The 144,179-nt window shown below is 41.6% G+C and overlaps 3 protein-coding genes across 11 annotated transcripts in view; 2 read left to right on the forward strand and 1 right to left on the reverse strand.

The window, feature by feature from the left end:
* The window catches only part of synj1 (synaptojanin 1), a 20,699-nt gene extending 396 nt beyond the window's left edge, over positions 1-20,303 (reverse strand). The window contains exons 1-32 of one of the 9 annotated variants that reach the window (XM_028422504.1): positions 20,231-20,303; positions 19,141-19,297; positions 18,813-18,899; positions 18,183-18,450; positions 17,836-18,061; positions 17,486-17,569; positions 17,062-17,139; positions 14,990-15,051; positions 13,736-13,832; positions 13,096-13,271; positions 12,920-13,001; positions 12,662-12,814; positions 11,262-11,427; positions 10,269-10,460; positions 10,036-10,120; positions 9,720-9,860; positions 9,447-9,639; positions 9,211-9,369; positions 8,924-9,080; positions 8,585-8,711; positions 8,218-8,430; positions 8,053-8,131; positions 7,771-7,936; positions 7,501-7,680; positions 7,341-7,376; positions 6,980-7,108; positions 5,490-5,531; positions 4,964-5,016; positions 4,689-4,878; positions 4,239-4,576; positions 3,966-3,989; positions 3,041-3,164 (exon numbers count right to left, since the gene is read on the reverse strand). In XM_028422504.1, the coding sequence (XP_028278305.1) occupies positions 3,969-3,989; positions 4,239-4,576; positions 4,689-4,878; positions 4,964-5,016; positions 5,490-5,531; positions 6,980-7,108; positions 7,341-7,376; positions 7,501-7,680; positions 7,771-7,936; positions 8,053-8,131; positions 8,218-8,430; positions 8,585-8,711; positions 8,924-9,080; positions 9,211-9,369; positions 9,447-9,639; positions 9,720-9,860; positions 10,036-10,120; positions 10,269-10,460; positions 11,262-11,427; positions 12,662-12,814; positions 12,920-13,001; positions 13,096-13,271; positions 13,736-13,832; positions 14,990-15,051; positions 17,062-17,139; positions 17,486-17,569; positions 17,836-18,061; positions 18,183-18,450; positions 18,813-18,899; positions 19,141-19,264 (4,104 nt within the window). In that variant the 5' untranslated portion in view covers positions 19,265-19,297; positions 20,231-20,303 and the 3' untranslated portion in view covers positions 3,041-3,164; positions 3,966-3,968. Of the gene's footprint in view, positions 3,165-3,965; positions 3,990-4,238; positions 4,577-4,688; positions 4,879-4,963; positions 5,017-5,489; positions 5,532-6,979; positions 7,109-7,340; positions 7,377-7,500; positions 7,681-7,770; positions 7,937-8,052; positions 8,132-8,217; positions 8,431-8,584; positions 8,712-8,923; positions 9,081-9,210; positions 9,370-9,446; positions 9,640-9,719; positions 9,861-10,035; positions 10,121-10,268; positions 10,461-11,261; positions 11,428-12,661; positions 12,815-12,919; positions 13,002-13,095; positions 13,272-13,735; positions 13,833-14,989; positions 15,052-17,061; positions 17,140-17,485; positions 17,570-17,835; positions 18,062-18,182; positions 18,451-18,812; positions 18,900-19,140; positions 19,298-20,230 lie in introns of all 9 variants that reach the window. The other 8 variants (XM_028422498.1, XM_028422497.1, XM_028422502.1 and 5 more) reach the window with 8 other exon arrangements.
* A 319-nt stretch (positions 20,304-20,622) lies between these two features.
* Positions 20,623-25,757, forward strand: LOC114446741 (solute carrier family 46 member 3). The gene is made up of 6 exons (XM_028422550.1): positions 20,623-20,706; positions 21,115-21,328; positions 22,292-23,159; positions 23,733-23,816; positions 24,019-24,175; positions 24,858-25,757. Exons 2-6 carry the CDS (start codon positions 21,137-21,139, stop codon positions 24,964-24,966), a joined length of 1,410 nt encoding a protein of 469 aa, XP_028278351.1. The 5' UTR covers positions 20,623-20,706; positions 21,115-21,136; the 3' UTR covers positions 24,967-25,757.
* A 21,161-nt stretch (positions 25,758-46,918) lies between these two features.
* Positions 46,919-117,877, forward strand: dchs1b (dachsous cadherin-related 1b). The gene is made up of 29 exons (XM_028421926.1): positions 46,919-47,404; positions 59,604-60,437; positions 60,516-60,713; positions 60,917-61,690; positions 98,996-99,184; positions 100,490-100,721; positions 100,827-101,063; positions 101,579-102,640; positions 102,868-103,055; positions 103,430-103,526; positions 103,636-103,793; positions 105,685-106,125; positions 106,217-106,512; positions 106,623-106,738; positions 108,562-108,801; positions 109,223-109,348; positions 109,454-109,663; positions 110,068-110,324; positions 110,403-110,609; positions 110,690-111,086; positions 111,185-111,298; positions 111,391-111,602; positions 111,687-111,838; positions 111,971-112,101; positions 112,211-112,497; positions 113,005-113,146; positions 113,232-113,403; positions 113,487-113,896; positions 113,984-117,877. Exons 2-29 carry the CDS (start codon positions 59,622-59,624, stop codon positions 116,029-116,031), a joined length of 9,909 nt encoding a protein of 3,302 aa, XP_028277727.1. The 5' UTR covers positions 46,919-47,404; positions 59,604-59,621; the 3' UTR covers positions 116,032-117,877.
* The last annotated feature ends 26,302 nt before the right edge of the window (positions 117,878-144,179 follow it).

Raw genomic sequence — 144,179 nt, forward strand, 5'->3', positions numbered from 1 at the left:
TATTTTACATGTGTTTAAACAAGAGCACAGAAGCATAAGCTGGTACCTTCTTAAGTCTGATATTTTAACCTCTGTAAACTTTCAAAATGTTTTTCAGATATTTTAATCAATGATATTAATGTCTGAAAGTTAGGGGGGAAATATGTTTGAACAGGTGTTCCTGTCAGAAGGAGGGTGGTATCCTCACTGATCCAAATCTATTGCTTTGTCATAATTGTCAACATTAATGCTGACCAACAGCAGTGAAAGAGGGAAGTACAAGACAAAATACTGACACGCCACCACATACGCACCTCAATAAAGGTCCAGATATCTGCAAGGCTCAGTCACAAACACCCTTGACTGGTGAAAACATCAATGGGATAGCTATCACAGGTGACACTCAAATCACACTACTGTCTGGAATGTGGGCTGCACTGTTCCTGAGAAGCACACAACACAGCATTTTGGAAGTGTTATCTGGTGATGCATTTGGGTCTGAGCATACTGTGTAGTTCAGTCTATACTGTATATTCAGTTGTAGTGAGTAATTTATGTGGAGGGTGCATTGACAAAAACAGTCCTTACAGTGCAGTAATGTCTTCCTAGAGCTGCTAGCAGGCTCGAGCTTGAATACACAGTTATAGCTGTGAGTAAGTGAATATAGTGGCTGTTCACTGCTTATACTTGGAAAATGGAAAAGTCCTGAACTCCATATGCGCACTCATATCCAAACAGAGATACAATACAAACAGACAATAAGCACCTTAAACACAACACATCACTTCTCATCACAGGAACAATAATAGATTATTTAGAGTAAATGTTACTAGAAATGATAAGAAAAAAATGTGCCCTCCTATTATTGGTATGGATAGCAGGTGTTTACTGCCATGTCAACAGACCCAAATCACATCAACCTTTAGTAACAGTACACACACACACACACACACACACACACACACACACACACACACACACACACACACACACACACACACACACACACACACACACACACACACACACACACACACACACCACATTCTCTGAATTTACAATAGTATGGTTTGATGCTTTGGATAAATCAAGAAAAATACAAACACTACAGAGGGGATAACATGATTAACACCCTCTCCCTCCCATCTGTTCAGTCTGCAGGCTCTCTGCCATCAACAAGAACACAACCAGGAGAGCACATACAGCATGTCAGTGCATATAAATTACTTTGTGCAAACCACTGACATGGCGAACACGCATCCTCACACTAACCAAGTTAGTAGTTTCCATACTGAAAACATACATTTATACATAATCCTTATGTATAGGTTTTAATATAGAGCTACAAAATATCTTTAGCAAAGTGTAACAGACAAAGCTGAATGGAGAAAAAAAAGAATGCCATCAAATGGATAAGATAATATTACAAAGCATCAGTCCTCCATCGCTGGACTGCTTGGCTGACCCTGACATGAGCTGTTCTGTTTCACACTGTGGCATCACCAAGGAGGCGATGACGAGGTCCAGTGCTAAATAAAGTACATTCATGAAAAACAGCACGTAACTTTTAAATTTGCATCTCAAGACTGAAAAAGAAACTTGCATCACAAAGCAATAGCAAACCTGGGGCGCAAATGTAAAGCCTGCAGTGCATAGCCTTCCAACCTAAGAGAGGATTAACACCTTCTCTGAGAGTTCCACTCTAATGAACAGATCAGTGAGAATGGCTGATATGAACTGCAGTGTGTCAGCTGAGATAAAGCCACTGCAACAGATGATATTTCGCACGCAATGCAGTGTGCTGCATGGGCGCAAAGACATTGCCTTGATATTGCACAGGTGACTACACACTATTTGTGTGTATAGATATACTTTATGTGACAATATACTGAAGACACAGGCACATGTTTGCTGCCATAAATAAAAATAAACATCAGAACGATTCATATTAAAATAAGTGTTAATATATCAGGGAACAAGCAAAAATCTGTTGTGAAGTGAGTACACGCATTTAGGCTCACACATTTACTGCTCCAGATATATAAATCCTTTCCTGTGTTTCAGAAGGGGGTTATCTATTCTTCTTAAATACTGTCTCTTTTGTACATACACACACACACATATACACATTTATAATTGATCTATACATATCTGGATGAGCCCCTTGCACATGAAGAGTGATCCTATCTTTCTGTTGGCTCCCTGGGGAAGAAGCAGTTGTCACCTGGTGCCTGTGGGTGTTTTGGGTTACTGGTTACAGTTCTAGCTGGGATGGGAGGAGGAAGGGTTGGGAACAGTGCAGGGGCAGAGGATAGCCACTCAGGTTCTGAGTCAAACACAGAGCTGGAAGGCTGAGTCTGGGATGCCAAAGAACTTGAAGGAAAGACAGGGTTTTGTGGTGTTTTGTTGTTAGGTGGAAAATCTAAATCATCATCGAATGTGACCCACTGCTGTGATGGTTTCCCTCCTGGAGGAGGTTGTTGATGAGATGCCATTGCAGGTGGAATGGAGGATGTTGGAGCCAGGGGTAAAACAGAGGCATGAGGTGGATTGGAGGCAAGAGGAAGCACAGTAGCAGGGGTAGGATTAAGACTAGATGATGGCCCAAACAGGGATGTGGTCCTTTGGATCTGGGAGTTAGGTGCTGCAGGGGTGGGGATGAGTGGTTGTGTAAGAGCAGACAAGGTTCTGTGAAGGCTTGCACTTGGAGCTGGGGGTTGGACGCTGAAGTCTGGGGTAAGTGAACGCTGCTGCTGCTGATGCTGCTGCGCCAGTGGACCTGTGAAGGGATTGGTGCTGCTGGGCCGAGCAGGAAGTGGGTCAGCTGGGAAGGGACCGGGCGAGGCTCGCAGTGTCTCCTGAGAGCGACTACGAGACGGGACAGGAGGAGGCGGGAGCAGGGAGGATGCAAATGGTGATGGGGTGGAGAGTGACGAAGAGGAGGATGACTCGAATGCCTGCAGGTCTGACAGGGCAGAGGACTGGTGGGAGAAGGATAAAGGGAGAGTAGCAGAGGAAAATAGTGGTGGTGGTACAGGGGGTGGAGTACGAAGGGAGGAGCCTCTAGTCAAAGACTGGGTGGTGTGCCAGGAAGATGAGGAGGATGACAGGAAGTCAGATGTAAGTGTGTCAAAGGGGTCGGGCTTCCATTGTGCTTCTCTTTGGATTCCATTCAGTCCATTAGTCTATGGAGGGACAAAACATAGAAAATGCCAATCAGCTGTCACAACATAAAAACAATGGGCTAATATTAATGAATTATATATATTATTAGTTATAACTAAGCAACAGACAATGTGTTTTCAAGTTAAAGATACCCTTTGGAGCTTTTATCATGTATATTATGTTTACAGTTGTCATGTTCTCTCTGCCCTTTATGTACAATCACTAGCTGCCCATTAAACATATCCTAGTTATCCAGCTGTATTAGTTGTAATTGAAGTTATTTTGTGTGTCTTGCATACACATTCATCCACAGGGTACCTTTAATCTAGCATACTGGAAACACTTACAGACATGATTTATGTTTATTTTACTACACAAATTACTTCTGGTCATCAATGTCACAGGCCACATACAATTCTAATACAAACAAATGAAATAACACCAGTTTAACAAAATGTAAAATCAAATTATGAGGTCATTGCATATGTGCTCACAATATCACAGTGAGCCCATATGAAAGGACAAATGAGGAGAAATGGTATCACATTTTCTTCCATTTGTTCTCTTATCATTTATGGTTTCATATGTTGACTGACAAAAAGAAATGAAAACAAATAATGCTCCACCTAACATACACTGAAAGTTCAGGGCCTTGCAGTAATAAAAACATTAAGGTTAAAATAATGTGATGTAAAAAAAAAGTGAATAAAACTAAAACAGAAGGATGTTACTGGCTGCAATGTATGATAGGTAATTACATCAGAGCGGAGAACTGTTGTGCTATGGAGGATGAGACGAAAAGGTGGTTTAATATTAAGTACCTGTCACCCTGAGGGCTTCTCCAGCTTGTGAGAAAGAGACAAATGCATCAGAGACAAAAGCAGGAAGAATGACACAAAGAGCTCAAGTCATCTAATGTGAGACAGACGCAGAAAAAGAATCTTCTCTGTAGTTACATTATCAGTCTCCTACTGTTATTTTGTATAATCATCTGATATACAGAATAAACAGCTATACTCAGTAATAATGTGTTAGTACTGTTTGTTGTCTTCCAGAAAATCAAACCATTTAATGAAAAGGAAGTTTGCACCAACCTGTGAAGCTGGGGCAGTCTCAGACTTGGCAGCATCCGGTGGCAGAGCATGAGAGGAGCGGGAACGTGGTGGGGGTTTAGGAGAGGCTAAACCCTGCTGAGGTCCAGCAGGGGGGGCAGCAGGTGCTGCAGCTTCAGCAGCAGAGGAAGTTGCCGGTTTAGGAGCAGCAGCTTGCTGTGGCAGGAGAGGAGTCGGAAGTGTGGGCTGCATTGGTGGTGGGAGTTGAGACTGAGTTGAAGGGGCAGCTGGTTGAGGCTGCATGGGTTCCTGCATGGGTGACATAACTTGAGGTTTCACTGGAGGGGCTCCTCCAGGAGGTGGTACGGAGGGTGGAGGACCTGAGTAAACAGAACACATTTAAGCCCTAAATTCTGTATTTGTGTAGCCTATCCATTCACCCTCAGTTTTAAAATCCATTTCATCAAGAGCCCTTTTCCAATATTCTGTTACCCTGAGGAAGGTCAGCCGGCTTTGCTTGGGCACTGGGCACAGGTCGTGGGGCTCCAGGGTGGGTGTCTGGGATGGGACGAGGGGCCCCAGGATGCACTTCTGGGATAGGCCTGGGTGCTCCAGGATGAGAAGGAGGTGGTGGACGAGACTGAGGGGGCATACTGATCACTCCAGCCCGAGGGGGTATATTCTAGAGTAAATAGAAATCAATAAATTCAAAAAATATTTTAATAACATCACTTGATTTTGTTCTAAATTATCAGTTGTGTACTTACTGGTCTGGAACTACCTCCAGGTCCAGGGGCCCCTATGGCCGTCTGGCCTCGACCTGAAAAGATTAAGACAAACACATGTAAGACAAAGTTGACACTATTTTATAATCATGTGGACTGTGCCCCCAAACTGCAAGCATACTCCTCTAATTTCATTATTGCCTTGCTCAGCTCCTCTAAGAGCGCATGAACAATTTTCCATGCTGCGTACATGTCTGCTTCTGTATATACTTCATACTTCACTGTGCATTCACAGTGACATACAATGACATACATCCTTATAAAGACACTGGATTCAGCTGACCATACACAAAAAAGATCACATGAATGAAGTCAAGTGAAATCCAATCCTCCACCCCAGGACAGGCATATTTTGTGTCAGGGCGTTCACACATATAGTATAAAAGGTTTATAGTCCCCATAACAAATATAAGGAGACTACACACAAAGATAGCCTTTATAGAAAAATAAAATACTACATACTGGCTATCAATCCACTGTCTTCAAGGATGTGCTCTGTGGCACTCACCTGCAGTAGCATCGGGCCGAGGAAGAGCGGGACTTTTTGGTCCTTTGCAGCACAAAGGAAACCAAACCACATCACTGTTAAATACATAATACAATACTACACCCAGGAAGCAGGTGTTCCTCGTGACAACATTTTACAACAATGACTAGGGAAAGCATATGCGTGAAATGCAGCAGCAGGTCAGTGAAGCCTGAAATTCATAGTCTGAATATCTACCTGCCTAAGGAAGATTTCCCCATTAATCACAAAAAAAAGACTGGTTGAGCTGGCCCAAAGACCATCTGAAATCTGGACCAAAGCAATTTTCTTTTCAGTGATGAGAAAACCAATAAAACCAAATCCACTTCAGTTCTATTCAATATTCACTGTCATTAATCTAATTAAAGAATAGAGACTGGAACTGGAATGAGGCAGTGGTATTCACTTTTTCCATACATGTTTAAAAACAGCACACAGAATATACCTTAGATTATGTCATTTCCTGCTAATTAGACATTTTAAAAAAACTATTATATACTATTTTTCACAACAGGGTACCAAACACACACAAGACTGAAATGACCCACAGCTAAGCTTTGAACTCATCAACAGTTAACCATCAATGTCAAAAAAAGCATCAGTTACATTGATGACTGAATGTAAGACTACAAGGAGAAGAGGACACTAAAAACACAACTCCTGGCTATTTACCTTCACTGCCTCTCCTAGTAAGCAGTGGACTGGGACATTCGCCACAGTCTTAAAGCCAAAAAGGGAAAAAAGTATTTTCAAAATAAATAACAGCAGAAACATGAATAGAACACATTCAAAATTATTCCAATGTTTGGTGTTAAAATAAGTGACTTCAACTCCCACACTAATTTAAATAACAGCACCTATATCTACAAAACTCAACACATCTGCGTAAGTACAGGTGTGTGTAAGTACAGGGTGTTTTTGTCATCCTGATGTTTCACTGAATACTGCATTATTCTTTCCTACCAAATGGTTTAGGTACAATACAACCATGTGCATAGTGCCACATTCCAAAGCAGATATTACTTAATAAATACAATAGGTTTTGATGGCAGTCAATACTGTGAAAAGGTGAGAGACAATGAGGCATGGTCGAAAATACTCCAGTAGACTGTTAATAGTCATCATAATGTAATACTGGCTGGGGGCTAAATTAGCATGAGCTCTACATGCTTTTCTGTGTAGCTCAGATGGAAACTGGCAGTCACTACATCCAATGCTTCAGCAATGTAAGCACATAAGCACAGTAATCACATTACCTGCAGAGTCCTTTCTAACAGGGAGAGGGCTCATGCCTCCTTCAAGGATTGAAGCAGTGAGATAAAGGTGAAAATGTTAACTTCTGCCTAAAATATCTATTTCATTCTGCACTTCCAATTCAGGAATGTATTTACTCTAGCTAAGGTTATATGACTACTATAATAAAAATAGGATTTTAAATACGTTTATGCCAAAGGCTTAAGATGGTACTTTACCTGAAGGTGGTGGTGGGCGTTGAGGGGGTGCGGGTCTGGCTGGAGGGGCGTGGGGTCGAGGGGGTGGTGGCCGCCTAGGCTCCACGCCTTGAGTTGTAGGTGCACCAGGCTGGAAGTCAACAGGAGGCCCTGGAAAGAAAAAGAAGAACTTTTTACAGTACTGTTACAGCCCACAACATATGAACAGCTTATTTTCTTTAACAAAACAAACTGATTGAACAAGTCTGGGACTGTTCCGGCCCATGGTTGTTCCTTGCAGAGAAATATTTGTTCAAAGAAAAGAGGAAGCTAACACTGCACCCAATTTAATATCTCACTACAAAATACGTCTCAAAAACTACATCATCACACATCCCATTACCTGGAATTTCTCTCCTCTGTAACGATGGACTTAAATCTGCTTCCACACATTATAAACAAAACAAGATTACAGTTTAGATTCCACAAGCAGATCAAGCAGATGACACAAGGGTAATTTTACAACATAATTATACCCGTGCAATACACTGCACTGTACTTACCTTGCGTTGGTCGGTAAGGTGCCCCTCGACTAGGCCTGCTGGGGGCAGCAGGTTCTCCATGGGTGGGGGAGGGACAGGGACTACTGCGGGGAGAAGGGAGGGGGGACGATCCTGGGCCTGAGCCTGCTCCAGGCTGCAGGTGCTGTGGAAGGATCTCCTCCACCTCCTCATCCACATCACCTAGTACATGAGAAGAAAAAGAAAGTTCATGCATGTAAACTCTCCCATATATCCATATAGAAAACAAATACATCTATCTTTCCTCCTCACCTTCCATATCGTAATCGTCATCCCCCATGTCTGTGTCCTCTGCTAGCAGGGTGGAGCTGGCTGATGTGGGAATGCTTCCACAGATCCTCTCCACACTCATCTCTTCCTCCAGACTCTTGATCCAGCCTGGACTTTTCAGACGGATGTCAATCACCTTGCCGAGGACCTACGATGTAAACCAAGAGACATACAAGAGATACAGATTTAATTGTAGCACAGTAATTCAATTGTAGCATGGTAAACAGTCATTACGTATAACTCATATAATCAGTGATGTCTTACAGTGGAAGCACTGAGAGAAAGAGCAGCAAGAGCAGAATAGCCTTCCAGGAAAGTCACCCACATCTTCTCCTCAACAAACCTGCATAAATGAGAGCACACATCAATGTACACTGAAATTCTAAAGGACATACACACTGTTTTTTAGTCTTAATCCGTCATATTCACCTGATGAGGATGACCTCTCCAAAATGAGCAAACTTGTCAAGCAGCTCATCTATGAGTGCATCATCAAAGTAGTCATCAGGACCAGAAGTGCAGAGTGACACTAGGATGGTGCCATCTGGTGGACCCTGCAGGGCAATGACATCTTTGTAGACCTGGTGTCTGGCCTCTGGGTCGACCTCCAGGATGTCTACATCCATTATTGCTACCACAGGCCTAGAAACAGGGTTACAGGTGACCTTGAGGACAATGACACACTGTATACAGGTTTTACACAATCAGAGTAGTAAGTTGGTTTGACTTGATACCAAATTTATTTTGTAATAAATATAATTTAATTACTCGAATTTTGCAGATATATTGTAGTTACCTATGGTCAGATGTCTTCAGCTCAGCCCTTCCATAGTACTTTAAGGTGCCAGGGCTCCAGGGATACTCTGGGTCATCCTCATTTTCCCCAGATCTAGAAGCTGCCCCAACTACATTCATCTCCTCAGCTGTAGAACATACACAAATACAAGGCATTGGCTCAGTACTCCTCTGCAAAGGATCAATCAAAGGATTTTTAAGTTGTCATACTTACTTACTCATTAAAAAACACAAAAAATGCAGACAGTGAAGCAGCAACATTGTTAAAAGTTGTGCATATGTTTTAAGTTAAGAAGTGAGAGATTAGGGGGAAAAGGATCTTTAAGGCTGTGAATCTAACCTATTTTGTCAAAGTTCCACTTCCTCCTCTTCCAAAGTATGCGGTCAGTCCATGCTGGTGTACGACACTTCTCACTGGTGTCATAATCTTCTGAGAAGAGGTCATACTTATAGGTGGGGGCAAAATCTAACTTTCCCTCAATAAAATTTTGGAAGACCTGTAGAACACATTTTGACAAAAATTACCACTGCAAACGTTTACTATAGGGCTTTTTGAGACATAAAATATCAATCCTTTATCAAGGTACCTGGACAATCTCTATGTGTGGATAGTGCAGTAGGTCTTACCAAACCAGCATTCTTCTGGTCGAACAACTGGTCCCCAGCTGTCAAGGCATCCCAGTTCTGCTGTTTGATGAGCTCTTTGACCTCCTCATTGGGCAGGCTGATGCGATAGTTGAAGTCTCCACACCAGAACACGTAATCATGTGAGTACAGCAGGCGACCCTGGAGGACAAGATAGATGTTGTAATTCATGTGTCCTGGGCAAGAAGGCATACTGATTTATGAGTTATGGTTATTACCATGGGGAAGCTGAGTCTGCGTGTGATCTCATTGTAGTCATCGTTCCTCTCCTTGACCTGTGACTGGCCAGCAGCAAAGTGAGAGCAGACAAAGCAGATGCTGGTGGTGTGGAACAGCAGGCGGATGGCCACGCCTCCTTTATTACCTGTAGCGCCACCCATTCCAGTTTTTACCGTATCTACAGCCACATCCCTGAAACATATTAAAATGACAAGATGACCATACACACCAATAACTCAAAAGCTGCTAATGAGAATCTGTGCAGCGCATACCTGATGAAAGGTGCGTGCTGTGGGCGGATGAAAACGAACAGACATACTCCTACCAGCTGCTCTGAAGCAAGCAGCACATACTTATGGTCCCTTGAGATGTTTTTTTGAAGCTCAGCTGCCCACAGTTTTTGGTTAGTAGTGCTGAAAGAAGAACAGAAATATTTTATAGTGCAGAAACAAGAGTTGGAAAAAAATGAGTGGGTCACTTTCAAACTTTAAAATAGTGGGCTGTTAGCAGCACAGAAAGAAGGTGAAATGTCTTGGCTATAAATACTTTTGTTAGACAAAAGCAAGTAATCTCAGGTTTCACACATACCTTGCACTGACAATGTTGCCAGCATTCAGTTCAACCATTTCCTCAAACCCGATTGCAAAGATATCTATCGGGTTGGCTTTACTGTCTGTAAAGAAAGTTCCAACATAAAGTGTCAAATCAATCTAGACAGTAAATGCTTGTGGGTAGTTTACTGATCTGAGATTTTTATTCCATCAGATTTTCTAAGGAAAATCATATTTAACTAAAGTGATTGCAGTTAAATACCAACATACCCTGAAATTCAGGATGCCCTGCCTTCTTTGGAGCATCCAACAGCCAATCATTGAGTGTCTGGTTGCGGAAAGCAATGCTGCGAAATTGTTTGCCCCCATTGACATTCCAGGTGCCGACACACACTCGAATCTGCTTGGGCCGTGTGTATTTATAGTAGTTCTGACACATTCCCAGTAACACTCTTGGGGAAGCTTCAGAAAGGAGGAGAGTAATAAGTTTAGGGTACAAAATGGTTATGCATGTGTGTCTCTATGAAGGGTGATGTAAAGGGACACTAAACAAAAATGAGGAAAAATTAATCAGAACCAACAAAACCAAACACAAGAAAGGAACTCCACAACAACACTATAAAACATGGGGTATGGGAAAAAGGGTACAAATCAAAACAGCTGCTAAAACCTTTGGTAATGGTTCATTACTGTCTGTAAAATCACTTAAGTTTTTAATCTGAAATTTGAATTATCCTGATGATATGATGACACAACAGACAGTTGATTAAACCACTACCAACACTGGATTGTAAATAAATAAACAGTGCATGAGCAGCAAATACAGATGATAGGACAACTATGTGACAGGGGATGAAAAGATCCATCCACTAGTGACAGTCTGTCAGTTACTATACCTGATTGTAAGACAGGCTCAGTGACTAAGATTGTGTGCAAGAAGCAGGAGGAGAGAAGGGAGAGGAGTGTGAGTAAACCAGTGCTGTAACAGATAATGCTTGCAGAGCAGTCAGTATTAATCTAACTGGGACAGAGAGCTGATACATTGAGATTACTCTCCCCACTTGACACAGGACAGACAAACCCTTGTGTTATGCAAAGCAGCTTCTGGCAATCAGGGCTACTACAAACACAATTCAGAACGTATCAAAACATTCACAGAATTCCCCCCTGATAAAGCAGAATGAACATTTTGTAATATATGTAATATGCATTCTTAAAAAACCTTCACACAAGTGTGGCCTGTGTGATGCTGTAAAGAATTACCATAAAGACTGGAAGTGGTGAGCAAGGCCCGCGCTTTGTCTGCCAAATCACTGTTGAGTGTGGAGCCCAGCCTTAAGATGTCTATAGCCTCCTGCTTGGAACTGTCAAAGAAGTTGTTTTGGATGGTCCGTGTCACAGAGCGAGCGCCATCTTTAAGCTTACCAGCCTACAACAAGCAACATGACAAACAATTAAATGCTAATTGTACTCTCACTTGGTGTGAAAAAAATCTGTACTTTCAAATCCAGCAACAGATAAAATAAAAGAAGAAATACTTCACAGAGGTCACAGAGAATTTTCTGAACTGACAAAAGCATCAAAACTGCTTGACCAAGGACAATCTCCAAATTTCAGTGATTGTTTAGCTGCAAAGTTTGATTTCAGGACACACTTAGTGGACTGATTATAACAAGTTCCAAGAAAGAAAACAGATTTTCCTTGATGTAGACATTTTGAATTACAAATGATAAAAAATGATCACTTAACAAGTGTCTTTGTGTTCTTTTCAAGCAGATATTTTTAGATAACAAGTGCGATCTCTGTGGAGCCTTCAACACAATATTTAACAGAGGGATACCCCAAAGAAAATAAAACCAAGTTTTAAAAAAAGAGAAAGAACCTAAGAAGTCCCAGCAATCCCATCGTCCATCACATTATTTTCATTTAACCCACAGACACTGAAATCAATAATGCACCAGAAATAGACCTAGGTTTGAGTCGGTTGTCTTGTTAACTTACCACATGGGTAGATAGGTCCAGAGGACAGCCGAAAGAGACAGCACACAAGAGTTAAGAAACAGAAGCACACAGTTCTACACACAGAGAGGATCTACTGTCCATGCATAAGTCTCTCACTGCACAATGCAAAAAAGGTATGATGATATTTTCCTTAAAAAGTTACATTGATGGCGTAATATTAGTTACTATTTAAGCCCAGTTTTATAAACATGAAGCACATGGCTTTAGACCTCAGTCACAGCATCTGTTCCATTTTATTTGTTAATATTGTCTCCCTTTTATAACTTCACGTAATGAAATATCTGTAATTAAACTATTGTGTATCAAGATTATCTAATTAAAGCCACTCTTTATATTTTTTAAGATCAAACAATAAGTGAATATTGATGTTATAGTTTTTTTGATGAGAACAAACAAAAAATAGGGAATGTTTGTGATCAAGAGGTTTGATTAATTTCTGAATTAAATCTATTATTCTTCACAGAAGAGAGTTACAGCAATTGGGTCTTTACACAAGGCAGTGCTATGGCATACATAACCTTTTGGACTGGCCAAATCAAACAAAAACCCACATTGAACACACCTCTCATGACCTGCTGTGCAATACAACTTGTAGAAATGGTTAAATTGTGATTTGTGTATTTATTGTCGACATTTTGTACCTTTGCCTTGCCATCCAAAGCACCCGTGCCAGCGTAGATCTTGCTGATGGAGTCGCCATTGACAGACCACATGGTCCTAAATACCTCCTGGAACCTGGCTACTAGCTGGGGTTTTTCTGTCAGACCCATTTCTTCCAGCTGCTTAGGTAGCATCTAAGGGTAGGTGGAAGAGGGGATTAGACTAAAAGCATCATCTGTAAAGACTATAGACCTTGACAGGAGGAGACAAGGTCACTATGCATGCTGTCAGGCTCCTACCTCAAGAGCAAAAAAGGCTTGAACACTGTTGGTTCTATCCAAACAGTCCAGACAGTTGGTCCTGACGGTCCCTCCCTGAGTCCTAGAAAGACAGAATAAAATGATGTTTGGCTTGGGCCTAATGCACTTTCTGTGCATTTTAAGCAATAGCATGTTTTCTTGCATTTATTTCTCACCTTGCAATGCCGGTTTCTCCAGAGTAGTAGAAGAACCCACATTCTTCCATGAATTTGCTGAGGTAAGGTTTGAGGACACTGTGGAGCTTGTCTGCCTTTCCACCTTTTACATTTTGATGGTAGTCAAAGTTCACCATTTTCACTGCTGTTGAATGCTCCGAGGCCTTCAGGTGACTCTGACAGTGACAGATAGGAACACGACTTATATTCAGAAATTCTAACTCAATTCAACTCAAAAGGGTTGTGCATACAAGGTATGTTACATGCTCCTACCATGCAAAGCAAAGTAGGCTGTATTTCTAATTTAAAACAAGGTATGGGGTTATGTGCTTAGGTGTCTGTTGGTAGTGCTGTGATGGTTTTATACCTTCATAGTGCATAGATCAACAACAATACTGCTTTGTTTACTGACGCTTCTGCTAGAACAATTACAGAAGGAATGTAACACATGCTGCCTGGAGCTGCAGCATCCACCCACTTGAAAGAATTCCTTACTGACATTATTGTGTGGGTTTACAATGTGAAAACAGAAAGAATTTGTTATGACACACATCACTTGCTGTCAGTGTTTTTCAGCTGTCAGTCTGTGAAAAGCATCTGATGAATATTTTACAATGCACATCTGTAAGAATGGTCTTACCTGAAATGCTTTGCTAAGCATGTGTTCCCCTTCCTTACTTCCGAGCAGGTTGATGATCACCTGCTTACCGTACAACCTCCGCAGAGCAGTGAAGTGTCTGGAAAATATACATCGTCATGTAATGAGCACCTCATAGGTATCAAAATAACTTTAATATCAACAATATTTATGGACTGAAAAACAGCAGAGAGAGAGATACAGATATGGGAAACAAACTGCAAAGTGTTTACGACAAGGTGTTGTGTTTGTTTGGCCTTGTATTAACCAAGAGATGCCAAGAGAGATATGCTTTAATTTTACAGCAAACACCAAACACGGCCTGGGATGACTCATCAAATCTGATCTGAACAGACAAGAAAAACTAGAAGCACAGTAGGCAAAATGACTAATTTTTCACAATACCAGTGGTGTGAAGTCTGATATTCCTCTCTTTATATATTCATAATATAATATGATACCAATACTGAGCCGAGATGTCTGGAAATCAAATAAACAACTTGCTCACTTCCCACCAATATATTTTCTTGAACTAAGTAAACAGCATGGCTACTTTGTGAGTGTCAGGGTGGCTGCTGAGGTTTGATAAGGTTGGAGCTGACACTATCAAGGTGTGGCACAGTGATTAGGGTGATCATCTTTGCTGGGTTTAGGACCCAGTGGCCATATATCTGGCTCAAGTGTCCTTCAGCCAACGGCTCTAAAGGGCGATGTACTGTTCAGACACTGGATCTGTAATGTCTCTGCAGACCGGGAACAATAACGACAAATATGTCATATTCACAATTCGCTGCTAGCTACAATAACAGATCAAAAATCCACCTCATAGTTCCAGTATAGCCATTTTTACTATTTTCAGAAAATAATTTGAAAGGCTATAACTAATGAGAGCACACAATTGTGTGACAATGGTGAATAGATATTTGCTAACCATAAATTATACAAAAAAATGCCTGTAATTAATATAAACTACAGGCTGTCACTGACAAGCTAATCAAGCGCTACAAATGTGTCTTTATTTTTCCATTTTTTAATGTTTCAGCCTCTGAGGACACCCTTCAATTAGCAATAATCGCCTCCCCTTTGTAAATCTGGAGAGCTTTATTCTACTGTAGCTCAGACAGGCAGTGCAGGAGACATGGTATTATGGTGTCTCTTCTGTTCAGAGGACTAGTAATCTGTTGGAGGCAAGACAAAGCAGCTGGAAACTGCTCTGCACACATACACACATGTGTTCACACACAACACTTTAATTACCTTTCAAATGCTGGCGCATTTGCCTCAAATCCTCTTGAGAGTTTGACACGATGAGAGCCAACCTGCAGAGACACAAGTCATAGTGTCCTTTTTTGGTAAAGATCAAAAATAGAGAAAGCTGCGCAAACACAGTCTGTTGCACATGGCCAGAAAACCTGATGATGGAGATGGATTCAGGAGAGGAGTTGTAGTCAACATTTGAAAAAAAGAATGGCACTGGACAACACAGTGGCAGGGGGGCAGTACATGGAGATATGTTTACACAAAGACACTGAGCAGCTGCCCGTCATCTCTCCAACACCTTCTCATAGATTAACACATTTTTTCCATGTTAATTTGCTCTCTACTTAAAACTCCTATATAGGTTCCAAGTTTGAGATTCTGCTGGTAACAGGCTGAATCAAGTCAGAGGCACCGCAGCATTAAAAACAGCAAGCATGACTAGACAGAAGTATACCTGGACACTGGCACTGTGGCTGCTGCACACACATCTGCTCAATCAGCGCTGTAGTAAGCCCTAATTATTTCACCTCGGCCTATGGACATTCCCTAATGACACCTCATGCCTCCACTTGCTTTTCAATTCTTTTCTGTTATATCTGTGACCACCACTAACTCTCCTACTGGTCATTATTTCAGGTGAAGGATGAGAAGGCATTGCTGCCTTGTCCAATATATGCTTTGTGTCTATCTGTATGTTTGTGTATATGACGTGTGTGAACAGGCTTAACATTTTGCTCCATGATGCCGCTGCCATTTGTCACTCCCTTTTTTCCCCTCTACTGTAGCACAGGTCTAGGCTATGCATATTTAATAACTTCCTGAGATGGTATTTGAAACCACTCAGATTACAGCTGTTTAGCTGAGACCAAAACCTCCTAATGTTTAACTTGATCTCAACCGGTGGTTATTGACAAATTGTACCTGCATTGTAGTTGATCAATTCAAATTTTAACCTTGATCTGATCAGTATAGTAGTTAAAACGTTTGCAGGCCACAGAAAATATAAAGGTTAAAAGTTTATACTGCTTGCTAGCATTGTCCTAAAGGAACAGGTTTTTACTAAATGTATGGATTGTATGTTTAATTGCAGTTGTTCAGAAAGATTTCCTCGAATCCAATGAATAGTCACAAGCTGCCTATGAGATTAGCCTTAATCATTATTTACACTAACAACTAGTTGGATGCTTTTTAACTCAACAATCATATAAATAATGACTATTCTGACTTCACCACAACTGACAGAACTATTCCTCTAAGAGCAGGCCGACCTACCTTTAATCACATAATTCCCAGCTAGATTACATGATGACTCTATGGCACCATTATGAACTGAGATACAAATTTACAACTACTTCTAATGTACACTAACCGGGCAAAAACAAAAATAAAACTCTTCTTTTGGACAAAACCAAAATTACATATCATGCTTAGGGAATGTAGTAAAGAGTTTGGGGAGGAGAGCCTACAAGCCACAACTAGCAGAAAGGACAAAGAGCTAAAACAGAACTTGAAGCAGGAGAACTAGAATTCTGTCTGAAAACAACCTCAAGTCCACTACCTTGTGTTTTGGACAAATCAAAGATATTCTGGACTGAATAGGCGACTAATATGGTCTGTGCTTCCCTTGGGCCTCTTTTCTAAAAGCTCAGTTTGCCATATTACAAATTAACACCTATCCAGTGACCCTGGGAATGAATTGCAAAAAGTATGAAAAAAGGAAGTGGTTGAGGGATGTTTTCAGACCAGGCTCTCACCTGACCAAAGAAGTCTGGGAGCTGAGGAAAACAGAAAAATGCCCTTTACCAACCACTATTACTATCATTAACCTCCCCCACCGTGTGATTCACCTGTCTGTGCAATGCCAGGACACAGAAAGAAGAAACCCAGTGATTTAATTGTGGTGTATAATAAATAGGTGTTCCTACTTCCTGCTTAAATATAACATGGTATTTCCTGGATTAGAGGTTGTATTTACCCATGGCTTTTGGCATTGCACAGAGGAGCACCTGCCTGCAGGATAGAAAACACCAGCACCAAGCGCAGCCCCCCAAAAAACAAAAAGGTGATACCAGGTGGGGGTTCTCATCCAGTCCATTAGGGTGCCGATTCTCATTCAGGTGCAACAAAACACCCTTAATGGACTTTTTCTGAACACAGCAACAGAATATGTTAAAACTACAATACAGACATCCACTGTAATGATTTCTTATTCCCTTCAGACTGTCTTAGCAGGAAGACATCCCAACTATAATCTGTTAAAAGTTTTTCTCTTGTGTTGCAAAAGCTCCTTAAAGGCTTCTTAAGAGATCAGCATTGACACACACTGATAATGAGGGAGGCTTGATTATAACAGCAGCATTAATGAAATGGTTAGGACTTCTACACAAACATCAACACTATTTTCTGATTTTCATATAATTAACAATTCATTTATGAAAATCTCACATGCACATTTCAAAGCCGGCTGTGTAAAATGGACTTTGCTTTCATTACCTGGATTCCTGGCTGTTCCCAGAAAAGAGGAATGGACCCACGAATCTGTATGAAGGATGAGACCTTGTCATCCAGGAATATAACCTGTTCAAAAGAAGAAGAAAACATTATTATACATTATTTTGTAATGTGACAAAAAAACAGGTCCCAACCCTCCAATAAATGTCTGCTCTAAAAAAGGAACTATAAAAAGAGAACAGATCAGGCAAGTTCATTTTTACAATCAGCTCTTCCTAAGTACGCTTATATAATTACATATATGTGTATCCTGACAAAATGCTGACTCATCACTAAAAATACAGACACGAATGAGTCCTGGTAAACAAGAAGAACCTGTGTTTAAAGTTCACCTGTTCAGTCTCCACAAAGTTGGCCACTTGTCCATCATCATTTGTTCCTCGGACATTGAATCGTGTCCCAGCTCGCTCAGAGCTGAGACGGGAGAAGATGCAGGCCTTGGCCTGCTTATGCCCTGCGTAGATGGTCCTGATTTCTACACTGCCGCACATCAGCCTCAGCAGCCAGTCATCACAGTTTACTCCATAATGTTTTAGGTGCAGGTGCAAAGATTGGTTCCTGTTGATTCATAAAGACAAACAGAACAATAAAGAAAAGTTAGTTCTTAATCTGAAATCAAATTTAACATACCATACATTTGGAAGCAATTAATACAAAAATAATGATCTAATGATTTTACCAAAAGAAGCGGTTATCTGTAGTGTCCTCTAGGATCCTGCGGCGTGCATTCAGACTCAAGTCCATGCTAATACCAGTGGAGGACCAGGCAAAGTAGAAGTGTCCTGAGTTTAGGACCTTTCGCACCTCAGCAATCCGGTCTTCATCTCCAGGATCATTTTTCAGGGATATAAAGTCTGTCTGTGTAACCCTGAAAACCTCGGAATCCTGCACCTTGCCCACAGAGCTGCATCCTGTGACAACTACAAGGCTGTGGAGCATGGAATCACCTGTGAGAAAAACATTAGAAAGCATTGAGAAAAGACATAAAACCTTACAGATTTAAGGACAGGCCAAATGGCTAATTAAACCTTGGTGTCAACTCACACATAAAAGAAAAATAATATCACCTGACAGTCAAATCTTATCCATCTATGAGACTGAGCTTTAATCTTTAGCACAGCATTTTCCTTGTTGTGATAACAAGAGATCCCAAGGTCATATAGAGGACAGAAGAAAGCAGCTTATGAGTATGCAGTGACAGAGCCACAACCTAGAAGGCCTTTCCAGTCACACTTGAACCTAGGGGTCAATACCTGGCTTGGGCGTAGTTTAGGCACAATAAACACAATATATACTTTTGTTTTCTTACCTAGGTTTAAGCGGAGGACGCCCAGAATTCCATAGGCATCAACAATCTTCGAGTATGTATTTTTAATGGCATCCTTTTCTGCTGCAGCTAGAAGACAAATGTGACTGAATGTTAGGTGAATATCAGAATACCTATGAAACTCTTATTTACAGTCGAAGTTAAATGTAGCCTGAGAATCAATTATTGCTCAGAATCACTTCCAGCACTGGACATGCACGGATACATATCTTACAGTTGCAATCAGGTTACAATGCCTTTACAGCATCCTTATGTGGTGCTAAAGTCTAAATCATATCTTATTTGAGAGTAATTAAAGAAGATGCCTTACACAGAACAGCAACAGCTCCTGATTCAAACATGAGGCATTCCTCCCGGGTCCTAGTTTCCACTATGACACTGTAAGGTGGAGGATCCAGCTTATGGTAAATGCGATATCCCTTGCTGAAGGCCATTCTTGATCCAAGATGAAAAACCTATGGTATGACCTGGAAGGCAAACACATTTAAGGGGAGTTGATCAAGTAAGAGCTACAACACATTGCAAATGGATGGCTACAACTAGAAATCCTGTGTTTTCACTGATGGAGAGATGGCCGTAAATCTGACCATAAAACACTTGCTTTTTAGGATTTCTGGGTCAAACAGTTATTACATCTGTAACGCCTTGACTGGGGCGTTATACTACATATATTTGTAGATGACTGACCTCGGGATAAAACGATTTACAGGCTTCCTTTTTTCCTAAATAATTGAATAATTGTTGGAAATTTTTCAAATAATTAGGCAATGCATTGCGTGATCCCGGAACGAAGGGAAGATTTGCATTGCGAAATCTGAATCCTTAACATCTACTGCTAGATCAAAGATAACGCACGCGCACCTATGAAAATATTAACCTTAATTTAAAGTACAGATGATTTTACTGGAGATCATAAGCAGCGGAAGCGCTGCGATCGCTAACGTTTGTTGCCAGTTAGGCCAGGGAACTGATATATCATCCATCCTGACACGGACAGTCACGACTTCATAATGCAACTGCAGAAAGGCACTGCTAGCGCTAACGCTTACCCGCCAGCTAGCTTAAATGCTATAATTTGTGGTAAAGGAGACCAACGAAGAAATCGACAGAGATACCAGTATAAAGCAAAAGCTTCTTGCAGCCTTTCACCTTTGTAGTGCTAGTGGGTAAGGTTAGCTAAGTTAGCTGGATTAAACACAGGGGCAGCTATGATTCGCTAGCCTTCAATATTTTGATGGCACTACCTGCACGTCCGGGTTGAATACTGCCTTATACACATTTGAGCGACCCAACCGCGCAAAACACATAAGCATTTACAGACATTTAAGTTTCTTCAAAAGCGTAAAAAGTGTCGATAATATCTAAATTACAAAGGGGAAGGACAACGAATGCTATCTTACCGTCTCCCCCGCCGGGTTGTTATACCGCTGTCACAACAAAATCCTTTTCCCGGTGTGTTTGCAAAGTGGTACATTCCGACGCAAAGCACGCCTACTTCCCGTTACCGTAATACATACAAAAAACAGCCTAGGTCTTTATACAACATAACCGAATACGTAAATAAATTATTTTGCAGTCTAAACATAACATACGTTACACTTGAGATTTCAGACCCCTACCAATATTTTACAATTATTTCACCGATGCAAAAAACAAAACTCACAAAATGTTTTCGTCCACTTTTACTCATGATTGACAGAAGCTCCCCTCGAATAAAAGCAGCGCATTAACACTGTCGTCCAATCATAAAAGAGGTGAGGCGGGCTCACCGAGTTTTATAATGCCCTCCTACATTGCAGTCACAAAAACAAACCTAGACATCCACACCGTGAAGAAGACCTTGACAAGAACATGATCAGCACAACTGTTTAAACAGGTAAGGGCTACACTTTATTCTCTTGCTAACAGCTTTGACAAAATATGCCGAAAGGTTCAGTCTGTTTTGTTTGCATTCCGGTTTGTTATCTAATTGTTGTCCTGACCTAGCTCATCATGTAGCATACTGTCAGGAACAGAATCGCGTTGTGTCAATAAGATCGTGTTGGTTCAATAATGTTGTGCAGACTGTAAGATTAAAACAGTAGAATCCACGAAGACCCTCTGTAATTCCTCATTCTGATTGATATCTGTCAACTCTGGAGACAAAACTGAAGGGTACAACAAGCTGATTGATATTTGCAATGTTCAATGTTTTATAGAAGAACTGATGTGTTTTCGTGTCATATGTTGTATTATCACACAAATGGATTGAGTCTGTATCTCTAAATGTGTCTTTCCTTTTCAGTGAATTCTCCAGCCTGTCAAAAATGAAGGGTCTGTACCTTGTGGAGCCTGTGGTGGCTCTGTATGCCTTTTCCAGTTTTCTCATCTATCCGCTTGTGCAGCAGTATTTGTACCGAAGACTATGGCAGCAGCTGACGAACACCACATATCCCATCTCTGACAACACCTCCAGATGTGCAGTGAACAGTAGCAGCAGCCACTCAAACTATTTTGAGGTTAGTCTTTAATCACTGGATGTAATTAGAACATTAGTTAATCAAGGTCAGATGCGTCTTTTCTTTTATCATTATTTGGGGCAGGGGAAAGTATTTCCCTTTCCGTAAAATTTAGCAAAGAAGAATGAATGTACTGTGCAAAAGGTCTGGGGTCTAAAAATAAAGTGAGGATCTTTTTCACAAACAAATGATGTAGATAGTTTCATCAATGTACTTCATTCAGAGTCCAGTAAACAAACCTAATCTGAAATAATGTGTCATTGCATAATGAACAAAAAACAAGTGCTTACAACCTTTGCACTGTACTGTTCAAGCAGAATTTCTTCTTTTCGTGTATAATTTATATTTTATTATTAGATTTATTCTTGAAAAAATGTAACTCATGTTTCTGTTATTCAGTGGTTTCTGTGTAATTATGAAAAAAACAGACAGGCCTGTGAACACAGCCTCTGGCTTAAAAAAACAATACTGACAAGACTGTATAGATACTCAATTATATTGTGCTGAGTAACCATCCATGTCTGTGTTAGCATTTCTGTCCTGACACAGCAGAACCTAATCAACCTTTAAAGACTGGTTTTTGCAACACATATCATGTAGCTACTGCACAACAAGGTGCAACAACTGTGAAAGTTCACTATTCTGAACTGGACAGAAAAATAATCCCTCTTCATTTTGAATAACATACAGTAGTTTACGATCTGTAATACATTAAAGCAGGGCCATAGGCATTAACAGGGATGTTCTCATAGAAGAAGATAGAAGTACAACAGAGTAGTGAGATAAACACACTAACTGCAAAACTTGTTTTTGTCGAAAATAACTCCCCCTCACCTGCTCTCCTGTAAGGAGCTTACTTCCTATTAGGCCCGACAAAGAAAATCTCACACGAAATGTTTTGGTTCCTATTTTTGTGTTTCACTCTCTGTTTAATCCATGCTCTCTGTCTCTGTCTATTTTCAGGATGTTCAGAAGCAGGCCTCTCTTTTCTCCCTTTACACAGAACTCGTCACCATAATCCCATCTTTAGTAGTCACTCTTATGCTGGTGGCCTATAGTGATCGGGGAGGACGCAAAATCACCATCATCATGCCTTTGATCGGCACATTGATCTACACCTTAAGCTTCCTGACTGTGTCCTACTTTGAGCTCAACATTTACTTGCTCATTGGCTCCTCACTTCTCAGTTCTCTCTTTGGTGGTTTGGGCACATTCCTGGGGGGCTGTTTTGCCTATATAGCAGACTTGTGTGAGGATGGACATCAGAAGACGCTGCGCATGGCCGGACTGGATATGATGATTGGCTTGTTATCCGGTGTGGCTTCACTATCAACGGGCTACTTCCTTAGAGCTACAGGCTTTAACTGGCCATTCCTAACCTCTGCACTGTGTCAGTGTATGACTCTACTCTATGCAATTTTCATTCTGGAAGAGACTGTGAAGAAGGTTCCTACAGATGGGTCTCGTCAACGCTCAGCCATAAAACACATGGTCTGTGGGGTTTACAACATTTTTGCAGGGGCCAGCTTCAGGTTTAAAACAGTGCTTGCCCTCTTGATACTCATTTTTACCAGCTTCTCTTTTGCCTATGTGGGAGGAATCTCCTTGATGACATTATATGAGCTGAATAAGCCACTGTGTTGGACTGAGATTCTGATTGGCTATGGCTCAGCACTGTCCACCACAGTGTTCCTGGCCAGTTTTGTGGGAGTGTCAGCGTTCACATACTGCGGTGTGCCACAGCTGCTCATTGTCCTGTTTGGAATCCTGTCTGTCATTTCAGGCATGGTCCTGGTGGCGTTTGCTAAGACGACTTTAATGATGTTTCTAGGTGAGATGAAAAACAAAAAACCCACAACTGTGAGCAAATGTTTATGTGCTATTGGTTTCATACTGATGGTTGGACAGGCTAAGAAATCTCATATGCAGTTTGAGCATTTCTAAATTGCATGTTCACATTACATGCTATTGAACAATGTAGAAGTCTTAATTTACTGCAGAGTGCTGTAAACCAATTACAGCAAGCAAGGCCTACCTCATATATATAAAGGGTACATAAAATATATTACATAACTGAGAATAACCATCAGAAATCAATATTGGGTAGTTGCTGATTCACAGAGTTACTGCCTTTAACAATAGTTTTACAAAGTGTAGAAAAGCAGATAGTAGTTTTATAGCATCTTTTATTAGATTGTTACTTAGGCTTATCATAAAATATATAATGATTGGGCTATATTATCACTGCTTTGTTTATTTTAGGTATCTCATAAGGACTATCTAAATTAGAAGACAGATTTTAATGAACAGAAACAACTGACATATTAATTTGATCTGGATGTATCATACCTGCTGATATGAGGTGTAATATATTTTTTAATCTCCTGTTATTTGTTTGTTACAGTGAAGGTACCAATGCTTCTGTCTATAATGCCATTCCCTGTTCTGCGCTCCATGATGTCAAAGATCACTTCGAAGTCTGAGCAAGGTGAGTGGGTTGAGGGCTTTACATGAACTGTAGAACCATGTCTAAGTGAATGTTTGTAGAGTCAAAGTCCAGTGGAGAGGGTTCACTTGAAAGTAACGCACTTCAAGTTTCTGTTCCTTTTAGCAAAGTGTAATGGTGAAATGAAACCATTTCATTCTAAAAAGAAATGTTCTCCTCTGTGTTTTTGTTGTCGTTGTTGCAGGAGCCCTGTTTGCCTGCCTTTCCTTTCTGGAGAGTTTAAATAATAATGTATCGTCTGCAGTCTTCAACAGTATTTATGCTGCTACTGTGGCATGGTTCCCTGGCTTTGTCTTCCTGTTGTCAGCAGGACTTTGTGTCATCCCTTTATCTGTCCTGGGGTAAGTCACTTACCATACAAGTTGCATGTTTAAAGCATAAACCATACAAACCCAATTCCTTATGCATCTTCAGGTATGATCCCAATCCCATTTATTTTACAGTGCCATAAAAATCTACCACCGTGTCGCACCCTCATTATTTTTCTCTATGTTATGTAAAAGCATGTTGCATGTTGGCTTCAGGTGTAGAACTGCGCACCACAAACAACTACAAACTGCAAACTTTTACATCCTGCCTAGTCACTTTTTATAGTTTCTCAGGAAACAAGAAGTCCTTGTTCCTCTTTTTTCTCCAACTGCGCACTGATAAAAATAGAAATATCTATCAGGTGCACATGACCAGTTTATCATTAAACATTCATGCTGTGTCATTAAAATGAAGTAAAAGCTATAAAAATGTTTGCATCCTGTGCACATTGTGTTCTTACGTTAGTTATTTTTTTACACTTGGCAAAATAGCACTGCTTAGTCAGTATGGGAGGTGTAGCGTGAAACACAAGACTCCTTGAGTGAGTCCTCCTCTGTCACATGCCCTGCTTCTTACATTACAGAGTGGGTAGTTACAGAATAACAAAGACGTGGTTTCTGTAACTGAGCAACATCATGTACTGTGTTGGCCTGTGTTAAGTGTATGAGCCAGGTGATTCTGACCCTCTCCTATATCTATTTCACTGCTTTTCAGGGTGGTGGGTGTAATTGGAGTGGATGTTGCCAAAGAGTACAAAAGGCCAGAGGCTCTCTGCTCAGAGGATGTTGAAGATGTAAATGACAATACTCCTCTTCTAAACTGAGCCAAATGGACTACCAAAACCTCACCAGCACTTTCATTTCATGACGCTTCTCCTATAAGTACCTCAGTGAGTTTTGTGTGCAGTTTCATAAGGGAATAATATATATTTTTTAAATGCAGTACTTGTTTATGTTGAAGATAAACCAGTGATATATGAGGGATGATGGAGATGTTAATTTCCTGAGCTACAAGTTACACATTTAGTCCTAGTCACAGTCACAAAGCGTGCTTGTGCAAGATTGTTACTTAACATTTCTAATTATCCAAAACAGAACTACTAGGAAAGTTATTGACTGCTCCCAGGTACTTTAGACGCTCCACACTTTTACAGGTCTTCAGGTAAAAGTAATGTGTGTGCATTCTCAGACTGGCCTGATGTGTGTGTTACAGATGTCTTTTGTGTCTTAACAATGAGTGCCACAATCACTTTAAATAGACATTTCATTGAGTGGATCGTATGTGCTGTGTGCCAGTAGCCTTGTTTTTCTGCCTTTTCTGTCTTTCAAACGCACATTGCTTATGTGGTGTATTAAAACCACAATAAATAAATTAATAAATCCACTGTGAATACACAAAAATTTATCATGGGGTAAACCCAGAGGGAGAAGGATGGGTTTTTGTTTTGTTTTGTTTTTTGAAAAAAGGCCATATTTGGTGGTTTTCCTAACTTTGAATATATGCAATGCTTTTTGTGAAGAAGTGATTAACCTTTCATTTTATTATAACTGACAAGTCTCCCATAAAACAAAGGAAGATGTATGTGTTGTTTTATTAAACATCGATAAAATTGTGGCATTTTTCTTTGCAACAATTAAGAGTTTATGCAGAGAGGCTCTTAATTTAAAGAAGAGCTGACTCACTAATTATACATTTAGCTATTGTAGAGCAGTTCCTACAGCATACAGTGGCAGTAAACTCTAGACCTGGTGGTGCTGTCTTTTACATGGTGACCACTAGGTGTCACTGTTGGTTTATACTTATGTGCATACCCTCCCTCAGTAAGGATACATATTTTCTTTAATGTGGTCTTTTAAATAAGGAAACTCACTTTAACTCTGTATACATTCCTTTCATATTTGTCTATGTTGAGACATCCTGATTATAAAGATACAGCAGAACGTTTCTGTAGCTTCCCTGTTGTCCACAAAGGGACTATTGGCAGCTGAACATTCGACTATAACAAACTTTATTAAGCTGTCAGTGCGGCCATGGTTTAATTGAATGATCTGATAACCAGCTAAGGGCTGTCTCCACATAATGTCATGGTCCCCAGTGCAAGAAAAGTGGCATTTGATCAGAAAATATGTTCAAAAAAGCGCAATTAATACAAAGTTTGATTAAATTCTGATGGGAGAAAAGTGGAATTCAATGGGAAATGTATAAGCATGCAAATTGTGTGTCTTCTGGATGATAAATGGACATCAGAAAACCCCATCAGACTGCACGGCTGCTTGGTTTCTGGACCAGTGGGTTAGGGTGGAAACAAAGAAGTGTGTAACCAATGTGGGCCACCACAAAAGATGAACGAGATAGTGGAGAGGTAATATAATTCCCTCATGTGACTCTGTACTCAATATGCCACATAAATTCAGATTAAACCTACACATGATAAATCACAAGGTATCAGCTCAGCTTGACCTGTTTGTTGTGTTGACAAAAAATGATGGGAACCCTGAGACAAACGCTTAGCTGTGACAAAAAAGGTTAAAAAAGCAACCAATCAGTACCAAGCTGGATCTGTCTGAAAACACATCACAGGCGCCTTAAGAGAAATAAACAGTTGCTGCTGGTGAAAATTGTATAAATAAAACATGCCAGCTGAAAGTGAGTACAATTTCCTTTTTCCCCCCTTTTTGAAAATTCTGGCTGTACATGGGACGTCAGTTTAAATTGGCTTAATTCACGGAAACCCAGATGACGTCTGATCATAATGTGCAGTTATTTGATTTCCATCCTCAAGTCTTGAGATCCGTGACTGCAGCTTGATTGTAAGGTAATGTTGACACTGAGTTTGAAATAAGTTCAGCTCTCGAGGTCGCACCGGGGATCTTCAGAGGCAGGGCCTAACCAAGCGTGAGGTTTCGGGTTAAATTAGAGATGGAGGTGTGGTGAGCAGTGACGATAGTTTGCACTGTTTTCCCAAGGGTGAGGAGCTCAAGGGGGGAGACAGCCGTGTTGGTGGCTTGTGTGTGTCTGGCATGCATGGGGTCGATGAGGATTAAAGGGAGGTTTGACAGACTATGGTTACGATTGGAGGCAAAAGATCGAGGGTCTTTGGTTTCTGGTTTCCAAACTGGCTGAATCAGCAGTACAAGCATCTACACCACACCACATCACATCACCAGTACCTCAATCTCTGATGTTGATCCAGAAAGTTGCTAACAGACCTCTCTTTATCTCGACCTTCCCGGGAGGAGATAATTCACAATAATAGGAGAACCCATTTGAGGTGGTTTGTGCATATGTGGCTGAAGCTGGGCCTTCTAGTCTGGAGTGATTTGATCATCTGAGGAAGATTTGATCAAACCATTATCCACTGCATATGTACAGTATGTCTCAGTTTTCATATGTAGCACGGTGGCTTCGACCACCAAAAAGTTTGTATTATTATGTTAATAATAATACTTTCTTAGTTCTGCTTTTAACTTTTCAATAACTACAAAACTACAACCAAATGTCCATGCAGCATTACATTGTTATCAATAACTTTTTCTTGCTACTTTTCTCTTTTTTATAGCATCTCTCTGTTGTCTCTGTGTGTAGTTTTAATATTTTGTCAAATGACACATTTTCTCAGGTTCTCTGGAGCAGATGTAGCTTTAAGAGCAGTTTCTGAAGTGATGGGCACCACTGACACACTTTCCCAAGCAAGTGTGTGTGTGTTTGTGTGCATGATGAAGATACATTGTCGGCCATTTTGGATTATGTGCATATTTCTGTTTGCTCTCATCATCCAATGATCCTCACATGTTATCTGTGTGTGTTTGTGTGCTAAGTTGTGTGTGCTCAGCTGGATGTTTGTTTGAGTCACAGACCCATAATTATGGGAAATCCCTGCTTTGCTTTTTTTCTGTCAAGGGTTATAATCGCTTACAGGTAAAACAATCGTCACATCGTTTAGATTTTCAACTTTCCCTTCATTCATTATTGTATGGTTGTTTATCTTCTCTGATTTATTTCTTCATATCACTGAGATAATCTCATTTGCTTTTTTTTCCTATCCCATCTGGATCTCATGTCTTCATGTGGTTACCACTCCTTCCACAGATGTCTTTTCCCTGTCTTAACTGCCAATAATGTCTACTTCCTCTTACCTCCCTCCTTAATGACCTCCTTTATACTTCACTTGAGAGAATTGACTGGCTTTTTATAACGTTTCAAATATAGATCTTCAACCGCTGTTATTGGCACACGCCCCGACCACAAACCCCTCATCTCTCCTTTTCCTTTGCCATCTCCATCAGTGACACCAACCAGACTCTAGTGCATGTGAAGTCAAATCCACCTACAAAATCTGTATGTTTGCTGAATTTAACCACCATAAGAAATTACCAAAGCATTGTAGTCTGATGTTATTATCTTCATAATCCTATTTTAGTAAATAACTCTTGCTGCCTCATACAATGTTATATTGATTATCATCTTAGCCCTCCTAAGGAGGACCAAGCTACCACCCCGAGGCTTCAATGATTGTCTGAAAGCTATGAATGTCATTTGTGCAGAGCAGTGTTCCTGTCTTTAGTGGTGTCAGCTGCTGGGGAGCTGGAGACTTAAAGAATGGCAACCCCCCACATCCAGAAACGATGGCAGAAGAAAGGTCACTGTGACAATCAATACACTGCCTGGTTCTGCTTCAGTGCGCCAGACTAATCAGGCTGCTGCCTGTTGTGAGGGTAAGACCTAGAAGAGGAATTGAAAGAAGAAGGTTATTTTTAAATGATACATGGGTGCATTCAGTGTAGATTCAGTGAATCCAGTGAGCAATAAACCTTTTGACAATAATGTCTTCATTATCCTAGTCAGGTTTTTTTCTTGCAGTCATCATCACCTTGTTTCCAATCTAGCTAGTCTCTTTTCTCTGGCTTCATTTTCCTCGTGAGGGTTTTATTGTCTCTTTGGGTATATTAACAGCAACGTGTGTCTTAAGTGGGTTCACACTAATTGCGTTTGGTCGGGGCGTGCTCTTAAACACACACAGACACAAGCACACAAACTGACAGTGAGAGGTATCTCTGGTCAAATCAGAAGCTCAATCCAGTTTTCACTCTAACATTACTGAAACCACAGAGCCAGTAAAACCTTCTGTTTAGCCACACGCAAACAGTTAGAGCCGGCCCGCTGTGGAGAGATGTGAGAGCCGCACGGTCACATCTGTATTTATCAGATTTTCTCTAAACTCCACTCCTGCCCCTGTTCTTTGCAGTGAGCTCATTTTTAACAGCCTGCAGTTGGCTACGTCAGCCTTTTGCTTGTCTATTAATAGGTGCTTTTCATTTCAGTTTGCATTAGCAAGGTTTCCACAGTGCTATCAGAATTACAGCCACAGAGAGGAAGAAAACGTTCAAATCTTGTAATGATGGCATCATGGAAATGGAGTTCCTTTTTCATGTTGCATACAACGCTACAGTCTGACACCATATCAGGTGAATAGGGCAGGCATTAGATTTGAGTATTTTTCAGTATTGTTCAGTTGGAGCAAAGTCTCATCCATGGTTACAAAATTGCAGAAGAGTGTCAAAGGTAGCAACTCTATGCTTTTGTTATTGTGTTGTTATGTATCGTGTCACAGATCTTATCAAAGATGTCCTGTGTGGTGACGGCCTTTCATCTTCTATCTCTCTGCTATGTTTGCAATCAGCAGCCTCCTAGGATGCTGCAACCACGTGTTTGAGGACCTCCTTGTATGAAATGACTGGTACAGTCTACAGTATTTCTGTGGGAGCTGTATCTACCATAAACCCTTAAATCCCCCCTGTCATTGACCCTTAAAATATTACTGTTGCGTTTTCATCTGTCTGAATTAGCAAATCCCTTGATGCTCAACAGTGGAGTCAAATGATCCATGTGGAGCAAGTTTTAATGAAGGAAGACATTTGAGATGGCTTTTATTTTGTCTATCAGGCCTTTGCCTTGAACCCAAACACAAGAGAGGAAGTCTCAGTCACATTCAGTACAGTAGTAGATTCTAGGATGTGTTGGAGTTGAGATGAAGAAGATACCAGGATATAATGTCAAATTTATTGTCCATGCAACCCCAGGGGCGTCCTCCCTCTTTCCTCTCTTCCTTTCCAAAAGCGAGGGAGAACTTGCATCCGCAGTGAGACTACTGTAATGTCCTTGAGCCTCTCTTTGTTCTGACTGTCATCTCCAGCAGGGACACAAACCTCCTGGAGTGAAACTCACCAGCCTGGAAAGCTTCAGGACACAGACAGTGTCCCGAGGGCTGTTTTGCCCTTATCTTGTTTTCAGAGCGCTCTCCTGCCAGCTGTGATTGCAAATGTATTTGTGTTAACTGGAAGACCTACATCTGGGCCGCGTCTGCTGCCGATGGATGTCAGCCATGTGAGGGATATCAGCATAGCACAAACACATATGAACATGAACATTTACAGTGCTATATCTGCCCTCATGCTCAGACAACCCAACGTTATGAGCTTTACTGGCCGACACCCACAGGGTTTACGTTCTTTCTCTCTGTGTTTGTACGAAGTGAGATGACTAAAAATGACAAGACAAGGAGTTTTTGTCTAATAATATACAGTATGAGCTGTGTGTAAGTTGTGATTGGGGCCAATTTTGTAAACATTTTCTTATTCATTCTTAAACAAAAGCCAAGACACTTCAATTTCTAATTATATCAAATTATTTTTATTGTCCTACTCACACAATAAGAGCAGTAACCTTAACCCTTAAATAAAGTTCCTCAAGTTGGCTAATAAAAATCAGCTGCAAAGTTTATTTTACATTCTGAGATATAATTATGAGGTAACCCCCCACACTGTACTTTTGTACATACATACCTAATATGGTGGATTTACTTATCTTATTTAATTCTACAAGGTCACAAGCCACCTTAAAAAACCAGCAGCAGCCATAACAATCTGCCATAATGTTGTTTGTTCCTTCCTCCACAATGTCCTCATGGTGACCAGTTCATTCATGCTGTTGTAGTGTTCCAGCGTGATGTATATATAGCATTCAGCTTGTCTAAATTGTGCCAAGCTAAACAGATGACAGCTGGCCTTTCACAGAGGAAACCACTGGTCAAATACCAACCTATGTCAGTCTTCCAGCTCTAAGTACGGTCCGGCAACAGCTTCAGGAAAACTCTCTCAGACCTCAGACAAACACACACACACACTCACACATACTTGCGTCAGATGGACACACTTACACAAGCATGTAAAAAGATTGCATGCCATCACATTTACGCTTGTGGTCTCTTTTTTTATATAGTCCGCCTCACTCATTACCCGTATCCTTTAATGTTGTATTTAAAGCAATATATTTCTTCGCTTTTGAAAAAGTAAATGAAATTGTGGGTTCTTTTGTCTTTCATGCACCTGGAAATGTACGATCTCTGCCAAGATATTTCCTGTATCACAGCTGTTACATGCTAACTGCCACACTAGGGGGAAGTTAGCATGTAAACCAGATGCTTAAAGCAGGTCAGTTCTTTTCTTCAACCTCTGTCACTGATAATGACCCTGCTGAAGAAAGTCAAGAGACTTTAACCATACTTAAAAAAATATTAACTAAATGAATGGGATCTTTCCACTTTTTAGACTAAATGTCCTTGCTTAAAAACGGTTTGGTTTTCTCCATTTACCATGAAATATTTTGCCTGACAAGAAGTTGGCTCCTTATCAGCTTTACATGTGTTGCCATTTAAAAAAAAATGAACTTGTGTGACCCAAAAGATCTGGCTGTGGACTCCGTCATCTTACCAGTACCAGATGCAGATTTTTTTTTCGGTTTCGATACAGCGTGCATGGTGCTGACTGTGATATTTAGTAAACGAGGTAGAGGGGTGGTTAACCTTCATTTGACCTTATTGATTATCTCTTTATCAGCCTTGGTAAACATATATCTACTGTTTAGTTTGCTTTGTTGTCAAGTAGGGTTCTAAAATGAGTGTGAGGCACTTTTATGGGAGATCCAGTTGTTGAGGAAAAAAAATCGACATTATTAAATGTGAAACACCAACCAGCACGTTTAATCATTTGATCTTTTTATCGTGCCAAATGCTCCATGCAGGAAGGGAAGGTCAGCTTACAATAGTGTTTTATGCCATTGGTTTTTCCATTCGCTTTGCTCCACAATGGTAACAGTTTCCTAAAATCAGCATTCCCAATCTAAAAAAGCCCATGAAATATTTGGAGCCAAAATACCTCCTAGTCTCCAAACCAGAGGGGTCCTCTACACTATTGTTCTTTGTGATTTATGGACAAAACGTCATCGGTCTTGATGAAATATTTCCTTCCACTTAATAACTCAGCCTCACTGAGCTCAACAAGCTTTCACTAATCAATGCTGGACATCTGCAGTAATAAAGGGTTTGAAAATAACCACCATTGCCTTAAATTGGTAACAGTATACTCATTTGCTGAAGGTTATATGATCAATAGCCTACTCTGAAGCCTCTGGTTCAAAGCACAGGTACTTAACAGTGTTCTGCTAAAGTCTTCAGCTTAAATTTATCTCTCTGATTTGCTGGTGTGTGTGTGTGTGGTTCACTGTGTGTGTGTGTTTATAGAGGAGGTTTCGTGAGTGTACATGACCTTTGAAAGACTCAGTGAGTAAGTTTAGCAAGCAGCAAGGGTTTTAAACAGCAGAGCAGCTTTGATGAGGTCTGCTACTGCCCTCTGTATTTTAGGGGGGAAAAAAACACTGTGCCAAACAGTCACCCAGCACATGTACATCATCAGCTCCAAGCACAGATCTTAAACACAGATTTTGTAAATTACAGCCTGTGCTTAGCGCTCTTTAAAAAAACTAACACTTTCTCTGATGCACTTTAATGGATAGCAGGCACACACCCTCTTCTCCACAGACACACATGTCCGCTGTATGTGCAGTGAAAAGAGGTCTGCTGTGGTCAGCAGTGGGGGTATAGGATATCCTGCTGATGTCACTCTAAGGATGAGAATGGTGTTTAAGGAGGGAAGGTACACCCAAAGCAAGTGAGGACTCTTTAATATTAGTTGAAAACCAATGGAAGCACAAACGTTACAGTTCATTTCTGAAGTGAAATGCCGTAAACTCTTACTCATAAAAAATGCTCATTGATGCCTAAATTAAAAGTGGAGCCACAAAGAAACCTTATTTTCTTGATACAATCTTTCAGAGCTAAGAAATCAGAAAATAACCATGACCTCACATCTGATGCATTCTTGTGAACATGATTTATGTCCGCCGAATAATTTGAGGAGATTTCATTTTTTAATTTTATGAATAGTCTATATGCAGTTCAGTGCAGTGAGGAATGCTCTGATGATTATATTGATGAAACCAAACATCCACTACACAAAAGGATGCCACAGCACAGGGGAGCCAGGCAGTTCACCTACACCTTAAAGACAGCGGTCATTCCTTTGAGGACAAGAATGTCTACGTTCTAATGAGGAAAGATGGTTTGAAAGAGGAGTCAAAAAAGCCATCTCATCATCATCATCATCATGTGAAATTGGAAAAAAAACCCTCTCCAAACAGAGGAGGAGGGTTGAGGCATCAGATCTCACCTGTTTAACAACTCTGTCTTTTCATCTCTGCCCAGCATTTTTTACCTCCATTAACAATTGGCCGTAATTTGTCCCGCACAGGGCCCTGGAACAGTTTTTGGTCATTGACTGACCAATAACCAACAAGAGGGAACTTAGTCATGTGAGTTCCTGCAAGATCCACCCACAGATTCCCCACCAGAACAGCAGCAGAACTGAAGAAGCCACTTGAGGGAGTGGCGAATGTCTTTAAAAACAATCCTTGAGTCCAGTTGCCTCAATTTAAACTCTTGGAAATGACTATGACCTGGATGAATGAGAGCATCCATCCACACATATATGAATAACCTGAGGAACTTTCTTCCACCTGGAATCATCATTAGAATTTGGTGGTCATATAAGACACCGTGTTATTATGGTCAAATCTCAGGAACTTTATGTTAAATTATGACAAAATAAAAAGTAAAAAGTTCAAGTTAACCTCACTAAAAAGTCTTTTTTTCCCCCACAACTATGAGACATGCAGTCTAGGTCCCAACAACAAGGACGCACATCTATATCTGTTTATACGGATCTGGGTTATCCTGCATATGTCTCCCCCAGTAGGACTTCATGTGGAGATCTTACATTTGGCATCAATTGTGTGACTCGTGAATGTGTTTTTATTTAAAATGAGTAATGCCTGTGAAAGAGTGACTTCTTTTAGTGTCACATACTTAAAATGAGTGAAGAAATGGAGGGAAAAAAAACAGAAGTTTGGAGAGGGTAAGTGGGGACACAGAGAGTAAGGTTACACAGAAAAAGAGGGTGGGTGAGTGCGAGTGCAGGGGCCAGACAGCTGAAGAGGACAAGAATCTGTCCTCTTCAGATAATACTGTCACTAAAAATGAAAACCATCTGCAAGTTAAAATCAGTGGAGCGACCTGAAATATTCACTGTAGCCTGGGTTTGATCATGGCGTCCCAGGGTGGGTTATGTTCAGTTTCAAATAAGAACTCTCTCACACTAACAAATAGATACATAGCAGGAAAGAGAAACTGTACCCAAATAAAACTGCCATGTATTAGCATTCACACGCACATAACAAAACTCAAGCAACCCTGCATGCACGGAAAACTCAAAGGTTTTGCTTTGGTGCATGTCTGATAATATCCCTAAAGGTTTTCTGTACTCGTTGTTTACTTGCCTCCTATCAAGTACAATCTGAAATCTTCATGCTTGTTCATGTCTTCTAAATCTGCCATTGCATCACAGTTAAAAATCTCCCTCAGAGAACCACCACATCAGAGGGCAACAGCCTTTAGCATTATCTGGAACTGAACAATGCTGGCATAGTGCAGCAGTGTGACAGATGGACAGAATGAAAGAAAGAACAAGAGCAGCCACAAGCCATATGAAGGGTCTCATAAAAATCACAGCTCCCTGCCATCTTTACAGGATTGCAACCATCACAGCAGCTGGTAAATCTTCACAGGGAATCTGTGGCACACAGGAAAGTGTTTCATATTGCTCAGTGATGGACATAATGCAAAATGTAAACATATAGCACTGTTTTATTAGTGTGAACAAGAACTCCTGTGTTCTGTGTCTTTTTGTGGCGACACTACACACCTGGATCTCACTGTGAGGTGCCCAAACAGCCATCAAAGTGCTGTGCTTAATGGTGTACAAATGAGAAGGCCTGCTAGGCTTCCTCTCACACCTTCAACCCCACATGGCACCCATATTTTCCCTCACACATACTCATGCACACATCGAAAGAATGCTTAGCATAGCACAATAAGCTCATAACTATCAAAGCTCTCCGTTTTTCAAACCCTTTCCGGTCTTTGTTGCCAACTCTCTCTGATGTTCAGGAAATTAACCATTTGGGGTGCAGGTGAATGTGTGCTGCTTAGCTTCAAGTCTTTATTAGGCAAGTGGGTTGCTGGGAAAAGTGAGAGAGACATTGATCACTTGACAATAACAATAATCAAAATTATTAACATCCATTCATTTGCTATAGTCGCTTTATTCTATAGAGGGTTTAGACTACCACAGCTGGCATTAGGAAAGGGGTGAGGTACACCAGTCCATCTCTGAGAGACAAGCAATCATTCCCACCTATGGTCAATTTAAAATAACCAATTACCCAAACATGCATGTTATTGGACTATAGGAGGAAGCTTCAACACCTGGAAAAATCCCACAGAGCTATAGAAAGGCTCTTTGAATTTCATGAAGGGAGTAGTAAGATGGAAAGGGAAGATTTTGGTTTTCTTTTCAGTGAAAGTTGTTTCAGACTTCTACTGTAGGTTCCAAGACTTAATAAAAGAGGGATGAACTTTGTATTTTATGAAAACAAAGTTTCTTTGTCAATGTCCTGTATTAGATTTTTTCTGGAAGCTGATCTGTAACAAAAACAAACTTTCTCTGGATGACTTCATGAGATCTTCTTAATGTATTGACTCTTTCAGCTTTGACCCAGTTGCTGTTGAGATGATTCATTATACAGCGTCTTTACTCCTTCAATAATTTACACCCCTATCATTGATAGAGCCAGGGCAGATTCCTTCTTCTTGGCATGATTTACATACCATCTGCATACAGCGTTTGTGCATTTACCAGCCCTCTAGATTCTTTTGTTATATAAACGAGCTTTGACATAATGTTGAGAGCAAGATAGAACAGTTAATGTTATCCATCATGTACTAGAATTTCATCACAACGTAAGAAAACATTCCACGCAAAAATAGAAAAAGCTGCATGTCGTCTTCAATTGGTATTGTTGAAATGTTTTGGGCAGATTTGTGAGAAGGTTTATGTTTTGTTGCTGTGTAGAAAGGAAGCAAACGATGTGGCAATGGTAAAGTATGCATGTTGATGTTTCCAGCTCAACTCATCACATAGTTCTGTGTGTGTATGCACGTGTGTTATTGTAGTATAGTTTCTTGATACTGTGAAAGATGGGCCACATGCTGTCTATATATCTCTGCTGTGTTCTTGCATACATGTGTGTGTGCACTGATCTTTGAGCAGTCTGCCAGCTGATGGAAGTTGCAGTTATTAAAGATATGATAGAGTGTTTAAGACCAGAGGGATTCTGACAGTTTCCACATTTTTATTCTTTAAAGGAGATAATTGTTGGTGCGAATTGACTTTCGTGACAGTTGCAACCACAAGCTCTGAAATTAATTCAAATTTGGGAAAGAATAGGGACATGTTTGTGGGTCTCCAACACATATGTGTGAGCTTGATGGAGTATACACATTTATGGCTATGTCAGCTTGTCATTACACCCAACTGATTAATAGTACATGAGGAAGAAGTCATCAGTTAAACATGCACAAATGGAGGTGATTAAGTGTGAGGATGAAATAAAGGCTCTGTTCTGTCACATATAAAATATACCTTTTTTGCCTTTTAATGCTTTTTAAACCAACACACTCTCTTGGCCATCATAGGCACACAAACAATACACGTCTCCAGCTGCCACCGCTCCCAGACCATCACGTCTAATCTGACTCTAACTCTGTTTATTATTTCTTACAAGCAACTTCCAACCTCTCCATGGTAACGTCCACTCTCCCTGGCAATTTGCTGTCTAATCCATAGTCAGATTGCACTAAAATAGTCCTGTACGCAGTGATTACAGAGCTCTGAAATAAGTGGTCACTCTGATGTGGACGGCCGGTGGGTATCCTAAGCAGCGCAGCAGATTTTCTGGTTGCGGTTGCACACACACACACCACCTTGCTTTTCCATTTAGGGCTATCTGTGTATGTGTGTTCAGAGGATGATGGGAAACACAGTGATCGCTCTGTCCCCATGTAAGTCAGGCCTCTATGGCATCGCCAAGATGGTGTGTTACAGTGAGAACGCTGCAGTAGTTTACTAATAATGGTCTAATGCATGGAAAATATGGGAATGAAACAGTGGTTGCCTGGAAGAGTGACAAGCGCAGCCCTTTTACCACAGCCTTAATATCCCCAAATCCCTGCAACCGGCACCCCGACACACTTCACCAACATGAAACAGACTGCTCCTGCAAGTCGCAGTGATATTTCAGAAGAAAGTATTAAGTCAGGCCTCTGAGGCGAACTCAAAAGGAAAAGTAGCAATTAGGTTAAGAAGGTAGAGGAGGTGCTAAGAAGGAAAAGCTAAGGAAAGGGTAAAACAAAAAGAGAGGGGGTGCCAGCAGAGGCCACGTGCGTTGTATAACAAATGTCAGCACTCCTGAGCATCCAGGTTTACTAACTTTGAAAAGCAGAGAGCAGACAAAATGAAGTCATGATGATGTCAACCTAGTGCTCAAAGGTGCCTGGCACCTCACTGTCTGCCTGATAGGCACCATTATTCCAGGCCAGAGTCGAAGGGAATGAAGACTGCCTTATTATGTTTCATGGAAGAGACTGAGAAATGGCTGGAGTCCTCCCAAAGCACTCAAAGTAAACAAAATGTGGACGTTTTCTCAAAAAGTAAGCATTAGAAATGGCACGCATTGGACACAAAACATTTCCACACAGTCTAAGAAGTGTGCTGTTGCAAAATTAACACATTAAACAAAATACTGTCAACACACCAGAGGCAGCTTTAGACCATTGTGCTCCATAATAACAGTGCTAAAGCTTACATTAATCATACAGTGATATAAGATGTGAGCGATAAGTGGTCTAAAACAGCAGAAGTTTTACAGCCTTCCTGCATGTGCAGTTCAACTTTTTGAGTGATTATGCAAAACTTTTGAACTTTATACCTTCTGTGATATTTCTGATTTGTGTAATTAAAAGAGAAAATTGGCCTTTAGAGGGTTTGAACTTTTCCAGCACCTTCACTTGACATGATGCAGAGCAGGCTCAGTGGCCACCAATTTGACCGTGACAATGACTTAACTGCTCCCATAAAGGGGATTGTATGCACGGCTGCTTTGACTAAGCATGTAAACATAAGTTTTGACTGTGCTGGTTTTCTGAGATGTACTACTTTGGGTCACAAAACGATCAAGCACCTCAGAGGTGGAACTAAAATCCTTCTCCTTGTCCTATACAGCACGTACTTGATCAAAGAGCTGCCCTGTCAACATGTCAGAACCATCTTTAAAAGTGATATGTCACATTTGCTGAACCATGTAACCATGTGTATTAGGTTCCTAGCTCATGTGGAAGCGGGTATGTTGGGAAAACAAATGAAAAATTAGCTGCCAGTGCTGGCTTCTTTAGACATTTCTTCATTTTCTTTTTGTTATTTAAATAAAGATTAAAAAAGATAATACTTGTGTAAGCATATAACTTACCACTTGGCAGACCCTGATTTGTCATTCATTTCATTTTACAGTTGTATGCTGCATGTTAGAGGACCTGGAGGTTAAACACAAATGTAAATAGGAGAAAATCTCGGTTGTGGTAGGTAATCACTGGTAGCTTCATACAGTGCTCTTTGTAAAGCCAATAAAGGCCTGCTTCCAAAAAACACCTCAACATTGCTGTCGGCTCCAGGCGGCGTACCTAGACCTTGATTCGTGCAAAAGTAGTGTTTATGATTTCCTCAGCAGTCAAAATGGTTTACAGTGAGCATTTAACAAATGTCATACATGCATCCAAATGTTCTCCCGGTCTGTTATGAATCAAAGCCACTGGGATTATACAATTGTTGGTGGAAAACGCTCACAGCTTGGCTAGGACCTGTAGTGCTCTTTTTGTCTCTGTGCAATGAAGCATAATTGAATAAATATGTCACGTAGAAAGGGTGTTTAGATGACAGACAAGGCACTGTAAATATTTGGGTCTTGTGAACTGTCAAGCTGCCACAGGAGGAGAGAGGTAAACCCCTCTGAGGATGCACTCACTCACTGGTCAAAGCACAACATGAGCCTGGTGCTACTTAGTATAAGTGTCATGATGTCACAGAATAATCAGTATCATTTTTTTTTATTGGAACCCTGTGATACAAGCAAATGTATAACTCTATTAAATGGAGAATTTGAGCTACTCATATTGGACCGGTGTGGCACTGTTTCTTTTTATTTCATTTTCTTCTTTTCAACATTTCCCACAGAAGAAGAAGATACAAAATATGGACACGTGACCACTTTAAATTAAATTTTGGGAAGAAGCGCTGAATGTCAATAGAAACTCTGACACCACATTATCAGCTGCTCCTGTCTGTCTCCAGTGCTTATCAGCATGGAGTCTAGACTTAACCTTGTTTATCATGTTTACTATGTCTAAATGTGTTTACAAGTTTATGTTATGTCTGTCCAAGGCTTCAATAAGCCTTTTGGTTAAAGGAGACTGTAGATGATGCGGACTGCGCGGTGAAAGTCACATGTTCAGGTACACACAGAGGTCACATCTCTACATCAGAGATGTTCTTGGTGATGCAGATATGAATAACCCTCCTGTGTAGCCGTTGATTTGTCTTAAATGCTCCAAAGCAGACCTAATAGTGGAGTTCTGTTGCAGTGCCTGGGGCCAAAAGTAAATCAGTGTGTTATTTACCGTGTTGGAGCATCTTTTTGTGGATTTTATTAAATTTCTTAATAGCTACAGCCGTGATAAAATATGCTTTCTCAACATGCAGAATCTGAGCTGTACTCTGGTGAGTCTTTCTCTTTCAAACCGTGGCCTCTACTTCACTTCAGCGTTGCTCTTCATCTTTCTCCAAGCCCTAAACTTTTGTCACGTTGCCAAAATAGCCCCAACATACTTATGAACAACTATGAACTTTGTTGGAGCCTTTCCATCCCCTGGCCCTAATCCCTCTAAAAACTCAGACAGCCCTCCACAATGTAAACATATGGTGACCCTTACTGTGTGTGTGGCATTGCTTGGGAAACCAGCATTTACCTTATCTTGATTATTGTCCTTCAGCAGAAAGCTATTTATTGGAAAAGAAATCAAAACTCTTCCAAAAAAACAAACAATCATAGAAAGTTGGAGCACTGTGGGGAGAAGACTAGACTGGACATAAATCACACTCGAGGAAAGAAGCAAAAAACTTCTGCAGCTCCTGCCCTGGCTCCACACACAGACAGCTGCGAGAGTTGATTCTAAAGTTTTTCTTGACCATTTTCCAGACATGAAATGAACTAAAGTTCCTGCTTTTTGATTCCAATAAGATAGGGGAAACCATCAAAATAATATATCAGCTCGACTGTCTAAAGGTAACCGCACACCTTCGGCTTTATCGAAACAATTAAGTGTGTACGTAAATGTCCCAAAAATAATAATACCTGACACACCATCTCTGTTGCTTCAGGGAGAAGCTTAGTGTTGCATATGATGATGATGGAAGTACAGGAACTTTAAGGAGAGGCTCTATTACTGGTGGACTATAAGTGTGACAATCTAGGAAGGAACTATGTTGGAGAATATAGGTTAGGTTCTCAAACTGACTCTGTCTTGTGCAACAAACAAATAATGTCACAATGGTCAAATAAAAACCCTTCAATCATACGTGCACTATGATCCACTATGACGTACAGTGTCCAAGTGTGAGTAGAAGGCAGGTCACAGGGGTTGTGAGTTGAGGTGTGACGAGGCTCTGAACAATATGGCATCCGTCGCAGGATGTGCTTCTGTTCCGGCGGAGTCAAAGGTCAAAGCCTTGTTATCTTCATAGGACAACACTTCAGCACAGGAATAAACAGGAAGCAGCTGATCCAGAAGGTCTATGTGCACTACGACTTATCTCCTTTCGACGCACTTGACCTTCTCATCTTCCTCTTCCTCTGAAGTCTCTGACACACACCAAGGTTCAGGCATCCCCCATCACACACGTACATACATTAAGAAAACAGAACCTGTCACATAAACCGCAAATTTTGTTTTGGGGGATGAGGGATATGAGAACAAAGGAAGGGAGTGTGTGCATGTGTGTGCGTGTGCTGGGTGTGTGTCATGTTTGTTCCATATAAATCCGGTCCAGAACATTAACCTTGGTCATGCAAAGAAAACACCAGTGAAGTAAGAATGCACAACGTAACAAATGAGCTCTGAGCACCCCCCTTTTTTTCACGTCTCTTTTTCCCAATCCATTCTACACAGACTTGTCTGTCATTGACGCTAAATATAGAATCTCGGTGGCACATTAACAGCAAAATGTCACCACAGTGCAGAACGCCGCATCACATCTGGCTCACAACACCCACTAAATCTGTCCCCGTCTCTGCTGTTTTATGTGTGTGGTGAGTGAGCGAGCATGCTGTGTAGAGGTGCGACTCACTCTTTCCCACGATGCAGTGCATCAGTATGCTTGCATTGGGGGGGGGAGGAAACAGAGGGGATGGAATGCTGAATGGCAACACACACACACTCAGGATGCATTCAGGAACCTCCTGTGCCCACAGCGTAGAAGCTGGCCTGTAGATGGGCTTATACAGGAAGTTCTCAGCTTTGGCTACTTCCTGTTTGCTAGACGCTTGTATTAGAAGCACATTGTGGTGTACAGAAGCTTTTCAGCAGCTATTCAGTAAGTGTAATGATCCAGAATGAGCAGCTGTAGCTGGCTGTCTTCTGGAATGACATTTCAACTTTTACAATAAAACATCTTGATCAGCACTAACAAAACTATTTGCTACAACCACACAACAGTGTGCAGTAGAAGTATTACTACAATCAGCATAAAAGTTCTTTTGCAGTCACACATTTCTTGGAAAGAATCATTTCTTTACATTTTTGTAGTGATTTTACAGCACATCTGTTAGTCAGCAGCTAAATAGTTTCCTCATAGTCTAAACAATTTCAGGTCTTAGATAGAGGCTGCCCTGATTTAGTGTATCTGTCTGCTTAGTGCATTTGGTTTGTAACAATAAAACATCCTGATAGTGGGAGGAAGAAGGAGGAAGGGAGGTGTCACGAAGAGATAAATTTGAGGGGGGTCGGGTGGGGTGTGCAGAGGAGGGAGGATGCCATTTGCAGGTATTGTGTTGATGTGATGTCCAACTCATGCTGAGAAGGAGATGGGGATAATGATAGGAACAGAGGATATTGAGGGAATAGAGGATAAAGAGAGATAAGAGAAGTGAGAGCAATAATCTTTCCAAAGATGTGAGAACCCCTCACATAGATTGTGACCCATAAATTTTCGACAAAACCTGGAAGCTCGTCAGAGGAACTGCGCTGATATCAGCCTACATGTACTGATACAGAGAGTGTAAGGGCCAACTGAAGCATAAAACCTGGACTGCTGCTTTCCTGTTTTCACCCTTAACTTTAAGATCGCTGCTTGATAAGAAAAACTTATGACCGTAATGCTTCAATGTGCAAGATAAGTTTCTCGGCAAATGTTTAGCTAAAACTGCAAGTCCTTATTCACTTATTCAAGACTGCCAAGTGGAATTTTTCCAGCGTCTGAAGTTGTAAAAGTTCAGTCAAAGAAAGACATTACTTTCAGCTACTAGCATGAGATGACGTAATTCAAGATAAGACCAAAATATGAAGCTTAGAATTAGTGTAAATCTTTTTTGAGTGAGAAGAGGATTTAATGACAGATTTAGGAAAGTACTGCTGTATGTAGCAAGTATTTTAGGGGTGAGCAGCTGCCACCATTATCTCACAACCCAAAGCATTTTGTTTCCGACATAATTTCCTTTTGGATGTTTCACATTATGTCTGTTTTTATTCTGCGGAGCTCCGAGGAAGAGAGATCACTCCAAGCTCTTCATAACAATGCACTTTTCCTATTCTGTCATTTGTTGTTGTATGCATCCCCACATTATCGCTACCTAAAATAGTTCAAAAGCTGCACACGAACAATGCCCCAGTAAAATCACCGAAACTGCTAAAAAAAGGTCCAGAGGAAACCTCACATAGGGAAGAGGAAATGTGGTGCCAACACCTAACTAAATAAAGACATTTTTTTAATGTTGGCAGGACAAATCACATCTCTCCTGTGTGATATTGTATACGTATATATTCAACACAACTGATGATCCCCTTTTAGTGGCATTTGCAGAAATGCACAATGGAGCAGGCTTTGAATGAAAAGCCAAAGGCACTGGGCCGGTGTGTGGTTCTGTGGTGTACAGAGACTGGCCTTTAGAGCAAAGTAAGCTATAAAAGTCTCTCTAAAAATATCCTGCAGGGACAGATGAGGACATTGTTGCCAGCAAAATGCAAGGTACTTGAGAAATGTAAAGTTTATCTAAAAATATAAAAGTAGATTGTAAGAGAAATATAGTTTAGTGTATTTTTCTTTGGTGAGTTTTGGTACTAATTTTATTGTAATCAGCAATGACTGGTTTGCGGAGCTAAAGTGGTGAATTACCGTAGCAACAGTCATGGAATAGGTAACAACGGGGAGCAGTTTGGTGGAGCTACAGGTGCCAAAACCAAGAAGGCATCCAAGAAAAGTTTCTGATGTTCCAGAAAGAAACTGAAATGTTACAGAAGGTGCTCGATGATGAGAACAAACACAACATAACTACCTCTGGCTCTCTTTTCTGAATGAAGCCCTCATTAAGTGCATACGGGATTGTTGGCCCTGGGAAAGGAAGGTCTGACTAAACCACTGCTCTTTCCTCTTTTGGCACAAAGTCACGGAGTGGAGCTGTGACCTCACCTCATCCGGCTGCACAGGAAAGGTGGATCAGATAGCTGAGGGCGCGACACCTGCATAAGTTCCAGGGTAAAACCAGAGTGAAGTGACAAAAAAAAAGAAAAAAAAAAGAAAAACAAGTGTGTGCAAGATACTGCAGATATAAACATGGGTGCCAGGTAAAGAACTAATATTAATGGTAAAGACAGGAGTTGTATGGACAGATTGTGCTACTGTACTCTTAGTAGTCTTATTTAAAAAGATGATATTTGAAAATTAGTTTTAGCCTTTGATTCTCACCACAGTGCTGCAGTCGACTGTGTGAGTGTTTGTATAGCAGAGTAGGGCCCAGCCAACAAGTCCAATCATACAGCCAATATAGACAGGCCTCCATTAGGGCGATGGACGATGCATTTCCAAATGACCTCACAGCCACTGGTTGAAAGCTAACCTCCATGACACTCTATTGCTATGCTCCTGATGGTCATAAGATGAGTCAAGTTCATATACTGTAATTAAAATTGGTATAAAAAAAACAACAGGCCAGATTAATTAATTTCTAAAGGGTTCCTGGGAGTCTACATTATGACTGCCAATTTAATAATCAGTTTTTATTATAAGTGCATGGACCTGGGATAAATACAAGCCTTATCTTGATGTACAGTAAATCTAAATGGTTAGAACTGTAGATGAGGGTTATCGTGGTCTGGCTGTCAATTCTGTGGTTAAAGGGAGGAACTGAGAAATGGGAAAGAAACAGAGCCAAATAAATGTTTCGCTGTGCTCCATGATCATGATAAATATCTGTATGTTTAAGTGCAAGTGTCAGCGTATAAATGTGTACGTATGTATTTGACAGAGTGAGAAATTTCACATTTTTGAATGTGTGTGGCGCTGATGTAAATCTTCCATCCACTGGCCTCCCTCCACTGTGGGGAGCCCCACCAAAAGTGTCACTTGCCACCCATATGCTGCTGATTAAAACTGTGTTATCATCATCAAGATCGATTCTGAATAGATTCACTTGCAAACACATGCGATTCATTTACACAACCACAAATGCCCGATCTGCAAGAACAAGGAATCAAAGGAAAATTGAGAAAAAACACACACTTTTCTGCATTTTAAACTGTCCCTTTCAAATACATCAAATATGTCCCACACTGTCCTACTCGCAGCCAACAGGGGCCAGCCATCATCAATGGGTCTCAATGAGTGGGAGGTGGGGTATACCCTGTCTATTGCAGGTCTGAGAGAGACACACAACCATTCACACTCACATCTACTGCCAAGTTAAGAGTCCCCACTTAACCTAACATGCACGTCTTTTGGTGTGTGAGAAGAATGAGGAGTACCCAAAGAAAACCCACATGTGCACACACACACTCCACACAGAAAGGTCCAAGCCAGATTTAAACCAGGAACCAGAAACCAGTTGTGTTTTATTGTCTAACCCCAACTGTGATGGTCACAATGAAACAGCTTACCAAAATAAAGCAATGCTGGCAGAGGGTGGACACAAACCCAGGACTCCTGGCTGAAAGTCCACTGTGGGCCAGAGTCATCCACAGCCCATCTTATCTCCTAAAATGACCTTTTGCAACTTTATACTTTAAAATGACTGTTTTGTGTAGTGTACACAGCTGCACCTACACAGAATGCTTGACAGGATGTACTAAGTTACTTTCCTCAAGTGTTTTTAAATCTATACATCTTTGCCGTTGCTCCTCTGGGATCTAATTTTATACTTTAATGGCTGCACACTGAACTTGTACTGCCATTGAACCAACTGACAGTTCATTCCCTGTGTGACCACTGTCACAATATGTGGAAACAAGGACTTTATGTTTGTTTGTGTTTCATAGATCACTGCTGCCTGCATTCACCGCTAACCAAACAGTGCTTGAAGTTAAATGGGTCTCCTGTAGAGTTAAATGAGCCTGCAGAGTCCATGGTGTCTGCTCATCATGTCACAGTCAATGTGCATAAATACAATGCTCAGTGGTGAAAGTATAAAAGTACCATTTCCCCCGCTGACTGAAACATACACATTTGTTTGGAAAAAGAAGGAGGGGTTGGATTGATTGCTATCCTTGTCCAGACCCCTCCTCTAGTTCACACATCCCACCTTTACCACATCGCCCCCTCCACAGCTACTCCATGGCTCTGATTCACTGATGCAGGTGGAGGCTTGACCTAAAATCAGGGGTGATGAATGACTCCTATCTTGCTGATGTTTGCAGGAGTGTGTGTGTGTGTGTGTGTGTGTGTGTGTCTGGGCCCAGCCTGATCTGCTGCATGGTTTCCCTCTGAGCTTCTAATACAATTTTAGTAGTTAATAAGGTCACTTATTATTGTGTATCATCTTATTGTGTATCATTTATGCATTATTATAAAACGCATAAAATGACACACAATTAATGTTAACGGGGACTTGCATAATATCTCATCCTTTAATGGTGCATGGCGCGCTTCTTTGTCTCTAGACTAATTCCACTGAACGGAGCTGGGGGGCACCAAAGTCTGCTTTCTCCCTACTGTATTCCACAGCTTCCCTCTCCTCTGTCCCCCCTTTTGTGTAGCTACCCGAATAAATTAGCAATCCAAGTCTGTAAAGGAGGGAGGAAGAGGCGGAGGAGGCGGAGGAGGAGGGTATGGCGAAGAGAAGGGGGCTGGGCCTTGTGGCTGAGAAGTCGGCTTTTCAGTTGGTGAGGTGCACGGTGCCCTGAAGCGACTCTGTCTCAGAACACACACACATACACACACACACACACACACGTCGTGTCTAAGTGACTGGATGCTGAGAGAGGAGAGAAACGTTTAGATCAGCGAGAGACCGGTCTCAGCACCACAGGCGGTTCCTTTCTGCTGCAGACAGCGAAGGAGCTTTGGAGCTTCTCAGCTGATCCAAACGCACTCACCTGACACGGGGACAGAGACGCAAGAGGACTCCTTCGCTGGTGGAGTAATCCAATCTGCTGCCGGGAAAATCTGTGGACAAGTGTCATTTTTGTGTGTGTGTGGATATTATGTAGAAACAGAAAAAAAACCCAGTCCAGCTGGACAGCGCGGCTCCATTCAAGATTTTGTCCGGGCGGATTGTCTGTCGTTTTGGGGGATTGGAAAGCCGTTTGCATACTAATCGGGTTTTGGAGGAGATATCCAGAGCGCACATCCAAGAGCAGCACTGTGGGTCCGATGAATGTAAGTGACAGCTTCTTTATTCTCAGCCACACTGTGATCACTGATACATTTGATTGATAAATGTAGGGGATGGAGCTCTTTCTGGGTGGGGGTGTGTGGGTTTCTTTAGTGAGCGGCTGCACACCGCATCTGCACCTTGCACGTATGAGCTTGGTATGGGCTGGTGAGGCTGTTGTTTGATGTGTGAGACTGACAAAAGTAGCATAAGATGAGTGGATCATACAGTGTAGTGATGCTGTGTCTTCTGCTGATTGCTGATCATTTACAGTGGAACCAGCCAAACAGCCAGGTTGGAAAAAGAAAATAAAAATTAAGGCTCACAATTTACAATAAAACATGAAAAGGAGGTCAATTTAGTAGGCTACCACATAAGCTTATTATGCCTTATGGAACTATTTAATAACAGTAAGTCAGTGGTTTCTTCCACAGGGCTGGCAACAGTAGACTACACTTTTTTTGTATTGGATGGAGGACAGAACCACTTAATGGGAAACACCATGAAGTGCACAAAGTGAGCCAACATTAGCTGAACTATTTCCTGGACAGACCAATGGATGTGACAGCGCAGCACTGACTGAGAGGCTTCAGTGATGGAGAGGATTTGGTTGTGTGCCTCTGAGCAAGGCACTCAGATCTCAGCAGAAGGCCTGCTTTGTTGAGGCCTCCTCTTTCATGCATGATTATGAAAACAAAACCCATTTCTGAGCTGAAACACATTTTTTTGGAGGATTTTAGCTAGTTTTGTTATCCAGATGATAGAATTTGACATGGTTGTGCTTTTGTTTCCTAACATGAGGTGTATTTATAGCAACCATTTCTGTCTGTACATGTATGTATTGCCAAAAGCTAAAAATGGGAAACCCAGGGGCATATTTTAGCACCGAACCACAATAGTTATTCTAGTCATATCTGGTGTCCACTGGCATCCACAGCTGGTTTTATGCTGTAAGGAGGGAGACAGGTCTTTGCTACATGGTCCCGGCTCTGGCCTCAGCCTCTGGTCTGCATAAAACTGGTTAGAGTTTGGTTTCTTGCAGAGTGATGAGGCGTGCAGCAGGACATTTTCTAACAGGAACCATATGGATATCTAGTTGGTGTGGCTACAACCGTGTGGAGCTTCTGCTTGTACAAACAATGTATAATTACTCACATCAGCTGCTCAGTGGAACAGATCTGCCTTTAAAGGGATTTTTACTTATTTTCACAATTTTCAAAATTAAGAAACTTGGATGCTTACTCACTTGTGATGTTTAGAAAATTGGCTGGTTCTGGAGTGTGGCCCCTCAGGTGACCACCTTGACCCCTGGCTTCCTTGTCTTAATTGGGTCCTTGTCAAGAATGTCGGTGATAAATGTTTATACTTTTGTTTTTAATGCTCTCTAACAACCCTGTCGTGGCAGAGAGGTGTCTTCATTCCATGTCAAGTCTTTTTGGAGCTTATCAAAAAAGCAAACAGTCTGCTGTTTATCGCACACTTCATGTGGTTTGGTGTGGCTGAATGGACAAGCATGATACACACACTGACAGGTTCAGGCGCATGATTCTCATCAGGGCTTTGCTCGTCTTAGGAAAATGATAATTTATTCCTCGTTTTCATGCTGCTATTTATAGTATTGAACCAAAATCCAAAATGAATGACTCATAGCTAAGGTCAGAGTGTCACTGGGCAGCGTTCATGACATATTTCAGTCTAATTTACCAAACTGCAGCAGTCATATGTGCGATCTTGTGACATCACAAGATCGCACATATGTTTTTGTTTACTTGACTTGGATTCATACTACATTCACACTTCAGTCGATCATCACGTGGTGGCCGGTTTGTAAGCTCACATGGACTCCTTTAAGAGCTGGGCCTCAGGTTGTTTGGTGTCTACTAAGGTTCAGCATTTGCACCAGGGTTCTGGGGAAGATGACTGAGGGGAGCACTCTTCTCCAGCCCCCATTCCCTTTGTTGTATCCTAGTTTTTAGGGTGTACCTTGGAACCATGTAAACTTTGAAATCTTACACCTGCTTCGTGGTGTCATCCAAGCAAATATTGCTATATTTCTGTTTTCAAGCTGTCATCAATTTTTGTTTCTAGATGTAAATAAAGTACCACTGTCCATAGACTTTAAGGGTAGTTTATTGTTTATTCTAATGGTTTCCCTTTAGGGAATGTCCAAGTTGAGGTTTACTTCCAAAGTCTGGAGATACACAGTGTAATCAAATTGTGCATTTGCCACCCACTTTGACACAGAAATCCTGCTTGTACTGTGTACATTGTCATCCTCCCACAGAACCCACATAAGAATGAAAATCAATCAAATCTTTTTTTTTGAACCAGGTTTCATTATGAAAGATTTTATCATGTAACTCCTTTCTCACAAAGTCAGATGTTTGATATTGCAGATAGACAACAGCAACGAGTGAAGGCTTTTGTGTAATATCTGTTTCAGCTCATCATCTCAAATCACAAAGTATACTGCCAAGGCGAGAATGAAATGAAAAGCAGAAAGCATCTTTCCGTCCAAATGTTGCAGCTCAAACAAAAATCTGTCTAATTGTAGCCCAGAGCTGCTTTTTCCTGGGTTTTGTTTTTAAGCATGGGAAATCAGTGTCTGAGGACAAATATCGGAAAAGTGACTCAGAGGCACCCCCCCCCACGCACACACACCACCTCTCTCCCTCACACACTATCCACAAGCCTCACTTTTACCTCACTATATTAGTTTGACAGTGACAAACCTAATTGTACAAATGCCAGATTAACCAGTTAAATTAGGAGACAACAGACATCTGTACACCCACCATAGTTTTGAATAGATGACAAAAAAGAACAAAATAAAAGATTGTTTCCATCTTTTTTTGGCTCCAAAAGTAGCTAGTGGAAATATTTACACTCTGTCTTTCATTGCCTGTGTGCTGCTGATGCCTGAGTTCTGTGTTGGTGTTTTTATTTACCTCTTGGACCACCATCTTTGACGGAAAATAAACCAAAGACTCAATACTGAGGCAATTTAATGCCATTTCAAATTATTACACTGCATGTGGACCATAGACAATGTTAAGCTGCAGCCTTTGTGTGAGGGAGCGCCTTCAGTTTCTGGAAAGTGACTTTTTTTGCATCATCCATCCACAGGAAGGCCAGACAGTTATTATTAGCTTTACTAGTACAGACTCAGAATAAGATTCCCATTGATAAGGCATCCCTTCTGCTGATTGTTCCACATTCCTTTTACTTCACCCTCAGGGCCTCTTGGTTGCCATGGCAGCTACAATCACTAAGTCTGCCATCTTGCTTTGGTTATAATTGTGAAATTTAATTATTGGTGTGTGTCCAATCCAAGGAACGTGGTACTAAAAATTACACAGAAATTAAAATGCTGGTGTACTAGCTGCTGGGTTCATTGTGTGTAGCACAAAATGTAGTGTATAGATATTGTATAGTATAGCTGTGCTTTAGTTATAGTGCACTGTAATCTTTTCCCTGTGGGAAACACAGATCCTACCTTCCTGCTGCATGGTATGAAATCCCATTTATCTGTGGCTCTGGAGAACATATTACTGTATGACTGACTCCACCAATCAAAGGAAATAAATGGTCTCGCCTGTCAGACGTTGATTGATCCACTATCTGGAGCTTTGAGATGGCACAGTTCCATTTTTGTTTGTTCTGAGGCCCAGTTGTGATGTAACAGTTGTCATCATTATTCATAGCAGCAGTGATCCTTTTAGTGTCATCATCAAGACTGGACAAACTGTACAGGTGCTCTCTGCAAACAAAAGGACACACTACATTTGGACTAGTTTCAGGAGCCTCAATGTGCTACAGTCATCTTAAAAATGGACCTGACTGCTCAATATAGCCAAACCAGCTGACTCATGATAAGGATCTGGGATAATGACTAGTGGAAATGGATTGTTATATTCCTGAGTGAAGATATATGATGTATAACGGTGGCTTGTGAGTGCCAAAGTGTGGTTATATCATCAAAATTCTCAGCTTTTCGTTGCAGTAGATGGATGTGCTTTGCTGTGCGTGCATGTGTGTGTGGTCTTAGGATAATATAAGAAATATATTATAACCATTACAAAACCAATGAAAGATACATATCATGTCTCCTCATCTTATTTGTTGTGTCTAAATCAATTTTTACTAGATGAATGTCTTGGTTGTTGCTGATAGTTGTGGATAACTTCACGTTCATCCATTAATTGATTATTGATTAGCTGTCTCAGCACTGTACGAACACTGTCCTGTCTGTATCAGCAGAAAGATCAGACCTATTTATTGATTCTTCTGCTTTGAGAAGTTGATCAGTAAAGACATGCTCACATATACCTTAATGAAGTGATGCATTAATACCATTAGTCAAAGAAGAAGAGATACATGTGGGAATGGTTCTGAAGAAAGATGAATGAAATGTGGTAACTGCTGCCCATCTGTGTGTTTGATGGATGAGAAGTGTCTAAGCTCTGAGGCGAGCAGAGAAGATAGAGCCAGTCTCTCTCTCTCTCTCTGTAGTGTCTCATGTGTTTTTAATGAAGTAAGTGAGATGATCTGAGCTTCTGGTGACTTCAAACACTCCCGTAGAGCTGAGAGCCTTGTAGGGCACCGCAGCTCTCAGGTAAAGCAACGTGTTGCGCAAGTAAAAAGATTCAGATAGTGGATGTGAGTGGGTGATGTGAAACAAAAAGGAGGCGATATAAGTTGGCTAGAAAGAAGTCTTGGTTTCTTGATAACTTTGAAAGAGTTAAAAAAAAGAAATTCTGGCTCTTTGAATGAAGCTCAATTGATGGATTCAGAAGTAAAATTTTCATTTAATGCCACATCTGTCTCTTTTTATCATTTTGTCACTGATGTGCACTGATGTCAGTTCAACTGTGTAGAAAAAAAATGAGAACAAAGACAGACAGACTTAATTCCCTGACTCAACCGCAAGAAGTATAATGGAGTAACATGATACGAAGGCATTTTCTTGGAGAACAGCTGTCGGCGCGCCACTAGCACAAGAGTTGATAGAGAATTTAATAACACAAATAACTGTTCTATATTCTGAACTGCAGATGAGTAATTACAGATTTTGATCGTTTCCCAGATCTGTCAGCCAAAGATGAAGCAGTGAGATGAAGCTCATAGCAGTTCTCTTCAGAAGATACTGACCTCTTTTCACCCTCACAAAAGATTACTCTGTTTGCTGGCAAGCTCTTCAACAAAACATTTAATCACTTTGATTAATATTGATGTATTTTCTGAAACAATAACACGACCTGATACGACTTGGTGTCTGGTTTGCTGTTAGGTCATATTGGTGATTATTTCATTGGATGGAATGCAGAAAGTGATTAAAGTGGGTGTGAGACTGTGTGTGTTTAAGTTAAAAGATGGATCTATGGTTTCTTGACCCTGTTTTGGCTATGGGCTTAAGCGTTTTGTCTTTGAACTTTTTTTCTCTCCTAGTTCATCAACTGGGATTCTTCTGACGTACCTATTCTTACAAGGTTGAGCGTCTTAGGTTTAGAGTTATGACTGGGTTAAAGTTGGGGTAAAGGTTGGGTTAAAGTTAGGATAAGCCTCTAGGGAATAAAAGTAAGTGAATGCACCATTCTTGCATGTGTGTGGGTATCAGTAACAGACATAGCTTCATGTCCTAAGTTAGAAGGAGTCTTGTAGCTTTTGTTACATGCACATGCAGTTCTTGAACTCAAGTGAGTTTTAAGTCAATAACTGCTGGAGTTATTCTGTTTTGGGTAGGTCAGCACTGCCAAAGATCAGTCCTGCAGGTCTCAAAAGACTTATGACCTTAGAAGTTAAATTCAAATATGGCAGAGGTTGTTCATTGTTACCCCAGAAGACTATCGACAAGATCCTTGATATGTTACATGTGACCATGCAGTTATCCACAACAAAATCTTAGGCTGGTCTCTGATACTCCTTGGACCTGGAATTGACCATCTTGTCATGTTTAAGGAGGATCCTGGGAGGTTTCTTTGCCAGTTTGCAAACATGGATGGGACACTTCTAACTAGAGATGAAAGAACAGTTGAAACAGTAGAAATGTCTTTTATGATACCAAGTGGAGCCATTAAGTATTTAAATGTCTTCCAACAGTGAGAATACTGTCTGATGTTTAATTGCTTCCAGTGTTGAATACAAGATGAATCTCATTTAAAAAAAATATTAGCTTGATCTGTGATAAGAGTATTTAATTCAGTTTCACCAGTGATGTAATGATGTTTGACATAGTTATGGATATGGTTCAGCTTGACAGCTTGCCCTTGTGGGATATTATGCTCTGATGGGGAGGGGCGGTGAATGATGGTGGATGGCAGCTGCTGCTTCACCTTCATAGGCTCCTTACCTCTGCATCCTTATTTATTTTGTTTACTCTCTTTTGTATACATCACTCTTTTTTTAAGCTGTGCCTTTCTTCAGTTTTCTTTAACAAATGGCCTTAAATCGATCAGAGGAGCTAACCTTGCTGGACGTTTGCTTGACAGTCTGGCCTTGGAGGGTTTATATAGCACCTCCGGCTGCGTGTTCTCTTGCTGCATGCCTTCATGGACAGTTCCGATGGTACATTGGTTATGTGTGGTCATGTGATCTGTTTGTGTACTTACTCAGGCTAAGGTTAGCTTCTCCTTGTTTTTCTTTCTATCACTGTAGCAATCACTTAAAAAAAACCTCAATCATATTCACACTTCTCTTCTACATATCTAGGTCTAGTCCTTTCTCTGCTCCTGCTGTCTCGGGCAGTGAAATCTAGGACGTGTTGTCGCAGGGGACCTGGTGTAGTTTGTAACTGTGTGTGTGTCTGCATTCTGCTATGACAGCCACTTTGAGAGTAGATAAACAAATATGAGTTATCACACCAGCTTTCAATTGTCATGTTTCTGCTGCAGAGACTTTGCAGTTTTTTCCACCTCAGTATGGAATAAGATGGAATCCTGAACAAGAACTGCGGTAAAATCAAAATATAAAACTGCATTTTACAGAAGCATATTTAATTGAGGCTGATTGAGCCAGTAATTGGTCTGAATAGTGGTTCTCTATAAAATAAAGTACCCAAAGCATTGGATTGGTGCAGCGCGAACTTGCATAGTAATAATGGGATGCAACACACCTTAAATGATTTGTTATCAATACTATCAATACTATATGACCCCAGATTGAGGACACAGAATGTAAATCCCACAGCAGATCTTTTATGGCTCAGAATAAAACAAAACTTAAACAACAAGTCGGCATCTTAACCTCATTTTCTTCGCATGATTTCATATCCAAATGAGAATGTGGAGCCAAACCATGAGAACCATTTAATTTCCAAATACTATGAGATCGGAAACAAAAAGTCACCAAATGTCTTTGATTCTATTCTGTTCTCTTCAGGACAATGTAAAAACAACAGCAAGCACAGTGTGGACCCAAACGTTTGGTCGCAGCAGTCTCCTGGCTGAGAAAGACACCCCTACTGGGAACTGACTTGTCTCTGTGATCCCCCCACATCCCTCCACATCCCCACACCACCCTCTGCAGCCGGGCTGATGTCACTGACATGGACATTTATGTAGGAAATAAGTAATAAAATTGACCTGCGGAGCAATATATCATGGACAGAATTAAAAAGAAAGGCTTCCACAGTGTTCACGTAAACTGGGAAAACAGTTGGTTCCCAGAGATAATAATCGCTGGTTCTGAATTTGATTAGGAACGAATTCATGATCAGATCTGTCATGTGATGATGGACTGAGTTGTGGAGACAATCCGCTTTAGCAGCTTTTTCCTTATACTTGTAGATAGATCACTTATCACTCAACGCCACTTGAGCTACTGGCCGCCAAGCAACCCAGCTCTCACTTCATCATAATTTATTCAAACATACTTGCTCAGACTCGACCAGCCTCAACACACCGGGTGGGTTGTGTTTCGCAGGTTGTGAGTGCTTTTATGGCTCTGTGCTCTCCCTTGGGTGAAGTACCTACACAGTCATGAACTAGTAAGTCATGAAGTAGTATTAATATTAATCGTGCTTTGGTGTGGCACGTGCATGTATATTTCAGTGTGTGTGTGTAACTGTCCAGACAGCGGCTGCCTGACTGTCTGTGCGGCTGACTCATTAGATTTGGCTTGATTCTGTTTTAATTGAGTCAGTTGTTGAAATAAACTGAAACTGATATCCACCTTTATTGTAAGAGGAAAAAGAAAAAGGGAAGCGGAAGAAATGCGTGTATATGTACATAGATGGAGACCCTAATATAAACACAGTCTGCACGCACATGCTTGCATGAACTGGTGACAGCTGGGGTTACAAACGGGACATCTATATTCAGATACCCAAGGAAAAGCAACTCAAGGGGAGACAGGGGTCATAGTTGTCGTCTCCCTAAACACACACAGCCAAAATGACATGAAAACTGAGATGCAAAGCATTCCTCCATCCTCTAACCCCTCCCGCCAGACTCCCTCCCTCCTCATACAATGCTTTTTTATCACTGCAGACCACTGCAGCTTCTCACCACAACCTGACCTCATTTGCAGTCATTTAAATGTAATTGTAGACTTTTACATGCCACTAAAGGTACTGCAACTGCATGTTACAATATGCAAAGAGTAGGTCGTATCCAGATTTTAAAGGCATATTTTATTATTTTTAATCTTTTGACATAAGAAAGGTTTCCTTCTGTTTTTTTCCATGTCTGGCTTTTCTGTCAATCACAGAGTCTGGCCAGTATTTGTTCTGGGTGACACAGAAGCATGACTGAACAAGAGGCTGCCAAATATCTACAGGCAATGCCAGACCCAGGAGCAAGCTGAGTGTAACCTTGTGCTGTTCCATCAAAGCACAAGAAACATGGCAGACACAGAGATGGTGTGGACTGGCCATTTTTTTTACTCTGTGACTTTGGGCCCTGTTTAGTTTGGCTGCTGGTAGCTGTGGCGTGCCCAACCTGGACCTGCTAAATCCATTAGAGGGGACGGACAGAGGAAAAGAGGAGGAGGAGTGAACATGCGAGGGATAGAGGAGATGGCACTGCATTAGGAAAAGCTATTTCTCACAACTGCAACACATACTGCTTTAAATATATAGAAAACACTATGGGTTTCTGTTATTTGGTAACAGCACTTAAGAGTGGAGGCCCATGTATTTGAGGGTTTGAGGCTTTGTGCACGGCAGAGGCAGATTATGGGGGTGCAATGCCAGATAGAATGTGGCTGAGACTGCATGGAGCCCTCTGGGTCTGCCTTGTCTGTCAGTGTGGTCGCACAGAGATGATGTCACTGCTTGCATGCACACGGGCAGGTTGTTGCTTGTTCCATTTTGCCTTGTATTTTACATTTCAGAAAAAAATTAGACATACTTTTACTCACAGTGTGCCACTAGAGGGAGCGACTCAGGTGGTTATTATTTCCCCCCACTGACCATCTGCTAAAGCCAGTATCCTTTCAGCATGAGCCATATTTTAGCCCTCGCTCTCCCTATTCCTCATGCACTTGTGTTGTCCAGGGTAAACACAAGTGTATTACGGCAAATGTCAAAAGGGAGATGATGTCATGGACCGAGTGCTCATTGACAGTGACAGACTGCAGCCATGCGATCTGTTCATCAATATAACCTTTCACTGACACTCAGCTGAAGCAATAAGACACATACACATACACATTTTGGAACACACCCTTTCTGACTTAATTTATCAGTCATACCTACACAGCTCAGGGGTCCCTGAAGACAAAGAGGCTGTCAAGCCAAAGCAAACTGTAATCACTCCTCACAAACTTTTTTCTGTTGTGTCCTAAATCCACACTTTCCATTTCCCTGCCTTTTTTATTTTTACTTTTCAAAGGCTGCATTATTATACTGTACTGTGGGTTAATTTAATCAGACCATGGTCTCACAAGGCCCAAGCTCTGACTCTAAGTTTCCCTTGCAGCAGCAGCAAGACTCCTTTTTCATCATCACACCCTTAATTGTCTCACAGACCCCTTCTTTGAAATTATATCTCTTTCTTCCCACTCACAGTCATGTAGAATAAAAAAAACAAACAAACACAGACAAACACAACAAAAATCTAGGGTGTGTAATGCAGACTCTAGTCTTAGCCGCGCTCTCCCTTTTGTGTGGGAGTGCAACAACTGTCCGGAGCAGCCGTCTGGACCAGATGTAGAGGTCAGTGACCGAATCAGAGGGGCCAGTATCAGTGTCCCCCTTCCGGGTCCCACTGGAGCTATAGCCTTTATTAATCTTTCCTCTGCTGAGGCCTCATAAACTACCGCAGGAGGTCAGGGTCAGAATGACTGGTAAGGGGGATGTAGTGCAGTTTTTTAAAGTTTGCTCTGCGTGTCATGTGTTCTCAAAAGAGCCCCGATGGGCCTTGATATTTAAGAATTAATAGCAGTACAATCAGTAGATATGTGATGGAGGATTTGTGTTGCAAATGCTGGTTCTAATATTAAAAAAAACTGCAAAACTGCAGTGAATATGGATCCATCAGAAGGATGCTTCATCCAGAAGCCAGTCTTTCCTTAGGTAATCAGTCTGTGGACGTTTTGCATATATGATTATGGATGCTTCAGATTAATGTATGTATAAAGACTGCAGCCGGCAGCAGGCTGGCTTTTCCTCTGGAGGAGGAAGACATTCCTAAAGTTAACTGTCCGAATTATACATGCACTGTGGGGGTGATTGTCTGGGTGAATATGGCTGGCTAACACCCATCACTGACGACTCGCCTCCCTCCTGTCTGCTACTGGCGTTTTGCCTGCATCACACATTTATGGTTTTGATCATTTGTATTCGCTAACAGGGGCAGGATTCATTCACATTCCTGAGAGTTTACGTATTGATGTTCAGATCAAGGTGGAGGATTGTAAAACGCAGCATCCCCCTGGTATCAAAGTGTGATGAATGTGTTGAGTCAGTTCTGGATGGCTTTCCTTATTGCAGGATGTTTTGAAGAGTTATACGCTCAATAAATCTTTCCTTATAAATACTCCAGGAACATGCATAAACAATTGGCTTCATTTTAAAAGTAATCTAAATATTTGTAGACCTCATCAAGGGGCAGAATGTGCATCTATCTCGTGAGAGTCTTGAGTTGTTCGGTTAAACTTGCCAGAACAGTTATGAGTGTATTTGCAGAATTTTATGGTTGTGCACACAAAAGTATGTGTGTCAGAGCTCGGTCAATTGCCATTTGCAAATAATTATTGCTGTTTGTTTTAACTTGCTGGAAGTACCAGATGGTGGCTTTGCTGCAGGGTAACTCTTTGCTGCAGTGTCAGGTGAGTTTTAGAGAACCTTTAAATGACCTTTCTTGCTGTAAGTGTGCCATATGATGAGATATATCTGACCTTCTGGCACACCAGGAAAGCCATCAACAGTTTTTGGCAAGAAGTATTTGGACTGTGTGCATAGTTACAATGTACACTGTATATCTGTTCATGATTAGATCCAGTATGTGACTGATGAGATTGATTTAGCATTAGCATGAGGAGGATATTATCTTTATGGATATGTGCATGATTTAGAGTTGGGGGAACATAGAGGCTAAGCTTACAGTTTTAAATGACTACGTCTGCCCATAAAGGCCATGCTGAAGCAGCTATAGACTTTCCCATGCATTCCATGTGTGTGTGTGTTTTTATATATCTGTGCTGGATATAGAAAAAAAGTCTTACAAAGAATCTTAATGCACATTTTTAAGTGTCTGTAGTGTTTTTTCCCTTGGGATTTCCACGTGCTTGGGACACTTAAAGATGTTCTCACCCAGTGAATAAAAATTGTTATCCTTGAGATAAATATAGTTTATGATTCTGTCCTCAGTGTGGTTTAAGTCAGTGTGGATCCTGGACGGACCTACACTTCCATTTTCATGCTTTTTCAAAGCTTCCTGATGCAGCTGAAGTGTTCTTTCCAGAATGTTATATATATCCATTTTATGGGGGAAAAAGCTGAAATTCATCAGGCAGTCTTTAATATAGGCTCGGAGCTGTAAAAGTGTTAGCACATTGTCATGCAAGGATTTAAGATAGTATTCCACTTTAGGGAAAAAAGAACATTTTGTTTTCATTTTGTACTAAAAGAGCTAAGTGAATTTTCAAGATGCTTTCAAACAGAGAATGTTCAATTGCTCAATTCACATATCATAAAATATAATGTCTACATTGTCACCTCTACAGCTAATGTTTTTCTTTCTCTCTTTTTTTTTTTCCTTCCAGGCGTAGCAGAATCCAGCCATGCCGATAACAAGTAAAAGGTCGAGACCGAGGGCTTGGGTCGGCAGACCCTGTGTGTGTTCAAGTCTTTGGAAGGCACTCTTTTATTTTTGCATCATTCTAGTGCAGTCAACACATGTCCTTGCAGCACTGGAACTCCAGCTGGATGAAGAACAACCAGCAGGGACCATAGTTGGCGATATCAGCGCCGGGTTACCGCCAGGTGAAACTGCAAGTCTTTACTTCATCTCGGACCATGAGGGCACAGGCGTGGGGAGTGACCTTAACATTGATGAGACCACCGGCATCATTACCACAGCACGGCGTCTGGATCGGGAGCAGAGGGATCACTATAGTTTCATTGCAGTTACCATGACTGGTATCACCATTGAGGTTTCAATCACTGTCAACGACATCAATGACCATGCACCTGTGTTCCCCAAAAAGAATGCTGTTCTTAAGATCCCTGAGCACACAGCAGTGGGGACAAGGTTTTCCCTGGAGCCTGCAACAGATGCAGACAAGGACCAGCTGACAACCCAAGGCTATGCTATTCGAGAGGGGAATGTTGGCCAAACATTTAAACTTGAGACTAAGAGAGCTGCTAACAAGGTTCTGTATTTAGACCTGGTGGTCAATGGACTGCTGGACAGAGAGAAGCGCTCATCATACTCCCTGGTCCTAGAGGCCTTTGATGGGGGCTCGCCTCGAAGGATGGGATCCATGACCCTGGAAGTAACAGTAACTGACATCAATGATCATGCTCCGGTCTTCAATCAGAGCCGATATCACGCTATTATCTCTGAAAGTCTCCCACAAGGAAGCAGCATCCTGCAGGTTAGTTTTTCACCTTTATTTTCAATACTGACAGATTCCTCCCAGATTTAGAAGTGATGTCTTGTCTTGTCTTTGCAGGTGTTTGCAACAGATGAGGATGAAGGTGATAATGGCCTGGTGCTTTATGAGATCAACCGCCGTCAGAGTGACCCCGACCGCTACTTTGTCATTGACCTAAAATCAGGGGTCATCACTCTCAATAGACCCCTGGACTATGAGCTGAAGAGGGTCCATGAGCTGGTGGTTCAGGCCAGGGACAATGCCAGCCACCCTGAGGTAACTGCCTTAAGGCTATTAATTAGAGTGCATTAAAATATTTTTTGTTTGCAGGAGGTGGTTTTAAAGTCTCATATTTCTATTTTATGTCACTTCAAAGTTGTCTGATTCACCAACTGACCAACAAATTGTTGAAAAAACTATATATTAAGCTGAACTGAATGGATCTTTTAACATGAATATTACCAAAACTATTTCCCCAGGTGACCAACGCATTTGTGACTATCCATGTACGTGACTACAACGACAACCAGCCTACCATGACCATCATCTTCCTTAGTGAAGACGGCTCTCCCAGAATCTCAGAAGGAGCCCAACCTGGCCAGTACGTAGCTCGGATATCTGTCACAGACCCAGATTACGGAGAGTACGCCAATGTTAATGTGTCCCTCGAAGGAGGTGATGGGAAGTTTGCTCTCACAACAAAGGACAGCATCATTTACCTGATATATGTCGACCAGGTGTTGGACAGAGAGGAGAGAGATTCATACCACCTCAGAGTGATGGCCACAGACTCTGGCACACCTCCTCTCAGGGCAGAGTCCTCTTTCACCATCCAGGTGACTGATATCAACGACAACCCGCCTCTGTTTGACCAGCAGGCCTACAGACAAACTATTCCGGAGGTTGTGTATCCTGGGTCATTTGTTCTTCAGGTTACTGCCAGGGACAAAGACCAGGGGCCCAACGGGGATGTAAGATATAGCCTACTAAAGGGCAAGAACTCTCACTCTGATTGGTTTTCGATTGACCCAGTTACAGGGATCATTACTACTGCAACTGCTCTGGACTTTGAATCAGAACCAGCCCCTAGTGTGACTGTTGTTGCGACGGATAGCGGCCGCCCTCCTCTGTCATCTACAGCCAAGGTGGACATTGTGCTGCAGGATGTTAATGATAACACACCTGTGTTCTCCAGCAGCTTCTACAATGCCTCCATCAAAGAGAACACTCCAGCTGGGACCTGCTTCTTAGAGGTAAGAGAACTCTTGACGAGGAGAGCTTCAGCCCTCTCAGTCTTCTTTTATCTTTCTCCTTTTCTCTGTTTTTTTAGACCACTTGTCTTTATTTAGTAAAGGAACTGTCATTTTTAATTTTCACAGTGTTCAGTCTCACTGCCTGTTGGCCACAACATTATTGTCTACTTATGCAGCCAAAACCAAAGTACGGTATTCTCCGTCTCCCCTGTCCTCTCATCTCCTTATTCACTCTCTCACACGCTCCCCTTAAGCCCTTTCTGAATACTCCCCTGGTAAAGGCCTGATTTATGCATCAATGTAAAGCAGTCTGGAAATCAAAGTCATGTCTGAAGTGAAAAGCGGTCACAAACTCATATTTCAGAAAAGGATGGTGCAGTTGGAAGTGGTGCCACATTGTGATGTGATTCATAAAGACTGGGCTTAGAAGTCCATCCAAAGTGTTCAATTGAAGAGAAAAAAAATGTGGATTGAGACCTCACCTGAATTTCTGAGGCTAATGTGAGAAGATTTTCTCTGTTCTGGTATGTCCTCTCTCTCACCTCATTGTGTTGCCATGGTAACCAAGCCAGCAGGGCGAGCACTCGCTGTCTTGCTGCAGCTCGGCTGTCTTACTTTCGTCTTGATTCCAGCAGCTGCTTATTTGGGGTATAAGGGAGACCTCTCCTGAGAAATGAAAAAGCTTGACTGGCTGTTTGTCCTCCAGCAAGGTCTGAACTTGGCATCACGCACCGTTTAGACTACTGTTTTTACACGTTTTTTTCACCCCTCTCATGTGAAATTGAGAAAAGTGAAGAAAAGAAGCATTTTTAAGAAGGCCTGCTAAAGTGCAGTGCAGTCCCAATAAAATGCCCTGGACCTATAATTATACCAGCCCAACTGAAGCATAAACAGTTGAATATCACATTTTTGCAGGTTCACTTAACATGCATTTGGAAAAGATGGTTGGTTGGTCTTTAGTGGAAACTGGCATATGGGCCTGCTCCTCAGTAAAGTAATGAGATGGGGGGGGGTAAGAGAGGGTTATGAGGAGTAGTGATACGAGATGCAAATGAAAAAGAGGGAACTGACCCATGGAGGGATTTAAGAGAAGCCTTGAGTGTCTTGTCTGTGTTGTCTGAACCCTGTAATTTTCTCCCTGTCAGGCTGTTCTGTTAAATTATTATACCCCTCAACCAACTAAATGAACCCTCTGGACATCAATTCCAGTTGTTGTAATCAACTGTTACTCATTTTTCTAATCCTAGCCGGCGGTTATTCTGGCACTAGGTGCAGGCGTAATCCCATGCCAGACATCACGGGTGGTTTTCCAGTATGCCAGAGTGAGTGAATAAGGCTTGATTTGCTCATTCCGGCACGTTTTTCAAGGCTTGCATCGACCGAGCCAAGACTCTCCAGGCAAGAGTCTCCCCACAAGGCTGGCGATTTGCAACATAATGGTAGACGGTGTAAACTTCTCTCACCCAGATCGGACACACACAAATAACATTAGACCTGATTTAATAGATCTTCTTTCAGATATGTTTTGTGTTTTGTGCAAGATTGTGGAGCAGTTTATGACAAAAACTGTCTCAGCTGGTTGACCTGGACCCAGTTTACATTTTTGTGTGATGTTATTTGGCACAGTTGATCCGGTTGTGAGAGTTTGTCACGTTCCTGATGGAGCTGAGACGAAGGAGGTTGAATGTTCTCAGAATTGTACCAATATTTACAATAGATAGCAATCACTATTTAGATTTTGGAGTTATTAGACTGGCCTGACTGGCTAGGTTTGGATTTTGGACACTTTTGTACAAATGGAGGGGAAATGAGCCAAAGTTTAATATCTAAACAAGGAAATGTGTTATCAGAAGTGCAGTTTCTCTGTCTTGTTTTATGTTACTGGTTGCCTTCTTTGCTCTGTTTCTGTTTCTATATATTTATATCTCTCTGTAAGTCTCTTTTGCTTTCTTTCACTCCTCACTTCCACACACACACATACACACATTCGGTGTGTAGGAAGCTTCTTATCAGTTTGGCCACTGTAGTAATCTGTAATGTGTGGTACTGTTTATGTAGCAGCGACACAAAGAAGTTATTTATTTCTTGGTTTCCCTGCTTTCCTCTTCTCCCACTTCCTTAAAGTATTTCCCAGGCATCAGAGGTTATGCGTGTGTGTGTGTGTGTTTGGCATGCACATCAATCTGAATCAGGTTCATAACCTAAGAAGGTAAAGGGGTCATGAGAACGGTGAGAATTGTGCAAGGTGGTGAAAAGTTATAAGCACATCTAGAGTGGTTCCTGTTCCCTGGATAAAAAAATTAACAGGCTGATGTGCTTCTGAAATCATCTGATCAGTGTGTATCTGAGTGACTGCTACTGCCATTGAGTTAATATGATTACCTTTTAGATCTCTTGCGTTTTTTTTCCTTGGTTATAATCTACATTTTTCAGACTCTAAGCATTTTTCTTCCTTCCTGTGTTGGTTTGAGTCTCTGTCAAATCCAATGACATGCTGACTTCCAGCATGACCCGACTGCGGGGAAGGCATCGCTAATCTCACAAGCAGTAACACACATGTTCTGGTCAAAGTTCAAATGCAGCTCCAGCGGACAACAGTAGATGAGTTGCAAGCTATAAATATAACTTGTAAAATCAACTAAAAACCAAACAAAAGTGGAGATTATTTGAGAATAAGGCATCACACCACAGAGCGAAATGTTCCCTGTGTGTGTGTGTACACAAGCCTGTGTGTCATACATCTGCGGATGTGTACTTGTGTACATTGTTGGAGTCGAGGCATCATTGTCAGCAGGTGATGCATCTCCCCTGTGATGTTCAGCATGTGGTTTCCTGGTCAGGCCTGTTAAGCAACACTCAATCATTTAGACAGACGCACAGATGTGCTCATCTGGGAGACGTACAAAGATATGAGCTTGTTGATGCTGCAGTAGAACAGTACAACAAGAATGCAACATCTGTTGGTAGAGTATAGTTTCAATGACTGTAAGGGCTGCTAATTAGTTTAAGCACGAATAGCTCTGCAAGTAATATAACAGGACAACATGAAAAAAAGATAAGTATAGGCCAAAAGATCATATGACTGAATCAAAATTCTCCCCACATATTTAGAATTTGAATTACATGATTAGTTGTGCATGTGGTTGGTTACATTGCTGCCGCTTTACTTCTCTGCTTCCTGTTATTGCCCTGATTTTATTCTTAAAGTGCAGCTAGGCAGTTTATATCTAAAGTTCAATCTCTCCTGCTAACCAGCCAGCTGTGGACAGACTGTCAGGCGGTACCATGCAAAATAAAAGGTTTACACATATGAAATGTGCAATCTGTCTGAAAGACATTCTGACCTGACACCTGTGTAATACTGGCTGTTTAATGGTTCATCCCCTGGGGAGCCAAATAGGGGCTCAGGCATGCTGGTGGTATTTTCATTTCAGTCTCACCAGTCACATGTGGTGATTCCATGCTCTGCGCCACATTTCTTGACTGACAGCCTTTCTCACCTGCTAACCAGGCTTAGCAGGACATCAGCTTAAAAAATGTGAGAAAGCCACCCAAGAAAACGTGAGCACGGTGTGAAGGTGACTAAAATACAGCAAAAACATATAGGGCGCAGACTGGTTTCTTTTGACAGGTGGAGCCAGTCCTGCTGAACCTCCCACATAACCAACTTAGACAAACATGTCTGTCTGTCAGAGCAATCAGCATTTTTGTTGTGAAGTCCAAAGTCAAGGACCCTATGGCTAAAGTCTTTGGGCCTCTGTAAGGAAATTCTAATCATATTGAAAACATACACACGTGTGCACTCTGAGACTAATCACATTTGTTAAACCAATAGCAATACAGCCTGAGACACTGAGACATATGGTGACACGCTGGAAGCAGGAAGGTATTGAGCTTTAGCTTCCTGTAGTCTTCTTCTGCTATCATGTTGAATCTGGCCCCCATGAAAACCAGAGCCAGAACAAACCACAGCTTCAACTTGGAGCTCACACACTCATCTCCAGCCCAAACTCACAACACACACACTTTAATTTTATTAAGCTTGAAAAAGCAGGATGAAGATTAAATTTATTGTTCGCTTGATGTCTTCCCCCCCGCCAGTGGCAGTTGTGCTTTAACGCTACCCTGCTCTGTTGAAACTTTGTCTTGTGTGTTTTAATTAATCTGTCAGTGTGTCTAATGTGTTTGGATCAATAGCAGAGTGAAGAAAAGGCTGCGGGCCGTAGAGATCACATGCCTCAGTTGCATCAAACAGGTGATAACCGATAACAAACGGTTGGGTTCACACACAAACAGACACTGGAGAGATGGAGAATTTGGTGAATCGTTTCATGCTGCTAACAGCTGGCTCCTGTTCTGACATGCTTACTTTCCTTCTCCCTGTCTGGTACAGTATTTCTGTCTCTATCTCCAGCTCTCTTGCACCAGCTCACACGTCTTTCAGCTGCTGCTGATGTTGACAGGATGTGTGTGACGAGGGATCAGGACGGTGTGTCTGCTATGTGAACTATTCTCATAACATCCATCAACACTCACTGTTAACTCATCACCTGTTTGCTACTGGAGACTCAGATGCCATGAAGAAAATCCATTTTGGTATTACGCTTGAGCTCATACACTTCACAGACAACAAGGTGGGCTTTATTTTTCTGTTCATATCTGAAGATCTGGACACTGGATTTAGAAAATGGGCCAATAAAAAAATAGGTCAATGATTTATTATTATTAATATAAAACCGTTTTTTTAAGACATCAAACCTGTCTGTGCTAGTGAGCAAATAGCAATGAATACATTATATTTGCTTAGCTTTTAGCAGGTTAGCAGTTCCTTTAATGGCATCTTGATGCTGGCCCCAAAAGCAAGTCATTTGTTATTGACCTTTGTGTCAAAATGTCTACTTTATATCCAAATTAAACAGCAGAGAGCACAGGTTTGGTCTCCATGAATAATTCCTCTGTTCATTGCACCTCTTATCAAAGAGCTTTTATTGTGCTGGAACATTTTCAGCTCTGTGGCAGCATTCTTCTCTTAAAAGCAGTAGTTTGGTTCCATATCACAAGCTGTTGGCATATGCTGTGGTTTAAACCTATCAGAGTGTTCATTCATGTGTGATCTGACTGGCGATGCCTCTGTTGAGGGGATGGCCTCACGCCTCATTAGGCCCAATACTCTGTACCATATGGCAGTGACGGCTTTTCCTTCTTTCTCCCGGTCCAGGCTTTCTCTTCCATTTCTTCATCTCATCTGGTAGTGAGTATATCACTTTCCATTCTTTGGTTTTTACCTCATGTCTCATGGGCTTTTTACCCGCATGGCTGTTCTATCAAGTATGGAAAATATTTCTTTCTTTGTGCTGAGAAGCTTCTTGTTGTTGCAGCTCAGCATTTAACATGAGGGCTACAGCCTATAAGCACCGAAACGTGCATTTTATTCCTGAGCAGTGACAGCTAAGAGGTTATAAAAAGAGTCATAAGAGTCCCTGTGTATATTATTTAAATGCATTCATGCATCACTCCACTTTAACTTGCTAGTTTTTCCAACGTACTGTGGAGATGCCAAGATACTTTATATACCGTAATGAAAAGCAGAGTAGAATAACAGCTTTTGGAACACCAGCCAAATCTTGGATTAATGAAATACTTAATGATTCCTCAATCCTCTAATTTGATCTGTGGCAACACCAGAGCAGCCATCTTGGATTTTGTGGTCCAAAATCTGACTTGTGGGGTTGAAATCTGGTTGAAATGTTCCACCAGTTTAAGAGTAACACAACAATATCACATCCACAAGGAGAGATTATATGAAACATTGGTAAAATGCAAGTGCATAGGATTTCTATAACCAGAATTGTCACATATATTCACTGGAAAGCAGTGAAGATAAGTTTCTCACCCTGTGGAACGCACCGATATCAAACACCTGCAGACACAGGATCCTCCATACAGAGCACAGACAAAACTGTACCCACACATACATACTTCTCTATCTCATTGGTTCCTGCCTATCTCTCCATTCCAGCCTTCCTGTGCTTTGTGTTTCTTTTCACACATATCAGACGTTCTTTGTGTCTGAGGATCCATTTTGTCACCTTCTGTTGCTTGAATCCTCTATCTCTTTCCTGTTCTGGAGTTTGATAGTGGAAAGAACAAACTCAAAAAAAATCACACACACACACACACATACACACACACACACACACGCATTGAGTTCTTATTACACCGCACATATGAGCAGCAGGTGATCCCGAGGCTCTCCGCAGTTCATTAGGTCACACTAATCTAATTTCATGACACACTGAGTTAAGTTGGTGTAAATTAGCAAGCTTCCTCTGTTGCCCTATGTTGTATTTGCTTTGGGAGGGGTTCAGCAGTTTGGGGACAGCAGGTGGTCAAAAACTTAGGGGTGAAGGCCGCTACGAGTGCCTGTTTCCCAGTGTATCAGTTTCTGTCATTTCGGCTTTACAAAGGGATCGATTTGAAGTCTCAGCTGGGTGTGACTGAGATAATTCTCTCAGACGAAATCTGTGTCTTCATGTGGTTAAAAGATATGAAGGATTTAAGTTGTTTAATTTATTTTCCTTTCAAAGGCATGACTTTAGGTTGTTGTTTATGTGTGTGTCTAAGAGCAGCCTCTGAGCTGTTATCTGTCTGACTGATCCTCTGGTGTTGTGTCTGTGTCCCAGCTCTCTCCACACTAATTATTTTCCTCACAGGGGTCAACGACAGTGCAGCTACAGATATTTGTTTTCTCAGTCGAATCATCCATTTAATCACCTCGCTCGTCCTCTTCTATTATCCTTCCCACCTCGGGAACTCAAACGTGGACAGAGGCTGAGACAAAATTAATATTCCAGATTTAGTGTTGCGTTATTGGTGCCAAAAGACACAGTATTAAACAACATGGCTGATTTTTGCCATGTCCATATGAGATCACAGAAATGGCATTGACCAATAAAAACGATTTTATATTCAGTATGGTTCACATCACGTCTCCCGCTTTCTTTACATCTCCCAGATGCATTTCTGTCATGCGTGCACCTCATATTGTCTTTTCTTTGGACTTGAGCTTTTATAAGGATAGTTCTCACCATGAGATGTCTATTAAAGGTTAGAGCAACATAAGAGAGAGCGAAAGAAAGTTTCCACTCCCCTATAGTGGAATCTTTTACAAGAGATCTTTTACTACTTCTCACCTGCCCACACTAACCTCTTCTGCTGCCTCTTTCTCCCTCTCTTGATTCTGTCTGGTGTTGCTGAGCTGTAAGTGAGATACCTCACTATGGACATGTACTGCATACGTTTTGATTTGTTAAAACCAGATATTGATGTTTAAATGTAAATAAATGCATGTGCAGAGAAGCTAAGATGAAACCAAGGAGCTTAAGGATATAAACCACAGTATGTCGTAGACTTATTTCCACTCTGGGCTTCCGTACATGTGAGCATGCATGTGTGTATGTGGTCGCTGGCCGCGGTCGGACAGAGTTGGAAGGATGAGAGGAGTGGAAATAACTTTTTGCTGTTTGCATGGGCAACTGCCAGGATTTGTTTCGATGAACTGTACAAATCCTCAGCTGTGAGGGCGACTTGACGGGAACAGATAGAGTGATGACTACTAATGGAGAGATGATCAGAAAGAGATAAAAAGGCTAGAACAGAAAATCAATAAATATGATTTATAGGGTTTGATTATTACATTTGTCTTCATCGGCAGTAGGAGTCCCATCGTCAGACTCAGCCTTGACGTTCCCCTGTACAGTAGACCACTGAACTCTGTGAACCCATCAATATAGGACAAGCAGAGTACTGATTTAAAAAGCTGCCTTGAGATGAGGGATAAAGTGTCTTTTTGCTTTTATATTACTAACTTGCACAGTGTTGACTGAACCTGCTGAGTTCATTCAAGTGCAGCATTTGTCTAAATTTTATTAGTGTTTCTTTTTATTCATCAATCATTGCAACACAGAGTAGTTAGGGTGTGTGTGTTTTAACACCTTCTCTATGCTTCCCATAATGATATACAGTATTATGGTCTGACAAAAGACAGAAAAGAAAAAAGACAAAAGGACAAAGTAGATTGGATTAACCACCTGTCGCACTTTGGCGAGTTTGGCTAGATTTTGGCATGAAATCCCAGCTATCACAAGCTATAAGTTTCTTATGAAACTGAGTCCTCAACCCTGGCAATTGATTTTTAATTGCTGTTCAAGCCATGTTTTAGCCAGTTCGGGGGTGGTCTGTCCTTTTTTGACCGACCATTATGAAGTAAAATGGCTTCCTCGGCTCTCCTGTCTTTTAATTCATATAAAGTCCACCTCTTTCCAGGTCTATGACAGAAGTCAAATCACACTTAAGGTGTTTGTGTTGGAGTTGTGTACGGAATCCAGGTTGAACCTTTAAACAGTAGTCACAATGTGATGTTTTAACCTCACACTGAGTACATTCACAGTCTTTTGGCCTGCGCAATAGGTGTTGGCTGAGGTTAGGTAAATCCTCTGATTCGGCCTGTGTTCTGTCTTGCTTCTGTAAGTGATTCAACTTTTAGACTAAGGATGTGTCAGATTTAATGTCAATTTAGGAGAACCAACATTTCTGGTGCATGTGGCCCAAACTCAGCCCTGTGGTTTTGGATCAGATTCACTGTGGTCTAACACACCCTGGTGTGCAGTGTGCAGTTTAGGAAGTTCTTTACACTGCTTGGAATAAATCTCTCGGTTTTGAAATAACATGTCCATCCACAAAATTTAGCAGCGCTACTAGATACTCATTTCAAGCCAAAGTGCACAATCATAAGAGAAAAAGGGGGGGGGGGGGTCTGCTTTTCTGTAAAAATACGAGCCCTTCGCTCATGTGTTTGATGGAGATACATTTATGCAATAAAACGACATGATACAGGCTGTCAGTGCTTGGAGATGTTGCTCTGTTCCTACGAAAGGGATCAAAGGAATTGACAACAGGAAAAGTAGCAGGGAGCTGCGGTAGCAGCCACCGTTAAATGTCAACATCTGCTGTCCTAGCTGCTGTCACTCAACACAGCTTAATGTTTTCACATCACGGCTCAGCAGAGTGCGGCTGTTGTGGCAAGCGGGAGCAGTTTGGCTGGTTGAAAGATGAAAAGGGGGTGCAGGTTCTGTTATTAAACCTGATGTTCCTCTCATTCATTTTCTAACAGAAAGGAAGAATAATGGTTTAATTTCCTAGTCATGAAAGAGCCAGATGAGCCGCTGTCCATGACATCTTTGGATTTTATATCAGAATCTTCCTGGTTTTGGACAGTTTTGCATGCAGTTACAGCAGAACCATGTTTAATTTAAGGCAATTTTTAAACTTTATTGTAATAATGATCATCCCTCAACTCTATTCAAACCTTAAACCATGGGACAGGCAGTGTTGAGCTGGATATCCTTCATGATGATACCCGGTAGCTTCACTAGAAGCTTCACTAGGCGCAGATGTTGGTGCGTTGGCCAGAATCCCACTCTCTGTAGGGGAATATCCGTTCGACAGAGTGGGAAGTGATTTCTGACGCTGTCAAGTGGTGCTTGCACGTGCACGCACACATATTCTGCTGTACATACACACACATTCATGAATACTCCCTTGTAGACAGGCAGGCACGTGCGTATGAGTAAACACCCACACCCCTGGCAGGCTGTATTGAGTTTTTTTTGTACCCCGCTCCAGGGGGACAATTACAGAGGACCTGCTTGATTGCACGGATCTTGGAGTAAAAGATCTGCTGCTCTAATACCGGATACAGCAACTAATGTGAATCCATCGAAGGGTATTTTCTCCTCTCAAGCCTTTGTTTCTTATCTAAAGAATGGTTCTTTCATGTCAGGCAGATGGAGAAACTAAGATCAGGGGAAGCAGAGAACAGATGATACAGTTTACTCTGTGAATAACACTTAACACTGCACTGATTAAAAGCGAGGCTACATGGTAACTCATCAAATAATACCTCAAGATTTCTGATCTTTTCATTAACCTTACCAAGTGAATGTCTAAATGAAGAATAATAGCGTATAGCTTAAGCAAAATAGGGGGTAACAGGAATAGTAGGTCTTGTCACAATCACTGCTCATTCATGCCATAGCAGCACAAAGGTCACAGTGCCAGGAGGTGCCATTATCTTAAAAAGAGTTGAATGTATTGATGATTCATAGTGAGAAAGTAAAAGACTCTGTAAAGACTGCAACTCAGCAGATTTTAGAAAGCGAGCGAGTGTACATGAAAGCTTGATGAAAAAGGATGGCTGGTGTGAAAGCATGAATGCAGGATACAGCGGAGGTGCTGATGGTTTCCATGACAATGAGAGATGTAGAAGGATGGCAGGAGGGAGGTGGGGCAGAGCCAATTCATCACCATTACTCGTGTGTGTAAGTGTGTGTTTGTGTGCATGACTTCACCTCTGTCTGCCTGTCCTTGAAACAGGCTATTTCTCCCTTGTATCACCTTGCTTAGATGCACGTTTAAGCACATATGTATTAACAAAAAAAAAGAAAAAAGTGGAGCAGCACAGTGGAGAATTGGATGTGGAGCAGACTGGTAATGAGCCCAGCAGCAATGCAGGTCGTTTATAACACAGTTGTTTTACTCTGAGAGGGCAAAAGAAGATGAATTTGTGCTTCTCATTCTTGTTCACTTTAAAGTAGCGTGTCATTCTCTCCATTGTTTACAAGAGATTATCCTCTACACCGCGCAGGCTGAGCATGGTATCACAAAAAGCCACAAGGCTGTTGTAGATGCTATTGATTCTGTGATAAGAGCTGCAATAAAGAGACTGTATCTGCAAATTAGAGCAACCACATGAGTGTGGATTGAACTCTGTGTGTGTGTGTGTGTGTAAGAGATAGGGAGGAAGCTTCACCCTAAAGGTATTTTTCAGTGCTGTCAGGGGGAGAGTGGGGTCATGTTATTGTAACTGGGCACATAGAGGAGCAGGCAGACAATCTTCATATGAACACTCATCCACGTGAAGGATGGTTGCCATTACTTCATACAGATAGCATGTGTATGGGTGCCTGTGTGTGTGTGTGTGTGGCGAGGGGGTGTGCAGGGTGGGGGCGTGATGGTTTTCAAAGGGTTGGAGCCAATGTTCAGTGGTAACCATAGTAACTGGACTCTCAGGACCATAGGGAAGAATGAGGGAGGAGGAGGAGGAATGTGGGGGGTAAAAGAGGGGGAGACAGTAGGAATTATGGGGAGTGGGTTGGGTGTCTGTATCTAATGATAAGCAATGATGGAAATTTGGGCCTCATTGGGAAATAAAAGAGGAAAAATTGGAAGCTCTTTTTATGGCCACATGACAAATCAACCCATAACTTAAATTATTATAACAAGAAAAATAACAGAACAGAACCTGTAGGGTTTGAACTGATGCTGGTTGGGTCATATGTAACACACACATAAAGATAAAGGCTGTCACTAGAGATTAGTTTGCAGTTCGTCAGACACAGTGCTGAGGAGTAACAATACATATGAGAAATATAAGCGTGTGTTATTCACTTGAATGCATGTAGGTTTAGCCAGCGAGCTAACAATGTACCTAAATGTCTGAAAACATTAACAATGTTAGAACCAACAACTACAAGCTACAAGCCAGCACAAAGACTGTTTATTCACATTCTTAAATAAAATTTAAAGCACATATTCATTTTCAATTTGCAAGAACATGTGGTAAGTTAAAGAAACAGCATACTTTTTTAAATAGCTCCCTCAGTGTAAGTGTGCTGCAGGACAGGATTCAGGCCAACCTCTTTATATTTACCTCTTAGGAAACCCACCAAGTGCTATGTTTTTGTGTCTCACATAATATTCACGCACACTTACAGGACAGATAATGTGTATGCATGAGTAAGCTCTCAGTTGCTTTTCCAACACCTGAAGTGTGACATAATGTGAGGTTAGCGATCGTCAGCCAGCTGAAACAAAACACCATATGCTGGATTTATTTGCATCACCTTTAAATCCATGTGGTCTGCTGCTGCTTTGAGGTAAACTGATGTAATGTGTGCCATATTTTTACAACCGTGAATACCCCGTGCATGAGGCCTAATGGTTTCAATCAACAGAAAAATAAGTTCACATTTACGTTCATTTTGTCACAACTTCCCGTCTCTTCTTGCTTATCCACACTGAGAGTTCAGGTTTACTCCAGTGTTTTAGGGCTTCTGCATCAACAATACTTCCCCTTCTGTCTGGTTCAATTCAGTAAGGAGTCCTGTGCAGCATACACAGCCTCCAACTGTGGTTCTAAATGGAGCCTTTTGTTTTCCTAATTGTCAAATTAAACATGTCACTATTTGAATGGGTCATACCAGCTGCCAGCTCACCCAATGGGGAGAAAAAAAGGAGGGTTTAGCCCTCATTCATTAAAGACACGAGCCCCCTTCCCCCTCCAAAAAAAGTACTCGAAAATGGTTGAGATATTCCTTTCTCTCTCACACATATGTGCATCCACACACACAATGAGGAAAAGTCGGTGCAATCTTTTGTCTGTGACAGAGTGAGGCTGGATGGACGACCCCCCTCATCTGGTAACAATCACCTCACAGGCTCCCTCAATATCTTCCTTGTGTGTGTGTGTGTATGTGTAGTGTTTGTGAACATGTTAGGACAAGGCATGTGTGCCTTTATGTGTTTATGTATGTGCTTTTAATCCCAGAGTGCCACTAGAAAGCACCATCCATCCCAGCCTTGTCTGTAAAGTATGAAGGTGGAGGAGGAGGAGGGTGCGACTAGCTTCCAGAAGGGAAAACTACAACACAGAAAAAGGTGGATGTTTGCTCTGTTGTTTTTTTTTTTTCCTGTGGGCGATTATTCTTTTATATTTATTTGCACAGCAGACGTCCTGTTCCCAGTCCAATCACACATCCTCCACTTTACGCATTAGTCTGGCCTTTCTCCCAGCTGCCTCTCTTTCACAGTGAATTGGATGTGAACCCTGCAGCGTTGTCCAGGCTGCACACAGCTCCATACAATGCTCACCTATATTTCATGCTGCAGGAGCAATTCTCCTGCTCGTTCCTTGATGAATGCTGCAAAGTGTTTTGTAGAGGAAGGATCATTTTAGCCTAATTAATGTCCCCCCTGCTGCACAGCCCCAAAGACACATAATTAAGGCTCAGGATACAGAGGTTTAAGATTCAGAAGAGTAAGGACTTAAACCTTGGCCTCGAGTCCAATCACTGGCTCATTTTGTATTTCTGAAACAGGTTCTCAATGGGAAAGGTTTTGCAGGGAGTTAATGATTAGAGATTATTATAATTTGTATGAAGAAAGACACTCATTTCCCAATGTTTTTGTGTTGTTCACTTTAAGTAAAATCTTAAAGGGGACCAGTAATGATGATTTGCTTTTGAACAAAGAAGGAATTAATTGCCACACTGTCAAAAAGTAACAGAAGTTGCCTATGGAGGTGACGTGCATGTTGCAGTTTGTCTTCTCAGGTGTCATTTTGGCTGGAGCCAATATTTAAGGGGCCATTTGACCTCAAATGAAAAGCCCCATACTAGCCGGTGTGATTTTTTTCCCCTCCAATGTGAAAGAGGTTTAACAGAACCTGGTAAAAGAGGTTTTGACAACAAGCAGCTGAGTTCAATCCTTTAGTCAGATCTGCATTTACTCTAAAAAAAAAAAATCTAAATCTATTTTTGGAGGAAAGCTTTCTATTTTCTTAACCTTTTTACATCCTCCCTTTTCTGCACTTTGTAATAAAGTGATTTGGCTTCTTTCTCTCTGCCATTTCATCCCTTGGTTTACAGTAGAGGACTGTACTGAGGTCTTCATTTTCACAAGGTCAGTTTTTGAAGAAGAAGTCTTCTTCTGGCACAGCTCACTGGATGTCTGAGAGTGCACGTGTGTATGTAAGCTTTCTTTTGACTTACACCGCTAAAGCCTGAAAGCATTTGACTGAAATCTTAAATAAGGGCACATTGCGTTGCCACGGTAACAGATAAAATTATGCCTGAGTCTCTTTTCGGGGTATAAAAAGTAAATGCTGAACAGAGGGTGGAATCCTGATCCTCTTCAAGTAGAAAATTTAACCGTAAGGTTTAAAATATTCAACACACAACACAAAAAAAGAGAAAGAGAAGAAGATTGAGAGACGAAAATGAGATGGACAGGCATGCAGGTGGCCTGGCAGACAGGCTTATATTCAGCTATGCACACGATTTCATGGCCTTTCTCTCTCAATATCTTGCTATATGAGGTTAACGCAATGCTGGTGGTCTGCATAGAGTTAGCGTGCTGAGTGTTCCATTAATCCTGCTCTGCTGTGCACTGCCCATTCCAACACACACACACACACACACAGACATACACACACAAACTGGACATCAACACAGACTGAACAGCGATTTACAGCCAAGATAGAGGAGAGCTATGGCAATTATACACCTAATAAATCAGTCATTCACTCATTTTTGTGTGTATGCCCTCTCTGTGCCCCCGTTTCAGTCACTGCTAAACTTCACACACATTTATATTGACACAAACACATGCAGGCTCACAAACATATTAGCTTATTTTATGGTTGACGACTGGTGAGTGAAAACTCCTTAGACAAAAAAAAAGACTCTAGATTCCACTCATGGGTGGAACAATGGAAGAGCAGGTATCTGGCCTGGTTTAGTCATCAGATCTCTGCTACTTTTGGAAACTTACAGTAGGAGAAGGGTGGAGTTCTCCCCAGGTCCTGGAGTTGGACTTGGCGGGGCAAAACAGGATGACTGTGTCAGATGCACTGAGGTTTCTCAGGTGCAAGAGACAAAGGTGCACATACATCTCAGCACTTGCAACAGAATTACAGCTGACAGTTCCATCCTTCAGGCTTAGCCACAACTTCCATCCAAATTCATATTCATGTTGGACAAACAAGGGCTTACTGCACTGATGTGAAAAGAAATATGTGAAAGAATGCAGAGCAGAGTTTTGACTGGCATGTCAGATCAAATGGAAGGAGCACATTGGGTTTGACATATGGGGTGTAGGATATAAGATAGCATGCTGATATAAGATATGAAGAGACATTTTAGCAGATGTTGCCGGTAGCATTGCATGAAAGCCTTTTGGACCACTTTGTGTCTGCCAGTGCACCTGCAATGTGTAACTGGTTGTCAGTTGTGCCTGGTAAATACAGTAAACAGAGACAAAGATTTACATCAGTGTTCATTGCATGACAAATGCAATTTTACTATTTAAGTGAAACAAGCTGTTACAGTAGTTTTGTGATTGTTTTTCTTGCCAGACATGCAACACATACATTCTCCCATGCCCCATCCTGGTAGTCATTGTGAACTGCATGTTAGCATATCTGTGTAAATGCATTTTAAACAGCAGGTTTTGTGTGTGGAGAAGCTAAATTTGAGATTCAGTTCTCCAACATGGTGTCACATGAATGTGGAAAAAAAAAACATTTTCTGTCTGTCTAAAGTGATTTTTAACCCTACTGACCCTTAAGGTTCCCATTTGGGAGCCACTGCTCTGAGTTTAATGGCACAGGAGTCAGTTTAGGAGTTAGGAGTCAGGGTTGGTTAGCCAAAAGACCACAGTGTCAGGACGGAGGTAATGTGAGATGCAGACCATAGAAGACCAATGGAAACAGAAAGACGTCCATTTATAGTCCAGCTATAGAGATTTAATCTGCGCTATTATGTTGGCCGGCGGCGTCCCTGTGCTGCTCCTCTCTTATGGGAATTTTCAAAGACGACTATTACTATGATTTACTGTGGACAGCTCTCAAATAGTCGGTGCTCTCTGTGGGTCTGTTGTTTCTCCTGTTTTTGCTCCTCTTCACTTTGTCTTTTTTTTGTACCTGTCCACTGATCTAGCTGTACGCATGCCTGAGTTCAATAAACCTCCTTATGCAGACTGTGGATTGTTTATACATGCAGTAAACTTCAGGGAGTAAGTATACACACATGGGTTTCTATAGGATTTCCCTTTGGGGTCTCAGAGGTTAAGGTCAGACTCTCATGTAACCCACCCCTCCAGGTTTTTAACTTGAGTACCCCTCACTCTCGCTCCAATGTCCCGATCAGTTACAGCTTCTTTAATCACATAAGGCGCCCTGCCCATTTCTCAACCCCCTCACGTTCCCTTCTCACTTCATCTCCTAAAACTGTTTTGGTCATGGTAAAGTTGGCAGCTGCTTGCCTAATTTCCCTTTGATGAAGGACCTGGACAGGAGTGTATAGCTGAACATTGGCTGCATATCAAGTATGGGTGCAGCAGCAGTGCTGTTATTTCACTCTTCTGCTCATCATTTCCATACATGACATTCATTTTTTCCACAATTTGGATTATAACAAATTTCTGTGCATCAGTGGCCTTTTTTTCAGGGCAAATTGTTTCCTTTTAAGTGGAAAAACTCATTTGTGATGTTTTTTTTGTTTAACCAGCTCTTCCTCATTTTCTCTTTTGCACTCGCACACTTGGAAGCAATCACACACAGCCAGCCACACGAACACTCCCACATGTTCCATCACCCTGCTCGTGTATTGAATGGTGGGAAAAAGTGAATTATCAACAATGATCTCAGCACTGTATTCTCCATCTGGCATACAGTTTAATACTGACCGCCTCCAGGGTGAGTCAGCTGTAAGGAAATTAGTCTAATCGCTGGTCTGAATTTGCAGCAACAAACTGCTGCAGTGACCTGGAGGGCAGAAGAAGGCACAATGAGGACGGGAGGAGAGGAGTTTTGATCAAATTTAGGAACAATCAGAGAGCGCTCACAAATTAAACAGTCTCTTTGGTCTTTGTTACACTCTTCATGTCAATCTATTTGTCTGTCTGTCTCATCCTCTTAGTCTTCTCTCCCCTAAGGGATAGATTTAGCAGATGTATGTAAATATCCACATGTGTGTGTCTGCTTTATCCATCTTTCTGATTGGGTTAAAGCCTGGGCTCGGGGCAGAAACTGAGTCTGAGGCCCGCTACTCACGCAAGGTGGTGAGTTGGGACCTTAAGCCATCTGTCAGCCCTGTCTCCTTCATATAATGTACACATAAACATGTAGGAGAGTGATGTTAACTCAGACCTCAAGAAAAAAAACCTTTTGTTACATCATTGGAATCTTTAGATAGTCTGTAGTAATCTGTAGTCTTAGATTTAAATATTACACTCATAGTTAAAATGCCATATTATAAGCTTGTTTTGTGGAGAACATCATGCAGCAACATTGTTGAAATTTATTACTCCATCAGGTACCAGAGTCTGGCATCTATCCGTCGCCGGCATAATAAAGCATAAAGCACAGACAAAAACTGCTTGGGTAAGTTTAGGAAATTACCCTGTTTAAGTTAAAACTCTCTCTTTGTTAAGGCAGCCATTGCCTATCTGCTACCATCTCCTCCTACTGTGGTGACCGGTACCACCTGCATAAACATGGCTGTTTAAATTCACATCGACAACAGGGTTTTTGTCACCTTAATGTTCTCATATTTTATGAGAAGGATGAACATGTGCTTGTGTTTCTGAGTCCCTGCTGGGGGTCGTCACAGGGTCGTGCAGGTTAAGAGGCTTGTTGCAAAGTCCAGACAACACTGGGAAATGTGGTATGTAGTCTTGAGCAGTAAAAAAGCCTTGCACTCATTTATTTATTTCAGCTGTTCTTGCTTAAACCCCCTTACAGTCGCCTTTGTTTTCCATGTTACCATGTTCACTTGCCTTAACAGAGAAGAATACTAAAACTACACAAAACGCAACATCCAAGTTGGAATAAACCCGGATTTTCCTTGAAATCGTCAACATTTAATCTCCACATCTCCCTCTGCACAGCTTCCTACTGAGCCAGGTCGGTTTCCTTTGTCATAAATACAGCCTATCATGTTACTCCTGTCATAAAGTTGGACTCGCGTTCAGGCCAGACTTCCACTCGCTCATGCCCAGTTGTCATTTAACACCCGTAGTAACCTGAGGTCGACTCTGTTTCTGCACAGCTGAAGTTACCTAAGTATATGGATGTGCAGCATATAGAGGCACATATATGAGCAGACGTGTTTGGGTTTGACTTCATGTAGTGTATATACTTCTAAGTAAATCATGTGGAGCCTGGAGGTGAGTGCTGTGTTTGTAAGTGTGCAGGAGAGTGGAACATGGACCGGTTAAAGGTAATCTCTCATGTCTGCAGCTGTTGAATTAGAACCAGAGTTTAAACTATGTAATGGTTTATATGTAAACAAATTACACATAATCTACTTGAGTCTGTTTATGTGTATTTCTCCTGTGAGGACAGATATCTTTGCCTGTGACAGAGAGAAGTATTATTGATGAGATGGTGAAAATGAAATGGTGAACCAATCAGAAGCTGACTGAGAAACTGTTTCAGGCTCCTTTCCCTGTACGCTGGTGTAGAGTGACTGATAGGATAGTTTATAATGCTGCTTGGCTCTAGCACCCCCCCCCCCCCCCTTCTATTACTCCTCTACACACATGTGCGCTTATACAATCCCTTCTTTATCCAATAAGGTTGTGTTTCACCCTGTCGCTTCAATATTTTATGCCCCTTGTAGCACCAGCGCTAAAACATTTACAGACCTATTGATCACATGCTGTACGAAGGGGCTCTTTAGAAGACCACCCTCCCAAAAGCAGACAGAAGGGCATCAAAGCGCCAACCCTGGATGTTTATACTCTACCTCCGTTGGCTGTAGGATCTGTCTGTGTTATTCAGAGTTCATGTACATCACAGTGGCTATAAGTGTAGCTGTAACCTTGGCAAGTCAAGTACCAGGATTATTCTTCATCTCTCTGAACCTAGCCACTCTGGAAGTCATTACCCTTCCTTCAAAGACCTTTCTCCTTCTTAAACTCTGATGACAAACCGATCCATTCAACTTCTACAGACTGCGTATTGCCTGAGCTGACAGGAGAAAGTACACTTTAGATGTTTCCTGTCAACAAAGCTAAGCATCCTTACTGTGCCCTGAGAGATTGATGGCACAGAAAGGGAGTACTGGATTTACCTGGGTAGGACTGGATGTTTGAAAACTCAAAATGAAAAAAACTGTTTTGTGGAGGCTCAGTCCTCAAACAACCTTGCAGTGAATAAACATCCAAGCAGCCCAAGAATATCACATGCAGCGAGAAGCTGTTGTATATTATGCTTTTCCTTATCAACAGGGCAATCAAATCACTTTGCAATTGGGGGAATGGAGCTCAGAGAGGAGTGGATGCAGGCAAACTTTGGCTTTGATTATGTATTACCTCTCTGTTTCCTTGCATAACAAGAGCAAGAAGGAGCAAGAAGGATATAAAAACAGCTGCATTCATCTGGATGGAAAAAAATCATTCACACATACAGATGTGATCTACCTCTAACTTCATGATTATTAAAACATCAGTTTTTCACATTTCTCATCTGTAAACAAGATACAAAGATGCTAACACGCAGTATATTATCTTGCTCGTCCCTTCTGAACAAGCCATACTTGCAGCTCGCTGTTTGATTAAGGCTGTATGAGTAATCCAGATGTGTTCTCCTGTGAGCTTTATGCCATAATGAACCAATGAAAGGTCCATTTCATCCCAGCCTCTGTCTGCAAAGCTGTTCTTCTCTATTATTTTACACAAGTTCGGTCATGCCTGGTCGAGGTTGGTTTTCCTACCTAATTCCTGACGCCTCGTACAGTCTGGCTGTCACTGTTGGCCCTCGGTCATGTATGTGCAATTTTCAAAGGTGTACGCTTAGATGTGTAAATCAATGCTGTGCAATGTATGACATGGACGCTGGAAAAAAAACAACTCTGTCACCAATCGCTTTAGGTTTGTAACAGGAAGGATGGGGGGGGGGATTTGGGGTTCTGCGTGTTGCGTGTTTCTCTTGAGGCAATACTGTAAAAAGGTTTAATTGAATCTGTGGAGAGAGGTGTGAAATGCATGTCAACAATCTGCCAACTGTTGAGTCAGACCAGAATAACTGCTGGGCAGGGCGTATCATCCTAAATTTGGATGTTGTTTTTTTTAAGCAAACAATGCTCTGTTTGTCTGTGTACTACTAAGAATGACCTCATGGTGTGGGAACATAAGAAATCCAATTGGTTCAATGACATCACTGACATTCACAAAACAACAACGATTAGCTTCAGTGTCAGTGTTAGAAAAATGTTACAGATGTTCATAAAAAGTCATTTTACAACAGTTGTGGAGTGATTTGTTTTTGTTTAATAAGCTGTAGCCAGAATTTATCAGCCTCCATCAAAGGTCTTTTTTTAGCAAATCTCATCAGCTGAGTGTTCACACAGAGTGTGTAAGGACGTGTGTCCTTCGTTGTCTCCAAGCTCTTTCTTGAGACATCCAGTCCTTGCGCATATCGTCCTGTGCAGAGCTTCCGTTTTTCTGTTCCTAACAATAGTGGCAACTTCCTGGTTTATCGCATCATTTCCTGTCTCAGTTTTAATACAGTCTCACACTGCAGTGTCCAGTAGAAAAGACTGCAAATGGAAATGCCCCCCCCCATACACACCCAATCTGGCAGGTAATCAGAGAACAAGTAGGATGAAGGATAAGGTGAAGCTAATTTGATTTCATACATCTTGATCAACTTTATCCTCACTACAAGTATCGGAAAAACATGAACTCAGGTTCTCTTGTTCTGATTATATTCAGAAATATATTGGGCCGTCTTCATAGTATTTACTTACCATAAAGTTTAGATGTTACACTTAAAGTGATGAACTCACCTGCTCTTTGTTAAAGTGATTTAGTTAGAAAGTATGGGACGTTATATTAGACTCATGCCTTCAGTTGGTACACTATAATAAAGAAACAGTTATTTGGGTTCATCTATGAGCAGCTGATCGGGTAAGGTTGCCCTAGTGTGTTGTGCTTACACCCTGCACATGTGTATTTGTGTGGGTGTGTAGTCAGGTTTTGCAGCTTTTCTCCTTCTTTCTCCTCTCCTCTTACGATTTTATTACAAAGCCCACGTAAAGCAGGCATTCAGGAATATTCAACAATGACAAAACCATGGTTCTCCACTTAGCTTAGTGTTTCATCACTGTTGAATTAAGTCATGCCAGTAAGGCTGAATCCCTCTGTAGGGTTTGACTGGGAAGTTACCTGATACACCTGGCCCAGTGCCGTGTTTACAGCAGCTGCAGACTGAGATGAAGGCTGCACAGACTGTGCTGTGGGACATGGTGCAGGCAGATCAGAGTAAGGGAGGCCTAACTAACATGCTGCTGACAAGTTAATCTAGTCCTTCTCTTCATCCAACACTTACTCCCTGATGCCAGGAATATGAACCCAGTGGTAATGAGGACTATGCTGATCTCTCTCTGTACGTCTAATGGAAACTTCTCTGTAGTGCCATGTAGCAGGGATGCACTGATTGAATGCAATCTCCCTGGCTTCTTTTAGCTCCCATCACGCGTAATCATAGTAATCAAGTCTGGCGTAACGTTAAAATATTACCTCACTGTTTTCAGAGCATTTGGCTTGAATAGGCTCATCAGATGAGCCATCAAATGGCACATACTAAATATGAATTGAATTATTTCTTATGTGTTTGTTGTATAACATAATATGACAGTTTTGTAAGTAAAAGCCTTGAACCTCATTATTTGTACGAAAAAACAAGATTTACATTCTGCTGTTGCAATAATTACAGACAGCTGTGGGTGGCCGAAGAGCAAATCAGACCATCAGGCCCTGAATTGAAGATGTCATAAAGCGACCCTTCTTGTGTTCACTGAAGTCGTGACTCACTGTGTCCTGTGTCTTCTCTGTGTTAGGAAAAACTGCATTTAGCTTTTAGCTGTTGCAGGTCCTGCTCACGGTCCAGCAGAAGTGCTGTCAGTTGTTCCATCGGTCACTGCATTATTCTTACTTTCAGAATTTTCTGTTGTCACCTTTCTTTGTTATAATATTGCCTAATCAGACAGTGAGGATGATGATGATGAAGAACTAAAAGAGAAGTAATCAGCAGCATTTGGGTGTGCCTGACCCTTTTTTGCATCCTTTGTTTTCTGAACCTGACACTGCTCAGTTTGCTGAATAACTTGAGAGAAAGACACACAGTTTCTATGATGGAGCCAGTTCTTTGATGAAGGCCGCATTGCAGCTGGTATTCTGCTTTTCTAAGCCTAAATATGAGCTCTTATTCTGCCAGTGGAAAAGATCAAATTCTGCTTTATTTTTTCGCAAAAAAATGTCCTGATGTAGGTTTGCAGATGTCCACTTCAGGCTGTTGCCGGTGATCATGTTTGCTCTTTACTTTTGCCCTAAATCTGCTTGTATCATTTTTGCTCATAGCAGTTTTCGCAGGTCCGTGTGCATATGCCTTCCTGTGTAGGTCTGTGCCAGTATGTGCCACTGTGAGTGCTGGGGATTAGCGAGAGCATCAAAGCAGCAAACCAATGAAGCAGTGTTAGAGCAGCGCCTGAGTTTACTGCCCCCTAGCCTTCTGTCATCGGCCACACCTAGAGGAGAACAAAGGGAGCGGAGGCTGGCACAGACTGGAGTATGGAGAAAATCATGAGGAGGAGGAGGAGGAAGAGTGGGAAGCAAAAGACAAAAGAGGAAAAACAAAGATTAAAAACACAGGGGATAAAAAGAGCTGGCAGGGACAGGACTGAGAAAGGAATGAAGGTTTTAATGGGGTTTTCCTGCTTTGAAGGGTTTCTTTTGTCCAGATGATGTCACACACAAATACTCATGTTGGTTTTTTTGGTAAATAAAAGAATTCTACACAGTTACTTTGCCTGCCTTTCTTTAATTTCTTTTGCTTCTACCATCACCTCAGTCTGCTACAGCATAGCAGCTCATCATCCAACAACTAAAAGTGAACATTACCATCTGTTCATCACTGTTTACAGTGTGTGTGGAGCCTCTGTGCTGTCTTTTTGGAACAGCAGGAGTTGGATTCAATTTTAGCTTGTGGTCCTGTGCACAAACCACATCACGATCCCATTTCCGCTGTCGCACTTCAGAAACATAATAGGCTTAAATGTTTATTAAGATTACGTTACACGACACATGTGCTGTATGTGTTTCTGGGAGGACAATGACAATGTAAGATTGTGATTTTTTTAGTGTCTTATCTCTTGGATTTTTCACATCTTGGCTTTCTGTTCCGCAGTGTTGTCATTTGAATGAATGTACAGCAGAGGAAACGTCCTTGAAATAAAATAAAAATTGTCCAGAAATATTTTTGGGTTCTTTTCCTCGGTCAAAACCAAAATGAGAGTGGACTACAGCAAAAAACTTCCAGAAATGAATGTGGCACACCCTGTCTGTGAAGTAACGGATAGTAAACTGTAACCGAAACTGAAAAAAAAATGCACATTCAAAAAAATACCTGGGATGCAGAAGCACAATGAAGTCAGACAGAATGACTTTAAATTCGAAAAAGTAAGGTGGATTACATTTAAATGAAATAAACTGGATGAGTAAGTGTAAAAGAGGAAGAAAAAACGAATCATTAAGCAGTCAATTACTTTCTAGGCTTTCTTGGCGTTTACTCTCAGCAAAGAATATTGCACACGTAGCCTTTAGTGCTCAAGCCAGTGGGGACAAATAGTCAATAAAGAGTCAGGAGGCAGAAGGGTCTGAGACCGAGGCATGGCGATGAGGCACAAGATCGAAAAGAGGAGAATTTGATAAGAGGGAAATGGAAAAAAGTAATGGGTTCAAATGAAAATATCCTCGGTGAAATGACAGCCAATGAGGGGGAAACCTGTGAGAAGTTTTGATTGGCCACTGCACACAAGGCGCCATTGTATGTCCATAGTTGCTTGCTAACTGAGTTTGACAGGCCCTGTTTAGACTGGCCCCTCAGGGACCAATGTGTTTGAGATAGAAATGTACAGGGGCATGTTGTTTCTACAACGGCCAAGCTGCTGCTGTCGTTTCGGTCGCTGAAGTTGGTCTTTTTCAGGGTTCACTTGTACTATAAGAGACAGCCTTTTGTCACATGCAGCGTGCATGTCATCCAGTAGAACCTCCTATCCATGGTGCTTTTTCTGTCATCTCAAGCAGTCTGTCGGCATTAACACTGCCTACTGAACGCCTATGTACGCATTTGAATGTGTTTGTGTGTCAAGGTGTTGTAGTGAATCCACAAGAGCCAGGCAGTATGCAGAGTCAACACTGTGTAATAAAAGAAAAAACCAATAACACTTTAAAGACAACAGGGACCTCTCTTCTGTCCATCCACTATGCTTTGCGTACCTCTGTTTCTCCATCCTTCTCTCTCTGTCTCTTTCTTTCTGCTGTTCTGTGTTTCTTATCCCGCTCCTGCCTCTGCAGCTGTATCAGTTGTCTCTCATGTCACTCTCCTTTGTATAATACTGCTGAGCTGGGCTGAATGTGACCCCTGTGAGGGTGCTGGCTAAGGTAGGATCCTGCTATCTGAGCCGCGTGGAGCGGGGCGAGAAAAACATCATCATGTGGATGCCTTTTGGAGGTCAAGTAAATACATTAAAGGCTAGGCAAACAGAGAGGCATGGGCAGAAGCTGTTTTTGGCAGCAGCGGAGTGAAGAGGGTGGGTTGGGAAAAGGAGGGGGGAAGCAGTTGGATGCAAATCTGTCATAGCAGGTGCACAATGAAAGAAATGGTGGATGCTGCATGTCAAGGGGTGCAGAACCAATGTAAACCTACTTGTATTTGATAGAATGGGGGGCTGAAAACAAGATCGGAGTTATGATTCATGAAAAGCTACTTTCACCTCTTTAAAGTGCTGTTAGCTGCATCTTTACATCTCCTGTCATCTCTCAGTCTGCCCCTGTTCTCCTCCCAAATTTACTCTTTGATCTGGGTAATAATCTACCCGCCCCCTCGTCACGCAGCATGGCAGCCTTGGTGTGACCAGCCATGTGATAGCTGAGACCCCATCATTTCCCATTAACGTATGGCTTAGTGCATCTCAGTCAGCACCTCCTACCTTGAAGCCCTTGGCTTACTGGGTTGGAAGTCTGTTTACCCCATGACTTTAAGCTAATCTCCCCTCTAACTCGCAGCTAAACTTTGTAACCTCCATCACCTGTCCTGCTTTATAAGCGAACATGATGCCAAAATAGACATCTAAAGAACCAGAAAAAACAGCACAAACTAATTACCCTCTTGTCATCATCTTTATGAAGCAAACTTCCCCCCTGCTTTGTCGTTCTTAACCCCCTGTTCCACATCTCCAAAACACCACATTAGTTCAGCTCCCTTTCTCTCTCTGACTTCCACACACATGCTTATTTGAGAAATTTCCACTCCTCCTAGCACAAGCTGTACCCCATGCTTTCCCTTCACATCATCACCTCATCTCTCAGTATCATACACATTAGTGTAATCTCTCTTTCATCCCTTTAACTCCCGACTTCTGTTTACACCTCCTATCTTGGACGGGCATGCTGTGATTTACGCGGCAGAGTGCAGCTGATCATGTCCAACATTTCTGGTTGGACTTCATTATGAATGCTGGCATGTAGCATCTCCTTCTGCTGGCCCCCATGTTTTCCTCTTCTGCCAGAGACTTGGTATACCCCGTCCAACTTTTACAATTTTCTACATTACTTGTAGACTGTGTTGAAATGTTTTTTCTATCTCCTATGAGGGTAAATTAGTTCAAACTTTCTGCAGGCGAGGGATGAGGTAATCCTCTATGACGTCAGAGACGCTGTGGAAATGATTCAGCGCAAGTGAGAATGAAAGCGGCAGAGATGCAAATAAGATGGAGTGAAGACAGAAAATGCCCCTCAATTAATCAGTCACTGGAGTCTCATTATTTCTTTGTCTGAAGCCGAAGTCTCTCTATATGGAGACTATTCAGCTTTAAATTAATCTTCATTCCAGCTTATCTGTGCCTCTGCAGCTCTGTTCAAGCAATTAAGATTTTCATTTTCCCAACATTCAGATAAAGTAACTGGCTAAGCATTCAGCATTCCTTTGAATACCTGCGGTGTGCTTTTTACAGTTTTTTTTTTATTGGAGACAATGGAGTAATCTGTGGCTCAGGCGCTGTGTGCTGCTTCATGTCTGCAGTGTTTGTGTTTTAAGCTGCTACTTTAGTGTGTTTTGCATTGAGAAGTCTTCTCCCAGTGAGATGACTGATGAAGTGCGGACGTGCAGCTGATTTAGGTCTTCTTTCCACACGTCCGTAGGTGTGCGGCACTAAACCCCCCTCTATAACCCTACTATTTTTTTCCCGCCTGCCTCTTTCCCCCCTTTCTTGCTCCCCTCAGGAGTTGGCTGTATCTCTGACCCCAGGGCTGCATCATGCACAGCCAACCTGTTTTTCTTGGAAATTCCAGTTGGCTGAGCCGTCCATGGAGGATGAGACAACCATGGCTGGGAAGAGTGCACACATGTGTGCTTGTATACCTCTATCCAGATGAATGTGTCTTTAATAGATGTTTTATATCAATGACAACCTGGTTTATCAAGTGTGTTTTTGGTTTTATGAGTCCTCTGGTACTTGCTTTAATCTGTTAGGTTCCCTGCTGTTTGACTGAGCCTTCACTGTCTGCAATGACTGTGTTTTGTTAGCGCCAAAAATCAGAGGCACAGGGAGACAAACGAGAAAGAAAGTTGCCAACCCAAAGGAACAATTAACTTTAATCCTCTCTTGATAAACACATGAGAGCAGATGAAAAGCATGAGGGCCGGATAAAGGGGGGAAAACAACAGACGAAGACAAATATGATTCGGCAGCTAAAATACCTTTAGACAGAACAGTTTATCCTGAGAATAACTTGGCTGCTTCTTCTAAGCATGGTCAAAATTCTGAGGATCAGGCTTTGGTCCTGCACGAACTGTTATTTAACAGGTGCTTTAGGAATCAGGACTGTGTTTCTCACTACTTCCTCACATTCACCTCACATGTGCAGTGTCAGGAAATTAATTTAACAAGGATAAGCTAGTTTTGCACCCCCTCAGGCTGTGTATGAATATATAATGGCAGTGTCTAATATCTTCCCTTTACCCATACGCATGGAGGCTTCTTGTCTCTCTGTGGGTCAATTAAGCAAAACTTAGTTATACTGAAGGAACGTGTGTGTGTGTGTGTGTGTATGTGTGTTTGCACACTGTTTCCTGAACCTTCAGCAGGATAAAGCAAATCAATAGAATTCATTAAGATGTATTAGCTTAGAGTGCAAGCTGACCAACTTTCTGAACATTAGTTTAGCTGCTCAGTGTGCTTGAGTGTGTGTTTGTGTGTAGGGGCGGGGGAGTTTATGACCTTTGGGGTCTTGCATGAGACCCAAATAGTTTAACCTTATCAGCATTACATTTGCTAACTGCGTTTAGCCGCAGAGTGCCAGCGATCCAGATGCTAATGAGCGTTAACACAAACACAAGAACTTCTATATGATTCTTTCAACACTCACCTATGGGTGACCCATGTCAGGTTCAGGCCCAGGTCAATGAGAGGCTAATCCAGTTATCATAGCTGCATATTACCCCTAACTGCACAATCAGCTTAGCTCTATTGTCCATCTGAGGTCCTATATTAGCAGCCATTGAGGTTTTGCTGCATGTTGTTTGACCATTATGATGCACATGACATAAGGTCAAGACCGTTGCAAATTTACATGTGTTTCAATCTATTGAGGAGTATAAGCTGATGTTGGTATAGGCCCTTTTTAAATGATATTTTTAGCTGTAAAACATATATCCTGCAAAACAAGTGTGGAGGTTTTATATAAAAATTACACACACACACACATGGAGTCTCTGGTTTGGAGCTGCTTTGCCTCTCTGCAGTCAACAACTATCAGAGTAACCCAACACCAGATGTAGGCTTTAAAGCTCAGGGGGTGCTCCTGCTATCTTTTACTATTATCACATCCCTGAGGAGGAGGTCACTAACTGCGTGACCTCAGAAAGAGCAAAGGGAAGAAGGAGCGACATGGAGAATCTACAGATGTATAGACCAGGGAATAGGAATCTGTCATTCCTCACAAAAACAAAATGAGAGTAATCCTGACGTCCTCTGCTGTGTTTAATCACACAAGCTTTTGATCACAAACGTCTTCCTCCGTGTCCTCTTCAGAAAATATGACGCACAGACTGACTTCCTATAATCAAAGCAACAGGTGTCACCCTTTTTTGGCACATTTGTGTTCTGTCATGAGTGACACCCACACTCCCACACAGTCTCATCTCTGGGGGGGTCAAGGAAAGCGAGGTGCAGCTGGAAGTTTAGTTCACCTTTGACCTTTAAGACACACTGATTTGATCACACAAAGACACACACACATGCTGCACACAGACACACAAAGAGCTTATAATGACCCCTCAGCCCTGAAACTAATATTGTGAACTGATTATTGGCTCTTTGTATGACCATTTCTGGAGGGCAGGCAAATTTAGTTTAGTCTGTCCCCAATAAAGCCTCGCTTACTTATAATGATAAACACATTCTGCCTTATTAGTGTGAACCTCCCACATAGCTGCTTGCTGGTTTTCAGATTGTGAAATAAAATGACACTGAAACATAAATGTTTACATGAAGGAAATCGGCTGGAAGCTTGCTGCTCCTCACAGGAGGACTTGTTTTCAATCAGATTTACTTTATACAGCCGTGATTTAGTTTGAATTGGAAACATGTCAGTATAGAATCCTTTAACTCAAGTTTGGCTAGATATATTGTTTTCTTTAGCCCCCGGGCAGAGATAGTAATAGATAAATAATGCAATAAGACCTTGAGTTAAAGGCCTCCATCTGGCTTCGTGTCACAGGAGCAGAATATGAGTAGTCACTGTGGCAGTGACAAAGAGATTTTGGGGTTTACCTTGGTGTTTGTGTGAGGTCGGTCATTTTTATCTGCCTTGTTTTGAGCTTTGTGTGGAGAGAGAGGAGACTTTCTGTGGCGTTTCAGTGAGTCATGTTTGGGTTTGCTTTTCAAACAAGTGTGTACAAGACAATTGTACAAAGGTTTCTGAGCAATTTAAATTTCAAAATAAAATGTTGAACTACATGTGCAACATTCAAATTTTACTATGCAAAAAGTATGTGTTAATAAACAGCCAAACAAAACCTCCAAACAGTAGAATATAAAACCATATAATTTCATGTGCTGTCCTATATCTACATGCTGTTGGTGACACATTGTTGATGGGAACATGTAGACATTTTTTTCTTCGTCTGGCATTTGGTCTTAATTAATTTACCTCCATTGTGCTCAGTGTTTTGCACATTGTTGACATGGTGACTGATGAGTCCATGATGAAACTGTCCTCGCAGCCTTTAGGGACCCCGTCCAGGAAGCATGAGTAAATGGGTGGAGGGCCGCCGAGGCTTAGAGACACTATTTTGGTTTAGTGGAGCGAAGCTGTGCAATCAACAGGGATAATCCTGAACGTTTGTGTGGTATGTTGGGAAGGTATTGTGTGTATCTATTTGTGAACCATGTTATTTGGCGGGCAGGCCTCAGATTAGAAAGTTTGTTTAAACACACATGAGGCTAATAAACTGATGGTGGCAGTAATGTTTATTTTAAGACTTTAAAACATTTCTTATGAGCATTACTAGCATTTCTTTCAGACATTTTGAAAAATATTGCTGATAACAGAATCTTGTTTAGAATAATTTACATCTCTAGAGAAAGTTGACATTGACTTTCTCCTCTCTGAGCAGCTGTCTTCACAATTGATTTTTAGAATAACACCTATTGATCTCCTCTATTCTGTGCTTTCTGTGCTGACAGATGGACTAATCAATACCTATAATCAGAATTGCCCCCTCACACCCACATACACAAGTATCAGGTGTCATATCACAACATTTGCCAATTTACAAAGCCCACAGAAAACGAAAAGTGGTGTTTATTTTTGTGTTTCAACTTGCACAATCCTTGCACTTCTCAGAATCTTCCTCTCCCAGAAGACATTAAAATTTTTAAAGGGCAGACACATGCGACTGTGACAGCACATGCACCAGATTTTCAAGCTATGCGTCTGTCTCTTCCTCTTGTTCTGTGCAGACGTTCCTTTAAACATAAAATCCAAACTGGAAACAATAAGCAACAACAACAAGATGCTAACCCTCAAATTCCAAGCACCCGCTCCCAATGATATACTTCTTAACAGTGGTCTGGGAGTCCCACACACTCGTCAAAGACAAAATAAAATCCTGTGGTGTGCCAGTTGAGGAGGAAAAAAAACAGACTCCACAATCTCTCTCTCTCTCTTTGTCATGTTTTATTGCATAAACCACCAAAATGCCCAAAATTTATATATACACACACGTCTGCTCCCATTCTGGGAGAGACGCTGAAGCAGAAACACAGATGCATCTTCTTAAACATACACTGCTGCTTTTGCTAGTTAAAGGATTTGAAATTACCCAGAATGGTGCGCCCCCCCCCCCCCAAGGCAACTGAGGGCCACTCACTCTCGATCAGTCAAAGTCTCATTCATCCAAAAACCCAACAGTTCAGAGCATCTCAGACAGCGGTCCCCTGTCTGAGGTCCACCTCCAGACTGTCTTTGTTGCTCTCTTAATTACTGTTTTCTCTTCATCTCGGCAGCAAAATTACAACTGGAGGACAATAAGTGATAATCATTGCTCACTTTATATCACAGACCTCACTGTGTAAATCAAAGATGAAGGCCTGTACGTGTTTTTTCACTTTCTTGCCTTTACTTGGTAAAGTAGGTGCGCTTTTCATCAGCAGCGTAACATCGTCGAGCCTCATTAAGCTCACATATTTCTGAATTTGATTGCTGACCAGGGATCATTTACAAGGCCACAATGTTGATTTCCCCTAATTATGCTCTGATGTTGAAGAGTCTTGGTAATTGTGGGCCATATTGCCTTTATCATGTACAAACCTGTAACCAGTTAATGACCACAACTGTGAATTTAAAGCGCCTGTTTGTCTCTGTGGGTGGTGAACGTTCACCATACCCCCATCGGCGTTGGCACCTGAACTCAAGCTCCTCATTAGCTTCCCTGTTAGCAAACAGTGACAATAAAATCCCTGGTATTTCACAGATATGCTGGGCTCTTGCTCGCAGCTGCTGCACCAGCCAGTCTTTGCTGAGGCCTCTGCCACAGACAGGGTTTAAAAACGGCTATAAATATTTAACAATAAGTAAAAAATAGGGCTGATTTCTTGTGTGATTAGGCCAGCTGCCGTTCAGGACCCAGAGGATTCACATTGAAACGAATCTTTAAAGTGCATACATTTACAGTGGATGTGCAGGAGAGTAGCCACATTGCAGGGGTTTTCACCAGATAGGATCTCTACCATCTAAATCTCCTGTGTTTCTTATCACTCCTCAAGAGTCCAGAAAAGTGATGTCATCCCTCACAGGGCTCCTCTATCTCTCTGCCCATCCACGTAATCCAGTGTTTTATCTCCATCTGACCTCACTTTTAACCTCCACTCAGTGTTCCACTCTCTTCTTCTACCTGCTGTTTCTTGTTCTCAATCTGTAGAGCTAAAATGGTGAAATCATTGGTGTACATAATTGAAAAATCACAAGATTTAGCACTGAAATGATTTATCAATTGATCAGTCTACTGAAAACGTAACTGTCAAAAAATTTGGTAATTGTTGGTATTAAGCCAAGCAGTCTCTGGTCTTATATGTGACTGCTCCTGAGAATCCACACATGATTGATAAGTTTGTGGCCTGTTGTTGATTGAATCTGTTTTTCAGCATAGTCCCCTCCTACATGTGTGTACATGTATTTTTTCATTGTCAAAGAAGGTGGTCCACAGCACAACAACATCATCCACACTGGGCTCCTTCTCATCTTGGCGAAGCATCTAGTAGTGTGACAGTAGATCAAATCAAACATCAAAGCCTTCACTTTTAAACGATAGCAACAGATTCCTAATGCTGTCTTGTCCAGACCCATTTTTTTACCTCTGTCAAAAGCAAAGTTTGCATTTGTATTACTGATGTATTTACTGCTTTGTATCTAACTTAATCAGTTCCTGATATGACCCTGCTCTTTGTTTTGGTTTCTAAGCCCTGAGTATAAGTAGTCTCAGTGAGTGGCAGCATGTTGTTAAACCAACATGGGTAAACCATGCCTTGTGTCCTCTTAACACGAGATGCAGCGCAAAGATAAACGTCCTATAACACACACCACATGTTTGCACAGACTGAGGCGGCAGCTACAAATTGTCTTACTGTATGTGGGAGATGGCGAAAGAGGCAGAGAGAGTTTTTAGTGACCATCATTCCTTATTATGTTTATTAGTAATATTAGCATTCATTCTTCCAAATATAGAAATCAATCTCTCTACCGCTCTGAGTCTTTCACCTCCATCCCCTCCCCTTCCCTTCGGTGGTTTGATGTTCCTAATCATTTCCAGCCGTGACCTCCACATGAAAGACAACAAGCACTTGCTGTAATAGGGTGCTGAAAGAACGAGTGAGAGAGAGGACAGGAGAGAGGCAAGACGGTCGAAAAAGTAAAGGGGAGGTCAAGGGAGGAACGGAGAATGAACAAAAAGGGAGACGAGGCCTCAGTCCTCCTTTTTCCCATTTCAAGGTCTCATGTTATCATTAGCCCTGCCTTCTGTTCTCATGCCAAACTATTTCCCCCTCCTTCTCTCCCTCTCCCACCTTCTTCCCCCTGCCATATATCTTAATTGTGCCCACAGTGCCTCCACTCATTGGCGACTGAGAAGCAGAAATTGATTTGGAGACTTGAGAATGCCTGATATGAAGAACACAGCTCGCTGGAGAGCAAAGGAATGTGTCAGTGGAAAAAGAGCAACAAAGTAAAATGAATTCAGAGCTGCCTCTAACTTCCAGACTCCCTTTTCAGTTTGTTGTAAATAACTTCAGCTTGTGTGCAATTATCCAACAATGATGCATTCAGTTCCAGATCCATCCTCCACTTTTACAGTCATTGCTGCAGAAATATTCCAGTTTATAGCAAAGTTTTCTCCTTTTTTGTATATTGGCAATAATGTGCTTGGATTAAGGACATCCCAGAAATGGAAAAGAAGCATGACATACAACCAAATTTTGAGAAACTTTTAGATTTGGCCAGGACATGATAGAAAATGTTAAAGTCTAAAATTCTCCAAAATCTGATTAAAATCAGGGCGATGAACCTCAATTTGATGTCCTAAGACCAAAGGTATTCAGGGGGAAGTCAGAGGGAAGAGGTAGATTAGATGGAGCTGGTGCTCTGTCTTGTACAGGTTTTAGTGTAAAAGCCTATAGAATGGCTCCTTCTCGGTCTCTTTTTTTCACAAGACGCTGTAAAAGTCCTGAGCTGCAGCAGAACTGCAGCTGTGTCCGAAAAGCCGCACGCAGCCTCCCTCTGACACTAACTGATGTTTTACAGAGACAAACTGCAGAGAACAGCAGGATCTATCTGGACCAGCGCCCACATCTGGAGAAGATGAGAATAGAAAGGTGAAAAAGATAGCAGAGTATGGCATGGATAAAGCTGTGAGTAAAATGAAAGAGAGAAGGACAGGAGTGAAAAAAAAAAAACCTAAACCGGTGTAAAGTGAAAGCAAGTAAAACATGGGACACAGCAGCTGATGTAATGCCTGTGCCTCCTGTGGTTTGATGAGATGTGGGTAGTATAGAAAAGGAGAAGAAGAATACCTGGTAATCCACACCACACAGACTTCTTCTCTGATCATGAATAACACTGACAGATGAGTGTGTGTTGAGTGGCAGGCAGGAAGATGTGCGGTGTGTATCTGAGGTCTAAGTGGACCCTTGGTGCGTCATCCACTCTGTCTAAAAGAGAATGAGAGTGACAGTGGGAGCATAAGAGAAAAGGAGAGAATTGGAAAGAGACAGAAAGGGAGAGTGTTTGTGAAGAAGAGTGAGGCAAATGAGTGATGAGGTCTGGATCTTTGCTAAAGCTCCAGTGAGTGATTGCTCCTCTACTGTTCTAGCCAGGGATGAATGGCTCTCTATGGACAAGAAGCTCCGGGCCTGGATCCTGGCTGAATCTGATACTCGGCACGCTCTTCCTGACTGTTTTTCACATAGTCCTCTGCTTGACTTGTTCTCTGTGAGACACTGTGTATTTTACAGTCGGTCAATGAACTACATTTTTGTCTTTCTGTGTATGTTTGTGATGTTTGGCAGCTGCAGAAACAAAGAGATGTTTTGAAGATTTTTCCACTGCTAAAGACAAGCACATATCCTCAAAGAGGTCAAAAAGAAAGGTTTTAAACCCTCTGAGCCATGTTCCTGTCACTCTGAAGAAACAGGCTGAAATTTATATAATGTAGATAACATGGCTGAACTCACTCTCCCTGAAATGCAAGAGATGTTCACTACAGTGACAGGAGCCAGTGGTGGTGGGCACATGATAAGAATGCCCTGCACGCCTCCCTGTAGAGGTCTACCAGGCACTACCAGCTGGGTGGAGGCCCTGGGGCAGATGGAGCAGGGATTATATCTCCCAGCTGGCTCCTCCAGGAGGTTACTGGAGACAGCAAGGCACAGGCATCTCTGCTCACCCTAATGGAGTAAAATGTCGAATGAATGAATAAAGGCCATTTTGTTTTGGATTTCCACCATTTGAATTTGCATGTGTGTATATTATATATATATTATTTGAAACACCTATGAGAAGTTCATGTTCTTAGAGCTTTACATAAAAAACAGGAACAAACTTTGGACTTTTATAAGTTATGAAACAAGCCCACCAAAGACTAGACCACCATGCCCCTATCCAAGCGTCTGTTTAAATCTATGTAAGAGTCATGTTGCAGTATAACCAAAAATCATCATGGAGACAAGCACAAAGCAAACTGTAGTTAACAGTGTGAGAGATTTAGATGTTGACAGGTATGGTCTGGTGTCTGTATTTGTGTTGCTATGTGGTTGTGTGTTTATCATGGTGGGATACCTCCGGAGAGGAGGTATTCTACTGTCGTGCAGAGCCGAGACTGGCTGGCTGGTCATGGATCAGAGACCAGGCTCCGGTGTGGGAGGGATTCCTCCCTGGCAAACACCCTTGTCTGGCGTACTAGATCTCTTGATTTAAGGAGGCCTGCTGAGTGGGAGCATCTAGTTAGTAGATGTACTTTATATACCTTACCTATAGAGTGCTATAAAATTGCATAGCAGCAAAGTGGAAGATGCAGAGTGTGAAGTGAACTATAGTGCTTTGCTGTCAGAGAGCTGCTCTTTGTAAGCTAATGTCTGTTCAGGAGGGTTGATGTGATTTTGTTCTGCCACATATATGTTGTGCTTGCATTCCATTCTTGGAGTTTTATATCTGTCTCTGCCCATTTGCATTTTCTGCTATGGTGTTAGATGCACACAACCACACAACCACTGTAAAGTTCTGTATATAGTACTGTATGTAACAGCAGAAAAACCCAAATCATTACATCTTTTATTTTATAGCTCCCATGGTTTTTATGAAAGTGTGCTTGCATTGCTGTTTTCTAGCACAACCTTGAGTTTGTATTCCATGTTTCTTCCAGCATGAAGAATCCATACCATACAACTTTGGGTTTTTAAATTTTAGAGTGTGTGGAGAATCAATGTCCTGCTCTTCTACTTGTTCCCAACATGGATTCAAGTTTTTTTTCCAAGTCTTCATCTCAAAAATGACTTCCAAGTGTTTTTACAATGCCTGACCTCATAAACACTGCTTTATCCATGGCGGTGGAGCCTTTGCCTTTTTAACTTTGTTGGGGACAGATGTTGTTGTGTAAAGATAGAGGTGACGGTGAAGTCACCCTGTGACCAGGTGGGCGGTCATGGGTGTTCAAATCCCTTTAATTAGATTTAGTGAAAGGGGATGGGGTCATGCTACAGTATAATACAAGCGAGTGGGTGAGCATGTACACAGTCATACAGTTCTCATCACCACAGGTGGCTAATCCATCACAGACAGCCAGGACGATACTCTGAGCACTCAGACATGAGCTTAGATCCTAAAGATAGTGTTAGTCTCAACACAATACTCTGTAGGAAGTTCCAGCCATGATCTAAAACCCCCAGGTGTAAACACTGACCAAAGGAAAAGGTACATGACCCCTCTAAACCCACAACTGTCTAGCCACGGTAAAGCTGCAGTGTAAAAACCCCTTAAGGACTTTTTCTAATATCCCCCTGTTTTACTTTCCTATAGGAGCAATAGTGTGAGTCAAGGTGGTAGTGTTTCTGTCTGCCTATAGCCAATAGGTAAGTGTAATGGTGAAGACATGTGTTGGTGGGATGGAAGAAAGGAAGGCAGCTGCCGAGCGGATGTCTGTTATGGTGGTCCCATCCTCTGCGGGGTTCAGGGCCAGGACCAGATCAAATCTAGGATTCAGAAGCAGGACGCAATCATGAAACAACCAGCGCAGTGAAGAAATGTCTCTTCCTTTTTTCTGCTGGAGAAGAAGAAAGACACAATGGCAACACCTATTATATACACACACATTATGTATGGATATAATATTACTACATAAAATTAGGAGCAGTATTGGAAAAGGGAAATGATATAAGCTGTTGAGCCTTCTCTACTCTTTGACGTTCCTACATGTTTTCTAACTAAACAACAAAACAACACTGTGAGAAATAAAGGAAAATATAAACACATAGATACTATACCGTTGCCTGTGACGGACAGACTGATGTCATAAGGCCCCCTGGGTCTTGGCTTGTCTTCAAGGCTTCTACATCTGAGCAAGAATGCTCCTTTTAACAAGCACCATAAACGCCACCAAACAATGTTATGGACCAGTGTAAAACTTCAGTCAGTGGCTGGACCCCCCGAGCACACAGGACATTTCCCTTTTGTGTTTTGCAAGGAAATCTTTGTTTTGTTATGGGATGTCTGAGTGTTTTAATAGATTTTGTCAGAGCACACAATGTATATTTGCATAGCGGGGGTGCTTTTGTGTTTGTCTAATAGAAAGAAGGATGTTGGGTAAACGAGGCCAAGTGGGTCAAAGGTCGGACCAAGATTGTGCTTTCTAGAAGGAAAATAGAGTAAGGACTTATGTCTGAGGTGTCAGTATAGTTTGTGTGTATGTAGTTTGTGTGAATATCTTCTCTTTTATTCTCTTCTACATATGCATTTTTTCACATCCCATATATCTGTGATCTATAAAAACAAATTGCTCTCACAGATGCTCATTTTTTATAGTACTCTGGAAATCATAACACGTAGCGCTATGGTGTGTGATATTTGGACATGATGTATAGGCTGACAATGTGACTGTGTTATGGATCATATTGTGATAACAGAAAGGCCCTGAGCTCGTATATAATAATCGTGACACATGTAAGCTTTCTTTCATGTAGATTTGGCGACCTGCTGGGTGTGACGGCATGTTGCGTTTTAGAAATTCTTATGTCTCACGGGCAGTTTGGCAGCTGTGGACCATCTATGTCTCAACTTGTGTTTGTTTTCCCTCAGGTGTCAGCCACAGATGAAGACCGAGGTTCCTTTGGCACCATCTCCTACACCCTGGGATCAGCCTCTGGAAGCCCAGTGCCAACACACTTTACCATAGACAAGGAGACTGGTCATCTTTGCACCAGCACAGCTTTGGATAGAGATGAGGGACTGGACAAGTTTGACCTGAGTGTCACTGCAACAGATGGAGTAAGCACAACATATGCCGATAAGTAGTTGCAATTACAGTAAGCTTTACCCTGACAAATTGTAATTTGTTTTTTGATTCTTCTTTAAATGCATTTAATTGCTTTGTTGCAAAGAGCTTAGCTTAGCTTAGCACTATGAAAACATGACAAAGCAGATCAGCAAACACAAAAACTTGTGGTTTTTACTTTTGCAGAGAATCAGCTAATGTCTTGTGCAACAAAATCTTGCATCTTTTTTGCAGTCAAAGGCTAATTAACAGAAATTAGGGTTTTGAAGGAGACTAAGCTGCAGCAAGAGGAGGTCTATTTCAGCTGATTTCATGACCGAACACCATGTCAGCTGCATATGTAATCCTCCTTCTGATCAAAGCTTCAGACAAGAAGGAAATTAAAGATGTGTACAGCTGCATGCAAATAAATCTGATCAAAGAGGCGTTCAGGACAGCATCCTGTCCCTTACTCAGTGTCTTCAAAAAGTCAAGGGGATCTGCATGGCAAAGTAATCAGAGGAAAACAGAAGGGACAAGGTAAAGGAGTAGGAAAACAGATCCATCTAAACAGCCTATTTAAACAGCCTTATATTATAGGATGATACTATTTATGCTAAGTATGATAGCTTGTCTAATCTGACATTTTAACCCAAAAGTCCCATACACATTTAGTCAGTTAACCACAACAGATGCTGATAGAAGGTGCAATAAAGCATTCAGTTGCTTGTGTATATTTGGGTTATATGAAGAAATACATACACAGTCATTGGATGTGTTATCATTAGTTGTCTGAGCAGTGATAGTTTTCTTACGTTCTCGCACTCTCAGTGCAGTACAGCTGGTGTCTTTTCCCTTGTCTCCCTGTTTTTAATGATCTCATAAAACTAAGTCTGCAGATACAGTGTAATGAGCACACATTCTCCTCCTCTCTGACTAACACATACAATGGTTGATTGGCTCCATATTTCAGGGATCTTCACCAGAGAAACTCATCTTTCTGTCTCCTTTTTACAGCTGCTCGTCTTTACAGCGTAACATAAATCTATTGTCATAGTTAAAAAAAAAACAACATGAAAGTCCCGCACTGTCACTTTTCTGCAATGCATCAAAAACAAATTGAATGTTGTCTTTGGGGATATACTGTACAGGAAGGGAGGGGAGGATGTGACACAACTAAAACATACTTTGGCATTCATTTATCTCCATCAAATAGTCAGAAAACATCTGTTAGATCACGACCATGCAGCTGACTTTGCATACTTTACTGATGTTACATTTGATATAAACTAGCATTTTTACATTGTTTTGATTTTTAGGGTGGCCTCAGCTCAGTGGCCCGCGTCAGGGTCTCCGTTGTTGACATCAACGACAACAGACCCACCTTTTATCCAGTCCTGTACGCAGTCAGCCTCAGTACCCACAGTGCACCAGGAACCTCTGTTGTCAAGGTGACTGCCAATGACCCCGATGCTGGAGAAAATGGCAGGGTGACGTACCGCACCGTACCTGGGGGAGGCTCCACATTCTTCACCCTCAACAAGGACACAGGTGTGGGATAGTTTAGTGTGGATATTTTGCTATACAAAGCCAAAACATGGCAAAACAAAAAGAGCTTAGAGGATGCACACATGACATGTCCTTTCTCCTCCACAGGTGTGATTTCACTCTCTCGCTCACTCCATGGCAAAGCTAACACAGTGATCTCCATGGTGATATCTGCTGAGGATGGCGGCGGTCTGACGGCACCGGCCAATGCCAGAGTGAACGTGAGTGTGGTGGGAGGCTCAGTGGCGTCTCCAGTGTTCGAACAGGCGCAGTATTTTTTCACCGTGTCTGAGGATGTTCTCAGGGGGACAGCCGTGGGAGTCGTCCGCGCTGCTTCCAAGACAGGTGATGATGTCAACACTGAAGTATTTCCTCTTTATTGCTTGTCTGCTCTGCCTTTGGTCACAACTGGTATGCTTTTAATACTCCCTATTGTGAACCTGTTTCATGTGACCAACCTGTTTCTATCTTTCTGACAAGTCCCAGGACAGAAATATGCTCTAGGGATACAGAGTGCATGATGGTTTACCTCTCTAATATGCAAGTAACAAAAGCATACACTCCATTAAGAATTCACATCCATCACACAGCATGGGCTTTAGTGAGGACTATTTTTACTGCAGCCAGACCTTTATTTTCTCTCAGTGCTCAGTGATGGAAAAATGCATTTGAATGGGGCCGTAATTCTGAGTGGGAGTCAGAATGATCAGTGGTGAAGTTGATAGATGGACACTTAACTCTGTGCTGTCTGTGCTACTGTAAAAACTCTTGGCCCTCGCCCACTTAAACTGAATTTAACTCTCCTCTCATGGAAGGTTCTTCATTTTCTCCTGACACCTGCTGTTTCTTATTCTATTCAGGGGCCTCCAAGGATATCTTGTATTCCATCTCTTCGGGAGACCCTGATGGTTACTTCACAGTAGACAGTACCTCTGGTACCATTCGGACTGCCCTTCCTCTGGACCACGAGACCTGCTCCAGTCTTGATCTGGAGATCCAGGCACGCTCTGGCTCTCCTCCAGCTTATGGAACCACCCGGGTGCGCATAACAATTTCGGACATCAATGACAATGCCCCCACCTTCCTCCCCTCCTCCTCAGAGTCCCTGCTTTTACCAGAGGTCACCAAAATGGGGACTGTCATTTATCGCATTCAGGCCACTGACAAAGACTCTGGTCATAATGGCCAGCTCAGCTTTGACCTAGTCTCTGCCGGTGCTGCAGGCAGTAGTGGCCAGAGGACATTTGGCGTTGACCGAGGCAGTGGAGAGGTGCGACTGATTGGGAGTTTGTCATATGAAACCGTCCCACGCTATGACCTTCAGGTAGTGGCCAAGGATGGCGGGGCACCTCAGCTTAGCTCCACCTTCATGCTTGTGGTCCACATCCAAGCTCAAGATGCCCAAGGCCCTAACTTTGACACCTTGACCTATCGTGTGGAACTACGAGAAAACACACCTCTCAACACACGTTTCCTACAGGTTCGAGCCCTGAACAGAGAGGCTTCTGGGAATGGTGGAAGCTCCTCATCATCATCTTCCTCCTCTTCTATCTTGTATCGCCTCAGGCCTGATGGTGATGCTGCCGGTTTTGGCATCATGCCAGATAGTGGTTGGCTGTTTGTCCGGAGCTCTCTGGACCGAGAGGTCAAAGATATGTACCTGCTGACCATACTAGCTACGTCGGGTCCAGGTGGGGCAGGGAGGACTGGTAGCGCCACTGTCAGGGTGACAATAACAGATGAGAATGACAACTCGCCACGACTGAGCCAGGAGAGGGTGTTCCTGGCTGTCAGAGAGAATCTGCTGGCAGGGACGGGCTTTGGCAGAGTGTCTGCAACAGACAGAGACGCAGGACTGAATGCTCGCCTCTCCTACAGGCTGCTGCATGCTGACAAGCACTTTCAGATAAACTCACAAACAGGTGAAGATGAACACCATAACCACTACATAACTTACACATGTGGTTTTGGATTAAATAGCAGTAATGTTTTGTAATTATGTTACACTGCAGGGAATAAAGTTACTTCATAAGCTGTGATAATATCAGCATAATTTCCCATGAGGAATGAATGATGTCTCATTCTCAGTTAGATTAACATGGCAATTACTCACTCACTCCCCTTCTAACCCTTTGTGCTTTCTTTGTAGGTGAGATCAGCACTCGCCTGGCCTTGGACAGGGAGCAACAGTCCAGCTATCAGCTTGTTGTGGTTGTACAGGATGGAGGAACGCCTCCTCGCAGTGCCACTGGTACCGCTCATATCACTGTGCTGGACGAAAATGACCACGCCCCTGCTTTCACTCATGCCAGGCCGGACAGGGAGCTAATTCTTCAGGTAGAGAGACCTCCATCTGCTTTCTTAGATAAATATTTTAACATCAGTGAATATCATTTTTGGTGGAAGCTTTGTAGTAAATTGTTTCCACAGCTTAGATTTCAAATGACAACAACAAAATGCTTTGTTACCTTCTTTCCCTAATGATTTCCTCATGCTGCATGATTTCTTCCATAAATATTATAATAAGAACATTTTTTTTATTTTATTATTTTTGAAGGATGTTTAGTCTTATCACTTCATGTATGAGCAACAGTTCAGTTTCTTTTTATATCATATCCTCTGTAGTCCTAGAAAGGAAACAAAAAGAAAATAAAGAACAGGAAAACACAGCATGAAGGCAAGATATTAATGTAAAGAATTCTTCATTGTAGGTGATGGAAGGGCTTCCATCTGGGACAGTGTTAGGTACAGTAACAGCTAAAGACCCAGATGAGGGAGAGAACGGCACCATTTTCTACTCTTTATCAGGTAAGTCTCATAAATCATGGTCCACCTACATTTTCACGCTGTAACATTACAATTAATTACAATGATATCATTGTGATCTGTTAACTTGGAGCTGATGTGTCCTCTTAAGGATCCAGAACAGAACGTTTTTCCATCAACCCCACCAGTGGCGAGATAAGGACCGCTTCCCCTCTGCGGTGGGCGGAACGAGCCGAGTACATCCTTACCGTCACTGCTGCTGACCACGGCACGCCGGGCCTCACCTCCACTTGCCAACTACGGATACAGGTAACATCCACATCCACATCCATCTTTACATCTTTAGGATCTCCTAAACATTCCTACAGCAGCAGGCAATTGGAAACAAAAGCCAGCTCGGGGGACCAAACTGGAAACTGTCACATTACCTCAGTCCTTTAGCATTACTTACTGTAAGTAATGCCCTCATTCTGTGCTCATAGTGAACAGTATAACTGTCAGAGGAATTGAAAAAAGAGGTAAATATGAGAAGGAAAGAAACTGAACCTGTGCCTTTATAAACAAAAGGATCTATCCAATCTAAGTGTGTTTCCGGATCTAAAGGTTAGTCGGGTAACCAGAACCCATGGTGAGAAACCCTGAGCTGCAGGAGGGCGCTGTTAAGTTAATGTTCTGAACTTTCTTTAGAAGGGTCAGTCCTGCATATCAACATACAATATCAGGATTTCAACAGCAGGAAAAGACACGTCCTCCAACAAGGCATTCAGCCAGAGAAGGGTGGTGGTTTGCTTTGACTGTAGAGCTGTGTGTGTTTTTTTGTGTGTGATGTGATTTCACAAAGGAAAAGGATGCTAATTACAGTGGGAGTGCTTGCCTTAGATTTCGCCTGTGCTCTCCTTGTGCGACACTGAGATTAGACAGAGGGGAAACAGGCACCTCGGAATCAAATGCTCCCAGATGAGATTTGATGAGAGCCAGCTGCATCAAATCACAAAGAGTAGAAAGGGAATACGCCACTCTACAGTAGCAGGCAGGGGATACATACACGCAGACACACTTACTGTAATGACACATTCAAAGACTCGCATAAGGGGAACATTTCCAGATAATGATTTTGAGATAACTTTTCACATAGCTGTGTGTAAAATCAGATGTAGGGATATTGTTGTACACCTCAACTACTACAGTACACATGCTAGTTGACCTGTATACAAAAGGCATAGGAGCATACAGTACACTACAGCTGTAACACTAGGGAATGTGCTGTAATGTATTATAAGCAAATTACCCCCAGCCCGAGGTGGAGATATTTTCAGCTTCATCAACTTAATGAAGTTTTATATAAATATATATAACACAAGAAATATGTGTGTTATACAGTTGTGTGTGTTAGCATATGCACACATTAGGTGCATCATTTCCTTCATCTTCGAGGTTCATCTTTATCATCCACATTCACGTTTTACGCAGCTGATCTTGGTAACAAAGGGGGCAATGGTATATGTGTGTTTGTGTGTGTCTGTGCGTGAGTTTATATAATGATGAAACCAGAGCTTGTTAAAATCTGCTTATGTTTGCTGTCTTGAAGACTCTTTGATGTGTCCCAGAACAGCATCATACCTCAAGGCAGTTCACAGTGTCAAAGCCCCCTTTGGCACGTATTTGTTCTCCCATTAGACCAGACTGCGGCATATGGAGGTTGCTGATTGAGCCGCATTATTTGAACTGGATTATTGACAGTTTTCCACACCTCACACTCTTTATTGTGTGGTCACAGATCACACACCTCAACTCTCATGTTGAGGCCAGACTGCCGCAGTGTCAAGATATTTACTGGAAGGATCACACAGAACGTCTTCACGCACATTGAAAATGCCTGTGAGGGTTATTATAATAATAACAACAAAACAGAAACAGACTCCAGCTCAAGGCTACGTTTAGGGATGGTTGGGGTGAGAGCCATGTAGCTGTACTGTCTGCAGAATATCAAAAGAAATGAGATCCAGTAACATACAAGGCACAGTACTGGCCTTTTCTCTTTTATTGAAATAAAATATCTAAAATTTTTCCCACACGTTTTCTTCATTTTTTTGGGACGGGTCCATTGACGATTATAGAAAAGAATTTTAGTATGATTCCAATCTGAATCCTCAGTTAAAACAAATACACAGAAAATGAGTTCTGGTTTCCTTTCTTGCAGGTTCTCAGCTCCTCCAGGTCCGCCCCAAAACCCAATGTGCTCTCTATGACCTTGAACACAGTGGAAGGGGCGGCCCCAGGCTCCATCATTGGTTCAGTCCGTCCCCCTGACCAGCGTGAATCTGCTGCACTGGAAGGCCAGGTGACCTACCTGGTAGTGGGAGGGACAGATCGGGATGGGACTTTCATGGTGGACCGTTTAAAGGGCGACGTGTACCTGGTGCGCGAGCTGGACTATGAGAAGGGGTCGAAGTACACACTGCACATTGAAGTGTCCGACTTCTCCCAGGCATTTCCCAGCAGCCACCTGGTGAAACTGGACATCAATGTGCAGGACAGCAATGACCACACCCCCCAGTTCACAGAAGACCCTGTTACTATTGTGATCCCAGAGAACATAGAGCCAGGAGCCTCCATATATACATTCCAGGCTGTGGATCAGGTAGGAAAGAAATAATTCTTTACCAAAAACTGCAAACCAATTTATCTCCACTCCTTATTTTATTGACCTGTTTATTGATGGTTTTTGATAGGACGGCAGTGGACCCAACAGTGAGCTACATTACTCCATTGAACACTACTGGCCTGACATCCCTGACCTTCTGATCCTCGACACCTCCAGTGGAGTCCTGACCCTGGGGCAGAAGTTAGATCGTGAGTCCACGCCCTCCCTCTTCCTTGTGGTGCGAGCCACAGACCAGGCTGTGGATCCATCTCAGAGGCGGTGGGGTTCAGTCACTGCTCGAGTGTTTGTGACAGATGAAAATGACAACGCTCCGGTCTTTAGCTCTCCGTCTGCAGTCAGCGTGATGGAGGATCAGCCTGTAGGGTGAGTGCGTGCCTGTTTTGGGTACACATTTTAGGTATGCAACAAATGAGTTCATGTACTTTCAAGTGGCCATGTTTGCTGACATCATCTTCTGGTGTTTTTATTGACAGTTTTGTGATCTTGTATGTGATGGCTCGAGATGAAGATGAAGGAGAAAATGGCAGAGTATTGTATAGAATCCAGGGCGGCAACAGTGCTGGTCGCTTCAGTCTGAACCCCAACACTGGTAAGCTTAATTTTATGGTGAGACATACAGTACTAGCTAAAAATATCACAATGCTAAAATGATATATCATGAGACAGGGGAACTTTCCATAAATATCCAATTTACACTCCATCAAATTGGATAATTAGTGTGAAATCCACCACATAATTTCCTGTGTTTACAATCTTGAATGATTTAACATAGCTGGACGAAGTATGTGGCCTTTTTCTGTGGGATTTCATGATTGATAGATAATCAGAATCCCACCAGTGGAAGCTGCCTGAGTGAACAAAACTTTCCAGAAGATCATAATTACACACTGAAGTGCTGTGTCTACAGGGACTCAACTGCTTTAACACGTGAAAGCTTTCTTTATTAGAGGATCTTTCAATGCCTTGGAGCAATATTTCACTTCTTGGATAATGCTTCTCTTCTTGATGGATTCCTTCATGGGAACTAACCTTTATTTGGGCTAGGGATGTGGACAGCCCTTGATATCTTATGTCTGTGTGTAATCTCTTCATCGTTGGAGCTGGGTGGTGTAGGCGTGCTCGGGCCCTGGCTGGGATGGGATTAAGAGCCATAGGACAGATATTTAATGCAACTTCCAGATGGAAGAAAGTCTTTACGTCATTACTGTCAAGTGTCAGGCGCATTAACAAGAGCTGATTTCACTTCTGGTTTGTTTGTCAGACTGTGTAGTGTTAAGCTGGTGTGCTTAATAGTAGCTGTAATAGCAGATTAACGGCGAAGGCATTAACCAAACTGCCCAGCTAATGTGGGGGGTATCATTAGACTGATTACTGCCTATAAATTACATGTCTGGTCTGCCAGTTTTCTGTTATTTCACATTACTGCTAGTTTTATAAGCCACTTGAAAGCCAGTGTTTCCATTAAAGGCATTTATGTATTTTCTATTAACCTCAAAAGTAGATTTTATGAAGTTTCCTGTTATACTTCATATATATATATATCCTAGTTTGGTGCAAATGTCCAATACCACTTGGGGTGGTGGTAGTGGTGGGAAGTACAGATTAGTAAATTTACTCATGTCATACATACATACATTACAATTCATGGATATATATGCCATATGTCCATATGCCATATATGAAGATGTAAAAAGGTATATGTATTGTATGGTTAATATTATATACTTTATTTGCTGGAGAGAACAGTAGCTGAAATAGGGAAGCCAGCAAGACCTTGCAGAAATATCAGCACCTCAGCCTCAAAATAACACGATGTGTGTTTGGCATGCTGTGGTATTTATAAATTACACACGTCTCTCAGGTTCTGCACGTCAGCTAAACCTGTACACACACATTTCACATTTCCTCTCACTTTGGCTGACCCTCCTTGTAGTCAGGGTGATGACAGAGCTGCGGGATGCAGACATAAAAGGTAGGCCAGTAACTGAAGCCAGAGTCTGTGCAGTGGAGGTCTGCTTCACAGTCCCTATGTGAACTGGCATAATTTACATAAAATACACATATACGGATGCCAGCTCAAGCCTTACACATTTTCTAAATGCACAGAGATGCTGTAGTGTTTGATGGAGAAAGCGAAGGTCATGTTAACTGATTTCACACTGCACATGCATAGATCTACATTAGAATGAATAACTGGCATGATCTAACTGTGGTCTTTGTGCTCTTACTGTGGAAAATCTCATAAAGGAAAGCTGTAGAGCTTTTTGTTTTTACTGGTCCTCAAGGCTTACAAAATTGCCTCTCAGGTACACAAAATAACATATACCCAAATATCTAAAAACACAAACACGGCCGCACAGAAGTTAAGACAAAGAAATTACCTTAATCACTTTTTACTGTGTGTTTTTCTAGGTTCTCTCTCTATCTTAAAAGCCTTAGACCGCGAGGAGCAAGAAGTTTTCAATCTCACAATTGTAGCAGAGGATCATGGGATACCTCAGCTGTCCACCTCCCAGGTGCTGTGTGTGCAGGTGATCGATGTAAACGATGAGGCTCCAGTATTCCAGCGAGCAGAGTTTGAGGCTCAAGTGATGGAAAACCAAGGACCAGGAACCACAGTGCTGACAGTGACAGCCACAGACCGGGACCAAGGTACTCACCGGATGTTTTAAGGGTCTTCTATTTCAGGGTCAACAAAATATTCATATGTTTTGCACAGTTTGTAAGCCTGATTATTCGACAAATATATAATGATCTTAAGCTTGCATCAGGACACAAGAGGTTCTAAATTTCAGTGCAGAAAGAATGAGTAGAAACATGGAGCTAAAAAGTGAGTTAACAATAGAGGGACATAAATGGTTTCAAGAAACCAGATCTCTTTAAACCAAACCACAAGCACATGCTAATGAAAATGTGTGGTTACAATCACTCTTCAGAGCCCTTATAGTTCTGTATCTTTCATTAAGAATTGCTACCAGCACTACGTGGCTTTGGATTAATTAATACTGCTGCCTGTAGGCTGTTTTATAGGTTTCTCTGCCTTTTATTTATATTTTTATTTGTTTCTCTGCAGGTTCAAATGGGCATATAACATATGGTGGTGTGACAGAGGAAGGCTTCATAATCAACCCTGTTACAGGAGTCATCACCACTACCAGGGAGCTGGACACAGAGATACAAAATCACTACACACTCACTGGTACTAAAATATGTGCATCCTGTATATTACAAATCCACCTCAAGTACACCAGTTTAAAGTTTTATATGGAATTCCTCACCCTAATAATTTCCATGTTCTTTCCAGTGTATGCCAGAGATGGAGGGCTACCTCCTAACTTTGCAAAGGCTGTAGTGCGTGTGGAGGTGCAGGATGTCAATGACAATCCTCCGGTCTTTGCAAAGCCGTGGTATGCGCTGGAGGTGCCAGAGAACCAGACCCCAGTGGAGCTGTGCTTCCTCAAGGCCATAGACCCTGACTCTGGTCCTGGTGGAGAGCTGGAGTACAGAATCACTGGTAAGAAACAGCATTGTGTGTCTAACCCCAAGGATTTTATTAGAGTCGATATAAAGAGTGATTTAGTTCACCACAATTGCTGTAATTACCGTTTCAGGGTGTGTCTACAGTGAAATTAACAATATCCTAGGACAAATATAGCATTTTTGTCATTTTTGGTGTTTTTCAGCCTGAAAGTGCTCGAGTATGGATTTAGAGATTGTTGACAGGTCATAACAATTGACACCTGGAAGCAGTTTTCATTCCTCTTTTATTGTTTCCATAACATCTGCACAAGCTCTCTCTTGACATTGCTTTATCAAATGCAGTATATAACGTCTCTTTGGAGCACATTTAGACTGAAGTGCAGGGCTGGCACAGATGTCCTTTGGGTTTATATGTTTTTTTTTCTTTGCTTCCTACAGCAGGAGACCCTGATGGAGATTTCCAACTCCACACCAGCACAGGAGCCCTGTCAACCTCTCGCATGCTTGACAGGGAGAAAAGGGCACAATATACTCTGGAGGTGGTGGCCACAGACCGTGGCAGCCCCGCTCTCAGCGCTACTGTCACGGTGGAAGTTGCAGTGCTAGACGTTAATGACAACAGTCCTGTCTTCAGTAAAAACAGCTACTCAGTGGAAGTGTCAGAGGATGCTGCTGAGGGATATCAAATCTTGGAGGCATGTAAAATTGGATATTAGGATGAACAGAGATACGTGATATATGCTTATGTTTAACACTTTTTTCACATTTTCCAGGTCTCAGCAACAGATGCTGATGATGGCCTAAATGGGAGAGTTCTGTATTTCCTCAGCCAAGAGGCACATGGAGCGTTTACTGTGGATGAAAACACCGGCCGTATCACCACGTCTGCCTCTCTAGACCGAGAAAAATGGGCATCGTACAGCTTCCAGGTGTTTGCTGTCGACCTTTCACCTGCTGCACCCAGGAACACCTCTGCTCAGGTAAATGAGGAGTCACATGTTAATGATTGTCATTTTAGAAATTCTTTTTTTACTCAGTCTACATGACCTGTACTTTATAGGTGACAGTCAACATCCTGGATGTCAATGACAACACTCCATTCTTCATCCAAGACCCGTTTATCATTGAAGTGTCCAGCAGGCGTTCCCAGCGGGTTTTAGCCACCATGAAGGCTGAGGATAAAGATTTTGGAGCCAATGGTTCTGTGTTCTATCGTTTTGCTGCCCCAGTGAGAGGCTTCAGCATTAACTCCCTGACCGGAGAGATCAGGGCCACTGAGCCACTAGGAGATCTGACCCAAGCTCAGAGGACTCTCATAGTGGAGGCCATGGACCAAGGTAGTCCAGCTCAGTCTGCACAAGGAGTGGTGGTGATTTATGTGAAGGAAGTGGGGTACAATGGCATTCGATTCTCAAGGAATGCAAGAGATGTCAGCTTACAGGAGAATGCTGCAAAAGGTTAGACAGCCTTTTTAGGAATTAGAACAACTTTGTTAGTTATTTTGTTTCTGTAAAATATTAGTTAAATCATCTGCTGTTTTTCTGCCCTGCTTCAGGCACAGCTGTGGCTCAGGCTCAAGCTCAACATCCAGATGGCACACGGGCAGGTATCAGCTATAGCCTCTTTAGTGGAAACAGAAAGCAGGCCTTCAGCATCAACACCTCAACAGGTGAAACTCATTAAAAACAGAATACATCGTAGAAAATGGATGCAATTTGGATTTTGATCACTAATCACATACTTTTTGTGTGCATCCTGCAGGAGAAATCTTAGTGCAGAGCTCCAGGGGACTTGACTTTGAAGACACCCCAAGACTCCGTCTAGTTGTGAAGGCTGCGACTGTGTCCTCCACATCTTTTATGGCTATTAACTTGATCTTACAGGATGTCAATGACAACCTCCCTCGATTTCAACTGCAAAACTATGTGGCCTACATGAAGGAAGCACAAGGATATGAAATGCCAATCATACAGGTTCACAAGAATTCAAAGCCATAGAGGTAATAGGTCTACAAGAATTCTGCAGCTAATATGTTAACACTATTCTTTTTTCCCCAGGTGGTTGCGGAGGATGTGGATCAGGGCCAGAATGGTCAGGTGACCTACTCTATCCAGTCATCAAGCATGAGCGGCCTGTTCAAGATTGACCCTGTGACAGGAAGCATCACCACAGCAGCCATCATGGACCGTGAAATCTTTACCCAGACCAAGTGAGCACATATCTGATCGTGTATAAACATCCATAAGAATCATTTCATGGTCATATTTGAGAATGGATATATATATATGTTTCTGCAATATGGTGAAGACTGTTTGGATAACCCTTATTCTGCCACCCACAGGCTCGTAGTCACAGCAACAGACAGAGGAAGTCCACGGTTGGCTGGTTCAGCCACACTCACAGTGATTATTGTTGACCAGAATGACAACAGTCCCACTATTCCTGTGCCCCAGGAAATTCGCATCCCAGAGAGTAAGTATTTTAATTTAAAGGAATGGTTGGACTTATATGTGACCATGTGATGTGTGCATGGGAATGATGAGTGTAACAAACATTCTTATGTTCTCCATCTTTCTCTCAGACACTTTGATAGGCACAGAGATCACTCTTGTGACAGGCAACGATGTGGACTCCAGCCCTGCCCTGTCCTACTCCTTGCAGCTGGACCCAACAGCCTTAGGAAAGTTTAGTATTCACCGTTTCAGTGGGGGCGTATCACTCACTGCCCCCCTGGATTTTGAGGACAAACCATGGTACACCCTGACCGTCAGAGCCACAGACAGCCAGCACCAAACTGAGGCTAACATTACCATACTGGTGGAGGACATTAATGACAACGCACCTGCATTCACCAGCGACCTTTATCAGGTAGGTGATAGACAGCAGGTGAAGAGTATGGGGTTTTATTACTTGTTTATTCTCAGAAAGACATACATGCACCTTTAAAAACAGCTCATTCTTATTCTTTGCACAAAATCCATGCATAAACTCTGGATGCATTCACACCTAATAAAGTTTAATTGCAGAATAAAATGACTTCAGACACTACAGCAGACAACTTCAATCTCCAGCAGACAAATCTGCACTGGTAGAAATGACACACTGTAAATAGAACACATGTACATTCCCACTTGCACACAGTGGGGGTGATAAAAGTTAACTGTCTAATATTGACTGGGGAAATATTGGAGAGATGAGCCTGTATAATATTTACTACTGTGTCTCAGGAAATGACCTCAGCATTACCACATAGTGTGGAAAAACAGGAAAAACATTATGAAAGTTTTCTTTCCCCCTCTGTGAGTGTGGTGTGTGTTGTTGTGCCTGTGCATCTGTGTCTTTCGCTCAAATGTTATTAATGTTTTTGCACTCCAGATTACCCTGCCTGAGCACACACCACCAGGAAGTGCAGTCATCACAGTAACAGCAGCTGACAAGGACTCTGGAGAGAATGGAAGGATCACCTACAGAGTATTGTCCTCAACCCAGGAGGGTTTCTACATTGACCCAACCAATGGTGGATAACCATGACTTTCATCCCTTTATCATTAACATAATATTTTTCAGAATGGTGGTTAAATCTCATTGCTTTTCTTATCCAGGAACGCTCTTCATCAATCACAGAGCTGAGTTTGACCCTGAACGTCCATCGGTCAGTATTGTCATTGAAGCTCGGGATGGAGGCTTGCCTCCACTCTCCTCTCTTACTACAGTCCAGGTTCAAATCTCTGATGTCAATGACAATGCTCCTGTGTTTCACCAATCAGAGTACAGGTCAGTCTGTGTTCCTTTTCATTAGGTTTTTCTTGGGTATAACCACTGCAGCTGTCCCTTCATATTTAATGTTCTATTTGCAGAGCTACTGTTTCTGAAGACACCATCCTAGGATCGACTGTTCTGACTTTTGAGGCCTTCGACAGTGATCTCTCTCGGGAAAACTGTGGGTTTGACTTTGCTATCGCAAATGGAAATGAAGGAAATGCTTTCCAAATCGAAAGCAGTGTGCGCTACCTAGAGGGACGGGGCTTTCAGACAGTTGGTACGCTACTGTTGGCAGAGGAGCTCGACTTTGAAACCAAGCAGCTTTATAACCTCACTGTGGTGGTGTCAGACCGTGGCGTTCCCCAGAGGAGTTCCAGTGTTGCTGCAGTCATAACTATCAGTGATGTGAATGATAACCCTCCAGTGTTTGGCAGAGCGGAGTACGCTGTGTCACTGAGTGAGGGAGCTGCCGCAGGGACTGAGGTCATACGCTTGACTGCTACAGGTGGCCAAAAACTTCTGTCTCTAACCAAAAATATTCTCTCCTTCTTCTATATTACCTAACTCATTATGCTTTATTTTCTGTTGCCAGACCTAGACTCGACACCTAATGCTGAAGTCCAGTATACTATCAGCTCAGGTGATGAGGTGAACTTATTTACCATGGACCAGTGGACTGGAGCATTGCGTCTTCAGCGAGCCCTTGATCGTGAGCACCAGTCTACACATGTCGTCATCGTTCAGGCTACAGATGGACAGGGTCACTTTGCACTTGCTCCAGTTGTTGTTGAAGTCAAAGATGTCAACGACAACCATCCATTCTTCCCTGTGGAAGTCCTGACAGCTAGTATCAGAGAAAACCAGCCAGCAAACTCAGGTGTGACAGTTCTACATGCCATAGACCATGACACAGGAGTGTTTGGCCACCTTAAGTATTACATGGTGGAGAGAACCGGTGCAGGAAAAGACAGCTTTATCGTGGACCAGAGTTCAGGAGAAATCAGAAGCAGAATTCCCTTTGACTTTGAGAAGGTCAACTCCTTTAATTTTGTAGCAGTTGCAGTAGATTCAGGCAACCATTCAGCTACTGTGACAGTACAGGTGTTTGTCACAGGTGAGGATGAGTATGATCCAGTCTTCACATCTTCTGATTTTACATTTGAAGTCCCAGAAGGTGCCAAGAAAGGGCAGAGTATCGGTCACGTCCAAGCCACGGATGAGGATGGAGGGGTGGATGGCATTGTTCTGTATTCTCCTATCTCCAGCTCTCCATATTTTGATGTCAATAAAACCACTGGAGTGATTTATCTCAAGCTGGATAGTTCTGGTACTGGTAGTAGCAGCGGGTCAGGCCGGACTAAACGGGAAACCAGAGTGATTACCCTGGATGTGAAAGCTCACAGTCCTCTAGATAGTTCTCGCACCACTACAGCCCAGATCTCCATTGACGTCACAAACACCAACTTTGGCCTGGCTGCTGATGTCAACATCCTGCTAATTAGCATTATTGCAGTGTCTCTTGGCTTTATCATATTGCTTGTTGTTATGGCTGTTGTGGTGTTCCTGGTCAAGTCACGCAGGAGGAAGAAGGGCCAGGATACAGGAAACAGAACCGTTGCATCAGGAACTGCCCTGCAAAAACTGGACGAATGCAACTCAGGTGCAGGAGGAGAAAGGATCTACCACCAGGCCCTGCCAGGCTATGCTGGAGATCAGGGTGGGGCTGGTGGTGGTCCCTACACACGTGGGGGATCTTTGGATCCCTCACACTCCAGTGGAAGAGGATCAGCAGAGGCAGCAGAGGATGATGAGATCAGGATGATAAACGAGTATCCCCGCGTTGCCTCCATCACCTCGTCCATGCAGGAGCACATCTCTGCCAGAGGACCAGACTCTGGAATCCAGCAGGATGCTGACCAGCTCTCTGATATCTCATGTGAGCCTGCAGCTATGGAGGGCAGCACCTGGTTCAAAGGAAAGAAACTGGGAGGCAGTCTCAGCGGGACCTTGCTCTCTGGCCAGCTCCCAGTTTATAGGGACGAGGGAGGTGGTTACCTGGGAGTAGGCCGCGGTCTCAACATTTCCCTCCCCAAGGATTATGCCTTCCCTGAGGATGGTAAACCTTCAGTGGATGGCTCCCTCACGGCTATTGTTGCCAGTGATGAGGAGCTCCGTGGAAGCTATAACTGGGATTATCTGCTCAACTGGTGCCCTCAGTTCCAACCTCTTGCTAATGTCTTCACAGAGATTGCAAGGCTGAAAGATGAAACTGCTCAGCAGAGTCAGAACCCACGCCAGCCCTTCCAGCCCAAGCCTAAAATGGATCCCAAACCTAGAATTGACCCTCCACCACTAATCACATCAGTGGCCCACCCAGGGGCCATGTCAGTTCCCCCTAAAGTCCCTATAATTGGGCGGACTTTCCCTCATTTGGCCTCACTCCGTAGATCCCCGATCAGCCACGAGGGATCCATTTCATCAGCAGCAATGTCACCAAGCTTCTCCCCTTCTCTGTCACCTTTAGCAGCTCGATCTCCAGCTGTTTCTCCATTTGGGGTCAACCAAGGGCCCTCAGCATCCATGATCAGCACAAGGGAACCCTCACTGGACCAGAGCCCTGATCATGAAATGAGAATATAATTGACTGATCACTATAAAGAAGAACTTTATGACAGACAGCAATATATGACCTTCCTGGCGGTTCTTCTTTTGCATGGAACAAAAGAAAGCAAGTGGTGGAATCAGCTGTACTGTCATTCTTTGAAACCTTTCATTATGAGAATGAAGGTTTCACAAAAGCCCAGATAGACATTTGACCATATGATGCATGGGCAATAAACATGATTGCCCACTCAATTGATTGGCAGCATTGCAGTGAAACAACGAAGTGGAACATGTACCTGGTTTGACAGGACCAGTACCGACCTCCCATTTTCACAGTGACGCAGGTCTCCATGAACTCATCAGGGTTAAAGGGGCAAACTGACCTCTTCATGGGAATGTGCACTTACCATGCCCTGCAGTGGGAGATCCCTTAGTGTGTAGATAGATAAATGTGTAGTTTTCATGTTACCTCGCTGGCTGGCCAGAGAGCTAAGGACCTTGTTCCTCTCTTTGTGTCTGTGGACATTTTTACACTCCAGTATTAGTGGCTGCTTTTGAAATGGCCTCTGGACATGTCTGTGAACCCTGTGGACTGTGTGAGTTCACATAGACACTGAGTCACTGAATTGCCAATGCATTACACAGTGAAAGCGGTGGAGATTATTGTTTTCAACCTAGTCAGATGACACTTTTTTTTAATTTTACTTTTATTTTTATATTTTTATATAAATTTATGATTTCAGAATCATTATCCCACATTGAGAGGTTATTGTTTTGTGTATTTGCATATATGTATATTTGTGCGTGTATGGTGCCGGCTCTGTACTGTACGTGTCTCCTAGGGTTTTAGAAACTCTTGTGACAATTTTGTTGTGAGTGAGTGAGAGACGTTTGTGTTTTTAACCTTATTTATATGAAAAGAGGAGTTGGACAATAGGAAATCAAGCGCAGCTCACTTCATGCTGTGTTGTAACCTTAAGATTTTTTCTTTTTTTTTCTTTTTTGTCAAATTGTTGATCATCCCAAATCAAAAACAGCAAATGGATGAAAATCTGTATTCAATCCAAATAGCGGCAGTTCAGCACTCTGTTGTGGCGTGTGCCAGATGCACAACAGCGCATTCCCTTTGTTATTCAGGGATAATTCAATTTGCTGATCACCTCTGTGTCTTCAAAAGAAAGTGCTTCCCAAAGTCACTGACATCTAACTTAAATGCATTTTACTGTGAAGTCGTTCATCTCAGCACAATGGAAATAACATGCAATGACCAGGCTGAGGAAAGTGGCAAAACATGGACAAATGTAGCACATGAGCCAGACAAATGGGAACCAAATGCCTGAATGCATGAGCCCTGATGAATGTACAAGGATTTAGCAAACAGTGCAGCATTTATGTTCCGTGTTGACTCTGTGCATTATATTTCTGTGATGATGAGGTGTTTCCATATGTTTAACTCATTTGCACCTACTTTCTTTTCTCTCATTGTTCAGAATAATTTAAGTAGCCAAACAGATGTAAGACTGTCCTTGTCATTATTTTGATGTATATTGATCATTCTGGCCTGCTTTTAATTCTTTTGGGGTTACTTGCAGTGATTAGATGTCTTCTTGTTTTCAAGAAAAGGCTTCTACCTCTGTTCTGCAAGACCCGACATATCACCTCATGCAAAGCTGGCACCAGTTCAGCTGAAAGCGACTCATGCTATGAGCCTAAACTCCAGCACGACGGGCTCTTGACTCAACAGTTCTGTGTCGGAAGAGAACCTCAATTTGGAGTTCAGTTTGAGATACTGCCCATGACTGATCAGAGGAGCGATGGCAAAAAAAAAACAAGCTATACATGTATTTAAAGCAAATAATAAATTCCTACTGATCCCTTTTGACAAACTGGAGTCAGTCTTTCTCAACCTTTCTTTCAGAATTCAGGTCAAATAAGTGAGAAGTACAATTACAGTTTAACCATGTTACGGTGAGTAGTAGTAACTTTGAAGAAGCTGGGGTTATATTCAGTCATTTATGCAAAAGCTACAACAAAAAAAACACAGAAAAAAATGAACAGAGCCCCTTATTAAGTTGATGCAGCCTTATTTATAAATCCAGAAAAGTCCTTTTGAGTCCAAGTGAACATTTTGTGCAGTTTTATCACACACACGCACAGAAACTTGAGCTGCAGGCAGTGCTTCAAGCTGCTATAAAAGCATGTGATACATATGAATTATTGCAAAATGCATACGGAGCATGCACATGTTTGGATAGCTGGTGGAGATTTCTGCCTCATTTGGTCATGAGACACACAGCTTGAAGTGTTTGTCTGTTATTGTTATGTATAGAAGATGATGGATTTTGACAAGGAGCAAGAAAAGAACCAGAGACAGGAGCTCCTGCAGCATAGAGTGAGAGATGCAAGATGTCTTGTAAAATGAGAGGGAGGTGATGTATTGCACAAATAATCATACATTTGGAGTCAGTTGATGATCAATAGCACAATTAGGTGTTAACATATAAATACATTTTTTGCCCATATTGTACAAACAAGTGCATCTCAGTGGGATAATTCACAATAAAAACACAATACCTAAAAGGGAAGAAAAGGTTGCTCCACATACTTTCACGTTCACCTCCACACACACACACAGCTGTGTTTACAGCCTGCTGTCCCAGAACTGCTCTTACAGCCTACTCCCTCACTAACCCCACACAACGTCAAATAATCACACGCACACATGTGCTCAGATACTACTACACAGTGACACACATGGCCCACAACAAATCTCCCCAGCTGATACTGGCCTGAGTCCAGCTCCTGCAGGCACATACTTGGCAGGTTTTTTTAGTTGCAAAATCTGGGAGAAATCTGTCTGGAGCACAAGTCTATCCCCTGGAAAAGATGTAAGCCAAAAATCAAATCCTTGGTACGGTATGATAATCGTGTCTGCGTTTTGTTATAAAGCATTGTAATGATCTGTGAGACAGTGGTGATACTAGCAAGGCACAATAAAATAGGTTCCATTCATCCTTTTATGACTAATAGGTATCTAAAGAAACTCTTAAGAAAGAAAGTCTGAAATTAAAAACAGCAATTTAAGACTTTTGTCATATATTATGACAAATTTATATGTTAAATTTTGGGGTATTTCTGTTTTGGTTTATTGAAAAATGGACTGCTGAATTCAAACATGACAGAGATCCTGGAAGATGGTACCGCCCTGGAAGATCCTTATTGTCATCCCGCAGTAGACCACATACATGATCATGATAGAGCTGATCCAAATCCAAATGGAAAGGTCTACACAGTTATCCATGACAAGCACTGAGTAGCTAAAGCGTCAGTTTGATGAGTGTTGAAACCCTTACGGCCTGCTGAGAAACTGATTTAGCCCTACATAAGGTCCAGAGAAAATAGTGGAAGCATCAATGTCTCCCAGAGAAAGTCAGTGATGATGGGCTTTTTTGATGGAAACTGACGGAAAGGAAAAAAATAGTTGCTGGACTAAAGGGTAGTACCACAGCGTGCTGTGCTGAGAAAATATATTTATATATATATTTTCTCATCTCTGATATATATATATATATATATATATATATATATATATATATATATATATATATATATATGGAGCGAGAGATGATGTCATTTCTGCTGTGGCCCACTTTCCAAAGGTCCAAGATGCTCACTTTTTGAAAGGATCTGTATGTTCAATGACCATTTTATGTAGAAGGACTTGCGTTGAAAAACTGCTAGGATTTGTAAAATTGACTCCTGCTACCTTAGGCTATGAACTTATAGTTTCCTGAGACATGTTTAATAGCTTTAAGTCTCACAACAATACAAGTAAGCCTTATTTATCGCTGTTTCCACTTTCACAGTGGGACACAAATAAAGTTTTTTAACCTTCAGTTGTTCAGAAAGTATAATTTTCACTGACAGCTTTTGGAATTTAATAATTGCCAGAAAAGGCACCACAAGCATTTGGACCAGAAGTGAAAGCTTTGGAGAACAGGCACTTTGATAAATCTTACTCTGTGCAAATGTTACATTCCAAGAAAGCACACTGCGTTTTCTTTCCAGTGGGTCTGTCTAATATGCAGCTGCACTCTCTGGGAATCAGGCCTGTAAACATCATTTCAGACTTGGCCCATGCTGTTAGTTAGCATCCAGGTGCTTTTTCATTCTGACTTTGATCAGTTATTAAATGATGATTCAGCACAGGTTCATGAATGTACAGTGACTAAAAAGCGAAATACGCCTGCAGCCATTAAGTATGAAGAATTGTACCAGAGTAAGTCGATGTTGTGTGGATGTAGGTCAGTGCAGCCAGATAGAGAGTTCACAAGAACTGAGCAGAAATAGAAGCTTTTGGAACTTTTAACTGAGCTCGACGTTCTGCTGGGATTTTCAAACTGATGTTTGCCAAAGAAGCAAAGTAACAGCAGCTTCCTCATTAAATCCTATTCATGAAAAATATGACCCAAATGTGGTGTATGTTGTGCAAGTCTAAGAATATAGTGTGTATAGTGTATAGTGTGATTTGACTGTGTGACCGAATAAATATGCTTGGGATTTGGTCAGTATCTTAAAAAAGTGTTTTATTTTACTCAGTCACATCGTGTCTGGTTTACTTTTAAAAAGAAAATGTAAATGTATATGTGATTTCTTTAGCTTGCCCTCACCAGGAAAATGTTACATGAGGTATTTCAGTCATTTATAACAGGAACATGTGTTCTTATTTCTTTGGCCACATCCCTCCGTGTTCATGATGGCAGCCAAAAACAGCCTGACAGGACAGGTTTTCCCTGTAGAATGTTTTTCAATGTTATGAATTTGTATGTTTTAAAATGATCTAATCCCAACCTAACCTTAAGCAACAAAACTTAATACCGGCTGAAAACAAAACAGCTTGTGGTGTCAGGAGTCTCAGTCCTGGGACTCCTGAGTGAAAATCCACCCCATTCTACCCCAAAAATCGATTGACATTGATTCGTTGATTAATTGACAGCATCCAGGATACCCAGATACCTCTTTGAACACATTCCCAGAAATACAAAGAGGACCTGTGGAACTGAAGTTGCTCAGAGTTCAGGAGGGGCACCTGTGAATCTGTTCCTTCTCTCTGCTATCTCCCTCTCCAGGAAATCACCATGAACACATACATCCCTACATTCCATGACATTCATTCAAAGTTTCTCTGGTGTAGGGGGGTACCTCTGGTACCAAGATCCAGTTTCATGTTGTTTATCAGTTGTTATCTCTGGAGAAGGGAAAGTTTCTCACTGCTGCAAGAGAAATGTGTGTGAATGTGTGCTGCACATGTGTGTGTGTGTGTGGACATCATTACTGTCATTTGGAAGGACTTTTACTCTTTATCTACAAAAAATGGTAACATTTTTTGAACCCAAAGTGCAAATGCAAAATGTAAATTTCCCCAAATGTATGTTATGAGCTAATTTTATGTTTTGCTGCTTACATGACTGAACAGAAATCACAAAGGAAAACAGTCACAGGGGCCATTTGGCTCTTGGCCTCTGCATTGCTATTTTTAGTGAGTTTCCACTTTTTTTTCTGTGGCGTCAAGCGGAGGAAAAATGACAGGAGAAAGGAGCCAGCTGAGTCAGTGTGAGCCTGGTTCTCATTTGTGCTGACCTTGTGCTACAGGACTCCCTCACTAGTGTCACTCACACTTTCACACTGCAGGAGAGTGCGGTGCAGGGAGGGAAAGGAAGCAGAAGAGATGACCATCAAGAAAAAAACAACACACCATTTTACCTGTCAGGATTTAAAAATGGAAATCGTGTAACAGAGCCAAAATAACAAACCAGCGTGTGAAGTCTGCTACACTCTCAATTAGTAAGAAATTACTTTGAAGGGAATAATAATCTGCAGAGAGCTTGCTGTAGTTTTAGCCTTTCAAAAACACCACTTTGAGTGAGTGTTTAATGTTCCTTGTTTGTACATTGTTAAAAATAGCACCGTTAATCAATTTTTTAATTGTTAAAAAAACAAATGGACTGTTGTGCCGGGGCAATCAGCCAGTGCAGCAAAGTATGAATGTATGAAAAAGTCAACGTCCTTCTTAAAAACATCTCATTCCTCTGCAGCTCCCGAATGTTTCCCTGTGAGAATGTGCAGGTGTCAGACATTCTTGTGAAGGCCCAAACATCTCAGTTTATGGTTAGTCAATCACTCTTTTGGCTTTTAACGGCTGAAAGCACCTTGGGCAAGACATGAAATATGAACTATATCAAATTCTTTACAAATGTCTGCAACTGAGACTCTTTAGCGCAAAACATGTTACTTTCCATGTCTCTGTGCCTTTACTGGTCATTTACAGCCATTTTTTCAACCACTGAAGCCACTGATGGTTTAAAAAAGTGAAAGTCAAAATGAATAAAAAAATAAGTCTGAAATTGACGTTTATTACCTAATTTAATTGATTGTTTGTCTTTGTTTCTTTTTGAAAGATAGGTGGTGATTTTGTGTCAAATTTCTAAATTTTGTTGTCATATATGGCAATATATAAGTGCTCTGATGATTGATTAAACTAAGTCTGAGCACCATTTCTTGTACAAGATGACAAGATAATTACTTTGTCACCAATGAACTTAAACTATATTATTAGTGACTATCACCTTCCGTGTTCTGTTGATAAATCTGACTTTCATTACTTTTCCTGACTTGTAACATTATTAATACTCCAGTGCTATGAACCCTTTGGTAAAGGTTTCCCATTTCATGTGTGATATAAATTAACGAGGATTGTTGATAAAGGTTAAAGACAAACCACCTGAGCAGACAGCAGAATCCCGAATTATATATCCGTCTTTTCTCTGTGCTGTAGCCATCCACTGCTTTTACTGATTGTGAAGAATGAAGCGCAGTTACCCATTTATTCATGAGCTCATGCTCTAAGCCTGAATGGCCTATTCAACTCTGAGCAGGTTATGGTGTCGCCAGCCAACACATTAGAGGGCGGGGTACCTTTTTCTGGTTAGTAATTCTTTATTTGCATGAATTATGGGCCACGGTAACTAAGATTGGGTTCAAAGGTCATGTGGATGGCACCCAGTTGGAAAGCACACAGGAAAAGGGAGGGAAGTCGAGTGAGCGATTGCCAGGATTATTCAATCTTCTCCATTCTACAGAAGTCCTAATGGACTCCATACCGCTCTCTCTCTCTCTCTCTCTCTCTCTTTCTCCCTCGCAGGATATTTCTACCGTACATAACTGCAGCAGGAGAGCTGGTCTTAGTACAGAAACCCCGTCAGCCTGTTAGGACTGTCATAATGTCAGCAGCAGCTTATTCTGTGTTCACACTAACCTTGCTCTTCATTTTATGCAGTTTTGTGCTGTGGCCTGTGTGCATGAGTTCTCACTATTTTCCCACCTACTTCTCCTTCTACTCCACTGTCACAATACCTTCTCTACCTCTTGTGTTCTCTCCCACCATCATTTATTCTCTGCCCTTGTATTTGCGTGCGAGATGTGAGCCAGAGGTCTGACAGAGATACCGAACTTAAGAAAACACTGGCCCCTCAATCAGGAGGGTTAAAGCAACATTACAGGCAGTGAGGGAAAGCAACAAAACAACAACACCACTTCTCTGTTGGACAAAAAAAAGACTGCTACACCAAGCCTTTAAAAGGGAATAACTGTGATTGTAGTGGAGGCCAACTATGTTTCACATTAAAAGCCATTATACTGATTTATGATTGATAGATTGATAGAGTGCGACTTGAGCTTTTGGAAAATATGGAAAAATCTATAATGGTGCACAGAACATTTTAAAACACCGCAGTTGCCCGTTTATTTCCCCGTGGCTCTGCATATCATGTGCTCACCTGATGTTTTCCTGTGTGTGTGTGTGCATGCAGCACATCCCAAAACTCTGTCAAGGAGGTGGAGGTCGCTGACCCCTCACTGTCAAGGAAACGTCAGGCATTATCCTCCGCAGATTGTTCAAATAAAAACAATAACGATGAGCTTTATCTGAGGGGTTAAAACTGAAATTCCACCCAGATTATTCGCCTGATACTGACTCCTGAACATAAACTCTCATGCATGTAAACCTTCAGAGTGGAAGAGTTTAAGCAATTCAGCAGAGACGCTCACTTTTTGGCCATAAACAGTGAAGTAACTGTTTTCCAGAGTTCTCTGCTAAAGCTCGCTTTTAATTAATTTCCTATTTTATTCTAATTTCCCACAAGAATCCAACCATAAATAATTTGTTTCCAGTATCGTGAACCAGCTCACAGTGTTCTACTGAGGCAACTTCTGTTCACACTGTAATGATTCTTCTTTTAAGTATTTGATTTATTCGCTGGCATTTGTAAACAACATCTGTCTTTCCTGAACATGTAAATTTACTGCCTGGCCGGCATGTACCCATCAGCCCGGAGTCTCCGTGAGCCATGATCAGAGTGGAGCTGTTTTATGGCTCAGATAGAGAAGCAGTCAAACAAAGAAAGTTAGATTACACCCCTGCAGACATAATTCACAAGTGTTATAAATATTCCTAGATAACAGGCCATAACGGGTACTAGACAGAAGATAATGAAAGGCATCTCTCTTAATAAACCTAAACATGGGGAGACGGCTCTGCTTTTATTAACTTTCCGATACTTAAAAATCAGACGACTCGGTGTAGCCAGAGGCCTGCTGCCTGACTGACTGACCGCTCTGTGCTTTAATAAAGACTTGATTTACTTTAAAACTGCAGCTTAGTTGGTCAGGCCTCTGCCAGAGAGATATTTATCTGCTTTTTGCATGTCTCTCATGAATTACACATTCAATATACCTATAATGCCTATGAAATTTGACTATTTATGCAGTTATTTTGTAGCAATGTTTAGTACTAGCACATGACAGAGTCCATGTCCTCTCCTAATCTTCAAATAGTAATCTTAATTTAGTCTGAGAGCTGAGATAAAGTGAGATTTGGCATTCTCGTGGTCATCACATAGAGTTAGTGAATGTACTGTGAATGTCTGTGTGCATAGAGCACATAACAAAATGAATTCTTGTTTTGATACACTTATACAGATCAGAATGTGTTTCCAAACTTTCTCAGCTGCTCTTCTGCTCTCTGCTTGTCATCAGAGCTGACAATCTCTGCAAACCTCCTGTGGCTGAGTGGAGACGAACCGTTCCATCTTTCTGTCTTCAGTCCGAACAAGGATCGCTGAGAAGTGAAACAGGGAATTAAAGAGTATTTACAGTAAGAGGGAGATCCATTGTATGGAGCTTTTTGGCTAGAGAAGAGACGTGGATCAGGCTTATCACCGAGACAAGCCAAATGCTTGTCATTTCAGCTTAAAGCCTCGGACTGCCTAAGTACTCTAGGCACAGAAAAATTTGCTCAACACTTTGTTTAGATTAAGTTGGAGTGGAAAAGTATTGCTAAGCAGCATGGCTTATATCCACACCATTTGCACTTAAATTGACAGCAATTCTATAGTAGAGTTTTTGACAGGCATGCGGCAATCGTTTGCAAGATGTTGACTGAGTTACATCCTGCATAGCATGGCTACAATAACAATATAGTACTTTTACTTACATGAATTAATTATTATATTTACCATCACTCATATTTTGTGCTGTTAAAAGTGTAGCATGATGATGTTGCTTGCCTTATATATACATATTTGTGTTTTTAAATGACAAGACTGACATTTTGGGGGTTTTTATTTGTCACATTCAAATGTGACATTATCTTGTGCCTCCCACTGACTTTGTCACTCCCAACCAGCTGCAACTTTCAGGGCTAAAAGATGAAGCCTGGCATGGAAATGCCAAAAACTGCAGTTCCTTTAATGACCACTTGAAGGTTGGCGCCGAAGACGTTCAGAGCCAGGTCAAAAAGTTTTTCTTTAACTTTTAAAATCCATGTCGGTTTATCAAAAATCCTGTTTAAACTGGCTTTTTAAAAACATTTCAACATTGCAGTGTAACATTTCACCAGTGCTGTGGTTGTTTTTATTTTGCTTAATGTGTGTTGGCAGCATTAGAGGAACTCTTGACAATTCAATCTCAAATTATGGACTTTCCCATTGCAATCCAGTTAATAGGTGTGGTCACAAGTCATCTGGACAGTGCACGCAAATCAGAAGTGCCCAGTGAGAACATATTGTTTCTGCATGTATTTTAGTGCAGGTAATGCTGACCGCAAAGAAAAGCAGTGCCAACTTTAAAGAAAATCAGCACAATGATCCAGAATGCTCATTCAATAATAAATCATTACTGTAAATGATTACTAAGTGTTTCTTTGAAAAGCCTGAGTCACTGCAGCTGTCAGTAGTAGTAGTAGCTGAGTCAGGATCCTGTGGCTCCTGTGTTTGATTACAGCCCAGTGTCTCAAGGTTCCACATGTCTCCCAGGGTGTCTCTCATAGGCTCTTTCTGTGAGGGAAAATGAGGGGAAAAAAGGACAATCTGTTTTGGCCGGCGTGAGTAATGAAACCACATTTCTTCTCGCTTGCACGGAAAGGAGCAGAAAAAAGAGAAGACATGTGGTACTGCAGGGACGTGAAATCATATAAATTTACAAGGTTTTGGTTTTGCTACTTCCAAAACCTTTGTTTTCTGGCTGATAAAAAAAGTGGATTACTTTCCCTGATTTATAACAGTGCTAAACTTTTTGTGCTGCTCATTCTAAAAAACATTTGCATGCTTGAAAGGTCACAGGATTTCGCATAGATTGTCCCAGTCGAAGTGGGTGGTACGTATAGCTGCAGATAAAATGAGTCACATTTGAATGAGAATGTTTTCTAATATAATGAATGGTTGGACTTCTTAACCGATGACAGCAGCTGACCACATAATAGAGATATCAGACACAGAGAGCTGTGAATGATGAAGATTTATGGGTGCGCTGTGGATATCTCAGTGTTGTCCCCCATGGCTTCCACATTTCCTGTCGTGTCCGGAGAGCAGACTCCCTCCATAACCTGAGCATAAGAGTTCACTCTCATCACTGCCACCTCGCCTACTGTGTTCTCTCCTGCTTTACTCCCTTTACCGCTCCCTAAACTCTGATACTCATAGAGATTTAGATGAATGCATTGGGGTATTGCACCTTTCCAAAGCCCTGTTCTATCATCCTTACGGTGCACTGCCATTTTGAATTATATATAGTGTGGAAAAACACCGGCTTCAACTCTTGCTGATCGAGGAAAAACAAGTGCTATCAGAGTCTGGCAGAGGTGAAGGAGGGAAAAAATGTAACAAGAAAAATTATGATATTTTCACAGTAACTACTGTAACTGTGCTGCTGGAGATGGTTTGACCCATCATTACATCTGATGTGATGCTGTGGCTTGACACTGCTTGGTTCCTTCTCACCCATATTTTATCATTAAGTCTTTACAGAATGAAACATGGCACTGGTCAGTGCTTTAAGGTTTGTATTGGGGGAGTGTGAAAGATGACTGCATGCTAAGTCTTTTCCCTCTGGAAAGACAGGGGAGATTTGGCTAAAACTGTAAAGCATAAACATGACTTAGTGGCAGGGGAGTGTACATACAGAGCAAGAGTTCCATGTATCTGTTTCACACTTGATTAAACTGCTTTGTAGGTCATGCTGACATGCAGAAAATTGGAAAAATACTCACAGTTACTGAGCCGAAAAACTAAATTCTAGCTCATGATAATGCTGAACTACTTTCTTTTCCTGTAAAGACTTATCCAGACCAGGATTTTGATTCATTGTGGTGTTAAAGGTAGGGTAGGAGATTTGATTCTGATGCACTTTTTGTCACTTGTTGCTATCTGATTGTTTTTGTTAAACCAATCAGATAGCAACAAATTAGTTAGGCAGTTTCACTTTAAAACGAAGAATATTAATCATCTGTGGAAGCTATAAAACGCTAAAAACATCAGCCAATCTTCCGGGACGACCCTGCACGGAGTATTGGCTGGTTGTCACTCTCTTCCTGCTCAGCGCACACCAGAGAGGTACGTGCATGATGGCCGAAGTCACAGACCGCAGCTCGTCTTCAGGTAATGCGCGTCCATGTGATTTGGAGGCGTGGCTTCGGGGTGATCTCCGAGAGAAAGGGGCATTTGTTTACTTTCGACTGACTTACAGTTTTCAAAATCTCCTACCCTACTTTTAAAGGAAACTCCTAATATGATAGAGCTTTGGTTTATGAAGGTCCACAAGGTTGAGGCAACACTGTGTAAGCTGTGTCTCCTTATAGCATGGGCTGCTAAATTAAAACATGGAAAAAGGAGCCTGTTGACAAGATCCATGACATCATCTTGAGAGATAAAAGAAAACAGCACATTGCCACAGAGATGAGGAATGTGTTTATGTAGTTCTCCACAAATCCAAATGAGCAAGGTGTCAGCGTGGTGCATCCAAAAACTCATTGGGCTGGATGAAAGCAATGCTGAGACAGAGAAAAGATAGGACATTGCCCCAGCCCACAAGTCTGTTCTTGAGGCGGCTACAGTCCAGGAAGTTTTCAATAATCCTGAGAGGATCTGAATCTCTGAGTCTTGAGTTAAAGTATTTATAATTTTCCAGTGATTTCTTCTCACATGAATTTAAAAATCAATTGTCATGGTGAAATCAAAGTGTTTCCAGCTTTAGCTTTGTGAAATTCTTCCCATGTTTTCTCTGTTAAAAGCAGTAGTTAAAACCAACCAATGCACTTGGCATGTGATGGGGCTTTTTGCAGAACACACTAGTGCCAAAGAAAAAGTGGTCATTTTGACAGGTGGCATATTTAGCTGTATTCACCTCCTTCTCACGGTCCTCCTGGCCCCCACTGTGCGAGTAGCTCAGGTTGTAAAGGATACGGTTTGTGGTTGTGCATAGCTCAGATGAACCGGATTCCTGGCAGTGTGGCATGTCACTCTGAGGAGCAGTAAGATGTCAAGGCCAGCGGGCAATGAATGAAGGAATGAGACAGGGAGAAAAAAGGGGGAGAAATGAGCCCGAGAGATTGTGCGTTGGAATAAGATGGATGAGGTGAGAATTCCATTTCATCACAGAAGCCAGTCAGACTAAACTCTTTTTCTCTCTCTCTTTTTTATTTTTTGGCGTGAAGAATACTCTGCTTATTGTGAATTCTTTTACACATCTGTCTAAATCAGCAGCTGTGTTCTGCCAGCAAGTTCCACTAAAACACACAGCAGCTTATAACCGGGTTGATTAACTGACCCACTATACTTTTGGGTGTGGATTGCCTAAAGAAATATACACTGTTTGATCTTTGGTTATTGTGATAACACATTTAAAACATTTAAGTGCGGTGTCACTGTCTATTATCACAAGGGGTGACTGAGCCAGCGACACAATGATGAAATTAACCCTCTGCATGTCTGTGGCAAGAAATCTGCAATGCATATTCCATCACCCAGCAGTTAGCTCAGTTAGCTGCCTGCCAGAGGCGGGTAAAATTAAAGTTTAACTGTCTGACGATGTCACGCAGGAACCCCTATATAAATCTAAGTGAAGTGTGGTTCAAAAATAATGCTAAAATAGGATCAGTATTACATAGTGTATAGCAAAATTGAGGTCAGAAAACAATAGAGTTCTTGAACCACAGGTATACCTCAGCTGAATGATGAAAGTTCATTGTGTGAATCCAGATAAACAACAGTAAAAGAACTGGATGCTCTTGTTTTCCACTAAATAATGTGTGTGTGTGGGAGATTGTTCTCAAAGCAGACTTGTGCCATTAATCACCGGCTAAAAATAAAACTTACACAAGCACAACTGTAAGTGATGGAGAAGGTGACCAAAGCAGTGACTCTCTGGAGAGTAAGCCTACAGCCAGAGATGGTGAAAACAATTCAATTACCATGTGTGTGCGTATGCGCCATACATCAGCAGCAGTGTGGTTCCACAACTGTGGTGCCAGATCGCTCATGGCAGCCAGTGTACTGCATTTTAGAAGCACTGGCACAGTCTGTATAGGCCTGTTGAATGAATGGCAGCTTGGCTTGCCTGTCAGATGGAGGATGTAGAGGTAGAAGCAGATAGAATTGCAGTTGTGTGAGAGCATTGTGTAGTTAAATGAAGATAATACTGTTGCTGAATATTCGCCTGATCTTCCTTCCTTGGGTCACATTACAGATGTGCACATTGTAAACATCATTCAAAGAGGAGACAAAATAAACTGCCTCAGCATTGTTAGGCTGTTGCTATAACTTATTGTGTGCTTTTCATCAACACTGTCAACTGAATCTCCATCAGCAGTGTTTACTGAGACATGTCATTGTTTTGGGGGTTTTCTTTCAGACTCGCCATGTCTTTGTAGCGAGGATCTCCCCCCAGCACCATCCATGCATATGCCCTCACAGAAAGATTCTCGAATGTCTGATTTACAGATGTGCACAGATCTGAACTGTGCTCCTATCTGTTGTTAAAAACCTGTTGTTAAAGGCCCTGAACACAGGTTGAAGAAAGCTGGAATGAGCTCAGAAACAGCAAGCAAAGAAAACATGAGTCTAAGACTTCAAGTGGAAACTATTCCAGACTGTAGTCCCATCTGCTTTCACTTTAGAGTCTGAGTCTAAACTAAATAAAGATCCCTCCTGAACACTTTTATTGCCCTTTTCTTTCTATCCATCCTTCTTTCTGTCCTGCTCTTTTCTCTGCATCTACTCTTCCTAGCAGTGATTCTCTTTATTGTTACTCTGTGTGAGCGCTGGAGAGTTAACGTGAATGTGAGCAGGTTACATTTACTCCTCTTTCTCTCCGGTTGCGAATAAAACTGTCCTGTGGTGTTATAAGTTAAAATGTTCCCGGCAAAAGCCAGATCTGATTCATCTCATGCGCAACACTCGGGTTTGTTTTTTTACTGACGTGTACTGGAAGAATTTCTTTTTGTTGTCTCAAATGTTGTCCTAAACCTGCATGTTGTTTAACAAATCCGCTGCCATTCTTACCTGTGATGAAACAGGGGTTTAGTGAATGAATGAGCCTGTTGTGAAGACAGGTCAGGATGGAGAAAGAGACCTCACTGCTCCTTTATTCCAAATCCAGTACCGGTACTTTTACTGGATATATATATATTTCTTACATACTGCAGCTGCCCTCACAAGCTAATCACTGTTGCATGCAGTAATCACAAAATTGACCCTTCAGCTCTTGCTCACATCTGTCACAGTTAGTGCCAAATATGAATAACATTGGAAAAATGATCGCTGCTAAATGCTTTTGTCATGGAGATACAACGACACCTGATTCACCACTAAAGTTGTTACTGTATCGTCTCATTCATGTTCTCTCAGCAGCTTACAGGTCATGTGATGGGTTTTCTGCTGTACAGAGGATTATAAGTCACAACATACAGAAAATCGAGAAACTGTGACCGGGTTGCAGTAGGGCATCTCAGCACTTTTGGCCTACTGTATCTGATATGTATCAAATTGTTTCTGTTCAATGTGATTAAATTTAGTAAAGTCCATGTCCTAGATAAAAACGTTTTTTTTTTCTGTGACAAAGACATGATTTACCATCCTTTAATGTATGTGCCATCAAGACCATAATTTGATTAAGGAAACTAATCCGCTTCACTTTTGTCTGAGGTTGCATCATAAAAAGGCCTCTCCCTGTGGACAACACAACATTTATCAAACACATCTTTGTTTTTTACTTTCCCAGCAGCACAAAAACAACCACAGGGTAGCACGGCAGCATTAAACATTCAATCAACTCAACAAACACAACTCTTGAGTGTACGTCTATGCTCACACTGTCTTGCCATAATGAATGGTTACAATGCTAAAGCAAGTCAACCTGACTGAGTCAACACCACGACTGTGAGTCCCGTTAACTTCTCTTAAAAAGCAACTCCAGTGCTGCTGGAGGTAGACCAAAACCTGAATCAATGTTTAAGTGTCTGTGTGTTCAGCGCTGACTGAGGGAGCTTCTACACACTGAATTATATCCATCTGCTAATGTCATTCCAGTATGCTGACTCCCCCCTCCTGCCTCTCTCTGCATGGTCTGGTTTGGATTGTCACACTCTGTAGCCAATGCAATCACCGGGCTAACTCCCAGGCATGTGCTCCGGCCTTCAGCTAAAGGAGGCCATGTTTTGTTTTTCTGAAGAAACACTGTGCATTTTTGATGTTGTTTCAGATAACAGACACCAAGAGCATGGAATGGAGTTGTTGGGCATTGAACAAAGATTTCTTCATCCATATAAATAAATCCCAAAATGAGCATCCTGATCTAAAGATGCTTCTGAGAATGTGCTGATGATGAATTTGTGACTGAGAGACATTTACTGTACAAACATAAAAGCATATACAAGCATATAAAGAGGAAGATCCATCTAAGTCACGCGTGGTATTACAGTCAGTGGAGGGCAGACTACTGCCTATCAGCGAGGTCACATATAACCTCATGGGGCTGGAGACAACAGGCTGAGTGCACTGCCTCCCATCTATCTAATTCCTCCCTTGAGACTCTGACCAGTCACACAGGGTGCATGAATAAGTCATGAAATACAGACATCTTTTTATCTGAGGTGATGCTCCTCTCTCTAACTGCTGTGCCCTTCATTCTCCCCACTCCTGTCTTATTTAAATTCAAACGGGTGCCTCTTCATTAAAGCAAAGCTATCTTTGCTTTGGGCCAGCTTTCTTTTAAAAGATGCACTCTTGCCCTTTTATTTGCACATCCTCTGTTTCTCCTCTGGGTCCTCTTGTGGTGATGAGCGCAATTTATTCATATATTGATTTCCTTGTTTGCATGTTTGCCCCATGGGTGATTCCTCTGCAGGATTGGTTTCAGTGAGCCCTTTCACCAACCCAATCAGATGGAATAGATAAGTTCATCCCCCTTGAGAAATACCTAGAATGCAGTCACAAATGAGGGATGTCTGATTGAATGTCTGATTATATGTGTGTATATATATGTTTTGTTGAGTTATTTTTGTTCCACTTACTCACTGAGGCATTGAACTGTCTGGTGTGTGTTGTGTTGCATCCCCCTTCCCCCTTCCCCCTAGAGAACCAGATCTGCATGATGTGGGTAAAAGAGGTCAAAGGTCAAAATACAAAGCACTCAAGATGGGTGAGAAAGGCGTCAAGCATGATTGACTATGAGAGAAAAGAAAACAAACTGAAGTGGTAACCTGATGCTGCTTTGGACTAATTTATGTAGAACTGTGTAGAAAGTCAGAAGAAATATTGCACTAGTTTATTACTTAAACACGCATACCAGAAAAAAGGCCTCACACACCTGATTTCTCCTGTCATTAGATGCTGCCACCGCTCTCCCAGAAAATAAGAATAATTGAATGTAAATCAAATGCATATCCTCATTTCATCCACAGCCTGTTCAGTTTATGAGAAAATCATATTAGCAGATATAATGTCAAAACCCAATCCACAATAGAGATTGAATTTATTTTTACTGCCTTTTGTGTCATACCGTGTTATGAGCTGTTGCTATGTGACACTATTTGTCTAAACATTTGCTGGCCTGCTGTCATTCTACTGATCCAATTCTGCTAATGACAAACATTTAAAAGAAAAAAACAAGCAAGAAAAAAATATGAGCTTGGCAGAAGGAGACAAGCAGCAAATATACAAACAGGAGGCAGTAAATCAGTGTTATAGTAAAGTTTGTTTAGTGTGCTTCGGGGTATGTGTATGCATGTGTGTGAACACAAGGCGGGTAATGCCAAGTCTGCAACATAAGACACAAAACACAACCTGGTAATTTTAAAGTGGAATTTTGTAAGTTTAAAACATCATAAAGGTAACAAGATGTTGTGCCAAATATGCGTACTGTGTAGCATGTTAACTTATCAATAGTTTATGGAACAGTATAAATATGTAGAGAGGGAATACAAAGTGAAAAGTGAATGAAATCTTCTATTCACTTTTCACAAAAGCAAACAGTGCTTGTGTTTACAATTGCAAGACATTACTACAGAATGAAAATCTGCTAGGTAAGCTATGCTACCTTAGCACCTGATGCTGCTAGCCAGAGTAAGCAACATCAGAATAAGTGTGAAAGGAAGTAAACAGTGGCAGGAGGCTATGGGTCATGGTAAATCCAAATCCAGTCAGTTATAGTGCTCCCTGGATAATAAACTACACAACATCTTGACTGCTACACTTTCTGTTTACACATTGCACATTAAAGGTTTTAATCACACAAGACAGTGCAAAGTGCAAGTACAAACGAATAAGTTCCAACTGATGCTTCTGTCCCACATAATGCTTTTATCGAGCTCCACGTGGACCACAGAGGAAGGATGTACACGTACAAAGAAAGATGCTACATCCAACCTTTCAAATTCAGAAATATCATCTTGATAACCGATTCTAAGTGGAAAAAAAGTAGAAAGTCCAAAGATTCATAGAGAATATCAGTTTTATTTTCTTAGAAACATGACTTCATTGGATACAACTTTTCCACCGCTGCCCCTCATACATATTCAGAGTGTTCCCTGTTGGCTGTTCGACTCATCCTTGCAGAGTGTGAGAGTAAGCCTAGAGTGAAAGAGAGTTCACCAAGAGGTTTTGAAAAGAAGACGCTAAAGTTTACTTTGTACATCCTGGTTATAATTCAGGATAAAAAAAATCTGGCAGTATAAATCTAGCTGAGCTTCAGGCAGTCAGAGGTATTAGACTGGTTCTTAAGCCTCCAATGATAGTTATACAATAGTAAGACCTCTTTTTTCTGTTTTGCTCCAGATATACAGTATGTGCTCTTGGGACATAGTGGATGTGACTGGGAGGCATAGTAAACACTGAGCAGCGTATTTCCTAACTCCAAAGGACGTACTGTGCATCTCAAAAATATCAGCAGAAATTGTTGGGCTCACATGAGCAGCTTAAACAGTAAGCCACAATGAAAGGCTCAGAGAAGCCATGATGAGCAGTGTTATAAGCTGCACTCGCCCAGAATAAAGTTGAAGCTGCATTCTTGAACTTTTTTTTTCTTCTTCTGGATTTGTACGAGAATGTGGGGATCACTTTGATTATATGTCAAGTTTTGATTGGTCTAATCTCAACAGCTGATGCAGAGAATATATTCAGAGGATGTCAGAAAAAAAGTGCACTCACCACAAAACATTCGTACGAGTGTAAGACAGTGAAGCCTTCATGGCAGGTGGAGGAGAACAGTTGGAGAACAGTTGGAGAGATTTGCCTGCTGCTGTACAAATTTAAACAAAAGTCTCAATGCCAAAACAGAGGTTTTATAATTATGGGTATCTATGATTCAATGACTCATATCATGAGTTTGCACTCGATAATGTAAACTTTTTTGGCAGAAACCGCAACATGAGTTCAGAAATAAATCCACACAGGTTTGCAATGATCAGTGTGCCTTCCCTTGATATTCCAATCGTACCCCAGGTTCACAGGTTTTCATAAACTCTCCAAACACACTGAGGTTTAGTCCAGCCAGCAGCCCTGTGAGAAAAATTACACCATGACCAAAAAAGGGCATTGTGTCTGCTGATCTACAATCTCACATGCAGCTGTGTGTGTGTGTGTAAGAGCAAACCAACCTTGAGAGTATGGATATCCTAGGAAAAATTAGGGCACCCTTTATATTGTAGTTTTATGGTAAAAAAGAGACTGAAGCAGTTGAAGGGTGGGACTTCATGAAAGGAATGCAAATGTTGCAGAGATGTTTGTGAGATTGTAAAGAGTTTTATAGCAAGTTTTCAGTGTCAACATCTTGTGATTGCACCAGTTTTGGCTTTTTTTTGTCAGTGTGAGTGAGGTACACATGCGAACCTGGCTGTTCCTCAGATTTTACCATGTACGATAAAACATCAACTGTATTTCCATTTTTTTACTAACTTGCTACGTGTAACATTGCATTGATTTCCCAAATAAAACACTGAAGTAAATCCTCAGTGTCAGCCGGAGTGCCCAAAGGGGATTCAATAAAATGTGACAGTGTGCTATAATTCCTCCATTTTACAGTGTCACAAAAAAATGCACCAGTTTCTCATCCACTAGAAGCTTTTATATGCACAGTGTTTGTTAAAGGAGTCCAGGGATAAAACATGGAATGGGTTTGGAAGGAATGCAAGAATGTGAAAGAAAATTGAGAAAGTGTAAAAATCTGCAATCTGCTATAAAACTCACGCCAGGATAATGGCAGCCAAATGTGCCAAACCTGATTCACTTACACCTCAAACTGATATTGAAGAAGGTAACGAACATGCTTATTCCAAAATTCATCTGTGACAGAGAGACTGAGTCACAAACATACAGAGTGAGCGCTTCAAAACAGCTCTCGTTACATGCACATGCAGTTCAAGTCTTCTAGTGATCGTGGAAAAGTCGATAGCTTTTTCCTTTGAGGTAGTTGAGAATCAGTCTAAGAAAACATTGGACTACATTTTGATTATGCAGGTACCTCACTATGGAGCCAAATCGGGGTCATAAGTTTTGTTAACCTGAAAAAATAACATTCATTCAAACACTAAAACTTGAAACTGAAAATGTATGTTTTGATGTTGATTTTTTTCAGTTCAAAATTTTTTTGGAATCAACTTTGAAATTCTTTTGAATAAATAGTTTATTTTCAGGTTTCATGTCAATAATTATTTTCATATTTACCATTTTATTTTTTAAGTTTCAGAGTTTTTGTTTTCAGATTCAAATCTTAATTTTTTACAGTTTCACATCTTGTTTCTTCAGGTTCAAATCTTTTTTTTCAGCTTCAGATTTACTTTTCAGGTTCAAATCTCTTTTTCGCTTTCGCCTCTCCTTTTTTCACCTTTGAGGTTTTGACCCCGAATTTGCGGGGGGTGGGGACAAGGGTGTGGCCTGCTGAGTGACAGCAGGACATTGATGCTGAGGCAGAGCGCGCTCTGGGCTGAGGCCTTAGCTCGGCCATGGTGCCTTCAGGGAACATCGGACGTATGGTCAGTTAAACTCAACATGCGCTATCTATCGTATTGACGTGACTGGCTGCAAAACACTGACACCAGGCAAAGTTGTAGACAGTGTTGCATCAAAAGGGAGAATATTAATAATTTGTGGAAGCGATAAGACGCTAAACACATCATGCAGGCCTCCTGACGGACCCTGTAAGGAACTATCGGCTGGCTGTCACTCTCCTCCTGCTCTGTGCACCAGAGAAGTAAGAAGCTGAAAAAAAAGATTTGAACCTGAGGAAACAAGATGTGAAACTGTAAAAAATTAAGATTTGAATCTGAAAACAAAAACTCTGAAACTTAAAAAATAAAATGGTAAATATGAAAATAATTATTGACATGAAACCTGAAAATAAACTATTTATTCAAAAGAATTTCAAAGTTGATTCCAAAAAAATTTTGAACTGAAAAAAATCAACATCAAAACATACATTTTCAGTTTCAAGTTTTAGTGTTTGAATGAATGTTATTTTTTCAGGTTAACAAAACTTATGACCCCGATTTGGCTCCATACCTCAGTCTTTTCAACATGGATGAGCCCAAGTGTGGGATGCTCCTTACAGCATGGTGAAGGAGTGAGTGGCAGACAGAACCTGGAAAATGAGCTTCCACCCAAGTAGGATAGTCATGACAGAGGAGAATATTTACAACGTTCAGGTCATGGTAACACAGTGATGACAAAAGTTACTCCATGGTTGCCATTTTGATGGCATGGACTGGACTTGAAGCTTTGGACTGTATTTAAAGAGTGATGAAGCTGCTCGGATGAGCAGCGAAGCATCTTTAAGAAAAAAAGTCCAGCTGCCTTGCTTCAGGCTGCTAAAGAGTGAATGTTCACACAGAAGGCTTGTAGGATCTCTGGAATGCAGGACCTTTGTGACTTCTACTTTGTCCCATTGTTGACCTCCTATTTTAACAGATTTGACAGGTAAGTTCATTTTGATGAGTAGTCTTACCCACAGGACAGAAGCTTAGGAAGTGGCTGTATGGGTGGCTGCAGCCCCCTGCATACCAAAACCCTTGTAAGCTCTATAAATTAACCCCCTTGTGGAATTCACTCCCAGATGAGCCTGTGTGTCTTCGGGTCTCCTTGAAAATGTTCCAGAGGTCTTGTTGTCTTCATGGTTTTTGAATGAAACTTTCTACTGTATATACAACACTGTGCTATGATGCCAAATTTCCAGATAGTGATTGATTTGTCTTTTAGGATTATTGTTGATTTTTTTGATTTTAAAACACAGAGCCTCTTGTGTCTGCAGATGAGTGTCAGTACAATCACTTTAACAGCAACTGTCTTTTCCTTTAGTTATCAGCAGCTCCGATGCTTTTGTAGCTGAAATGCGGAGGATAAATAGGAATGCACGAAAGATGAGGAAGAACAGGCGAGATTATTTGCTTTTTCTGCAGTAGGGGATACAGTCCTGTCATTTTAAAGGGTTTCGAGGGGATGTTTGCTCACCCTCTTAATGGCCTAAAAGGACTGGAAGCATCTATCTTTCTCTCTGCACGTTTGGAGGGAGGGAAAGCCCAGGAGGAATGGACCAATTCAGCCCTGTGACTGATTGCACAAACTCCAACAGATGCCCTAGTGCACATGGAAAAATACCATTATTAAAGTAAATACCACAATGGAATTTCCATTACACTGACATCAAGCTGGAATATAATCTATATTAATAAAGTCCCATGAAACCCGTTTACATTTTTAATAGACTCATCATAAGAGCAGATGGATGGGATTTTGTGTTTTATGCACTTAACATGAACTTAACAAAACAAAATTAACATACTCAGTCTTTAGATATATGTGTAGGTAAATATTCTCTCAATCGTTTAATTTTACATTATATCCATATGTGGACAAAAAGTTTAGAATCATTAAAAATGTTGTACTAGCATCATACTGCGCGACCTTTGTCTCCACCTTTTTTTTTGAGGCTATCAAGCTAAATTGATGCATATTTAATGCATCCCAAAGTGCTGGCAGAGAATACCTGCACTAATCCCACAAGGGCCCTGTGTGTGTTAGACTGCATGTTGCCTCTGTAAGGCCTGATATATGAGATATGCATACCAAAACACAAATCAACCTGTAAATCATTTATACCAGCTGCCACCGAGCATGACCAGTGATGGCCGTCTGTCGGCCAAGCCTCCGTCACATGGAGCTTGGCACTATGGAGCTGACAGCTCTGCGTGAAACATGAGTGCCAAATGGACCTGGGAATCTCTGAGGGGGGCTGGACAGAATCTGTCTGCACCTCTGTGTCTTGCACATCTGGCCTAATACACTACCACTGCTGCTGCTGCTGCTGCTGCTGCACTGGGGGTAAACAAAAGGGCGATAGAGGTGCAGGAGGAGAGGGTAAAATGTGTGCTCTAGGCAAGAGCTTGTCTGCTGTGGTGTCTGTGCAGACCTAATAAACTGTTAAAGATTTAGTTGCACATGTTGTGTGGTTCAATCTGTGAGTAGAAAGGACGTAGGATGTCCAAGATGTTATTTATGTATATCCACGCAGTTGCTTGCTAATAGCTGTGGTGCCTATGATCGCATTGGGCCTATCGGTGGTTTGTTTGACATAAATTTGGATATTATTCTTTATTGCAAACACTCCAGTGAGGCTCATATGAGGCCGTTGCCTGGTAAACAGACACATTTTTGGCATTCTAGGCACATTACTTAACACAGCTTTGGATTTGACATTAAATATGGCTACAGTGGAGGAGTATATTCTTTGTTGCTCAAGAGTAAATGTTGACTTTGAGTTTAGTTGCCAAATAGTTTCTACATTTTAAGTATTTATTTTTGTAATATAGCAGATATCGGAGTTACTCCTGTTATTGTTGGTCATCCTTTGTGTTGTGATGTTGAGAAATCATCCAGACAGATTCATATAGATTCTTTATAGATTAGGCTTTTTATAGCCTAAAGACCAAAGTGCACATTTGTACTGTTTCAGTCTTATCATCTTTTTTTTTTAGAGCTAACTAGTGTAATGAAAAGCTCCATAACAAGCCAGACTGGACTCAGTACACAGTAAAGCCTGCTAATGAGTCTCTTAAGGTTAGAAAATGTTCATGTCACCATGCAGCTCAGACAAAACTGAGACTACACGAGGGCGCATCCAGATTATATTGGAAAATGGGCTGGTCAAAGAAATGAACTATGCAGACATTCATTTTTAATGGCACAAAAATATAATGTAACTCCATTCCTTGAAATTTAAATGGGTCATTTTATCATTTTCTGTCTCATTGAAAGAAGCAAAAGTAATGCTAAAATTTCATCGCAGTTTTTTAAATGGGTTCAGCAGTAAAACACATTTTTTAAGACAGAGAACAGCATGGAACGCCTATGAAAAGAAGGTGTTTCCTCTTTCATTGTTAGTGGTTGACTGGATATGACTACCTCATAAACCCAGTGAATGCTTGGTGTTTCTGTGGCAGCTTGTTTGATTACAGTCCATTTCCCCTCTCCCACAGCCCCACCAGGTGGCTGCCTGACTCTCCTCTGTGAGTGGGTTTCACTGTGGTCCCACAAACCTTCTAAAGGCGCTGAGATTACTTTAGGGGCTTTTGAGCTCATTGCAAAAAAAAATATGCATTTATAAGAACAGTTTCAAAGAACACTAGCTCTTTGATTTGAAAATTGATTCCCCAGAATACACAATGTGTTGGAGGTCCTCTGAGCTCCCAAACACTGCATTGACATACTGTTTTGTAAGACACATAACACATTTACTTTAATGGCCCAGGTCGAGTCGAGCTTGATCATCAGACTTTGTTTCCTATGCAGGTATAATGTATCACAACACAGTTTTTGTTTGTTTAATATGTCAAAAATCAGTGAAGACGTTTCCCACAGGAGCTCTCTAATCCAACAGGTTAACTGGACACATCTTTTAAAATACTAAATCACCTTACTAGTCTCTAAAAGTATCACATCTGAGGTCAAAAATCGCTCTTGTCAACAGCTGATTAACAACAGCTGGTGTCAATGTTTAGGCTGTAGAGCTTATTTACTTTTATTTCATATGCATTTTTTCCTTCTTTCATGATTAGATGTATGGATCCCCAGCTTCCTGGCTGGATTAGAGTGTTTGCTTTGATGTGGGCTTTGCCCTGCTTAGTGTGTGTGGGCGAGTCTCTCACATGTGTGTGTGGCAGGGTTGTAGTGGATGGGTACACGCTATCCCCCTTTTTAACTCTGGCACTGTTTAGTTGTAGTGCGTGACCTAAAGCGCACTATAAACCTGTGGATTCAGGAACAAATGCAGCTGTAAAACACCAGTCTTGGCAACTAAGACAAACACTTCTGCTCACAGCTTGCTCATTTGGCCACATCTGTGTGTGTGTGTTTGTGTGTGTATGTTCCATTATGAAAGTGTACATTAGTGTGGTTTTTAACAAGCTACGGTATGTTCTGCCAAGTACAGGTAGCTGATTTCAAAAGCAAAATAAACTCAGGAAGCATTAATAACAATTCTGGCACACTCTGGAGCACTGAATGCTTCCAAAGCCTCCATTGGAATTATTAATTCTTCACAGGGAGAGACAGCCACGGCAATATCATGTTCAACATAAATCAATACTAATATTTATCATATGTTTAATCTATCAGTGCGGATAACAAACATTACTATCAGACTGTCAGAAGTTTAAATGTTCAGTAAGAGCCTATGTCTTATGTTGCTATGGTGATGATTCTTTATGCCACATCAAATACTTTGCTGCAGACTGTGGTCATTTGATGCTGTGCTGTGTTAAAACTGGGGTATTAAATAAAGTTACTCATTAAATAGTTGAGGACTTGTATTTGAGGATCAAGACAAATGTTTTTTCTTTGCCAACAGCTCCTCACTGACCCAAAGAAGTCTATGTGGACATGGTGCCAACAGAGGAGAGAGCTGAAAGGATGGTTCCTGTCCTGAAAGGACCACCCACAAGACCAGTGACAAGTTCCATTACGTGGCTTTGACACCATCTATGAATAACACAGAGCTGGGGATCTCCCAGAAACGTGTCCATGCAGCTATCCACAACAAACACCAAATGGCCAAGGTTCCAGCTCGCTCAGTCCTGAACCTCATTTGATGATGAGTGGATTAAGGGGACAAGGGACAATCTGCCATTTTTGAGTTAGATGCAGAGAGACCTCTCTAGCAATTTGTCCATGTGGATGAGACTCCCAGGAAAGTAAAATCTGAAGTGATAACTTCATTTTCTGCTTGTAGACTCAATGCTCTAGTCAACAAGTCACTGGCATTCAGGAAACTGCACATGCTGCCTTCCTTCATCCAAAATGCACAATGCTCAGCTGGTTTACCACCTTCAGACTGCTGCTTCCTCAAGATGAAGAGGTTTCAGTGTGTAGGTGGAGGAGGGGACATGACTGAATGCTCCAAGACTCACAGATGTGTGGATGAAAGCCCTGATGCAATGATGGTAATAACTTAAACGTTTTTTTCATGGATTAAACTACAGATATCCGCAGATTCTTCTGGAAATGTTTTTAAAAGAGAATAAGAGCTGTGAACTGTCAAAGGAAACAGGAAGGACAGGCTTTTCATGACTGAGCTCTCAAACCTCCTGTGCTAATATCATAACCCAACAGATATGCACCCTGCGAGGAAAAAGAAAAACTTTGAATAGCAATGATCTGTAATATTTACCAATAGTGCCTCCTGAATGGTTCACTCACAGCTGCAGTAGCTGCCCACACACACACTGACACACGGGGCAGAAGCCTGTGTTTTTGTTTCTCCTGATGCAGAACAGATGAAAATTACTTTTTTAAGTTACTTTTTTTTCACTCTGCATTTGGTTTTGTGGTCAGTCAAAATATTTAAACACTGATAACTTTAAAGCACATATGGTGAAGTGTGTGTTTGGAGATGCTTCAGGGGAATTTGTATAATCAAGTATCCTATAGCGAGGTACACACAGCTTTAGTGTTGGTCTACAACTGCCGTGAAGTCAAACACTCTTTATTTGAAGAGAGGGTGGGGTGTCTCTGCACAACGTAAACATCTCAAAGAGAGCATCAGTGTATTAGCAGCATGTCTGATTAGCTGGTGAACAAATGCAATCAATGCTGGTTTGGTCTGGTAGAGAATATACATCGTTTGTTCAGGGCTTGGTGGAGACGGCTTCATTAAGTGTCCTGTTTACAATAAGCTGAGGACGGCAGATGATTTCAAGTGGCTCTGAAGGGTTTGTAGTCTCCCTGTAAATGGATGATCATAGAATGCTGCTCTACTCTGAATCATGCTGCCTCGTTTTTTTTCTTTACAGATCATATTAACTACAAATTAAAAAAGCTTTTGGGCAGAGTTGCTTCTTTGATGATGAGAGGACACACTGGCTTTGATATCTGCTTCTCCCTGTATCGGAAAAAAAATGCTTCTACTCAAAGGTGTTTTTTCTTGAAATGAGCTTTAAAAATGCAACAGATTGTTAAATATTAAACCCATGAAGCCTTTTTTTGGTTTCTAATAAAAAGCAGCTGGGGTCACAATTTAAGATTTTCAACCAAAAAGTGATTTTTCCTTTTATCTTCTATCATTAAAAACCAAAGATCAGGGGGGAAGTAAAAACATATAACAGTGTCACCCACTGATGAGACAGATTTAAAAACATCTCAGATCTATTCTTTTCTTCAAATAAACTGTATAAAAATGCAAATGAGCTCCACCTTCAGCAGCTACAACAGTGGTTTTTGGCTTACAGGCTTCACTACTAATAATTTATATGTTATAATATAGCCACAGGGACCATATCTGTTCTTTTACTGCTGCCAGTTCTTTCCTTAAGCAGAAAATGTACTTGCAATTTAATATTTTTATATTTCTTTATTAGACTTAGTTTGTCCACTGGCTTTTGGTTCAAACTTTGTGTTACAGTTGGGATTTGGTGCCACCATGAGGACATATCAAGTATGGAATGTACCAAAGGCTTTTATTTAATATTGTTTGTATTGTAAATGAATACAAATAAAATCATAATATAAAATAAGTATTGTCTGCATTTGTTATATACTTACAATAATACGAAGTTCTACTTTGCTGGGTCTAATGTTTGTGGAGGAGAAAAAAAAAACTGCATGAGACATTTCCTATATCTTTATGAGTCAACAGGTGAGTCTGCACAATAATGGCTGACTAAGGAATAATGTGCTCTGGTTACAGTAAATAGTCCCTCACAAAACAAGGTCTGGCTTCATGCGGCTGCTGACTAACCCAGAGATCAAAAACCTTCTCCATCACTTTCTTCTTCTCACTGACATTTAAAAGAAAAACAAAGTTACCTCCTCAAT

Source organism: Parambassis ranga, chromosome 14 (assembly GCF_900634625.1).
Source record: "Parambassis ranga chromosome 14, fParRan2.1, whole genome shotgun sequence".
Taxonomy (NCBI): domain Eukaryota; kingdom Metazoa; phylum Chordata; class Actinopteri; family Ambassidae; genus Parambassis; species Parambassis ranga.

Coding starts and splice junctions, on each gene's coding strand:
- LOC114446741 (XM_028422550.1), top strand. CDS start 21,137: ATGAAGGGTCTGTACCTTGTGGAGCCTGTGGTGGCTCTGTATGCCTTT. Junction 23,817..24,018: donor CACTTCGAAGTCTGAGCAAG/GTGAGTGGGTTG, acceptor TCGTTGTTGCAG/GAGCCCTGTTTGCCTGCCTT. Junction 24,176..24,857: donor ATCCCTTTATCTGTCCTGGG/GTAAGTCACTTA, acceptor ACTGCTTTTCAG/GGTGGTGGGTGTAATTGGAG.
- dchs1b (XM_028421926.1), top strand. CDS start 59,622: ATGCCGATAACAAGTAAAAGGTCGAGACCGAGGGCTTGGGTCGGCAGA. Junction 103,527..103,635: donor CATTTTCTACTCTTTATCAG/GTAAGTCTCATA, acceptor TGTCCTCTTAAG/GATCCAGAACAGAACGTTTT. Junction 106,739..108,561: donor CAGTCTGAACCCCAACACTG/GTAAGCTTAATT, acceptor GTGTTTTTCTAG/GTTCTCTCTCTATCTTAAAA.